This window comes from Mustela nivalis (genome assembly GCF_964662115.1).
Source record: "Mustela nivalis genome assembly, chromosome: 10".
Classification (NCBI taxonomy): Eukaryota; Metazoa; Chordata; class Mammalia; order Carnivora; family Mustelidae; genus Mustela; species Mustela nivalis.
Genome location: NC_139029.1, coordinates 27,773,269 through 27,889,210, shown reverse-complemented (window position 1 = coordinate 27,889,210; position 115,942 = coordinate 27,773,269). Strand labels below are relative to the sequence as shown.

Here is a 115,942-nt window from a genome sequence, read left to right as displayed (position 1 = left end):
AACCTCCTCTGTGGGACTGGGTACCTGGATTCCAGGGTCAGTGCAAGGACCCGTCTTCTACTGCGGGGAGGGGAGGCAGATCAGGTTCTGAGGAGTCCCGCCATCACCCTTGCCCAGGTAACCGCTGCCCTGCGAACTGGGCACCACAGCAGCCTCGGAGGAACCCCGGGGTCCTTCCCTGTGGCAGCTATGGATCCTTTTCTTCTTCGTTACATTCATCCAAATATTTTTTAGTGCCTTCTGTGTCCTGGCTTATTTTACAAACCTTGAGGATTAGGTGGAGGTGAGATGGTGAGTGGGGGCAGAAGCAGGGGTATGGAGGCCCAGTGACAACCTGGGCAGGGAGAAAGCCCCCTGGCCAACTGCATCAGGCCCAGGGGGCATGGAGCTATCAGCAGAGGCGTGCGGGCAGACTGGCAGAACCGGTTCTCACAGAGGGGACTCTTTGAAATCTGGACTTCAGGACTCTGCCATAGCAAAAACAGGGTGCGCGCTCAGCGCCCTGACTGGCGGGATGGTTCTTCCCTGGCTTACAGCAGTAATCCTTCATCTTTCTGGGATCCTAGATTTCTTTGGAAAATACAAAGATGAGGACACCTGGGTGGCTCCACTGGGTGTCTGCCTTTGGCTCGGGTCATGATCTCAGAGTCCTGGGATTAAGCCCCTCATCAGGCTCTCTGCTCAGCGGGGAGTCTGCTTCCTCTGCCTTCTCCTCTCCCAGCTTCTGTGTGCTCTCTCTCTGACAAATAAAATCTTAAAAAAAAAAAGAGGAAATACAAAGATAAAAATTGTGTGGATTTTCTCCCCAGGAAAATACATGTGCATAGGTACTATGCAGTCCATTTTTAAGGTTCACGAATGCCCTGAAATCCATTCTTGGTTCCTGAGTCTTACAGGACTCTCTCCCTTAGATGTGGAGTCTGAACCTCCACCTCCTGGTGGAGACCAGGGTGCTTCCTGCTGAGAACAGGTGACTCCGCTCCTTCTTCAAGAAGAAAGGCTGCTCATCAGAGAAGGAAGGCTGGCAGGAAACTGAACCCAGAGGCTGGTCCTGGGATGAAACTCCCAGAAATAGGAGTCTTCTTGGTACCACCCCTGAGAGGAAAGCACATTCATCTGTGTCCAGACCCAACTGGCCATCCCGTTTCTCCACTTTCCTTCTGATCTCTTCCCGGGGGTCAACTTGAGCTGGCGGGCTTCACAAGGAAGAGTACCATAAACGTAACCAATGTGCTGGGGAAGTGAGCAGGATTCCGCCATGTTTCCCCTCCCTCTGCATTACATTATCCTTGGGACGATGGCTACCCCTCATTGTTTGGATCCTACCAGCAGCCTCACCCCAGAGTTCTCATGGTAGGAATGGACCTGTGGTCTCTCCCCGCACACCACCCTTTCGACCACCAGCCAGCCCAAGTTCTCCCATTCCAGGTGGGTTCTGGACGAACACGGCCTCCCCACCCTTCTGTCACTCCTGAGAGTCCTCTCTCCCCACCAGGCTTCTGATCTACACAAACAGGCATGTCCCAGTGGGACTCTGCGATGCGGGTCCTTCAATCTGCCAGTGCTGCCAACTGGCTTTAATTCCTCCATCTGGCTACTATGGTCTGGACATCCTACTGTGGCCCCCATGGCTCCAGTGGCGGCAATGTGGGAAGGAAGTCCCGGAGCTGACAAGTGATTCCAGCGGCTGCAGCATGCACACGTAGCCTCCGGTGTGCAAGTAGGTCAATGGCGAGGGGAGTGGTATGGCACGGGGAATATTGGGAATGTGCTCTCTATGCATGGAGAGGTGCGCAATCTAAAGTAGATGGGCAAGAGCCAAAAGTAAGGCAGCTGAGCTAACCAGCCAGGTTTTCTGATTCTGCTAAGTGCCTGGCCCCCTCACAATCGAGCTGTCCCTCCAGCCTTATCTACCCAAACCAGGGAGGAGGAAAAGAGCCTTATGTGGGAAGCCCTTCCTTTCACATGGACACAGGCGTCCGGAGAGCCTCTGGGCCTTTCTCTTGACCTATTCACTTTAGGAAACAGTTCCCCTTGGACAGATGTTGATGTGAGAGCTGCCTCTTGCTTGTGGTGTTGGAGGGGAGGGGAGCAGCAGAGAGACTGAGGCGCCGGGTGGTAAGAAGAGGTGAAAGTAGGGGCACCTGGCTGGCTTAGTACCTAGAGCGTGTGACTCTTGATCTCAGGGTCGTGAGTTCAAACCCCATGTTGGGAGTAGAGATTACTTAACAAAAGAAAAATAAAATTAGAAAGGGTGAAAGTAGAGAGTGACATGGCCTCTCCGGCCAAGTCTCACGTCAGCACCTTGGACCCCAAGCACTGCCTCCGCCCCTCGTGTGTGTAGCCCTCAGCTGGGTCTTTCACTCTCTGGCTCCAGCAGCACCTCGACAGAAGATGCCTGTGGCCAGCAGTAGCCATTCGGCTGCTTTGCTCAGAAGTAGCTGTCCTCAGCCCAGAGAACCCAGCCCTTCCTGGACTCTGTGACCAACCCTAACTCATGACTGTTGCTGGACCTGGGACTGCCCCTCCTTTTCCCTGACCTCATGACCTCTTTCACTTGACCTTTCCTTGACTTGTGACCCTTGAACTGGCTGCCCCCTGCAGTGGTCTCCCCTCTCCTTCTCCTCCTCTCCTGCAGGTCTTAACTGGTAGCCCAGAACCTGGGGTGAAGCCAGCTGACCCCTACTCCTGTCCAGGAGGAGACAGCCTCCTGATGCCTTCACCCCATGGGAATGGAGCCACAGGGTTCAAGCCTGTCCGCAGATATGCACAGCTCTGGAGGGCTACCAGGGCTACCAGGAGGCAAAGTTCAAGGGAACAGAGCTCAGGGAGCATCGTTGCTGGGAGGTGAGGGGCGGGGCTGCGCTGCTGCTGACCCTGCATTCAGTGGTAAGGCGATGGGAGAGAGATGCTGACTGGAAGAAGAGGGGTCGGTTGCTGGGGTTGGTGCAGGGGGTTGAGCTTGGTCCAGGACTGGGGTTGGTGCAGGGGGTTGAGCTTGGTCCAGGACTAGCCATCCCTATTCCTCCCAGAATCCCCACACTCTATTCCTCCAGCTGATTCGACTCAGTGCTGCTCAATACATAGGCAGCCCAGTGCAACCTCAGTTATGGGGGAAATGAAACCAGTCCTAGCCCTTGTCTGCTGGGCCAACAGCAGGCTGCCAGCCCAGGCCCTTGCTGTGTGGGGCCACCGTGGCAGCCCACAGGGGACGGTACTTTCTGAGCCAGCCTCAGTAGAGCAGCCCCACAGCCTGGGGCCAGAGCCATTGCCCCTGCTCTGACTTCTCCCATTGACCCCTTGAGCTCTGAGCCTTGCCCACCTACAAGCCCCCAACTCTGAACCCCACTCTTTGAAAAGCCCTTGAATCTGAGCTCAGTTTTCACCAACCCTCAGCCTCTAGCAACACCCTACCCTCTGAGCCTGGCCAGGCTGACCCTTCCTTACCTTTGGAATCTACTCTCCTCACCACTCCCCAAGTTTGAGCTTTATACCTTTGGGGCTCCACCCCCACTCCAGCTTCCCCCTCCCATCCCCTCCTTCCCCCTCTCCCCACCAGCACTCCCCTTCCCACAAGCTCCGTGGAAGCTGGTCCAAGCTGGCAGCACAGTGGGGAGTTTCCGGTTGTGACTGCCCCCCTCCCAAATGTAAGCCATTTCTGGGGTGGAGGCTGGGACTTCCAAGAGCAGTTACCACCATACTCCCCTGCAGGGGAGGTATCTCAACACTTCCCTAGGCCGCCCTGCTGGGCTTCCAGACCTAGGCCACTTGACCGTTCCAGGGATAAGCTGCTTCCCACTAGGGAAGGGAGCCCCCTTCACACCTGCCTGCTCTGGGAAGCAGAGGCCAGGAAAAGAGTGGGGGCTTGGACCAACAGACAGACACATGAATCTCCTTGCTTCTGGCAACATTCACGCCCTGTTCAGCCTGAACGGACTTCCCAGCCCCTCAGCCTGCCTTCACTTTCTCTTGCAGGGGAAAACCTATGCCACCTTCTCTTGCAAGGGAGGGACTTCTTCGAAGGGCAGAAAGCTGTGATCCTGGGCCCTGAGGGCTTGGATGGTTGTGCCATGAGCACTGGGAGTACTCCAAAGATTGCAGGGCTGTCCTCCCTCAGAACTGTGCCCTTTCTCCTCCTGCTTGCACAGAGGAGGTCAGCAGATCAAGAATCTGGCTGGAGATAGAACCTGCTGGGGGCTAGGCTGCCTGGGGTCCAGCATGCTTGTCCCTCTCAGCTCTGAGTTATACTAAATCCAGGGCAGCATCTGGGATTTTCCAAGTCTCCATGGTAGGCTTCCTTGTTTCTGCTCACCCTGTATGTTCTCTGGGGCCTGGCTGGTTGACCTTGTGGGGAGGGAGCTGGGGGACCAGGGAGGTTCAGCTCCAGGCATGACCCACTTAGCCCTTTCTGCCTCGGTGAGTGGGGGTCAGGGGCAAGTGGAGTATAAATGGTCCCATCTTTTCTTGCAGCTCAACTGGTCCAGTTCAAGCCATACTGTGGGCTGCAGCCAAGCCTGCATGGCAGGAACCCCTGGGGGGGGGTGTCACAGGGCTGTGGCTCAGCCCTGCTAGGAGGGGTGCTGCCAAGCCTCAACCCCAGGCAACTGCCTCCAACTGGACGGGAATCTTCACTAGGAGCCCCCTGCGCTGGGCCATGGCTGGGTCCATGCTGCTGCTCCTCCACTCTGCCTTGCTCCCTTCCCACTCCTCTAGCTGGACCCAGCAGAGCCCGGGAGCAGCAGCTAAAAAGACCCCATAGTCCCTGCAAGCCCCCAGTCCCACCCCAGCTCGGATAACTGCAGCTATATCTTTAGTGAAAAGGACTGATGGAGTCCACAGCCTGGGTTCCAGAATCCTCCCTTCTCCCTCCCAGGGCCTGGGCCTGAACTTGGTGTACTCCAAGGGGGGCAGGGCCTCAGCACCAGTTCCAGGGAGAGGCTGGGGTTCGTCTGGAAAAACAGAACCTCTCTCCTGACCCCCATCAAATGGGAGGACACCAAAGTCTGGCCCCATCCACCTTTCCCAGACTTTCCTCCCTAGCTTTTGTCATTAAGAGTGGGGAGGAATTGGGGTTCCCGTACTTTCCTGGTGACCCCAACCGCTTTATCCCTAAGGGTCTGAATCAATTCACTTTCTCCTCATCCCCCACATAACTTTGAAATCAAATTCAAATAAACCTGAGGTCCATTTGAGTTGTGGATTTCTGGCAAAAGGAGACTGGGAAGAAGGCACCATCTGTTTCTGGAAGCTGTTTCCATGTGTAGAATTGGACTGGCCATTAGGGCAGCAGCTCCCAGCTTAGTGAAAGAGAAGGGGCACTGGTTTGAGGTTACAGTGGCCACTCCTTCCCCAGGACTGACCCTTTCGTTTGGGTCAAAGCTTAAGAGAAGATGTATTCATTCGGACAATTCATTAATTCCCTGACTCAGTAAACACAGTCTGCGGGCCAACTGTGCCAGAAACCGTACTGGGTGATATGGAAAAGACATAGCCCTCTCCTCAGGGAGCTTTCGGCTTACAGGGACATAGCCAACAGGATGAGAGTCTCGTCCTGGACTCCCATATCGGAGCTGGCCCCTTTTTTCCATCTGGGGGAAACTCCTTATCCTAGATGCAGAAATCAAGGCCCAAAAGGAGAAAGTGCATACATCAGGGGAGGAGGCTTGAGAGTAATAGGCTGTTTTGAGAGCTGAGGGACTCCCTTCCAAGTCCTCTCTCCTCCCAGAGGTGGGGGAGAGGGAGAAGGAGGAGGAGGAGGATTGGGTCTCTGGGTCTCTTCCTGGCAGTGCCCAGGAACAGGGTAACCCCTTTACAAAGCACACTCACATCCATGGTCTTCCAGCAGTCCCACGAGGCAGGCAGGACCAGGTGCTCCCGTCACGCACACGTCACGCACAGACATCACGCACACAGAAAGGAGGAAAGGTGGCAGTGTATGGCAGGGTCAATCCATGGAAGCTGGAGCGAGACTTTAGCCGAGCCCAGTTTTGCCACTTGCTAGCTGCAGGGCTTTGGTCACGCCGTTTAACCTCTCTGATCTTCAGTTTCTCCACCTGGGAAACTGAGGCGATGGTTCTTCAACAGTGCTGTTGTCAAGCTAGGACAAGGTAGTTCTGTGGGGAGAAAGCGTTCCAGTCGAGGCCCTGGCCAGAGGGGAAGAGAGGAATTAAGGACGTAATAGAGGAGAAAGAGAAAATGCATTCTTTTTTTCCCTTAAGGAATACGTGGCTGTCTTCCTTCCCAGCCCTGGGCGGGGAGCTCTGGCCCCAAGACTTAGAGGGCCGGGGTAGAGGTTGGAGCAGTCATTAAGAAAACCTTCCCGAACCGGGAACCAAGCGTAGCCCAGGACCTAAGGAGTTAATGGGGGTGGGGAGTGGAGACGGGGTGGGGGGGGAGTGGAGAAGGTGGGGAGTGGAGGTGGGGGGGGAGCCTTCCCCCCACCAGCACCCCTGTGATTGGTGCGGGCATGCTGGGACTTGCAGGCTGGCTGACCATCTTGTGGCGCAAAGGCTACTGGGAAACGTAGTCCCTCGCCAGCCAGGGCCGCAGTGTCCCACGTACCCAGCGGTGACAACTCGGGAGGTAGGTGACAATGGTTGGGGGCTGGGAGCAGGTGCGGAGGGGGGAAGCCAGGGCAGAGCGGGGCAGGAGGGAGAGGGCAAACTGAGGGCTGAGACCCTTGTCCTGTGGCTGTCACTACTGGACACCCCCCTGGCCTGTGGCTGATGCAATGAGGCCTGCTGGGCGGGTGGGAGGACCAAGGAGCAATGGGATGTTTTTTCCTGTCTCCAATGAAAGAGGAACAGGACTGGGGTCCTTGTCCAGGATGAGACACCTCCCTTCCTGGGAATAGGACATTTCCCCCAAACCCATGCAGACACACCATGGACACCTCCCAGAGAGGTGCCTCCCAGAGAGGACCACTACTGCTCCCCACAAAGGGAGACAGAGCCCTATCCACAGAGGCAGTGGGACTGTGTCTCCCTCTCCAGTAAGGGGACAAGGCGCCCACCTTCCAACTAGTTGACAGGACCCCACTCAGAAACAACTGAATGCCCTTCCAGACAAAGGGTGGTACAACAAATTGTACATCCCTCCAGGGCCAAAAAGATGGCTCTTCCCCCTGGCAACTAAAAGGCCCATCTAAGGAGGAGGAAGAGGATGGTCAGGCCTCCTCTACCCTTTCCATTTACAAGGGCACCTCTTAGGGAAGGCTGCCCCCCAGCCTTCTGCAGCAGCTGCATCACCTCCTGGATAACATGTTGACCAAAGGGGGCTCCTATCTGCTGCTCTCCAGGGTGTGTCTGCCCAGCAGGGCCCAGCATGGACCAGTCTGTGGCGATCCAGGAGACCCTGGCTGAGGGGGAATACTGCATCATCATATCCTTCCCAGCATGGAGCTCCCAGCCCCAGCACCCACCCTGACCCTGGGCAGTGGAACGGACCTGTCTATGTATCTGTCTGCTCTCCTCCCTCTCTCTGCCATCCGGGAGAAGGAAACCAGTATTTACTAAGTACTTGCTCAGTCCTGGACTCTGCCCTATGCTTTAAATAATCTGTTATCCTCCCAACCTACTATTAATTGGGGGTTATCAGTCCCCATGTCACAGATGAGGAAGAATCAGAGAAGTGAAGTGACTCACCCAAGGTCACACAGCGAATCTGGGTGAGCGATGGAAAGGCAGGGAAGGTGGGCTGGGCTGGGCTGGGCTGGGCTGGGCTGGCAGAGGCTTGGCCTCGGGTTTTGTTTTGGTTTCCCTTGACCCTACGCAGCAGGCACTACAAGGTGTGCTGTGTGAGGGAGACAGCAGACAGAGCCGCCTCCTGGGACTCGTGCGTCACCGCCCGAAACAAGGTGGCCAGGAACATGCGTAAGTGAGGGGTTTGGTCCTTGCCTGTCAGGCCTCAGGGTTATCCTTCACCATACCCTCCAGCTGGACTTCAGCCATCCCTCTGGGGCCCAGTGTTAAGTCTTAGAGATTAATTATACTAATGATATTTAAATACTTTGAACGTTATATTCTAAGCCCTTCATGTGTATTAGCTTATAAAATCCTCAACAGTCTGATGAAGGAACGCCTCATGCACAGATGACTTCGTGTACTTGCCCGGATCTTGAGCTGCATGGTCTTTCTGCCTGGATTCAAATCCGGGTTTTATTACTTCTGAGCCACATGACTTTTTTCTCGTTTTGTTTTAGGGAGAGAGCATGCGAGCCAGTGGGGTGGGAGAGGGGCAGAGGGAGAGGGCAAGAGAGCATCTCAAACAGGCTCCACAACATGGAGCCCCACTCAGGGTTCTATCTCTGAGAGTGTGACCTGAGTGTGGCTCAGGGTCACAACATCAAGAGTCGGATGCTTTTTTTTTTTTTTAAGATTTTATTTATTTATTTGACAGAGATCACAAGTAGGCAGAGAGGCAGGCAGAGAGAGAGAGAGAGAGAGAGGGAAGCAGGCTTCCTGCGGAGCAGGGAGCCCGATGTGGGGCTCGATCCCAGGACCCTGATATCATGACCCGAGCCGAAGGCAGCAGCCCAAACCACTGAGCCACCCAGGCGCCCCAAGAGTCGGACGCTTAATCGAATGAGCCACCCACGCCCCTGAGCCCCATGATCTGGAGCAAGCAAACTCTGTCCCTCAGTTTGTCCAGATTAAAGATTAGAGTGGGTTAGTACACGTAACATGTCTCAGACCCTGTGAAGGACACAGAAAGTACCCAGTAAATGTTGCTACTAATGCCTACATATTACACAGAAGCAGAGAGAGAATGAAGACTTCTTATCAAAGGTCTCAGAACCAGAAAGTGAGCCTCACGGTCTCAGAGCCAGGAGGGAGAGGCATGAGACATTTTCTAATCTACCACCCTCGCTTTGCAGATAGCAAAATTGTGGTCAGAGAGGGAAGGGGGCGGCTGAAGTTGTACTGTTGCTGTCACAGGCAATGGCTAGATCACGCATGTGTTTTACACACAAAGCAGGGATGTCCCCCAGATGAGACATGTTCAGCTTTGAGGACCTATCCATAGAATGGTGGTCTCTGATGGGTACCATGGACAGAGAGGCATGAGGACTAGGCATCGGTGGGCACCACCAGCACGACCCTAGGGACCAAGGAGGGAATGTGAGCACGTAAGGCTTAAGGGACAGCTAGGGAGCCCCGTCTTCACTGCTGCTTCCTGCCCTTAGTCTCTTCCTGTATACGCACCGGAGGATGGCCATTACGGGGGACGATGTCTCTTTGGACCAGATAGTGCCAGTCTCACGGGATTTTACGCTGGAAGAAGGTGCTACAGGGGCTGGGCGGTATGAGTCCCTCTCCTCTGGGTCCTTGGGTCATGTCTGCCCTTGCAGGGGCTAGGGTGCTCCATGACTAAGGGCTTTTGCCTTTCCCTCCCCACAGTGTCCCCAGATGGCGAACTCTACATTCTTGGTGAGTGGTCCTTTCAGCGTGAGTCCCAGCTGGGACAGGGGGTAGAGGAGCTGCAGAGAGAAGAATGGTGTAAAGTAAGAGCATGGAGATGTCCTTCCTGTGGCAAGCAGGACGCTGCAGGATCAGGCCCGCCCACCTCTCTGGCCTGGGTTCCACCATTTTCCTCCTCCTTGCTGTGCTTGGAATCCTTGGATGGCTTCCATCACCTCGAACATGACACGCTCCCCACCCCCTCCACCCCCCACCCCACCCCCACCAAGCCCCTGCCCATGCTGTTCCCTCCTCCTGAAAGACGCCATACCTGCTTTGGCTTAGCCTACTCATCCTTCGGGGCTTCAGTCCACACTGGGCTTTTTCCAGGAAGGTTGAGTTGAGCCCCCTGAAATTGTCTGAGCCTTACGCATACCCATTCCTTTTTCTCATCTTCGCCGGTCTGTGGCACTCACGGTGATTTAATTATCGCTGGTGAATCTGTTTAATGCTCATCTCCTTGGCTAGACTGCAGTAGTGGGGGCAGTGGCAAGAACAACAGGAATGAACATCTAATCCCTGGTTTTCTTGTGCCAGGCACTGTGCTAGGAGCTTCACAGGCATCATAGGCTGCTTTCCTCACAACTCTGTGAGGTTATTACTGTTGTCATCCCTAGTTTATGGACGAGGTAATGGAGGCCGAGAGAAATTAAGTAACTTCATATGGGTGAACTGCTTACAGGCCAAAGGAGATTTGGGATCTAGGGGGACTGATTCTCTTCCATTTTGGGACCTCCAGCCTTAGCCCTTGGTTCCTGGAGGCCAAGGGCTCAATTCCCACCTCCCCTGTGTAGGCTCAGATGTGACTGTCCAGCTGGACACGGCGGAGCTCAGCCTCGTGTTCCTGCTGCCCTTCGGTTCGCACACCAGGATGTTTCTCCAAGAAGTTGCCAGGGCCTGTCCAGGTAGGTAAGACCCCAGGTTCTCTGGGGTGGGGTGGGGGTGTTGGCTGGGCACTGACCTACTTGCTGCCAGTTGACTTTCCACCCTTTGGCCCCATACTCCACAGTTTCTGTGCCTTCTCAAAGCTGTTGGCAGGAGGCCAGAGTGCCCTCAGGCCACAAACCAAACATGTGTTTGCATTTCTGGTTTCCCATTTCCAGACCCGAGTTTTACATCCAGCACAGTCCTCTTTGTCCTCCTGGCTCTGGGCAGGGCTGCACAGGGAAGGCTGTGGTTCTGATGCAGAATCTCTTACAAGTTGGCAGTTCAGAAGCTTGTAGAGACCCATCTTCCCTCTCTCTGGCAACCACAGCTGGAACCAAGAGAGGTTGGGTACATGGGCTCTCCTGCCCTTGAACCCTGCTCTCTCTCCCACTGCAGCGGAGGAACGAGTCTAGCTTTGGCTTAGCAGTGAGAGGTTCATGGCTTCTGGGGAAAAATTTGTTTAGAGCAGGATTTCAGCCAGGCAGGGAAAGGAGAGTTTGTACAGAACAGAGGATTAGCCACAGAACATGCAAATTCCAGCCACCAGGTGCTGGCCTTAGGTGTTACCCAATACTGTTACTTGTTTCCTTTCCAGCCAACACCTTGTCTCTGTGGGAATAGGGTGGGGGACGCCTTCCTTCCATCATGGTCTCACCACAGACACTGACCGTCCAGGGGGTTCCAACTTAGCTACATGGTACGCCAGGAAGGAGACTGGCTTTTATTTATTTTTTTTTAAAAAAAGGTTTTATTTATTTATTTGACAGAGAGAGAGAGATCACAAGTAGGCAGAGAGGCAGGCAGGGGCCGGGGGTAGGGGAAGCAGGCTCCCTGCTGAGCAGAGAGCCCAATGTGGAGCTCTATCCCAGGACCTTGAGATCATGACCTGAGCAGAAGGCAGAGGCTCAACCCATTGAGCCATCCAGGTGCCCCAGGAGACTGGCTTTGGGTACAACCTGGCATACGTGGGAAAAGGAAGTGGAAACAAAATTACGAGCCTTGAATGCCTGGTTAAGGGTTTTGTTGTTGTTGTTGTTGTTGTTGTTGTTTTAAAGATTTTATTTACTTATTTCATAGACAGAGACCACAAGTAGGCAGAGAGGCAGGCACAGAGGGAGGAGGAAGCAGGCTCCCCACTGAGCAGAGAGCCCGATGTGGGGCTCAATCCCAGGACCCTGGGACCATGACCCAACCCGAAGGCAGAGGCCTCAACCCACTTAGCCACCCAGGCGCCCCCCTGGTTAAGGGGTTTAAAGTTTACCCTATGAGCAGGGGGAAATTTGTCTCCAAAGCTTCAACTAATATGGATAACTCATGGTTATCAGTAGTAGATGTAAGAGAGGTAATAGAAGTCCAGTCCGCTATCTGTTGTGCTATGGAGCCTGTAGGAGGGGTCATAATAGTTAATAGCAAAAAGCACGGACCCTGAAGCTACAGAGCCCCTTGCCTTTGAAACCTATCTTTGCGGATCCCTAGCTGTGTGTGACTTGGGGCAAACCACCTTACCTGTCTGAACCTTGACTTGTAGACTTGTGTATGTCAAGAATAGCTCCCTCATGAAGTATGAGAATTAAATAGCATAACACACGTGAGAGTGCCCAGCACACAGTAGGCCTCAGAAACCGGTTCATCCTTCTGTACGAGAGGGTCCATAACTTAGCCAACATTCACTGTTGACGCATGTGTTCGAGGCTTTTCATGCATTACACCATTTTCCTTACCACCGCTTCCAAGGTAGGGGTTAGCAATGCCTCCATTTTACAGATTGGGCACCTGAGGCTCAGAGAGGTGTCTTAGGTCACAGCTGGTAAACCATGGAGCCAGGATTAGACGGGACTAGATAGTCTTCTCCAGAGCTTGAGCTCTTTATGGGTTTTGTTTGCTTGTTTTCAGTATTTTATTTATTTGAGAGAGAGAGAGACAGAAAGAGAACACGAGCAGGGGGAAAGGAGGAGCAGAGGTAGAGACACAAGGGGCAGCTGACTCCACATTGAGCACAAAGCCTGATGCAGGGCTCCACGTGGGGCTCAATCCCATGGCCCTGACATCATGACCCAAGTCAGATACTTAACTTACTGAGCCACCCAGGTGCCCTGAGCTCTTGTGATTTGATCCAGAATCTTTCACGAGTACTTCCTAAGCTCACGCCACTGTATCCCATATGAACGGCTCCATGAAGAAAAACTTTGTTGGGGGAGGTGATGTGTATGCTGAGAGCAGAAAGATGAATGAGGTTTTTCCAGGCAGGCAACAAGGGGGAAAGGGCTGTCTGAGGGAAGAGAAGGTTGTTGGGTGGGATCCAATGTGGGGTAGGAGGGTGTGGAGGAAGCTGAGCCAGGAGAGGCCAGCACAGACAGCTCAGGGAAGGGTTTTGACTAACCAGTAAAGACCCTTGGACTTTGCCCTACAGCTTGTGGGGATCTGTAGGAGTTTGAAACAAAGGAATGTCAAGGTAGGATTTGCATGTAGGAAAATGTGCCCATTTCCTGGAAAACTGGTGCTGAAGGGGAGTGCAGGGAGGTCAACGGAAGTGTATTGCAGGGGTTCAGGAGTAAAAAACTTAGGCTGGGAGGGGCGCTTGATAGCTCGGTCACTTGGTTTCAACTCTGGTCAGGATCTCGGGGCTGGGGGATCAAGCCCCATGTTGGGCTCCACGCTCAGCAGGGAGACTGCTTAAGATTCTCTCTCCCTCTCCCCCCCCCCCATAAATAAATCTTAAAAGAAAAAAACCCAAACAAACAAAACTGAGGCTTAGGCTAGAACCTGGTAATGCGGACAGGGAGCAAAGTGTGCACTGGAGAGTTCAAACTGAAAGGAATGAAGGTTCCCCCCAGGGGGAGTGAGTTCGAGTTGTGTTTACAAATTTACCCCCAGTGTTTGTAACAGTGCTTGGCACTTGGTAGATCCTTCATGGATATATGTTGAATGCAAGAACAGAAATTGAGGCCGGCGTGAAGATGGAGAGAGAGGAGTCGAGGACGACTTCCCTCTTTAAGGCTTAAGTGTGTGTCTATCCACTGTCTTCCCTGTTCTGCCTTCTGGGGCCCACACTTGGGACAACCGGCAGGAACCTGCACTGAATCCATTTCTTCTCTGAGCAGTCAACCCATATGGACTTCCTCAGGGAGGGGCCCAGAGAAGAGGGGACTCTCACTGCTGAAAGCTCTTGGGTGTCGTCTACAAGCCCAGCCCTTGCATCTTACAGATAACGGGACTGGAGTCCAGGATGAGGTCTGAGGTGAAAGGTGAAAGGAGATAGGTTTTCTCCACCCAGTCCTTGGTGGATAATGGGCAGCACAAAAGGCCAGGGAGTGGAACTACCTTGGTCAAGAAACCACAGCTAGGGAAAAGAAGCAGCTGATGAAATGAACACCTACTATGTGCCGGATATTTTCCTAGACATCTAGACAACCAACCAACCATGTTCTCCTGTTCTTTCTTTTGAGCAATGCTGAAGAGTAGATACCCTGTTTTACAGATAAGTAAACTGACATAGAGAAGGTAAATAACTTACCTAAGCTCATTAATCGATGGAAGTACTATGATGAGATTTGCAACCCCAGGTTCTAACTCATGCCCAAGGGGTCCAGAAATTTCAGTTCAGATCCCAGCTCCGCTACTTCCTAGTCATGAATGTGAACAGTATGTTTTATTTCTTTAGGCCTTGACTTTATCATTTGTACAGTGGAGATATGAACCTCCCTTCCCTACTATTCCAAGAGTTTTGTGAGGATCAGATGAGGCGCAGGATGGGTTAACAGTATGTAAATGCTGAAAAGAATTTAAAAGCTGTGTCTGGCAGTGCCACACTGGGACCTGGAACCCAAATGTCTTCAATTATGATGCTCTTGCAAATCCAATTCAGTTCGGTCAGGTATGTGCAGTTTTACAAGACCAGGCAAAAGCACACAGGAGACCAAAAGCATTTGGGGCTGAGACAGAACTGGATTTGAGTGAGAGGCAGAACCATTCAAGACTTTCTAGGAAGGAGTGGCAGTCTGATTAAGCAGGAACCAGAAGGCTTGTCATTGAGAGGCCTTGTCTTGAAGGCATGTCCCAGAGCAAGCTCGCTGCTTTCACTTAGAGTGTGTATTTATTTGGAGTAGTTTACAAGTCGCTGAGGGAGATTATGGGCCATTAAAGCACCCTACCCGCTCCCTACTACTGACAGCTATTTGAATTCCCACTGCCTGACCTTAGACTTAAGGTCTCCGAGTTCAGCTGCCATGGCGTAATTGTTCCCTACCTCCTGAAGTTAGTTGTGAGGATAAGGAGTAACATAAAGGGAAGCGCAGGCATTGGCACATAGTGGTGCGGGTCTAGCCTGGAAGGTTTCTTGTGTTTTCACATTTATTATTGCATTTGAATCTGAAACGCCCCGCGTCTGCCGGGAAGCGGGCTTAGGGACCCTCCCGGGAGGCTGAGCGACTTGCTCACCGGCATAGTCATGCAGAGGTGGAACAGGCCCTTCAAGCCCATGGCTCAGCATTCCCTCCATATTCCCGCCACAGGTTTCGACCCTGCGACTCCAGATCCTGAGTTCCTGTGGCTGTCTGCATACAGGTGCACCCGGCCGGAGCTTGAGCCGCCCACGCCATTCGGTTGGAACTCGCCTCCAGGTACCGCGCCGCGGTTCGCCGGAATTGGCGGAGGCAGGTATCCGTCTCGAAACGGCTGGTAGGGATTGGAGGAGATGCGGCTACGGGGGCGGGCACTTTTTCTGTTTAGGGGCGGGGCTATGGAAAAGATCGGCCTTCGATTGGCGGAGGTGACAAGCAGGGTGGGCCCCTCTGAGGGCGGAGCGGGTGGGGCGGTGCGGGCGGCGTGATGAAGAGCTTGAAGAACCAGGCAGGGAAATGTCCGCCGCCGCCGGCTCTCGAGACTGCGACTCTGCAGGTCTTTGGCGGGCTGTGGGTAGCTGGGCTGGGGCTCGGGGCGGGGAGGGGCGACGGGCCCGGGCCTCGCGCCTCGGGCGCGCACGGTCTGCGGTTTGGCCGGTGGACGCACGGGGCAAAGACCAAGGTCCTGGCCCTTCGGAGGCGGGGACGCTGGGACTGAAGTTCCGTGGGGATATTATTCTTCGCCGGCGTGGTTGAGGGCAGGCGGATGGCTGTGTGGTGCTCGGGGATCCGGAGGCTGGGGTTGTAGTAAAGCTCCGTTCGTGACTCGCTGTGTGACCTGGGGCCGGTCGCTGCCCCTCTCTGAGCCTCGATTTCTCCATTCTGACCTTGCGTGTTTGGCTTGTGTTGGTGGTGCGCACGCCATGACGGAGCTTTCCTTTGGGCGAGGAAGGGTATGTGTATTGGGGCTTCCCGGCTCTCTTGTCAGTCTTCGGCTCGCCCGAAGATAGATGGGGGTGATCGATGGGGGTGTGCACAGATCTGGAGTCCGAGAGAGCCCTGCCTACCCTGGGACTGGAGGCCAGGATGAGATTACAGGTGAAAGGGACTAGGTTCTTTAAACCGAGCCCTTACTGGGGAATGTTGTGCAGCACAAAAGGCCAATTGTTGAGCAGGAGGTAGTCTTTTGGAAAGCGAGAGGCCCAGGGCTGAAGTGTGTGGGTCAATCTGGTGCTTTGGGAGGACCTGCAGACCTGGATTTTCTGTCCAGCTCCTGGATTTTCTGCAAGGGCCCTCTGGTATGTTTTTCTCTTGGGTGTGCCCATGCGGCACCAGTTACGTGTGAGCTCTGGCATGACCACTGGTACCCATTCGTGCCCCTTTTCTCAGCCATTTGCGAAAGATGAAGAGCCTGTCAAGTAGCTGTATAAGTGTGGCCAGCACTCCACTTGCTCTTATAAGGCTTGGAAACTATGAGGGGCTGGGTGGGGATAGCATGTTGCACAAAGTTTGTAAAATGAGAGGAAATTGGGTGAGCAAAGGACTTCCTTAGTGCTTATGCTTTTCCTTCATTGCAGCTGCTACCAGGCGCAGTTGAGGCACCTGAGGGTGCCGACAGTTTGCATCTTTCTTGGGCTTATCTCGTCTCACTTGAACTACTACTGCTCTTGAGAGGGCTGTTGCTTCAGTTCCCATGACATTCTGGGCTGTGGTGCTGGGGCTGGTGAGAGCCTACAACTGAGAACAGGCCCAGTGGCCACGGAAGGGGGTGGGTCGTGTGTTCTTGGCCAGCACCAGGTTGCTGGAGTTCTTCATTCCCTAAGTGGAGAGAGGTCTTCTAGAAGTCCGGACAGCTCTGAAGGCAGCTTGTCCGCCCATGGGTGATAAATGTGCAGGGATCTCAGAATCTTTCGTTTCCATTCACAGAACAAAACCTAGTCACATGCTGGTGAGGAATTATTGTCAAGGTTTTGGTTTTATTTTTGGTTTAAAATGACTTGGCCCCATCTTTGTACCTATAGTAAGTGGGGTTATGCGATTAATTGCTAAGTTGCTCATGGTAAGATTGGTAAGAGAACACCAAGCCCCTAGTTCTATCTCTCATCTCTGTTTCCAGAGTTGCTCTGGCCTCAGAGGAGAGTCCCTCTTTGGGCCTCCTCTGGATGTTCTGGATAGCCGGGGGCCCCAAGGGAAACAGGTAGTGGATTGGATTCTTCCGATATGCATATGATCAAAATATCCACTTCCTGATAGCCTGAGGAACCAACTCGAGGCAAAAGGCTGCTTTAAAAATGCTACTCAGGAGGCACTTCAGAAGAAACAGGGCTCCCTCAAGGAGCTGACAGTCTAACAGAGGGGTCTGACAGATGTGTTGCTGAAATGTGGGCTGCAGGTGGAGTGGTAGCCTGTTCATCTGATTCTCTTGGGCTAAGAAATTGCACTGGCCTCAGACAAGTAGCCCTCACAGGTGGGGACTTTTCTGCTTCACTTATTTGTTCTTCTTGATGAATCTTTTTCATAAAAAGGAATAAGGACAAATGCCTTCTTAGTCCTATCCAGCAAGTGAAGGTGCTTTTATCCAGAAAGCTCCTTGGGGTATCCTGCATAGGCCTCTGCACTCATCACTGTCCTTCTGTAAAACATTCACCTGCATTTCATCCTGGGCACATGCAAAGACCTGGAGCTGTGTTCTGGAAGATTCTAAGGTATGCGCTAGAAAGGGAAAGAACTACTCAGAAGTGCCATAGGGGCTCTTCTGGGCTGATTTAACAAAGTGGTAATAACAAACAAATTTTGGTCTTTTGAAGTGGTTTTCTTATTTCCATGGTTGATTCAAAATGAGGCAGCTTTGTAGTAACTCAGATTGCAAATGAGATGTGCTGTGAGTATTTTTTCCCCTGGACCCAGGAAACAAAGCATTAAAGTCTGTCTGGCCTGAGAAAGGAAATGAATGCTATTTATATCTCAGGGCAAGCCTAAAGGGTAACCTAGATCACTAGGGTAGAAGCCAGAGAGAATGTTGGAAAAATAACCCCTGGGATGGTCAGTTCCCTCACCCCATCCCCTCTCAGTAAGTAAAATCTCTGGGACCAACATATCCTTTTAGCGTGGAGAAAAGGAATTCTCTTAGATGTTTCTGCAGGTGGGAATATTGCCCATCCTCTCTCTCTGTGCCTTTGTGGGAAGCTCCACTGGCTTCTAAGCAAATGAGTTTGAATCACCTTGTTTCTTTAAACAAAGAGAACTGTGCTCTTTTTTCTTCCTTCTTTTGTTGTTCCCTTCTCTATTTTCCCTCTTTGTCCCATTTAACCTCATGTTCCTTTCCAGAACAGGAGAGCCCCCCACCCCACCCCTACTTTTCTTTCCCTCAGAAAACAGTTTCTGTTGGAATTCTACAGTGGGAGTCTAGAGCAAGAGAAGTGACCCACAAACATTCACTTAGAAGTAGAGCTCTGCACAGAAAATTCCTCAGGGACTGAAGGTTCAGGAAGAGAGGCATCAATATTTATTAGAGGGAAGACAGTGTTGGAACATAAAAGTTAGCTGACTTGCATGTTTTCTTTGCTGCTTAAAATATACTGTAACAAATTTGTAGGCTTTACCAGTGATGATGCTTAGGCTAGCCGAAGCTGGCAGAAGCTGGATGAATGATGAGGATTTGAACAAACTGTGTGGCTAAGTGGCCTGGATATTTTAATTTTTATTTTCCTTATTTCACCTTGGTATAATATTAGCTGTGTCTCTTGATTTTCCTTTCTTCCATCTATACAAGGAGAGTAAATGTTTGTCTCTTAAAAGGTTACCTCTGAATTATTTAGTTAATTTATTTAAAGATTTTGTTTATTTATTTGACACAGAGAGAGCATGAGCAGGGGAGCAGCAGGCAGAGGGAGAGGGAGAAGCAGACTCCCTGTTGAGTAGGGAGCCCGATGCAGGGCTCAATCCCAGGACCCCGAGATCATGACCTGAGCCAAAGTTAGATGCTTTACCGACTGAGACACTCAGGCGTCCCTTTGTTTATTTACTTATAAATATTTATTTATTTGAGGAGAGGCTCAGAGGAAGAGGGAGGGAGAGAAACTCTGAATTATTTAGAGGTGCTTCCTTTTGGGAAACACATTCAGGAATTGCAAATGCGTACTTCCCAGAGCTTAGAAACTGGCTGCTCTCTTCAGGGCCTATCCTAGGCTGGTTTCTTCCAGGTAACCCCTCATCATCTTTCTTCTGCTCTCCCTCCTGTTTCCTTTCTGTTAATACAGTCACTAAAAACCTCAGTCATCCTGGACTCTTCCCTCTCCTCTCCTAATAACCACATTCTATCCATTCTTTTTCTGCAATTAAAAATTTTTGAAAAATTAAAAAAAAAATTTTAATCCCATAGTTCATATAAGTAGCCTCTTACCTGAATGAACCCAGTGGCTTCCCTACAAGCCTTCCTAACCTTAAGCCTTCTCCGTAGGGATCTCCTTAGACTCTAACTTTTATCTTACCCTACTATTTTGTATGTGAACTTGAGTGTTTTGCCACTTCCTCATGTCCACATGGCTGTTCAAGTCCTGCACAGCCTGGCTTCAGCCCCCTGCTATCTTATCTCGTCTTATCTGCCCCAGCTCACCTTCATTTCCTCTTCTTCAAACTTGACTGCTGGTAATTTTTGGATAAAGCCCTTTGCGTTTTCATCTTTGTTGACTGATCGTTCAGCTACATTTTTATAAGCTTGAACTTGCTGTCTTAGCATTTTTGCATCCTCTCCCTCACTCCCCCAAATGCCAGCCAGATTCAGCCTTGCACATCAGTAGGTACTCAAAAAATGTCTGTGACTTTGAGCTATAGCGACCCAGGCAGTTCATCCCTTGAAGTGCTTAGTCACGTGAGCAGCTCCTGCCCCCTTCCTCTCTGAGCATGCTCTGAACTCCTCTTCCCTCCCTTCCTGGTTTGGTCTTGCCACTTCTCTTTTAGCTGTATGGCCAGACGCAGTCAGTTCACAGAAGGTCCAGCGAAGGGAGAGTCTGGAGGGAAAAAGTTACGTCATCTGTCCAGTGGTCTGTTACCACTATAACCTACTGCTGTGAAGTGGTTGCACTGGAGTCTTCCTCCTTGAAAGCTGAACTGGGGGGCGCCTGGGTGGCTCAGTCGGTTAGGCATCTGCCTTTGGCTCAGGTCATGATCCCAAGGTCTTGGGATCGAGCTCCCTGCTCAGTGGGAAGCCTGCTTCTCTCTCTCCCTCTGCCTGTGGCTCTGCCTACTTGTGCTATCTCTCTGTCAAATAAATAAATAAAATATTAAAAAAAAAAAGAAAAGAAAGAAAGAAAGCTCAACTGGTCATGGTTAGCCCTTGCCAACCCAAGTCGGATTTGCGCAGGGTACAGATTGGAGCTTGAATCCAGGGCTTATCGGTTTGTAGGAAACAGGATATGTTTTTAGAGATCTCTAAAGGAAGAAAAGAAAAGAAGAGAAAATGAAAAAGCATAGTTATTCAACTTTTTTTTCTAAAGATTTTATTTATTTATTTGATAGACAGAGATCACAGTAGGCAGAGAGGCAGGCAGACAGCCTGATGTGGGGCTTTATCCCAGGACCCCAGGATCATGACCTGAGCTGAAGACCCACTGAGCCACCCAGGCGCCCCTAGTTATTCAACTTTTAATAAAGTAACCGAACTGTTTGGGTGGTGGTTAGGCTGAAATAGGAAAAATTGATTCTTTCCGTTGTTTGTAATGCTGGGTGCCCTGTGTTACAGGCTTTTCTCCAGGATTTCCTGCTTTGTGCGCTATTTACATAGCTCCTCCCACCTTTTTTTTTTTTTTTTTTTTTTAAATAGACTCCTTGCCCCACATGAGGCTCAAACTCAGGACCCCAAGATCAGGAGTCGCCTGCTCTTCCTACAGCCAGCCAGGCGTCCCCTAGCTCCTGTTTATCATAGAGTAAAATCCAAGCTCTATATGGCATTCAAAGTCTTAACACCTTGGCTATATATTACTAGTATATATGTATTACTAACAAATCCTTTAAAATAAAAATTTGTTTATAAAAATGTATGTGAACTATTATTATTTTCAGTTACCACTTATTAAGTGCTTACTATGGGTCTGTGGGTCTCACATGTGCCATAAAAGTACAGTAAGAGGATATTCATTTCTCAGATGGGTAGATTGAGGCTCAGAGAGGGTAGGTAACATGCCTGTGATCACTCACTGGTCAGTGACAGACTTGAGAACAGAACTCCAGCTGTCAGTTTGAATATAATGCTTGAGCCCTCATCCTTTCATCTCCCCTAATGCTTCTGAAACAAAATTTTTCCTTCCTACTTGTTTATCCTACTTATTATTCCTTTTTTCTGAGGATACCATAATGCCATATCATTGTACTGAAATTGTTTCTTTTGCTAGAAATGTTTTCTGAACTTCACGTTTTTCTGATAGTTAATATAGTTTACTGGTTAAAAGCACAAGCCCTGGACCCAGATTCCCTGGGTTTGACTCCTGGCTGTGCCATTTATTATTTCTGTGTTCTGGGGCAAGTTACTGAAGATCTTTGTATTTACTTTCTGGTCTGTAAAGTGCAGATAATAATAGCACTTACTGCTGGAGTAGCTGTGAAGATTAAATAAATGGAGAGCATTTAAAGCCATGCCTGGCATGTAGTAATACTCATGCCTGGCATGAGTATTTGCTATTAATATCATTCACGATGTGGTTCTATCACTGTCATCATTAACACAGCCTTGACTTGGATTCTGGGTAGTTGGATCTGGATCTGTTTATCTTCCTGTCAGTTGAGCGTATCTCTCTCTCTCTCTCTTTTTTAAGATTTTATTTATTTATTAGACAGGAGAGAGATCACAAGTAGGCAGCGAGGCAGGCAGGGGACACAGGCTCCCTGCTCAGCAGGGCTCAATCCAGGACCCTGAGACCACCACCTGAGCCGAACGCAGAGGCTTAACCTACTGAGCCACCCAGGCGCCCCAGCTGAGTGTATCCCTTGCCACTATGTGTTGCTGTTGTAGGCTGCGACAGTGCACAGTGTGGCCCCCTGTGTACGCAGTGCAGTGTCACTGATAAGCACTGAACCAGCTCACTCACTGCTGACAGTTTGAATTGTGAGGTATTTTTCTCCCATGGTTTTGCCCGTTCTTCTAGTGTGCTGGAAAAGGAATGCGAAGGCCAGTAGCTGAGAAGATAGGAAGGGTCCTCCAAGACCTGTCTGGTAGATGTTCAGCAAGGGTAGGGCATGGCCTCCATCCAGCACTAACAGCCACACACCCACACACCCAGTGGACGGTGGACACCATAGTAGTACTTTTGCTTTGTTATCCAGACAGACTCATAGAGAACTCACCTCTGCAAGTTGACAGTTTCATCGAAGATGTTGTGCTCGTGCTTGCAGAGGGGGAGACTGTGGAGGCAGGCAGATCTGGGCTTTAATGTCACTTGTGCCATTTACTGGCTTTGTTCTGTGTCCTTGGGTGCGTCTGCTCTCTGCTGTGGGCCTCAGTATCCTTATTTGCAAAAAGAAGCCAATAATTGGAAATAACAGAGAAGCACTTAGGAGAATCCATGGCAATTAGAGGGTACTTGATAAATGGTAGGCTTTATGATCAGGGCAGTGGGGGGTGAGGAGTGTTGTGGGGGCAAGTGGGAGAGGGAAAAGCACTAACTGTTTCTGCTGGTCTGCTGTGTACCAAGCATTGTGCTAGGCTCTTGACCCAGTTAGATTTCATTTGGTTATTCCTTTGGCTTCTCTGTAAGTTCGGTGGTCTCATCTGCATTTTGCAAATAAGGAAACAAATTAAGTAACTTGCTTGAGGTTTCATACAAGGTAATGAATGGAGTCAGTGACAAAGCCAGGGCTGTTTTATTCTAAAGCCCAAGACTTCTTTCCCCAAACACTCTAATTTCTCTTAGAAGGCCACACAAGTTCTATGGACAAGAAGGTCTCAAGATGTCGGAGAAATGAGACGGGGGACTAGGGGAGTGGGCCTTGTGAGGGAGAGGGGCTTCCCCCTAGAGGCAGGTGTGAGGGTGGCTTACACAATGAACCTGGCCGTATAACCTGGCCGTTGTGGCTGTTTTGATAGGGCTATTTCTAAGTGGTGGAGCTGTGAGCTGGGGAGGAGGGCCAGTTTGCAAAGGGCCTCATCTGCTAGTCCAACCAGTTTGTATCTTAACCTGCAGGCAGCAGTGCAGCGCTGAAAGCTTTGGAGCAGGGAGATAGGAAACCAGAATTCAGTCCGGCCACCTCCAGAAACAAAGCTGGGTAGGGAGAAGGGAGAAGATCCTGTAGTGGGAGACTCTTGCGGTGACAAGTTGAGGAGAGGTTGGCCTGGGAGAAGGCAGCCTTAGGAACGAGGCCATCAGCTCTGGGGGCCCAGTGAGAGGGTTGAGCGAGGGGGTTGAGTGGATGGCAGGATTGTATCCCCACCGGGCTGGCAGGCACAGGGCAGGTGCAGGTGACAAGGGATAGCTCAGGGAGAGAGCGTCGAGCAGTCCAATGACTGATCCCTGGGGCGGATCAACATAGGACGTCGAGTGGAGGTGTAGACGGTGACAGGACTGCGCTCAGGCAGAGCTGGACAGCTCCGTTTGGAGTGGACTGTGATGATTGAGGATTCTCGTGGAAGAGAAGGAGCGCGACCATCTGCACGACTTTCTCTGGCAGCCACACGTGGCTATTTACATTTCATTTAGGTAAATAAGATAAAAATCCAGTTTCTCATTCACTCTCCGAACATTTCAAGTGTTTCAGTGTGGCTAGTGGCTATTGTTTCAGGCAGTGAAGTTGCAGAACATTCCTGCCATCACGGGAAGTTCTGTCGGACTGTGCTGGTCTAGATCTTGGGGAGTACCTCCAGATAACTAGGGGACTTGTAGGAGGCAATGGAGCAAGAGGGGGAGATAGAAGGGGCAACCGAATTAAGAAATAATGTTGCTGGGGAAAAAGAAAAAAGAAAGAATGTTGCTGCCTCACAGACAATTCTGGAAAGAAGTCTGATACTTGGATTTGGGTTTGAATTTACTGTTTTTTCCTCCTGTGATGTCCTGTTTGAGAAAAAAGCCCCCTCTCCAGGTCAGTGATAGGCCTGGCCACAAGACATTGGCATTGAGACCTTGCCTCCTGTCTTGGTTTTGAAGATTGGGCCTTCAGTAGGTCTGGTTTGGCTTCTAGAGCTCCTTTTGGCCTTGCAGGGAGGGAGAGGCTCTCATTAACCATAGGAAGAGAAGATGGCAACCATAGAGGGCAGATTCACTGTTATCTCTGGTCAGTGGAGGAGCCTAAGCTTAGAGAAGTTAGTGACTAGAAGTTAGTGACTTGCCCATAGTCATAGAGCTAATGACTGGCAGAGTCCAAAATGGAATCTGGGTCTTCGATTTCAAAGCCTGTGATAGATGTATATAAATAAAATACACATTGTAGCTAACTTTGAAAGTGCCTATAAGCAAAAAGCGAACGAAGTCCTACCTCGGAGAAATGACAACTCTCGACCCTTTGGTTTCTCCCCTTCCAGGCTCTCCAATGTGTGTACGTATATGTCTGTAAAATGTATGGGTATATTTATAAGCCTGTTTTATATGTGCACATACATATACTCTATTCCTTTCTGATGTGTGTAGCTTTGTCAGGCCATGCCCTTAACTACCATCTTCATTCCCTTATCAGCAGTTCTGAAGTCCTGAGAGTGTCAAAGACTGAAATTTTTTTTTTGCAAGTTTGGCCCAAGCTCAGTTTGGCAATAAGGCTTGCTTGGACTGACATGAGGCTATTTATAGGCTTTCTTTATCCCACCTCGTATGACTACTCCTAGGTTGCATTGTGGAATTAAAGTGCTTGATTCCTTGGTGTCGCCTCAGACTCTGCTGGGGGTGTTGTATTATAGGCAGCGTAGGTAACATATTAGCTTTCCAAAGTCCCCCAAATGATGGTGCACCTCGCTGGCTCAGTCGGTTGAGCATCTGCCTTCGGCTCAGGTCATGATCCCAGGATCCTGGGATCGCATCCTGCATTGGGTTCCCTGCTCCATGAGGAACCTGCTTCTCCTTCTCCCTGCCCCCAACTAGTGCACTCTCTCTGTCTCTCTCTCTCTCTCTCTGTGTCAAATAAGTAAGTAAAAAATCTAAAATAAATAAATTAATAAAATCCCCCGAGTTTTGAATTCCAAGGTCACCTGGAATTTGGGTTTCAGATCAGGAATTGGGGGATCTGTTTTAGGCTCTGTTGCTGCTTGGGCTAAGGAAGGGGCCTCCAGGGGCATTGTCATCTGTTTAGCCACGCATGGGAGAGGGGGTGTGGTCTCTACGCTGTACAGTGCAATGCACAGAATTTGCAAGAACAACACTTCTGCAGTTTTATACACCAGATCAAGCTGTTACTATGGTTGACCTACTTCCTCCATAGTCTCTTCAGGGACATGGTGTCACTTGTAGGTGTGAAAGATGGTCATCAGGAAAGCACCCAGGGGGCACCTGGGTGGCTCGGTTAAGCGTCTGCTGCCTTTGGCTCAGGTCACAATCGCAGGGTCCTGGGATTGAGACCCAGTCGGGCTCCCTGCTCAGGGGGGAGTCTGCTTCTCCCTCTCCCTCTGCCTGCCACTCCCCTTGCTTGTGTTCTCTCTCTCACTCTGCTCTCCCTCTCAAACAAATAGAAATCTTTAATTAAAAACAAAATTGAATTTAAATAAAAATAAATAAACAAATAACCAGAAATAATGCTGCACTTGCTCTCTGCCCTGTGGCTGTTTGTTCAACGTGTGTCTACTGGCTGCCTGATATGTTCCATAAATTGTGGTGAGCCGAGGGCCACAGAGAAAAAGCAACTCCTGCTCCCGGGAAGCTTGTGGTCTAGCTAAAGAAGGGAGGCAGAAGGAGTTAAACAATTTTGGTTCCGTTATGACAAATCCCTTGCCAGGGCAAACCCTGGGTGTGTGAAGATAAGAGGGCCAGAGAAGACCTTTTGAAGGAGGTGAATCCCGAGCCGAGTCTGCAAGGATGACTGAAACTCACCCCATGGAGGTGGGATTGGGGGGTGGTTAGGTCAGGGGTGTGGGTGAGGAGGCAGCGTGCAAAGAGAGAAGTCGTTTTGCTGTGACTCGTTTTGGGGAGGGTGGCAGGAGATGGGGCTGGAAAGGGAGTCTGGGCTGATTACAAAGGTCTTTGTATGTAATACCCTGAGGTTTGGGGTTTATTGCATGGGTGATAGAAGTTATTGTGGGATTTGAGGCACAGGAATGACCTGCTCAGATTTGGGTTTTCCTCAAGATGGTGGCAGAATGGACTGGAGAGGGGAGATAGTGGAGGCGGGGAAGTCACTGAATGTGCTTTCCAGAAACAGTAAGAGCTTAACCTAAGGCATGGCCGTAGGGATAGGGAAGAGGGTCAGATATAAAAATATTCAAGAGAGAGGATTTATAGAACTTGGACAAACATGGGAAGAAAGGAAAAACCCAGATGTCAGCTGTTAGATTGGCTGACAAAGAAATGGAGGTCTGAGGTCGGAAAAAGGGCAGAGTGGGAGTAGGGAAGCAGGAGAGGAGGAAGGACAGGAAGCTGTGGTCAAGAAGGAACCATGGGGCTACATGATGGTAAATTTGGCAAAGAGCCGCTGACAGCCAGCTTCCGTGCTAGATTCAGGGGAGAAGAGATTCCGAGAAGACTGCCTTGTGGCTGGAAATCCCCCAAATCATGCCTTAAAGTTTCCATGCACGGAGTGAGGAATGAAGATGTTCTTGTTCTTGCTGGACTGGGTCCTGCGGCAGACACAGCGATGTAGATCTGCAGAGCGATTTTCAAGTCCGCTCATGGACAGCAGCTGAATCCATCGGGACACACCACTTGTCCCCAGGAGATGTCCTTTCAATCTGGCTGTTGGTAGGAACCTCCCCCTCAAAACAAGATCCTTAGGAAGCACTGATGCAGGAACAGAGCTCTAACCCATAGTCCTTAATTTGCCTTGGCCCATCATAAAGCCCCTGAAGTTCCTACTTTGTAGACGAAGAAACTGAGACCCAAAGAAGGAACTTGTCACACAGGAAGATAATGCCACAGCTAGGCTTCAGCTTACGTTTCCTGATACTTGTTTGCATTTAACACTGTAGTAGTTACTAAGCCAGGCGCTGATCCAGATACCTGGGAAAGAGCATGAGGACAAGGCCCCTGCCTTCCAGAGCTTACCTTTCAGGGGGCATAGCCTCCAATAAGCTGAGGAATACTTACGAGATATGATATCAAATGGTATTAGTACTAAGAGGAATGAGGTAACAGGATTGTGGTTCCCAGATAGTATGCTGTGGCTCCCCGGCGCTGTGAGGGAATTCACAGTGCGACATGTCAGAGTTGGGACACGGTGTGGGACACATCCCACCGTGGGACATGACAGAGATACCTGTCGTGTCTGCCGTGTCGTGACCTTCTAGCTCAAAGTACTTCACAGCTTCAACATTAGATGATGCTGTGTTTCTTTTGGTGACACGGTATCTTTGCGAAGCTGGGTTGGGTGGTTGCTGGGATCACAGGCAAGTACCAGGCACAAATCAATGTGGCACATCATAAGCGGTGTCCCCTTGGATTCCAAGGTTTGAGAGGGTATGCAGTGCCCAACCTGCATAGCCACCTCCTTAGTCGGTAATTTTGATTATTTCAAAGGAAATAGAAATAGTATCTTTTCCTCCTATTTATGGGTATTCATTTTCAAAGTGCTACTTAAGTTGTTAGAGAAGTTAAATAATCAGCGATTTTATTTTGGTCCTAACTACTTGAACAGCACTCATCAGTACTTCTTTTGGCCTGTAGGCTCTTTGAAAAAAATCTTTGTGGCAGTAAGGGTGCTGTGGACAGAGGAATCTGGAAGCTCTGGAGTAAGGGGATAGAGTGTCGTGGAGTTGGTGGGGTGCTGTTTAGATAGGGTGGCATGGCCTCTGAGATCTGAGCAGAGCCCTGAATGAAATGCAGAGCCACGCAGAGATCTGAAGGAAAAGCATTCCAGGCAGAGGGATCCGCAAGAGCAAAGTCTCTGAGTTAGGAGTGAGCTCAACATGCCCAGGAATAGCAGGAAAGGAGATGTGGCCAGAGAAGACTTGAGTGAGGGAGAGCGCAGTGGATGGGGCCAGCAGGGTGTGGGGGCCAGCTTCGGGAGGGCCTTCTCAACTCTCTCAGGGGACCAGATTTTATTCCGAGGTGTGGGAAGTGACTTGAAAGTCGTAAGCACCTTCTTTTCACTCTGGCCGCTGTCTAGAAAACTAAAGGCAGGAGTGTGTAAGGGTGGAAGTCAAGAACAGTTAGGAAGCTGCTGTGGTGAGAGATTCCAGGTATGTTTCTGAAGGTAGACCTTGGCTGAATTGCTGGTGAATTAGCTGTGGGAATCAGGTGAAGAAAGAGGAGTCTCAAGCAAGTCTCAGGTTTCTGTTCTGCGCAGCTGGTCCGGTGATGGTTCTGTCTACGGAGGTGAAGAAGCCTAAGGGGGGCAGCAGCGCAGAACAGTCTGGAGCTCAGGTGAAAGGCTGGAGCATGGGGACTGGGAGTGGTCAGCATGGAGGTGGTGTTTAAAACTGTGAGACTGGGGCGCCTGGGTGGCTCAGTGGGTTTGGCTCAGGTCATGATCTCAGGGTCCTGGGATCGAGTGCTGCATTGGGCTCTCTGCTTAGCGGGGAGCCTGCTTCCCCTCACCCGCCCCCGGCGCGCCTGCCTCTCTACCTACTTGTGATCTCTGTCAAATAATAAAATCTTTAAAACTGTGAGACTAAGTGAGATCACCTAGCTGGGAAAGAGTGTAGCTGGAGAAGCCGTCTCCGGCCAGGGCTTTGCCGGACCATTGGAGTTCTTACGGTTGGCTCTTATGTCCCTTTGACATACCTTATCCTTGTGGGTGTTTTTATTTTTGGAGTTTTTTTTTTTTTTTAAAGATTTTATTTATTTATTTGACAGAGAGAAATCACAGTAGGCAGAGAGGCAGGCGGAGAGAGAGAGAGGGAAGCAGGCTCCCTGCTGAGCAGAGAGCCCGATGCGGGACTCGATCCCAGCACCCTGAGATCATGACCCGAGCCGAAGGCAGCGGCTTAACCCACTGAGCCACCCAGGCGCCCCTGTTTTTGGAGTTTTTTAAAGTACTTTCTTGTTTTCTGACACTGGAAGATGCTCCGTCTTGTATATTGCCTACCCCAGTCCTAAAATAACCATATCTCAAGGAGCCGCTATTCCTTTTACTGGAGAATGGTGTTGGAAACTAAGATTGGGCATTAAAGATTGGTCCTTGCTACTGGTGTGTTCTTGCTTCTAGGCCGTCTTAGCAGATGGCACAAGGAAATGTACATGTGTATACTTAAATATGTGTATCTCTATATTTCTACATGTAACCGTATGTATCTATATTAGGTAGACATGAACTCATGCTGATATCTCCAATTTTAACCCATTACCACATTCTAGCCTCTTCCCCTTGTTTATCTGGAACCTCCCACTCCAGCAATGAGAAACCTGGCTCTCACAATCCACTCTCCATTTTTTTTTAAGATTTTTTTATTTGACAGAGAGAGATCCCAAGTAGGCAGACAAGCAGGCTCCCCACCGAGCAGAGAGCCCAATATGGGGCTTGGTCCCAGGACCCTGGGATCATGACCTGGGCTGAGGGAAGAGGCTTTAACCCACTGAGCCACCCAGGCGCCCCAACTCGCTCCATTTTCTTAAGTGTTAAATTCCAGGATCCATGTATAGCGGCTTTAGAATTGTTAACCCATGTCTCTGTGGGAGACAGCGTTATCACTTAGAGTGCTTAGGAACAGTTCATTTTGCCTTTAGTCTTACAGATTCCACTCATTTCCAAAGCTATTAAAGTCAGCACTTTTTTCCTCTGTCCCCCCTCAGTGAGGCTGTTTCATACATTTGTAATATAGTTAGATTCTTTTGTCATTTTCCACATATCACTCCAGTATCCTTTGATTTTCAAAATGGTTTTTTAAGAATTTGCATACATTACTGTGTGCTATAAAGTTCTGTGGGTTTTGAAGCCTATGGATAGTGTCATGTATCCACCCTTACAGCTTCTCACAGAATAGTTTCACTGCCCTAAAAAGTCCCCTGTGTGTCACTTACTTAATCCTTACCCACCCACTGCTTACCATCTCTAGAGTTTTGCTTTACCGTAGGTTGTGTGATTGGAGTCCTGCAGCGTGGAGCCTCTTCACAATGACTTCTTTCACCTCACATGATGCATTTAAGATTCATTCATGCCTTTTTGTGACTTGGTGGCTCATTTTTTATTGTTGAATAATATTTCATTGTATAGATAAACCATAGTTTGTTTATCCAGTCATTTATTGAAGGACATCTTGGTTGCTTTCAGTTTTTGTGAGTATGAATAAAGCCACTGTAGGGGTGCCTGGGTGGCTCAGTCAGTTAAGCATCTAACTCAGGTTGTCATGTCAGGGTCCTGGGATCCAGCCCTGCACTGGGCTGTGCGCTTAGTGGGGAGTCTGCTTGTTCCTCTCCCTCTTCCTTTGCCCTTCTCCCCCCTCATGCTCACTCTCTCTCATAAATAAATAAAATATTTTTTAAAAATATTTTTAAAATATTTTTTTAAAAATATTTTATTTATTTATTTGACAGAGATCACAAGTAGGCAGAGAGGTAGGCAGAGAGAGGAAGGGAAGCAGGCTTCCCACCAAGCAGAGAGCCTGACTTGGGGCTCGATCCCAGGACCCTGGGATCATGACCTGAGCTGAAGGCAGAGACTTTTTTTTTTTTTTTTAAAGATTTTATTTATTTATTTGACAGAGAGTGATCACAGTAGACAGAGAGGCAGGCAGAGAGAGAGAGAAAGGGAAGCAGGCTCCCTGCTGAGCAGAGAGCCCGATGCGGGACTCGATCCCAGGACCCTGAGATCGTGACCTGAGCCGAAGGCAGTGGCTTAACCCACTGAGCCACCCAGGCGCCCCATAAAATCTTTTTTTTTAAATTTTTTTAAGTTATGTGCTGGTTTTTATATGGACATAAACCTTCAAATAAAATATCTAGCAGTGTGATTGCTGGATCCTATGGTAAGGCTGTGTTTAGCTTTGTAAGAAACTACTAAACTGCTTGCAAAGTAGCCATTTTCCATTCTTACAGTCAATAAATGAGAATTACTGTTGCTTCACATCCTTGCCAGCAATGGGTATTGTCATCTTTTTGGATTTCAGCCATTTTTAAAGATTTCCCAGTATGCCATACATCAACTCTGGTCCCTTGGTTCTCTAAGCTTTAGAGTTCGGTGAGAGTAAAGCAAGAGAGGTAGAATACAGCTGGGGATTTAGTTCTCAGAAATCATTTGGTAAACCATGGAGTTGTAGAATTCCAGAAACCCTGTCTTTCTTATTTTTGTTGTATGCTGAAGACAATGGGAAGATGACCTGAGACATTCCAAAAGAAGGCTACAGACTTGAGCTTAGATGTTACATATTTATATAAGACACATAAGGAATCCATGTGCATCCAATATTTTCTTTTTTTTTTAAAAAAAGATTTTATTCATTTATTTGACAGAACACAAGTAGGTAGAGAGGCAGGGAGAGGGAGAAACAGGCTCTCCACTGAGCTGAGAGCCCGACGTGGGGCTCGATTCCAGGACCCTAGGATCATGACCTGAGCTGAAGGCAGCCACTTAACCGACTGAGCCACCCAGGTGCCCCGCATCCAGTATTTTCTGTTGAATTGTTGAATGATTGAACTGCTTTTTATGTGCTGGGTTACGGAGATGCAGTATGAATAAATCAGACATAGTTTGTCCTCAGTGAGCTTCCAGTCTAACTGGGGGATGAATATGATAATACACAGCAGTTGAGGCTCTAATGAGACGTGCAGGGAGCTGTGGGACACCAGTGGCAGGGTATCTGGCCTGATCTAGGGGGAGTTAGAGATGGCATCTTCGAAGACGTGCCCCCCGACATGTGGTCTATAGCAGGACTCGGCTAAGTACAGTCCATGAGCCAAGTCCATCTCACTGCCTGCTTTTTTTTTTTTTTTTTTTTTTACAGCCTGGGAGCTAAGAATAGTTTTTATAGTTTTCAATGTTTGAAAAGAATTAAAAGAGATTCATATTTTGTGACATGTAAAAATTATGTAATCTTCAGATTTCAGTGTCCATAAATAAAGTTTTCCTGGAACAAAGCCATGCTCGTGGCTTCTTTTCGCTGTGACAACAGGGTCAGATCGTTGTGATGGAGACGGTTTGGCCTGCAGAGCCTCAGACATTTATGCTCTGGCCTTTTGCAGAGAAGTTTGCTCACCCCTGGCCCCGGGATGGGTAGGAGTTAGCCGTGTAAAGCAAAATGAAAGAAGGAAGTGGGTTTCTGATGGGATTGTGGTGTAACTGCAGTAACTTTAATAGACTATGGCATTCAAGGGGATGGGAGGCAGAGGACTATGGTGAAACATGCAAGAGGGCAGGTGGGATCTGGACTGCAGGGAGACTTGGCAGCCATACTGGGAGGTTTAAGTTTATTCAATGGGAGGCTTTTAAAAGGTCTTAAGTGATGTGATTAGCCTTCCTTTTTCAAAAAATCCTTTGGCCACAGTGTAGAAATTGGGTCAGAGATGGTGGGGTAAGAAGGGAGGCCTGGAGATCAGTTTGAAGTCATTCCAGGGAGATGTTGGTAACATGGGTCATAGGGTCACATTAGCCTGTATTGATTTGAGTGGCATTCAGGAAACAAAATTGAAAGGCCTTGGTGATTGGCATTTTGAAATGTCATTATTTTCACATTTCAAATTTGTGTGTGTGTGTGTGTGTGTGTGTTCTGGTTCCTGTGAATGCATGGTCGAAAAATCCATGTTTAGTAATAGTCTTCAGGGCAGAATTCTTTCGTGATGGCTCATGCCTGCAGTGCTCCTTTTAACTTGTATGTTGAAGCAGCCCGGTTCTGTGGCCTCTCCATTCTGTTTTCTGTGGACAAGAGATTTGGCTTTTAAGGAGCAAAGAAGCTATTGGCAGATTACTTTTCCTTTTCAGGTTTATCTTGGTTTAACAACTGTCCCAAAGTATTTATATATTAAAAGTCCTTGGTTTGCTCTTTTGTTTTTGAGGCAGCTTATTAACAATGATAGGCTATTCTCTAACACTTTAGACCCTCCCTTTCCAGCGTCAGATCTCTGACCATTGGCTCTCTTCTCCTTGAACTTGAAGTTCCACTTGGAGTAAATGGAAATGAGATCACTATCTTATATTTCATAATATGCCGTGTTGCCTCCAAAATGCTTACTCACGTGTCAACTATTTGATCCCAGCAATAAACCTGTGAGAAGGGCAGGGCATGTCAAGTCACTGAGACTGAGAGAGGTTGGATGACTTGCTTGAAGTCAGAAGGTCAGTAAATAGTAGAGCCAGTAAAGGAACTTAGGTCTGCAGCTTGCATAGTTTTTATCCTTTCTGTAAGGCATTCCGTCTCTAGGAAAAGGGAGTCGGACCAGCTGAGAGTTACATTTTCAGAAGTTAAGATCTCTGGATGAAATGCTTGTTTTTTTCACCCTCTCTCTTGTGCTCCACAAGGTACCACCATCCACCTTACCTATGCCTTCAAGCATTATGTGTACAACCAGTGATTCGTAGACAACAATTAGAGAAGCTGTGGTCTCTATGTTCAAGTCTGTGTAAGCCTGTTTTCATTCCTTCCCCTTAGGTGCTTCTGACTTTGATGATTCACGGTCAGATAAGAGAGGCCTGCTTGTGCACCCAAGCTCTTGCGCTCAGGATACACCAGACAGCTTACTCACAAGGTAATGCAGCTGTCCATTCATATGTATGTCCTAGGGCCGCAGTTCTCCTCAACAGAGAACTGAGACCATTGCTGTGCGTGATGTAAGTTGTCCCAGGGTAGCTGGTTTAAGAAATGTTGGATATTCATTGAGCATTTACTATGTACGCAGGCTCCATGCTCTTACCTGGATTATCTTATTTTGACCTAAAAGATAAGTACTATTGTCTACTCTGTTCTACCGCTGCAGGTGAAAAGACTTTATATCATTTACACAAGATCCAGAACTAGCAAGTAGCCCATCTAGGATTTGAAACTGGCAATCTAACTCTACCTTAGACATCTAGAAGATTAGAAACATTTTTATTTCTCCCTCACATTCTCTTAGGAGTTTCCTGACTCTGAAGATAATTCTTCTTTTTTTAAAAAATTTTTTAAAAAAATATTTTATTTATTTGAGAGAGAGACAGTGAGAGAGAGCGCGAGAGGGGAGAAGGTCAGAAGTAGAAGCAAGCTCCCTGTGGAGCTGGGAGCCCAATACGGGACTGGATCCCAGGACTCCAGGACCATGACCCAAGCGGAAGGCGGTTGTCCAACCAACTGAGCCACCCAGGCGCCCGATACTTCTTTTTTTCTGTTTTTATTTATTTTTCTTTTTCCTGATGTGCTCTTATATTTAGTCTGTACACCAGTGCCCCCTGCTGCTCATAGCTAGAAACAGCTGGTCAAGATAAAAAAAACTTGATTGTGTCCGTATTTTTATGCACTTAAGCAGAAAGGAACAATCCCTGAACTTTAAGTGTAGCTGGATCTGTCCTGCTCAGTTCACTTGGAGCCTTTTTGGTTACATAGATACATTTTTACATGGTCGTAATTAGTATGGACTTGATAATATGATATCAGATGCTTCTGTGGCCAGAAGTTGTTGCAAGTGCTCTATATCTCAATTCATTAAATAATGTTCGGCAAAAGTTTCTTGCACTTTTATTGGGCTTCTGTTAGGTAAATATGTCAATTTTAAAATTTTGCTTGACTTTAAATGTTGGCATTTGAATAATTGTCAGTTTGGTTATTAAAACTACATAAATAATCGTGAAATATGAACTTTCATTGCTCCTCTTTTATTCCGGATTATTCCTGTGTGAAAGAGTTACAGTAGAATTTTCAAGTCAAAGGATCTGGGTAGTTTTATAGACTCGTTACATGAGGCAGTAGGGTCTAGAAAGAGTACTGTCACATCTGGGTTCTAGTCCATACTCTGCTGCCATCCAGCTGGGTGGATGGTGCTAGATATTATTTTTCCTATTTGGGAAAGGAAGGGATTAGATCAGAATGTCTTTAAGGCCCCTCCGATCTGAGATCTCTATCAGAAAATCTCCAGATTAGGGGCACCTGGGTGACTCAATGGGTTGAGCCTCTGCCTTCAGCTCAGGTCATGATCTCAGGACCAATGTGCTATACATTCAACAACACACAAATTTATTTAATTACATACAGATGTAGTGAGTTTGTTTTTGTTTGTTTGTTTTAGTAAATACATTTGACTTTGGCCTCTGTTCGTCTTCTGTGACTCAGACAATTTGTGTGTGGAAACTTCTAGCTTCATGTTCATGTATTTTGTCATGGGGAATTCATCAGAATGTGATAAAGTTTTGTCTGTTTGTTTTTCTAGACAGAATAAATCCAAGAGTGAAATCACCGACCTGGTCCGCTCCTCCACTATCATGGTATCAGACAAGGCTCACATGTTATCCATGCAGAAGTTCGGGCTACGAGATACAATAGTGAAATCACGTCTCGTGCAGAAAGAAGAGGATTATACCTATATCCAGAACTTCAGGTAGATAACTGGGCAAACTGTTTTCAAAGCAAAATGATCATTCAGCTCTGAAATTTCAGCACTTCACTCCCTACACTGGATTTGGAAACAGATCCTTCTGCAGGATCTCACCTGGCATTCTCAACATGATCATTTCCTTTCACTCTTCATGAGCAGCCATTTATTCTGTCTTTTCTGGCCAGGCATGGTGGTGGGTGTGGTATAGCAGAGTCACACAGCTTACAGATAATTATGGCAGTATTTGAAGAGGTATAAAGGACAGAAGAAGGATCGATATCCTGATATTTGTGTATCTTGGTCATTCCGGGCCTTTGAAGGAATTCATTTAAACTGAAGTTAGTGAAATGAAATTGGTGTTTGGTAATCTTTTTAGACAGGACTACCAAAAGTTAAATGAATAGAGGCTGCAGGATTCTGCTAAATCTTTTTAAATCCGTGCACGGGGCCTGTAATACCAAGTGACATTGCTTCCAGGCATACAAACAATCCCTTACAGTGAACACTGCAGTTGCTTTCCTTCTGAAGATAATTACCAAGGTACTTTTCATTTTTCTTTCATTTCCCCAGCACACACAGGCTGAGGAATCATTCTGTGGATTATGGGTCTAATGGCTGCCAAGGCTAAATAGCAATGTTCACAGTAGGCCCATACTATTCGAAGTTACCACAAAAGCAACAACTATCATGACAGACTGCAAGTCACCCTTCAGTGTCACAGTCCTTGGTCGATGTCTGGGGTGACATTGCTCAATGTCTGGAAAGGTCTTAAAATTTGTTTCCAGAGAGCCTGAAACTGGGCGGAGTCAGTGTAGGATGCTTTCCCCGTCGCATCCATTGTCCTCCCAAGGGACTGATCCGTTCTCTTTGCTGACAGGTTTTTTGTGGGAACATACAACGTGAATGGCCAGTCCCCCAAAGAAGGCCTCCGGCCCTGGCTAAGCCACAGCATTCCGGCCCCAGATGTATACTGTGTGGGGTGAGTGCTTCTCTTCTCAGTTCTGCCTCTCCAGCTCCAGAAAATATAGCTGAGGGGAAGGGACAAGGACATGAATGTATAACTGAGTTCTCACAGCAGGTAAAGGAATTGAAAAATGACCATGTGCTTAATAACAGCTGCTTCTCTGTTTGATGTTCTTCCTGGAATTAAACAAATTTCTGGCACCATTAAAGCGATGTGCTTGGCATTTAAATGCTGTTATTTTGTGCAGCCCTCTGTTAAAATCACTACACTCAAACTGACTTATATCACTTAGATGTTCGGGACTTTATTGGTCAGAAGGCAAAAATAGCTTTTGCCAGGGAAGTAAGGTTAGCTTTGTTTGTTTATTTATTTATTTATTTATTTGACAGAGAGAGATCACAAGTAGGCAGAGAGGCAGGCAGAGAGAGAGGAAGGGAAGCAGGCTCCCTGCTGAGCAGAGAGCCTGATGTGGGACTTGATCCCAGGACCCTGAGATCATGACCTGAGCCGAAGGCAGCGGCTTAACCCACTGAGCCACCCAGGCACCCCTATTTATTTATTTTTAAGATCTTATTTATTGGGACGCCTGGGTGGCTCAGTTGGTTAAGCAGCTGCCTTTGGCTCAGGTCATGATCCCAGCGTCCTGGGATCGAGTCCCACATCGGGCTACTTGCTCCGCAGGGAGCCTGCTTCTCCCTCTGACTCTGCCTTCCACTCTGTCTGCCTGTGCTCGCTCTCACTCTCTCCTCTCTCTCTCTCTTACAAATAAATAAATAAAATCTTAAAAAAAAAAAAAAAGATCTTATTTATTTATGTGACAGAGAGAAAGAGCAGAAACAGAAGGGAGGGGCAGAGGGAGAGGGAGAAACAGGCTCCCCGCTGAGCAGAGAGCCTGATGTGGGGCTCCATCTCAGGATCCCGGGATCGTGACCAGAACTGAAGGCAGATGCTTAACCGACTGAGCCACCCAGGCGCCCAAGCTTTATTTATTTTTTTGTTTCAGTTTTGTTGAGAGAGAGAGTGCACAAGTAGGGAGAGGCAGAGGGAGAGAGAGAACCCTAAGCAGGTTCCATGCCTAGCGTGGAGTCTGATGCGAGGCTTGATCTCAGGATCATGACCTGAGGCGAAATCAAGAGTCAGACACTTAACTGACTGGCTTTTTTTTTTTAAGGCTCCATCAGTCAGTCATTTTTTTCTTCGGTACATATTATCCTGCTAGCCCTGTCCTGGGCACTGTGAATGGGGAGGGGGGCAACTAAGGAGCCTATATAGTAAAGTGAGAAGGGCCTAGAATTTGGAATTGATCTAGATGTAGGCATGGCCCCCAGTTTGTCATTTGCTGCTTTTGTGAATCAGGGGTCTCAGGGGTACAATGGAGACACTTCTGACCGCTTCCCAGGCTGGTTATGGAGAGGAAGTGGGTGCCAGCTCGTCAAAGCGCTGGTAGCTCCTTAGCATTTAGTCCCTTGGTTCCACATATTTATTTCTCTCCCCTCGAGGGCCCTGCGGTTTAGCTGGAGAGCGAGGACACACATAGCTAACCCAATCTGAGGACATGCTGTCTTGCACATGACTCTTCTCGACTGTCTGACTGCTTGCTGCTTATTATAGGTTCCAGGAGCTTGATCTGAGTAAGGAAGCCTTTTTCTTCCATGATACCCCGAAGGAGGAAGAGTGGTTTAAAGCTGTGTCAGAAGGTCTTCACCCAGATGCCAAGTATGCGAAGGTAAGCGAGGGGTCAGTGACCCTTAATTGTATGTTGCTATGCAAGGAAATTCTGAGACCTGTGACTGTTATCATAAGCCCATCCTAATTCTTCAATTCCAAGTCCCCCAGAAGAGGCGCTCTAGGTAGGAGAGATGCAGGTCTGGACAGCAGTAGGCTATTTGGGTTATCACAGAGCATGCTTGGTGAGCTGCACAGGTGAGTTCCCTGTGTCCTGCTGTGGAGAAGGAAAACATCGGCGTCATCGGCCAGCTTCGAGACCACTTTTCCTCTGGGATGTATCTTCCTGTTTTCGGTTTCGGGTTCATGCTGTGACGGGAATGTCTGGCTCTGTTGTCCAGGTGAAGCTCATCCGACTGGTGGGGATTATGCTGCTGTTGTATGTCAAACAGGAACATGCAGCGCATATCTCCGAGGTGGAAGCCGAGACCGTGGGGACCGGAATCATGGGCAGGATGGTGAGTTTGGGGGGTATGCTTGATCCCTAAGGTTTCGACCCTGCCTCTCACGACACTGTGACTGGTGTGTCCCAGTTCGAGGGGACTGGTGTGACAAGATGAATGGTGCCCTTACACAGGGTGAGACAGAGCGGACCACTTAGAAGTAGTAATTTCGTGAGCTGCTGGCTAGTTTGGCACACATCCCTGTCTGCGCCACACCAGAGCCTCCAGCTGATCATGAAATGGTCATTTCACCCATGAAATATATTGCAGAAAACCAAGATAAAGAGTGCCGATAATAGGTTTGCAATTTCCTATTCTCGAGGCTCCTGAAGTCCTGCCTTTTTTTTTTTTTTTTTTTTTTTAAGATTTTGTTTATTTATTTGACAGATAGAGATCACAAGTAGGCAGAGAGGTAGGCAGAGAGAGAGGAAGGGAAGCAGGCTTCCTGCTGAGTAGAGAGCCCGATGTGGGGCTCAATCCCACGACCCTGGGATCATGACCTGAGCCAAAGGCAGAGGCTTTAACCCACTGAGCCACCCAGGCACCCTGAAGTCCTGCTTTTAGGTTCTCCTGCAAGAACTTAGTTTCCTGCAGAGAAGGCCAAGCATGTGGTTTGCCTGTGATATAGTGAAAAGTGGGCTCAGCTTTGCCACTGGCTGGTCACTCTGCTTTCTTGGATTTGTTTACCTAGCTGTTAAAATAGATGGTAGGGGTCCTTGGGTGGCTCCATTGCTTAAGCGTCCAATTTTCTATTTCAGCTCTGGTCACAACCCAGGGTCGTGAGATCCAGCGCTGTGTTGGGTTCTGCACTCAGCGGGGAGTCTGCTGGAGATAGTCTCTCTCCCTCTCCCCTTCTAAAAAAAAATTAAATGAAAATACAAACTGCTTCACTTAGCTGTCAGGATGATATTGAAGAGAAAATATGTTGAAAGCATGCAGATTTAAATGGCAGCCATGTTGACGTTGTGAATTGCGTTCTTCCGGGCTCTTTCCCGTAGGGTAACAAAGGAGGCGTGGCCATCAGATTCCAGTTCCACAACACCAGCATCTGCGTAGTGAATTCTCACTTGGCAGCCCACACAGAAGAGTATGAGAGGAGGAACCAGGACTATAAAGACATCTGTTCTCGAATGCAGTTTTGTCAGATTGACCCAGGCCTTCCCCCTCTCACCATCAGCAAACACGAGTGAGTCTGGGCTCAGACCCCAAGTAGTTCACTGCTCCGATGTTGCGGAATTGGGGCCTCTCTGTTTTGTCATGGAGGTGCTTGGGGGAGGCTTTCCACTCCCAGAGTGGGGACTCTAGCCATCACTCGCTTACATGTGGGTTATGTCTCGTGGGAATGTCCCGTGTCCTAACATACCATCAGGCAGACCTCTAGACTCTTCTTACACATCATTTGTCCCCAGAACACGTATAAGATTTATTTTAATGTGGGTCTGCCTCGGATTAAACCCCACGAGGAAAGCCACCAGACAGTGAGCGTCTCAAGTCCGGGTTTCAGAAGTAGGCTTCAGGATAGTATGGATCTTTTCTTTCCAAAAGCACATGTAATTGAGATTTGCACTGCAGTGGGCCGCCTTCCCTCTCGAGCCAGCTTTACAAAGCTGCCGTGATAGCTGCTTAGAGCATCTTGTGCTAATCTTTGTTTTCTTTATCTCTAAGATGTTCTATATGTCTCAAGTCAAGGCATATTAGAATTTCAGACTTGACAGTAACACTCGAAGTGTGTGCCACTTCTTTTAGACAAAGGAAGAAGCCCCTGAGGCCATGGTGTCGGCCGGGGAGTCCCCAGATGCAAGCCTCGCATCCCGCCTGCTGTGGTGGTGGAACGGTCTTGGGCTCACTGGTGTTCTGGAAGCTGACAGGATGGCTTTCCTTCTCCAGGGAACCTAGCAGGGAGTGTGTCTTCCGTTCTGTTGGACTCCCAGCGCCCTAGTTTGGGAGGTGGCCACTCGCATGTCAGTTTGTCCGCTTTGAGCTTGTGGATGCTTTTGTTTTGGTGCGTGTGTCCTGCTGCGCGGGTTCTTTAATGACCTGGCTGCTGGCTTCGGATGGTGCGGTATTGGACCTGGCAGGCTGTGCGCTGTCATTCGGGGATGTCCGGGTTACCCTTCTCCCGAAGCAGCGGCTGTGACAAACCACCTGTCCCACTTTGCAGAAAGAGCCAACCAATGATACAGTGGGGGTTAAACCCAGACTCCACTGTACAGGTTGAACTTTGTTTCGGAGGACCTCAGTTCTAGAAACAAAGGCTGAGAGTGTATTTGTGGACTGTCATGTGCATGGAGGCGACATCATGGCATCCTCTGGTTTGGAGTCCCCGAGCAACTGACCTGACTCCCAATATTTGATCTTTTGTGCCTCTTCCCAGGAATGAGGTAAATGATTGTCTTGCTTTTAGATCTTATTAGACTATCTTTCCAACCACACAGCGTAAAACGGTCCAGGACAACTCAAGGCTGTTTCTGATGAACCTGGAACAAAAGGTCCCTGAGTAAGCAGCATGTTAGCCGTGACGTGAAATGGGGTGGCAAGAGAAAAGATTTCCCGAACAGCAGAGTCAGTGCCCTCCCAGCTCCCAAGAAGCTGGCCTCAAAGGCCTTCCTTCAGAAGCACGCCGGCTAGGATGGGTAAAGTCCCTCCCCAACCTGTGACCTTTGTGTTCTGTCCTCACAGTGTGATCTTGTGGCTGGGGGACCTCAACTACAGGATAGAAGAGCTGGACGTGGAGACGGTGAAGAACCTCATCGAGGAGAAGGACTTTCAAACCCTGTATGCGTATGATCAGGTACACGTGGCCTCCTGGGCCTTCTTTGGCAGCTGTCCCCCCACTGTGAGCTCGCAGGAAGGCCTGGCTTCCCCACCCTCAGCCTCTTCTTCCTTGATGGGGTTGGCTTCCCCAAGGAGTTGCTGACCAGCCTTGTCCCTGGCTGTTCCCCCACCTTCCCCGCCCCCCCACCCCACTGGCTCTTCTCTCCAGGTGCCTCATCCCCCCTGGGGGTGGCAAGAGCATGTGTGTTCTCTGTCTCAGTCTCTCTCTCTCTCTCTCTCTCTCAACCCCTTTCCCCAGTGCCCATTTATTGATTCATTCCTGTAGGGGCGAAGGGGTACCAAGCTTCTCCTAAAGACACTTGGGATGTTTAAGACAATTTAATTGTTTTCTGAGTGAGTCTGCCTTGCCCCCTCCTGCTCTCACCAGACTTGTCTGGTGTAAATGACCACTCTTCTTCCTGAACCGCTTTCCTCACGTCCCACAGGAACCAGTTCGGTAAGCTGCGGTTCTCTGCCGCGGTTGGGGTCAGTGTTTCTTGCTCGGAGCATTAGCCATTTCACAGGACAAGAGCCACCTGAGTCTCGCTGATTTTCATCAGGCTCCCCTTCTCTGTGGGTTTCAAGACTGTTCAAATGGTCAGGGTCGTTCAGAACGTTAAAGTCCCTTTTCATTTTAGTCTGTAGCCCCCTTCTTATTGTTATCAGTCTGGATCTTTCTGTTAACCCTTTTGTCCCCTGGTGCACATCAGTCAAAGGGGAAAAAATATCAACCTTGTTTTATTTTTATTTATGGAGTAATCTTTTTTGGGCCATTTTTCTTGCCAGTTTCTTTCCTTGGTAAATTACCTTTTTTCCCTCTTTAATCCCTATTTCAGCATTAATCCGGTCTACTCTGTAACTGAGTTTACTGCATCTGTATTCCTGAGTGAGGCATTCTAACTTCCCTGGTGGTTTCATGCCCACTGCCTCTTGGCCTTCTTTTCTATTTCCCCCCTCCCCCAGGTTCATTTATTGATTTATTTATTTTTAAATTTTTATTTATTATTTTTTTCCTGGTCTTTCTTCAGGTAACAGTACCTGTTCCATGTGTTCTCTATTTCCCAGATGGTTTTAAGGTTTATGTATACTGATTTAAGAATCATCCTACATTAATATCTCCATTTTTATTATTTCTGTGGGTTTTCCCTTAGGAGTTTTTTTTTTTTTAGGAATTCATGTTTTGGGGAATTTGGCAACTGTTGTTCCCTGAGTAGCTGCCCCCTGACTCCAGTGTTAGCTGAAAGTTCTTCATCAGTCCTCATAGGGCTGCGCTTGGTCCTCCAGGGAGGACACAGGAACACCTGTGGTTGTTAATCTTGCTGCGAGTGTGATCTGGAGGAAGTCCCTAAAATGAGTATAGTGGGAGGAATGCTGGCTGTTCTCAGAATGTTCCAGACGCCCTTCTAAGTTGACAGTGGGGGAAGTCAAGGCACAGAGCTTCCCCTAGTTCGTGTAACTTGTTTGATAAACTCCTTTAGAAGATTGTTTAAATTTAATTCATACATGTTTTGGTATACTTCTGCTATTTATTTTTATTTTTATTTATTTTTATTTTTTTAAGATTTTATTTATTTATTTGAGAGAGAGAGAGGTCACAGGTAGGCAGAGAGGCAGGCAGAGAGAGAGGGGGATACAGGCTCCCCACTGATGGGGCCCTCGATCCCAGACCCTGAGATCATGACCTGAGCTGAAGGCAGAGGCTTAACCCACTGAGCCACCCAGGTGCCCGTTCTGCTATTTATTTTTAGATACCTGGAAGTTCCCCTTTGCTTTTTGGGTAGTATCTTCCTAGACCTTTTTCTGTTGGTACCTGATCCTCTTAGGGACATCTCAGCAAGATGGTACTCGGGCCCCCTGGATACAAATATCCTCTTATAAAAGAGCCTTAAAAATGGTACAACAGGGGCCCCTGGGTGGCTCGGTGGGTTAAGCCTCTGCCTGCGGCCTAGGTCATGATCTCAGGGTCTTGGGATCAAGCCTCGCATAGGGCTCTCTGCTCAGCAGGGAGCCTGCTTCTCTCTCTCTCTCTCTCTCTCTCTCTCTGCCTGCCTCTCTGCCTACTTGTGATCTCTGTCTGTCAAATAAATAAATAAAATCTTAAAAAATAATAACAACACACACACACACACACACACACACACACACACACACACACACACGGTACAACAGGCAAAGGAATGGTCAGCTCGCTCCCCTTCCTAGGATTTAGCTCTCAAGATCTTACAGGATAGCTTTCTCCTGGGCCTTTCCCTTTGGGTTAGGGTTCAGATTCCAGATTGATTTCCTTTCCTCTGCTAATTCAAGGTTTGACTTTTTTATTCTGAGATAATTTTTCCCCCCCCTTCCATCTCTTCTTGTAGCTGAAAACTCAGATGGCTACCAAGGCTGTCTTTGAAGGCTTCATTGAAGGCGAGCTTACGTTCCAGCCTACCTATAAGTATGATACTGGCTCCGATGACTGGGATACCAGGTAGGTAGGGGGCTGCTTCTGGGGGGCTGAGCAAATGGAAACCCCCAAATTCAGGGAAGCACTTGTCCCCATTGGCCTACAGAAGGTGATAGGATTCCTGTGACTTCCTCGTGTTTTGTGCTCTGGTCAGACATTTTCTTTGACAGAGAGAGAGAGAGAGCACAAGTAGACAGAGAGAGAGGGGAAGCAGGCTCTCCACTGAGCAGATAGCCTGACTCGGGGCTCAATCCAGGACCCGGAGATCATGACCTGAGCCGAAGGCAGAGGCTTAACGCACTGAGCCACCCAGTGCCCCTGGTCAGACATTTTCTAGCAGCATCTGCTCATTCAGCAGCTCTGTCTTCCTGCATGTTTTCTTTTTGAGTGCCTTAGCATTTGTTCCCTACTAATTTACTTTCCAGCTATGCTTAGGGGGATAGGATGACTCCAGCCCACTTAGCTTATACTTGGTCATTACATAGGAGTTTATCACTTTTCGTTAGTGCTTTTGATATGCTTCACATTATTTCATGCACTTGACTTCTGTGACCTCACTTAGTCTTCATCTACCAGCTGAAAGAGGTGTGATTTATCATCGTCAGCTTCTAGATCGGGGAACTGAGGCAGGCAAAAAGTAAAGAGCCTTCCAAGGGGCGACTGGCTGGCTCAGGCAGCTCTTGAGCCACTCTTGATCTTGGGGTCATGAGTTCAAGCCCCACATTGGGTGTAGCGATTACTTAAAAATAAAATTGTAAAAGAAGAGAAAAAAAGTAAGGTAAAGAGCCTCCCAAGCAGGCTAGCCTAGAACCAGGATTATAATTGAGGCAGTAAGAATTGAGAGGCTGTGTCAAGCACCATGTTTTAAGGACCACGGAGTACTTACTTCCAGATTGCTTCTTTTCATCTCCTCCCCATAGGAAGGTAAAGAACAGAGATTCATTCTGAACAGCATTTGGCTTGGAGCCCTCACGGCTGTCTTGGGTGATGGGATATGCTATCTCCTGGTGGGCCCGAATCTCTGTGCCTTCTTGGGACTGTGGGGTCACCTGGACTTGAAGGCCCTGCCCGGTCATTCCCCAGCTGCCCCGGGGCACTGGCCAGGCAGTGGGTGTGCTTGCCTGTGTGGGGGACCCAGTGCGGACTTTGCATTTCAGTGAGAAGTGTCGTGCTCCTGCCTGGTGTGACCGGGTCCTCTGGAAAGGGAAGAACATCACTCAGCTGAGTTACCAGAGCCACATGGGCCTGAAGACCAGTGACCACAAGCCTGTCAGCTCAGTGTTTGACATTGGGGTAGGTGGGCAGCCGACACCCGTCCTGAGCACCCCTATGGGGAATTGGTTCCTATAACGAAGACCATTTTTGTCGTTCTGGTCTCCTCCTCCACCCTGTGTGAGAAAGCTTTTAAAAATTATTTTTAGCGGCACCTGGCTGCCTTAGTCTGTGGAGCATGCAACTCTTGATCTTGGAGTTGTGAGTTCGAGCGTCATGTTGGGCATAGAGATTACTTAAAAATAAAAAAACCAAAAGAGTTGTTCATATTTAAATTTTAGTCATAATTATTTTGGTATACTTCTATATATTTCTATGTCTGTGCAAGTTCCGCTTTGCTTTTTGGTCTGCATTTTCCAGGAGTTTTTCTGTGCATTTATAAACAGGGCAGTATTCTATATACAACATAGAGGCTATTTTTTCTTTTCATAAAAGAAATCAGATTAGGGACGCCTGGGTGGCTCAGTTGGTTAAGCAGCTGCCTTCGGCTCAGGTCATGATCCCAGCGTCCTGGGATCGAGTCCCACATCGGGCTCCTTGCTCAGCGGGGAGCCTGCTTCTCCCTCTGCCTCTGCCTGCCATTCTGTCTGCCTGTGCTCACTCTCTCCCCCTTTCTCTCTCTGATAAATAAATAAAATCTTTAAAAAAAAAAAAAAAGAAATCAGATTATACATATTGTTCTTTTTTTTTTTTTTAAGATTTCATTTATTTATTTGACAGACAGAGATCACAAGTAGGCAAAGAGGCAGGCAGAGAGAGAAAGGAGAAAGCAGGCTCCCTGACGAGCAGAGAGCCCGATGCTGGGCTCGATCTCAAGACCGTGGGATCATGACTTGAGCTGAAGGCAGAGGCTTTAACCCACTGAGCCACCCAGGCACCTCTATACATATTGTTCTGAGAGAATATCTTTTTTTTCTCCTACTGACTATCTCTTAGCAGATCTTTCCATGTCAGTAAAGGTAGAGCTTCCTCCTCCTCCCCTGTCTGCCAACTCTGTATGAGCTTATTTCCCCCAACCTGGCTAATATTGGAGTTTAGTCATCTTAAATTTCTGCCAACCCAGTGAGCTAAAAGAAAGAGATCTTTCATTATTCTAAATCACATTTGTTTGATTTTGCTGGTGAGGTTGAACATCTTCGTTCTTACTATCTCTTCTCCTGTGATTTGTTCCTTTACGTTATCCACTCTCAAGGGTTCGGGTAGAGGCATATCGGAATCTGTGAAGGTGTGAGTAGTTTGAAAAAGGGCCTAATGAATGTTACAGAGTTTTTGTATTGGAAAGTGACAACAATTGTGTTTATGACTCAGAATACAGAAGGGAAAGCCTGACGAAATCTTGGCCATTGGAGCATAGATTACAAAAACCTGAGAGATGCCATTTGAAATTAAACCCTAGCAGTTTCTCACCACAGGCTGGTGGATAGCAGCAAGTGAATTAGAGCTAGTCACTGGGCATTTTTCTGCCCTAGGGCTGAGAGCCGGCAGAGCTGTCCACCAGGCTTCCACCTCTGTATCTTCTCCCTGCTCATCAGGAAGCAGTTGACTTCCTCACAAGCTCGGCCTCTGGAGGACCCCTCCTGAGTCTGTTGTTAATTGAGTTCTTGGTTAATTAATTAAATCTATTCAGTCTTCACTTTCTGCGTGGCCGCCAACTGTTCTTGCCCGGTGCTGTGCATGTCCTCTTTCCTGAAAAGGAGGAAATGGGCAGAAGGCACTCAGGCTCTGATATTTGCCTCCCAGGTGAAGGTGGTCAACGAAGAACGTTACCGGAAGACTCTGGAGGAGATCGTTCGCTCCCTGGACAAGATGGAAAATGCCAACATTCCTTCCGTGTCCCTTTCTAAGCGAGAGGTAGGAAGGACATGTTAACAATATTGGCAACAGGCTCCTCTATTTATAGAACTTAAATCTCGTCTGTGAGGTTTCAGTATCCAGGAGCCACCTGTCCGACCCCCGGACTCCACAGTCTTTTTGACGTGTGGCCTCTGGTTCCAGGGAGCTGGTTGCTGAGAGGAGTGGGGTTGTTGGTTTAGATTATGTTCTTCTCCTGATCTTCTGAATCAGAAGACTTTAACCTTCGTGGCTCATAGGTTTCACCCACACATGGGCCATCGTGATTTAAGTGATGGCGCAGAGGAGCCAAAAGGTGTTTTGTTTGGTTTTAGCTGGTCTGTGTTCTTGCAAGGAATGTCTTCCTCCTGATATTTTGCTTTGATCAAGATTAAGTTGAGTCAGAGTTTCTTCGGTACACACAGAGGCAATGGGGGGAGGGCAGGCAGTGTAGACAAGGGATCTGTGGTGGGGGATGTCAAGTTAGGGCAGAAGATTGTTCATGGAAGAGCTACAGCATAGATCATTCCGGATGGACAATACCTGGAAGTCAAGCAAATGGAGATTTATGGTGTGGGTATTTTTTTTAGTGCCCTGGGTGTCCAGCTACTTGGAAGGATGTGCTTGGTCTTCAAGTTTGGAGGTGAAATTTATAAAGGGTATTTTGAAAATGGTCTTTGGGCACAGAAGATAGAAGGTTTGAACTTTGATTCCTTTAGGAAATTTATTTATCAAACAACCTAAGTTTTTGGGTTTTGGGGTTAAACACAGACTGCGGGTCTTTCATGGGGCTGTGGCCTTCTAGGGAAATACTTAAAGCAGAAACATGATTTGAAAGAGGCGGTCCTTCATTGTCTTTCCAGAAAGGGCAGAGATTGCCCATTTGGGGTGGCTGGGCAGGTCGCCGAGAAAAGGGCACTGATCCGACTGGTCCTGGGCCTGTTCCCAGTTCTGTTTTCAGAATGTGAAGTACATGCAGTTGCAAGTACAGTCCTTTACAATTCATAATGGACAAGTTCCCTGTCAGTTTGAATTCATCAACAAGCCTGATGAGAAGTCATACTGTAAGCAGTGGCTGAACGCCAACCCCAGCCGAGGTTTCCTCCTGCCAGGTGAGGCCTCCGTTCCCAGGCTCCCGGCTGCTGGTTTGGGGACTGCTCTACCCCGACTGCTTATTTTTCTCCAGTAAGCTCTTTCGGTTTCTGAGTGTTTGCTGTCTGATCTAAACTTCTAAAAGCCCTGTGGGGGAGCCATCGTACTTAAGGTATAAAACAGGAAGGGGCACGAGGTCAGCCTGGAAAGCTTTCTCAGCCGTGTGTGTGTTCCGTAATTTCACAGAAAGAGAAGACAGAAGATGGCGGGGAAGCAGGTGCTGCTCTTGAAGGACTCATTTTCACTGTCTGCCCCACTATAATCAGCTCCCAGCGTCCGCTCTTGTAGGGAAAGATAACGGGGTGGTAATCCAGAAATTCCCTCTGGTCCTGGAATGTACCATTCGTGTCTTTCCCCTAACTTCTTTGCACTCTGTGTTGTGCTGTGTGGCAGAGGGATGAAGCCTCTTTTGTGGACGATTCACAGGCTGCTTCTTGCATTGTATTTTCTCCTGGATCAGGTGTCTTCATCTGACCTGTCCCAGGGCAAGCTCTTTGACCCATGCCTTCTGATTGTATTAATAATTCTGACTTGAGCTGTGCTCCTTTGTCCTTGAATTTCATAGCAGTTGCCTCTTCCCATGTTTTTGTGTGTTGTTTTCATGTCCCCACTTGAACTATAAACGCCTTGTCCATGTGTCCTTGGCGTGCTGAGCACGTACATACCTGCTGGTCAGCTGATTCCTCTGAATCCCTTTCCCAGCCCTTTGTGCCTGAGCCTTGTGCCTGCTGTCCTCTTTCCCCCTTTCTTCCTGGCCTCCCACCAGCCAACATTACTTTAAATGTTTTTCTTCAGATTCTGCTGTTGAGATTGAATTGGAGCTATTTGTAAATAAGACCACGGCTACAAAGCTCAACTCAGGTGAAGACAAAATCGAAGACATTCTGGTTTTGCACTTGGACAGGGGGAAGGATTACTTCTTGTCTGTGTCTGGGAACTACCTGCCCAGCTGTTTTGGATCTCCCATTCATACACTGTGCTACATGAGGGAACCGATCTTGGAACTGCCACTGGAAACAATTAGAGAGCTGGTAAGTTACATGACGTATGGAAGCATCTAGAACTGTAGCAGCCGAGCCAGTGAAGCAAGATATTCTCAATTTTTTCACATAGAGTACATTAGAGAAACTCAGCCATGGATAGTAAGATATGAAGTTTCCCAGGCCTGTGATTTTATTCCTTTTTTTGCTTTAATCATGACTTCCTCATCATCCTGAACTAAATTTTCTGAGATGCAAAGAACTTCTGTGGAGACAGCTTGAATCCAAGGGCTCTACTTCAGAACAGATTTATAGTAATATGCATATCCCACCCCCTGCCCCGTTCCAATGGACTTTTTAACTTAGGGACTCTTGGCTTCTATCCTCTCCCTTATATAAGATGAAAACAGAGGCCCAGTAAGGAGAGTGATTGGTCGCAGGTCACGCGGTGAGTTAGCAGTGGACCTGGCTCCTACATTAGAGTTTTTGGACTCCCAAGTCTCTGCCCTTACCGCACCAGACCACACGATCTCCCTGTTTCTGACAGTGAAATGCTGTTGGCAGGATGTTTTTTCAAAGATCATGATGCATATTTCACCTGATTTATTGAAACTGCTTGTCATAACCCACTCCTAATTCTCAAAAATCACTTTCTGGTACCTTGATTGTGTCACCTAGTTTTGTTTTTTTTTTGCCTGTAGCATGTTTGCTTAGGGGATTGAAGTGCATCCCTTCCTCTGCAGGTTTGCTGTACCCATTATCGGAGCCAGCCCATCAGAAGGTCCATGGGCGGGCCTTCGTGTTATGCTTTTTCTTTTTTTTTTTTAAAAAGCTTTTATTTATTTAGTTGACAGAGGGAGACACAGGAAGAGAGGGAACACAAGCAGGGGGAGAGGGAGAAGCAGGCTTCCCACTGAGCAGGGAGTCTGATGCGGGGCTCAATCCCAGGACTCAGGGACTGTGACCGGAGCTGAACGCCTGAGCCACCCAGGCGCCTATGCTTTTTATTTCTTTTCAGACTCTGATGCCCCTACAGACTGAAGATGATGGGGTCCAGTTGGAGAACCCCTTGGGAATTCCCAAAGAGCTCTGGATGATGGTTGATTACCTGTACCAAAATGCTATCCAGCAGGTAGGTGGTAGTTAAGCAATCAGAACTGATTGAAGCCAGATTGCCTTGGGGAAGAACAGCAACCCCAAGAACTTCGGGTGTAAGAAGATTTTACCCCAACAAATCCGTGGAAAGCTGTCGCTTTCCCAGGGAGTGAGTGGGGTATGTTTCACACTCCCAGGAGACCTTGCTATTACATAGACCACTTGATTACTCCCCCAAGGGAAGCAGCCTGGCATAGGATGGCCTTCACGGCACAACATGTACCCTTCCCTGGCCTCTGGGGTCCTCCCAGTATAAAGCCATCTGGAGCCTTCTCAGGATATCAGCCTATCCTTTTGAGGAACTTGTGACAGTTTCTGGAAATGGGAGGGGCTAACTCCTTGTTAAGCCAGACAGAGGCAGGAGACCAGATGGAGCCCCCAGGCCATGAGTCATGAGTCCTGATTTCTAGAGTGATTTGAGCCAGCTTCATGAGATCAAATCAGTCTGTATCACTGACTCATTCGTATAGGGAGACTAGTAGAAACTGTAGTCTACCACAGCTCTACCGCTTGGGAGCAACATACATTCTTAATGACATGTCTTTTTACTCTACCCTTGCCCACACTTCTTATTACAGTGTCCCCAAATACTATTCTAAGTGTTTAACAGCATTGCCTTAGTTTGTTCTCCCGATAGCTCTCAGATGAAGAACTGAGGTCCAGAAGGCTCTGTAACTTGGTCAGGATCCCAAAGCTGATAACTGGGCAAGATGGGGATTTGAACCCAGGGAGTCTAGCTGTAAGGTTACAATCTCACACAGGAGCCATGCTAATCTTCTCTGTGTTGTCCTAATTTTAGTGTATGTGCTGCCAAAGAGAGCACAGAAGTTACATTCTTTTTTTTTTTTTTTTAAGATTTTATTTATTTATTTGACAGAGAGACAGAGAGGGAACACAAGCAGGGAGGAGTAGGAGAGGGACAAGCAGGTCTCCTGCTGAGCAGGGAGCCTGATGTGGGACTCGACCCCAGGACCCTGGGATCATGACCTGAGCGAAGGCAGAGGCTTAACGCAGAGCCACCCAGGGGCCCCTGGAAATACTTTTATTGCCGTAATCTTTTTTTTACAAAGCGAGGTGGTGTCTTTTTAACTTTCTCCATCTTATAAATGATATATTTTCTTCACATTTTTCTTTTTCTGGTTAATTCTTCCACAACACTGCAGGAAACCGTTTTCAGTTTTCCCTTACTCTTGTGAGTAGTATTCCCTACCTATTGTTTTATAATAGATGTTTTATCACTTTAAAGACCTGTCCTGGGAGCATGCTTAGGAAGGCCACCAGGATGAGCTCGTCACATCAGCCCTAACTTTTCCAGATTGTTTACCAGTTGATTCATAGGCCTCACTTCACTGCCCCTTTTTTGCACCTTGGTGGGGATCATATTTCTAGGTCAGGAGATCATGGCTGATTTTCTGAGAATGTAATTATTTGGTGACTTTCTTTTTGCAGGAAGATCTGTTCCAGCAGCCAGGCCTGAGGTCGGAATTCGAGCATATCAGGGACTGTTTGGATACTGGAATGATTGAAAGCCTCTGTATCCTCAGACATTTGTGCGTGTGTGCATGTGTATGTGTGAATATGATTAAGAGGTGAGAGAAAAGAAGGAGTATGATTTTAAGGCTTGAAATCCTATCTTGTGTCCTCAGCTGTCATATTTTTCTTACTTAAAGTTTGCATAGAGAAGACTTCACAACTTTAATCCACCAATATAGCAGGAACTCAGGAGGGCCCAGCTAAGCTGACAAGCAGCTTGGCCCCTTCACCATGTCAGGCTGGCATCCTAGCTCTGAGCAGAGAGCCTTCCTGGGCAGGCAGCACGTCTGGCATGTGCTCACTCCTGGGCCTTTTCCTAACCACGGCATGGCATCGCCAGTTCCTTAACGATGGGCCAAAAGCTGCCAGCAATCATTCCGTAGCTGAAGCCTTGCTGCTTTTCCTGGAGAGCCTGCCAGAGCCTGTCATCTGCTACAGCACCTACCATAACTGCCTGGAATGTTCTGGCAACTACACCGCGAGTAAACAGGTGAGGGGAAGCATTGAGCGTTCACGTACTGCAGCCCTGGGCTTCACAGGGCCTGAGGGAACAGAGTGGGCGCCGTTCCTCAAATACAGTGTCCTAGCAGCTCAGCTTCATAGCTCTCCTTCCCGAACCTGTTCTTCTCACGTCCCCTTTTCTTTTAGTGGCTTCACCCTGAATTCCAGTGACTCATCCCAGAAACCTGAGTCATTCCTGATTTGTCCTCTGCTCACCTCCCCCATGCCCAGTTCCCTTGATCTGTCACCTGTCTTCCATTCTCATCCACTCACCTTGGTTCTAAGCTCTGCGTTCTGGCTCTCCCTCTGCTCAATTGTTTTTCATACCGCAATCAGACCACATGCTCTAAAGCTCTCATCACATCACTCTTGGTCAAAAATCACACTTGGCTCTCCATTGCCAATGAATGATTTTCTTTTTCTTTTTTTTTTTTTTTTAAAGATTTTTATTTATTTATTTGACAGACAGAGATCACAAGCAGGCAGAGAGGCAGGCAGAGAGAGAGAGGAGGAAGCAGGCTCCCCGCCAAGCAGAGAGCCCGATGCGGGACTCGATCCCAGGACCCCGAGATCATGATCTGAGCCGAAGGCAGCGGCTTAACCCACTGAGCCACCCAGGCTCCCCTCAATGAATGATTTTCTTAAACAAATAGGCAAGACTTTTAACCATCTGGCCTAATGGTTCACACATGTAACAGGCCATGGTGGAATAATCTAGAAAACTTGCTAATAATACAGGTTCCAGAGCCTCACCCCACATCCACTGAATTGGAATCTCTTTTGGAATATATCTTGTACAAGCCTCCTAAGTGATAATGATGATACACAGATAGTTGGAGTATTCATCGAATTCTAGCCTGATCCATCCCTCCAGACTTAGCACCTGTTCAAGGGGTGTCCTGCTAAAAATTGACTTCTCTGTGTATTCTCTCTCCTTATCTCACTGTGTTCCTTCTCTTGCATTTTTTTATACTTTCTTTTGCCCCAATGCCCTAGTCCTTACCTCTGCAGGTCCAATTTTGTCTTATATTCAAGACCCAGCTTATAATGTCTTCTATTCCCATAAACCTTTTGAGAGCACATAGTTAAGCTATTGAGCTCTAAATTCACAAAGCACTTGATCTGTGCTTCTCTTTTGACTCTTGTGCCAAGTGGTGAGTGATCGGAGTTTCCTGTGCACAGTCTTACTCATGTCCCTTGGATCATGTACTCAGCTCCTGGAACACAGCACATGTCTGACAAATGATTGAATGAATGAATAAAAGACAAATCCCCGTTCTCCCTCTTTCAGGTCATTTCTACCCTCCCCACATTCCACCAAAATGTCTTCAACTACTTGATGGCATTTCTGCGAGAACTGCTGAAAAAATCAGCAAAAAATCACTTGGATGAGAATATTCTAGGTAAGTAGTCAAGTCTCTGTGGGAAAGATCTCTGTATATTGAGAGACTCATTATGAGAAGTGTGCTGGAGGAAGGTCCCAAGACCACTGTAGTGGAACTAAAATCTCTAGCTCTGGGCCAAGTTTACCCTCACACAGTTTTTTTCCAAGCAGAAAATAATGCTTTCAGGTACTCCTCCCAACTCAACAACACAAGAATTAGTAGCGTTTCTTTTACTGAATCATTTGTCTTCTGTGTGTTTCATGCAGCTAGTGTATTTGGCAGCTTACTGCTTCGAAACCCAGCTGGTCACCGAAAGCCTGACATGGCAGAGAAGAAGAAGGCTCAAGAATTTATTCACCTGTTCCTCTGCAACTCACCCTGAGCCTATCTCCTCTCCTCTTTTACTCGAAGCAGTCAATTACCAGCCCCACCTGTTTAAGATCAAGAACTACCACAACAAGATGTGAGGCGTCTTGGAAGCAAAAGCGGCAACTGCCTATTTCCTGAGCCCTGACACCACCCCCCGCCCCACCATGGCTGTCACAGTCCTGTCACTCTGAGTTCTGAAGACATGGGGGAAATCCGCCACAATAAAACCGACTGTCAATGTTCAACTTCAGTTATTTAACACAGATCTATTTTTTTAAACTTTAAAGATTTTAAATAACTCTGTTTCTTGTGCTCACTCACTGAAGCCTGCCTTCAGGACATAGTCAGTGCCTTCCCTGTAGCTTGAGCTGGGCTCCCCTTGAACAGATATTTGAACAAACTTTGGGGTCCTAAAGAGGGAATGAATTGGACAGCAAGAATGCGAGTGGAATCTGCTGGATAAACAGATCACAGTCACCCAGATGCTTCAGGGCTCTAAGGACATGTGTATATATATGTATATAAAACCCCTACCCCCTTTACTACTCAGATGTGGCTAAACAACTCTGGGGCTGGCCACTCAGCCTCTGAGGGCAATACAGTGGCTTAAAAATGAAGGTACCGAAGAAAGTGGTGTTTGGGGAAACAAATGGAATTTTCCGGGTCAATAATCCTCCAAACTGTATATGATGCATCCCCTCTCTCATATATGTAATATATTTTAATGATAAATGTATTTTTAACAGTGGTTGTTTGTATGTTTTAATCTTTTTTTAAAAAGATTTTGAGAGAGACAGACAGACAGAGATAGTGACAGAGTATGAGTGGGGAGGAGAGGGAGAATTGGACTGCCCACTGAGTGGGATGCCCTACTCAGGGTTGGATTCCCCGACTGGGGGGATCATGACCTGAGCCAAAGGCTTAACTGACTGAGCTGCCAGGTGCCCTGTTTCTGTCTCTTAAGAGATGGCTGCTGGACCTTTTGTGGCTTAAGCATTGGGGCAACTGGTCAGGGGACCAAAGAGGCAGTTGTCTGGTGGGTAACAATCACCATTCATAGCTTTCAAGCCAAAGATGTACAGGCATGACCTGAACACTTAACTCTAATCTAGTTTCAGAGTTGTCCCACTCTGAATATTCTAGAGAAGTAGCTTATGGGAAAATCAGGCAGTGGCTGCTGGGAGGTTCTAACAGATGTAACAGGCATTGAAAAAAGATAGGAGAGGGGCGCCTGGGTGGCAGGCACAGTTGGTTGAACATCTGACTTTTTTTTTTTTTTTTTAAGATTTTATTTATTTATTTGACAGAGAGAGAGATCACAAGTAGGCAGGGAGGCAGGCAGGGAGAGGAGGAAGCAAGCCCTCCGCCGAGCAGAGAGCCCGATGTGGGGCTCAATCCCAGGACTCTGGCAGAGGCTTTAACCTGAGCCACCCAGGAGCCCCTGACTTTTGGTTTTGGCTCAGATCGTGATCTCAGGGTCATGGGATCGAGCCCCACATCCCACTCGTCACTCCTTGCTCATGGCAGAGTCGGTTTGAGATTCTCTCCCATCTCCTTCTGCCTCTCCCACTCATGTTCCTTCTCTAAAATAAAAAAAATAAATAAATTAATTAAAAAAAATAAAGAATAAGGAAGGTACGTACGTACAAAGTCCCCTCTTGGGCTCTGGGACACCAACACTCCTTGGCAGAGTGAAATTTGACTCAGATGCAGGCTGAATGGTCAAAATTTTAAAAAGGGAATGGGAAATAGGTGATGCCGACTGGCCCGGGCGGGAGTCCTGTGGAAGCCGGCAGTCCTCAGCAGGGAAAAAGTTGGAACCAACAGTGAGAGTGAAGGAGTGGGGCGTCCGGTGATAGCGAGTGGGGGGGGGGGGCATGGTGGGAGTGGGGAGGAGCAGCGGCGTCCTCTGGCTGAGTTTGGTTCTGCCATTTGGATCCCATCTTCCTTTCTTGACCCCACCCGCTACGTTAACGTTGGTTAGTCCCAGCTTCCCCTCAACACTAGAGGTAGAAAGCCGGGAAGGTCACAGCATCGCAGGCTCCCCTTTAGGGTTCGAACTGGCATTAGGAGGGCTAACTGGGGTCCTTCCCGTTACAGGTGGGGCTGCCAGGGGTAGGGCGGCAGGCGCAAGCCGGGCTGACGCTACTTTTCCCCTAGTGGTTGTGGAGATTTGACCCCCTTTCCTCGCGTCTGGCGCCACAACGCGGACGCATCGGCACCCTGTAGACAGCGAACACGGAGGTACTGCTGAGCGCGGGACGAACTTAAGGCCCCACGATCTCTCCGCGGCACCCCGCCCCGCCCCGCCCTTTCTACTCGCCAATTGGAGGCTCGGGCTCCGCACCCACACCTCCTAAACCAATTAGAAGCGCCAAGGAGAGGCGGGGCCAATATCTCCTCCTTCCTCCGGAAAGCGGAAGCGGAAGTGACGTTCAGGGAAGGTGGGGGCAATCATGGTGCCGCTGGGGAGGGGAGAAGCTGCCGCTGCCGCCGTTGCCGGGAGCCGCGGAGGTAAAAGGCGAAACTAGACGCGGCCTGGACTGGGGGCTTCCCGGGGGGTGCGGGACTTAGGCTCCCTCCTGAAGCATTTCTCAGTAGAGACCCCCGTGTGGTCACCATAGGGACCCCACCCCTCCTCCGTTTCCATAGGGATGGGTATCCAGCCCCCCTTCCCTGTTTCCATGGAGACCCGGACCCTGCCCCTCTTCGCCCGGCTTGGAGACCCCCAGCCTGTGTTCAGATTTTTCTGTGTAGCCCGGTCTGGGGGCTGTACCAGTCAGTTTCCTTTGCCCAGCCTTCTCTCAAGGGTGCTCCGTTTGTACTCCTCGTATGCCACCCTCAAACCTCCTGGTCTTGTTTGTTCCGGACAGTTGGTCTCCGCTTAGCCGCTGATGGTGCCAGGGAAGCCCTGTGGGGCCTCCGGTGCTCTTATCTCTCCTCAGATGCAGCGAAATGTGCATCTACCGGGTTGCGTAAGCCAGAGCAAGGGGTCGGGCTGGTTCCTCCCAGATCTGATCCCTTGGCCTGTCTCTGCTAAATACCTCTCTGTCTCGCCGCCCCACTACGTAAAGGTTCACTTTCTAACTCAGGGCAGAAGAGAAAAAGTGCAAAGCCAGACTGAACACTAAAAGTGATGTGCTGATTATTATTTTTCAGTTCTGTTCTGCCTGCCAAAACCTGTATGTTTGCAGCTAAAGGAAAGAGAACTAATCCAGAACAGGAAAGCTTCAGAAAATGTATCTTTCCAAGAGAGTGTGTTTTCCCAAGAGAGTATATCTGCAGGTCTTTAATTCATTTAGCTGACATCTCCTGAACTCTTAGTGTCATTGTATTGTGCTAGGGGCAATAGAAACGAAAATAAGATTCACCATTCCCTCACTGCAGAGAGCACACTATACAGGCATAGGTTCTAGTGGATACCACATTGTTTTAGAAGGTTAACAGATAAAATGGTTTTCATTGAATATGCCTGACTAGGGATCTGCCCTCCTACCCAGAAGCTGAAACATCTGTTCTAGGAAGGAGGGAATGAATTCACACTTGTTTTCCCTATAATAATCAGACATCGTGCCTTAACATACATTATCTCTTTCACTCTGCGTAATAACTTTGCGAGAAGTAACTAGCAGTTCCACCTTACTTATAAGAAAAATGGGACACAGAAAAGTTACTCAAGTAGTAAGTGGCAAAGCTGGGATTTGTGGGTAGATGATCCTGCCTCCAAAATTCTACTTCTACAATAGACTGCACTGCCCCAGGGTCTAATCTGAAGGATATGTGACTGGAGTTTTCTTACTTTAAGACTTAAAACAACTCAGCCTTGAAGTGGTATGCCGTTTATCCCCTTCAGGAATTGTTTGGTAGTAAGGCAGATTTGGAGGGTCTTAAGAACTGCTACTTACTTCTTCAGTGTTTTGTTTTGTTTTAAGGCATTGCTTATCCTTTAAAATGACTTGATGCTTTCAAAGTTAAATTTAAAAAAAAATTATTCCCGGGCGCCTGGGTGGCTCAGTGGGTTAAGCCGCTGCCTTCGGCTCAGGTCATGATCTCAGGGTTCTGGGATCGAGTCCCGCATCGGGCTCTCTGCTCAGCAGGGAGCCTGCTTCCTCCTCTCTCTCTCTCTCTCTGCCTGCCTCTCTGCCTACTTGTAATCTCTGTCTGTCCAAAAAAAAAAAAAAAAAAAAAAAAAAATTATTCCCAGGGAAGATGATTTTCATTTACTTTGACCTGTTCTTCACGTGAGAAGAAAAATGAGTCTTGTGGTTGCTGAGGAATTCCCTGGGTTTGACTCTAACTCTGGCTTTGTCCTATTGCAGACAAGTCATTATCTTTCCATTTCTCACAATTGGGCTGAGCACGATTGAACCATGGGGGAACACAGTCCAGACGACAACATCATCTATTTTGAAGCAGAGGAAGATGAGCTGACCCCCGATGACAAGATGCTCAGGTTTGTGGACAAAAACGGACTGGTGCCTTCCTCATCTGGAACTGTTTATGATAGGACAACTGTTCTCATTGAGCAGGACCCTGGCACTTTGGAGGATGAAGATGACGATGGACAGTGTGGAGAACACTTGCCTTTTCTAGTAGGGGGTGAAGAGGGCTTTCACCTAATAGATCATGAAGCAATGTCCCAGGGTTATGTGCAACACATTATCTCACCAGATCAGATTCATTTAACAATAAACCCTGGTTCCACGCCCATGCCAAGAAATATCGAAGGTGCAACTCTCACTCTGCAGTCGGAATGTCCAGAAACGAAACGTAAAGAAGTAAGTAAAACAGTGGGTGAGGGCCCAGTTTAGGTTTGGAGAAAAGTTCTTACCCAACTTGTGTTGGCAGTTTTAGCTGGGGAATAAAGGAGTCCCCGGAATGAGGACCTGCAGTGGCTTTACTTGTCAGCAACACATGTGCTTCATGTTTTGTTCTGACTGCTTTCTGGAACTTTTTAGTTTGTATGGCCACATTGAAATTTGGGAAAGCTAAATTACAATGTTTCAAATTTTCCTTCCCAGATCATAAATAAAATAGAAATCTCACTGAGGTAAGTCCATGTTTTTGATGCTGAAATAACTAGATTTGGCTTATTTCTGGGGTGTGGATAAATGGTTTGTTTTGGAGATGAGTATCTGCCTAGAGTATGCTTTATTTTCATAGTGAATATTTGATGAATAATAAGGCCTCGCTGTCTTCCGTAAGAAATTCAGGCAAGAGACAGTAAATGAGAGTAGGTTATCTAAAATAAGTGTTCATGCTCGTACTTAGCAACAGTGAGTAAGACAATGTATGTCACGATGGTTGGAAAACTATAAAGCCTTGTACAAATTGTACCGGTGTGGTGATCATTAGCAGAATGAAAGATACGGTTTAAAGGTAGTGATAGACATTATTTAGGAACTGATTACAAGTCCATTAGAAAAAAACAGATAACTGGTAGTCGCAGCGTCAGGGACTCAATGTAAGATGTTACCAGACAGACATAGGGTAAATCATTGAGCAAAGTATTTTACTCTTATGCTGTAATTAAGGTCTTGGAATTGGAGAATTTTATTATTCGTGCCATATGGCTTTTCCACTGCTAGCCATAGAATCTCAGAGTTGGAAGCAGCCTGAGAGAAACCATCTCGTCCTACCTCCCACCTCAGGCAGGAATTTCTCTACAGCATCTCTGCCATGAGTTCATCCAGGCTCTGCTTGAACACTTGCAGAATGACGAGAGCACGATGTTTCACCACTCAGCCTCCTGCATTTGTTGGCCAGCTCTGATTATTAGAAAGCTTTTACTTGTATAGAGCCAAAAACCTGCCTTCCTGCAGCTGCTGCCCACCGGTTCTACCTTCCTGAACTACAGCAAGTTAAACCTTCCTGTGACAGGATAACAGATATTTAAAGATCATGGCTTTCTCTTTATCCTGTCTTGTACAGGCTGATCGCCTTGATTTACTTAAATATTCCTCTGTGACATTCTTCACTAGTTTCTCCTCAGTCTGGTCACCTTGGCTTATGTGAATTCTAGTTATCCAAAGGCTTCTTAAAATTCACCGTTGAGCACATTCTCCCAAATGTGAGGCAACCAGCACTGAATACTGTGTGATTCTTACCTCCTAATCTGGACACTCTCCTACAGTTGCAGTATAGTTTGTATTTTATTAGCAGTGACATCATACTTACTCTTAGCTTGTACTTGGAAATCTCTAGAATAGTGGTTCTTAACTGAGGGCATTTTTGTTCCCCAAAAGACATTTAATAATGTGTGGAGCCAATTTGGTCGTCACACTGGGGAAGTGCTACTGGAATCCAGTGGGTGGAGGCCAGTGATCCTATTAAACATTCAGCAATGTACAGGACAGCCTCCTGCAACAAAGAATGATCTGGCTCAAAATGTTGATTGGGTGTTTTCCAATAAAACTTCATTTACAAAACAGGCAGTGGGCTAGAGTTGACCCACTGGCTGGAGTGCGCCTACTCCTGGGCTAGAACACAGGGCTTAGGGAGTATTGAAAATAAGGATGGAAGGGTAGCAGAGATCCAGATATGTGAGGCAGTGATAACATGCTAAGGGGTTTGGACTGTGTTCTGGAAATAGTGGGAAACCATTGAATGTGTCCGAGGTAAGGAATGATGTGGTTAGAGTAGCACCTTATGAAATACTACTCTTGTAGCAGTGGTAGCTTGATTGCCCAGTTAGGAGGTAGTTGTAGTTTAGAATAGAGTTTCATTTGGGTGTGATGAAGGATAATGGTCTTGTAAGTGAAAAGAATCCAGAGCTTTTGTTGAACTGCAAGATAACTTTATATATTATTGGCGTTTGAAGAATGAGCCATGAATTGGGTACGATTCAGTGGATTCATCCATTTTTCCAAGTATGTCGGGTTTCTTCTCTGTCTTAGCTCAGGGGCCACACAGAGGATTGTTAGAGCTTCAAGACTTGGATGTTGAGTAGCTAGAGTAAACCGTGGTAGGTGCATGAACAGAGGCCATTCGACTGCCATGTCAGGCTGAGGAGAAAGTGGCGGACTCCACTGCTCGCCTCACCATCTGGAAATAGTGAGATCATGAGAGGAATCAGGAAGAGGAGGAAGTTTGGTGGGCGACTGATGAGCTTCTTTGGAGTATAGTGAATGTATAGTCCTTGAGGAAAAGTAAAGTGAACAGGTTGAGAAGCCCATTGAAAATGTGGATCTGAAGTTGAAAACTAGGTCAGGATTCCCAAAGGGTTCAATCCATGCATGGGCGGTTTACTCAAGGGAGGAGTCAGAGTTGGTCTGCAAATGTAAAGGCTAAAAAGATAAAGAGGAACCAAAGATCACATAGTCAAAGAGATGGGTAGAATTGGAATACAGTGTTGTGGAAGGTGAGGGAAGACTCTCAGGGAATGGGGCTGTTCCTCTGTGACCCTGCAGAGGGATTGACAGAAGCCATTGGTTCTGCTCTCTCGCACCATGAGAAGACTCTGTAGAGCACTGGGGGCTGAAGCCAGATTTCCAGTGATGGAGAAGTGAGTGGGTGGTGAGGAAACCGGAGGCAGGAAGTGTCGTGTATGTGTGTGTGTGTGTGTGTGTGTGTATGTTTTACTATGGTATTTGGAGGAAGAGTGATGAGGTAGTAGCAACTCAAGGGGGATTGAATCATTTCTTTAGCACAGAATATGTGAACATGGCTTAGAGCCTAAACTTGAAGCCATCCTCAGTTAATGATTACTATGTGAAAGTCTTTGAGAACAAATGTTTGGGAAACATTAAGTTAAATCGAGATAGAGGCTTATTACAGAATTTCTCAGAGCTTTTGGTGTGTTAATAACTGTGAAGGAAGGAAATGCGGACTTCTCCAAATACTTTGAACTTGGGAAACCATTTTCAGGTGTCATTTCCAGGGTCGGTATTTTTGTGGAACGCATTTTGGGAAATGCTGATCTAGGCAGGAAAGGAGGAGATGGTAGGGAGGGAATGATATTATGCAATCACTTATATGAGCTGTTACTTTCTCACTCGGGGCTCCAGATCTTCCTTGACTCATGGTTTGGTTATGTTTCAATAAACCAATCAGCAGTTGAAAATATCATGGAAAGTGTGTTGTAGAAACCTAACCTGTTGCTCTCATAGCTTAGCCTAGCCTACCTGAAACGTGCTTAGAACTCTTACATTAGCCTGTAGTTGGGCAGAGTCATTTAACACGGCCAATTTTGTAATACAGTGTTGACCCGCTTATGTAATTGATTGAATACTGTACTGAAAGTGACAAACAATGGCTGTATTGGTACAGAATGGCTAGAAGTATATTGGTTGTTACCCTCATGATGATGGGACTGATAGGGAACCACAGCTCACTGCTAGTGCCCAGCAGAAAGTACCCTGCCTCATACTGCTAGACTGGGAGGAATCCAGATTCACGATCTGAAGTACAGTTTCTCCTGGATGTGTATTGCTTCCTCACCACTGTGTGGTTGAACCGTCATAGTTTGGGGACTGTACTTGCAAGACTGGCTTACCATCCATTGATGGCTTTAGGTCTTGAACATCATGTTGAGTAGATAAGGTGAAGGATACCATGAACACTTTGTTCAATCTACTATGGATTTAGCTTGCTGTACTTTCATCCCACCATATTGTTCCAGTCTGTTTGTGAAACCTACATGGAAGAGTCTAGAAACTTTAAAAAAATCAGTTGATACAGAGTTTGTTGGAGATGGAGGGCGCCGCATCAGTGGCTTTTAGTCTTTGAAAATGTTACTGAATGACCAGGCCTTCAGGAGACTTGCCTTCCTGAGGCACCATCTTACCTTAGCTTTTGCTTCAACAGTGGTGGGGGTGGGGGTGGGGAGGCACTTAAATCCTTTTAATTGGCCTAAAGAGGGCAATGTTTATGACTGCTTGATAATACTTCTCATGATTTCTGTACCTCCTCTTTTCCCCTTTTTTAAAACCCGGTGTTTTCCTTCCATCTCCATGTCCAGGTGTTACTCTTGAGAAATCAGATTATTTGATAACTAGTCTTCTTGGCTTCCCAAGCAGCTTATTTTCTGAGTCAGATTTTAGCCTGATTTTCCTGTTTACCCTGGATTGTTCTTTTGTTTCCTGTAGTGTGTAGTTGGCTTACCTGTTACTTCACTTTTCCCCTTTTGCTTGTCTTGCGTAAAAATAAACCAACCAGAACTCGGCTGCAGATACTGTCTTCTCCTCCTTCCACAGGCCCACTGGTCATTCTGACTCTAATTTCTTGTATCTTCTTCTCATACTTGTCTTAACCACCATCCACCTGCGGGTGTCTTTGAGAAGTTTCCAATCAAAATATGTCATTCTACACAAGTCAGCATTCTAAAGGGGGTTGCTCCTTTAATGCCCTGCTCTGGGTTTCTGAGCAGCTGTGTTTCCTTTCGCTGGTTCAGGTAGCCCATGATTTCCCAAACTTTCTTGCATCCCTCCCTTTGCGAGAACCTGCCAGGACTCTCCAGTTACCTGTTCATCCACCTCTGTACGAACCATACTGGTAAACATAATGTACCCCTGTGGCTAGCTGACCCTGCCACTTTTCTGCTCGATAGCTGGCCAGGAAGTATGAAGAAAGCCAGGAACCCCGTACCAGTTATTTCTTCACGAGGTGCCAAAGTATTCCGGTGTGTTGACTGGAAAAGAATATCTTTTTTTTTCTACCAAGAAGCCCAGTTACAGAGATGTTTTATGAATTAGGCTGCTTGCTATATTAGTCAGGGACACTCCAAGAGGAGTTTTGTGGGGTTTTTTCCTCTTTAGTGTGACAAATTTTAAGTATAAGAATAAAGGGAGAATTTTGACTGTGGTGTTTTGCAATCGCCCTTTACTTTGGGAGACCTAGTTCCAATTTCATTCCTCATTATCAGCCCCTCAGGCAGTGGAAGGATCCACTCTGACAAACCTGGATGTTGCTGACTCTCCCAGAGGGGAGCTACTTGCTTTTAGTCTTCGCATACTGTGATTACATTTCTTCCTAGGCTCCATTCTGAACTCCCACAGAACTGCCATTCAGAACTGGGACTGTTGCTGCTTGAAATTTTGGTGTTAAGGAGCCATTCACTCTTTCCACAAGCTTTTACTTATGGAGTCCCTACTTTTGTCCGAGATCAGGAAGGACAGAGAAATAGTTCCTGCCCTGAAGGGCTGGGACTCTAGCAGGGAGACTGCCAGAGGCTGTGTGTGCAGGGTTGAGGGGGAGGGATGTGGGAACCCGGGGCAGGAAGCATTTTCCATTTACCATGGGGAGAAGCCATCTCTGCACTTCCCTGCAAGTCTGTATGCGTGGTGGTAGCTCTCCATGGCCGTGGGCACTTGCGTCATTGAAGCCCCCTGGCCTGGAAGAGGGACAGAGTGGTTTTGTGTACATATTGGTTTTATGGCATGGTGCTTCAGGAATAAACAGGTCTCAAATTGACATTTTATATAAGCTGTACCTCTTGGTTATTGCTAACATTTTGGTAGTGTAGGACATTGGAGAAAAAGCCTGAATTTTAATGTTTTTCTCATTTGAAAATCAAGCCTATTCTTGAAATTATTTCTTCTGTGATGTGCAAAGGGATAATTTAGACTTAGGTTCCATCTTTGCTCTGCTTTATTCTGTGTGGCATTGGGCAAGCTGCTCTGTTTCCTCTTTTGTAAAATTGAAATAAAAATATCCCAGTTGCATTTTGTGAAGATTAGATGAGATTTATTCATATATAAATATATAGCAGTATGTGCATAAAACATTGAGCCCAGTGTCTGGTTCACTGTGGTGGTTCAGTGAATGCTCATTTACTCTCTGTTCCTCATGGGCCCACGGGTTCTTAAAGGAGGTTCACAGGTAATCTCCTGTTTAAGAAGAGGTTAAAATGGCCTTCATTAGGAACTCTTTGGGAAGCATTTTTTTTTCTGAAAACAAGGAGACAGCCTGCAGAATTCCCAGTAACCTCTGATTAGCTGAGCTGTTGTATTAATATCGCTGTGGAATGTGAACCTCTGTTTATAATCAGAAGTTTGTAGTCCTTCTGTGGGGTTCTGTGTGTACCAGCCCTTGCCACAGGTATTCTGCCACCTTTTTAATTGCGAGATAATTGACATGTAACATTTTATTAGTTTCAGATATACAACATAGTGATTCAGTATTTGTGCACACTGAAATGATCCCCACAGTAAGTCTTGTCACCACACATAGTTGCAGTTTTTTTCTTATGGTGAGAACCTTTTTTTTAAAAAAAAAAAAAATTTATTTATTTATTTATTTATTTGACAGAGAGAGAGATCACAAGTAAGCAGAGAGGCAGGCAGAGAGAGAGGAGAAGCAGGCTCCCCACTGAGCAGAGACCTCGATGTGGGGCTTGATCCCAAGACCCTGAGACCATGACCTGAGCTGAAGGCAGAGGCTTAAACCTCTGAGCCACCCAGGCGCCCCTCGGTGAGAACTTTTAAGAACTGTTCTCTCAGCAGCTTTCAGGTGGCACCGTATGATACCATTACCTGCAGTTATCCTGCTGTGTGCTGCATCCCCATGACTTACTTGTTTTATAAGCTGAGGGCCCCTAGAGCTGAGGACCGAGGACTCCAGATATGCCGGCTGTGGTGAGAGGGCCAGACAGCCAGCATCCGCGGAGCGCCTGTGCAGGGGCTTCAGCATGGCTTGTATGTGATCTTCATAAGACTTTATGAAATAGGTACCGTAGCCCTCATTTTACAGATGAAGAAGACACGCTTAGTGTAGCAGGTGATAAGACATGAGGTTTGAACCGAGGATGTTCTGGATGCCAGAGCCTGTGCTGCTCTAACATAACACACCACCTTTGTAAGGACAGAGGGGAGACTGAGCCACCGAAGCCTGTTAGCCCTGAAACGGGGCAGCAGGAAGGCATTAGTTCTGCGAGTGTAAAAGGCTGAGGTGTGGGAAGTATTGTGTGACTCCAGCTCTGGTGGTAGGCAATGGGAGGCCTGTTGAAGAAATGAGGTCAGTCAAAGCTCTTGAATTTCCACTTTGAGGGGTGCCTCGGTGGCTCAGTGGGTTAAAGCCTCTGCCTTTGGCTCGGGTCATGATTCCAGGGTCCTGGGATCAAGCCTTGCTTTGGGCTCTCTGCTCAGCAGGGAGCCTGCTTCCTCCTCTCTGCCTACTTGTGATCTCTGTCTGTCAAATAAATAAAATCTTAAAAAAAATTTCCACTTTGAACTCCGTGGTTGCACATTGTACAGTAGAAGAAATGAGATCAGTGACAGCCTGGGAACAGAGTTGGTATCTGGGAGGTGGGTAGGTAGTCTCCAGGGTTGGGGAGGAGGAATGGGCAGCTCCAACAGCCATCAGGACCAGGCCAGTTGTTGATTTGTGAGAATGTTTGTGCACTGGATGCTCAGGACCAGAGACTCCTCGAGTATGGGGCTGGTGAGGAGAGTCACATCTAGTTCTCTAGATCTCTCATTTCTTTTTCCTCCAGCAGAAACCCAGCCTTTTTATCTTTCTGAAAATTTTTAAGCTTTTGTCTCTTGGAGTCTAGTGTTTAATTTTCTCATTTTTGCTTGTCTCATTTACCTTTCCTTCTCTGATTCTGTTGACTTAACCAGGCAGTCATCTTTGTTAAATATTTCTATATTCTAGAACTACTCAGAACACCTGAGTAAAACAGTATCAGTTCTCTGAAAGCTCATGCTTCTTGCCCATTATAACATTAGACTCCGTCCTCAGTGAGCCTACCCTGTGCACCCCCACCCCCAGCTCTTTAGCTTAGTAATCAACAAGTGTTAGAGGTCATACAGGAAAGTTAAGGTGATGGCAAGTCTTCAGCTCTTTTAAAGAAATGCAGTCTTTATTATCCAGTGGAATCGTCAGTGACATTAGGTCCATATTATAGACAATGCTAGTTAATTTTGAAGGTGAATTATGTGTCACCTCTTTCTTTAGATTCAGCTTGAGCATAACTTCTTTTGAGAAACCTTTCTCAGTGGCCCCCATGTCTAAGTTAGATTCTTTCCCCCTGTACTTCTGTTCTCACATCCATTATCAGCCCAACTTCTCATACCATATTGGTCTTGTCTCTCTGTTTGATTCTCCTTCTGACATTGAGCTCCTTGAGAGCATGGACTGGTTTTGCTGTATGCCTAGAACCCTGGACAATATAATCCCTGCGACATTTTTTGAAAGCATGATAAACCTTACTTGTATTTAAATATACTGTATGTTGCAATACCTCTTCTCTGTAACCGTGAAAACTTACATGTTTTTTGCAACTTCCTGTTCCGATCCAGTTTGAGGAGGTTTAGTTTTCCCTTTTGTGAAATTTGGTGCTATTTAAAAATGATTCTGAAAGACCCAGAATAATGACTTTCATTTATAGCCTCCCTCCTGATGGGGTAAGAGATTACTTGTCTGTTCAGCACATTAGCAGGGAGCAGGCATTGGCTTTGTCAGTGGGCCCATCTCCCCAACCTTGAAACACAAATACCTTTCCCAGTCTGTGTCCTCTCCCAACTCTCTCCCCCCTCTCTCTCTCCTCAGCCAGGTTCCTTGAAAGAGTGGTTATATTCATGGTCTTAATTCCTTGCTTTCCCCCAACTGTTCAGCCTGTTACATTTTGGCTTCTGGTCCCACTCCTCCAGTGAAGCTAATCTTGCTGGGGCGGCACTTATGATCTAGTGAGTTAGGCGAACCCAAAAAATGCTTCAGTAGTCATCTCTGCTACATTTGACCTAGTTGACCATCCTTCCTTTGTCATTTGTCACTCTCTGTCACTACTTTCCTCAGCATTAAGTCTTGCTGGTTTGTGTTTGTGTTATCATTCCTTCATTCATTCAACAAATGTGAATGTGTGCCACTCCTCCACAAGGCCAGCCCCTGAGGCTGTGACCAACACCATAAAGGCCCTGCTCTCATGGAGCCTGCAGTCCACCACGCGAGTAGCCATTCCTGCATTTAACTCAACAAGTGGTTATTTAGAGCCTCATGTTCTCCACCTACTGCTGTGCCCAGCAACTAAAGAGGTAATGATGTCAAGCAGTTCCTTGAGGAAGGAACTTTTAATGGAAGCTTGAGGTGGCCAAGTGGAAATCCTGGACAGGAGTAGGGGTTGGCAGGGCAGGGAGATAGGGAGGGGTGGTTAATGATTGATTGCACAGCTCTTATAAAGTGATCAGTGCAGTCGCATCGTAGGAATGAGAGTCTGCTCTCACCGGCCGCCATTGTTGATGCGCTCCAGTGGAGACACACTACTCCTTTATTGCAGCTTCTCCTTCCTGGTCGGTGACTATTTTGAAATCTCTGCCTGGCAGAACTAGAGAGGTTTTCAGTCTTGATGGGAAATTAGGATATAGGCATGAGAGAATAGTTAATAATACAGGCTAAGTGCCACAAGGGAGGTGTAGTTTAATATGATTGGAATTCAGAGAAGGGCACTGCCACTTCCACGTGTGTTGATCCTGGAGCACCTTGGAGGTAGTGAGGCCGGAATGGAAGGGAGAGAGAGACTCAGAAAAGCAGAGAAGGAAGCAGGCCTTTTCAGCAGAGAGAACGGGGAGAGAGCAGAGGCAGTGAGTGGGGATTCATAGAGGGTCCTGTTGCCTCTAGGCTCAGACAGAGCCTCCTGCTGGGCTAATGGTGGAGTCACGTGGGGTTATGTGTGGGAAAGCGGAAGAGGACCTGTGGAGGGGTGACTTGACTATCAGGCAAAGGGACTTTAGCATCTGAGCATAGAGGTGGCATGTGGAGAATACACATTCTGGGAATGTGTATTCTTTTTAGAACAAATAGAACAAATCTGGGAACGATTGGCATCAGACCTAGGCACTGAGACATGAGAACACCTGGACTGGTAGGTCAGTCATTCAGTTCAGCAAATGTTGATGGAGCACCTCCTGTGTAGCAGCAGGAAGGCTGCCGAACAGAAAATGAGCGGGCACTTGTGCAAGATTGTGTTGGGGGTTGGACAGATGAGACAGGGAGTAGGAGGGGAGATGGGAGGAGTTAGGGCTCCTCCTTTCCCCACACGCACAGGTTTTAGGGTTTGGCAGACTATGGCCCATGGGCCAAATTGTCCGGATGCCTGTGTGTGTAGAATGGTTTTTACATTTTTAAATGATTTGTTTTAAATCAGAAGGAGAATGGTATTTCGTGATATATGAAAACTATATGAAATTCAAATCCCCCTGTCCGTAAATAAAGTTTTTCTGGAGCACAGCCTGGCTTGTCCATTCAGACATTGTTTATGGCTACTTTCATGTAGTAGCAGCAGGGTCGAGTGGTTGGAACAGAGTCTGCATGGCCCACAAAGCCTTAAATATGTATCACTTGGCCCTTTATAGAAACCTTGTACGCCCTTGAACATACCTGTCCTTACCTCAGTCCCTCTCAGTTCTCAAGCTACCTGTGCCTCTTCCCATCTGAGGCTTTTCCCTCCACCAGCCTTTTTTAAATATTCTCTTCTTTATATTCCTCTCAGGTCCTCAGCTTCTCTTTTTTCCCAGGACCTACCTTCTTCCAAATGTGCTCAGGACCTACCCTACTCAAAAAAAAGAAAAAAGAAAGAAGGAAAAGAAGGAAGGAAATGGGCATCAGCTCAGAAGCCCACTCTTGCTCCTGCTGTCCGTCTGTCATGTCTGCCTCCTGTTAACCTTCGATTTATTTACTTTCTTCCAGACCTCGGGCCCCAGTAGTCCATGAAAACTAGACTTGCTAAGCCATTAGTGATTCCTAGTGCTGGATCCAGGATTTCCTCAGTCGCATCTTCCTTACTTTCTCGGACATTTCATGTTTTGATCATTCTTTGTCCCTGAGATCCTTTTTCTGTTGGCTTCTGTGCCTTCGTTCTCCTTGGCGACTCTTCCTGTTTTCCCCGCCCCTCTCCCCACTCACCCAGAGTGGCTTCTCTTTTACCAGCACCTTACGCATTGGTGACTTAGCGAGGTCTAGCCTTTGTCCTCTTACATTGGTGACTTAGCGAGGTCTAGCCTTTGTCCTCTTACAAGAGCTGTTATTTTATTGTATGCCTATGATATGCCTGTCACTATATTTAAATGCTTTATGCAAATTATTCCTGATCCTTACAACAGACCTAAAAAGATAGGTTTTGTTTCCTTCATGTTATAAATAGGGAATGTGAGGCTTGGTATGCTTAAGTAATTTTCCCAAGATTACACAATAAGTGGCAGAACCCGAGCCTGCTTTGGTATATAGGTAAAGTCAGCTATGTGTACCGATGACTCCTGCCATAGGCTTTCCTTTCAGCTTCCAGCCTGTATGTCTATCTACTAGAAATTTCTACCTGGAAGTCCTGGCAGCACTTTACAGCCAACTCATCATCTCTTCTCCACTCTCCATCCATCCCCAACTTGGTGGCATGACCATCTGTTTAGTCATCCAGGCCATTCTCTTGACTTCGACTTTGCCTCCCCCTCACCCCTTCCGCTCCTCAGTACCCAGTTGCTGCTACGGCCAGTTATTCCTACCCCTTTTTTTGTTCTTTTACCCTTCCAGTCCATCTTCCACTAGGCTGCCAGAAGGATCTCTCATAAACCGCAGATCTGATATGTTGCTCTCTTGGTTGAAATCTGTTGGTGAGCCCCCATTGTTCTACTCTTCTACTCCAGGGCTTGACTAAGGAGAACTCACCTTATTTTTCTAGATCCTTCTCCTTCCAGCCTCTTACATGCTACAGGTATGTTTGTGGTTCCCTGTACCAGCACACCTATTCCTTTTCCCATGCAGTTCCCAAGGTGTCACCTCTTTTTTTTTTTTTTAATCTGAGAGGGGGTTGCAGATGGAGAGGGAGAAGCAGACTCCTTGCCGAGCAGCGAGCCCAATGTGGGACTCAATTTCACATCCCTGAGATCATGACTTGAGCTGAAGTCAGATGCGTAACCTGCTGAGCCACCCAGGTGCCTTGTGTCCCCGCGCTTTCTAGAATGCCCTTCTCTTCCTGGTTTATCTGCAGAACACGTTTTCAGTTTATCCCTAAAACAAACTGGCAACTGAAAAAAAAAAACCACTTCAAAGAGAGGACCTCAGCTTCTGAGCCTTTACCACTTCCAGTCTTTCCAAGAAGGGTTAGGTTTCCCCTTTTTATATTCCCCAGCCCCCTTGGGCAAATATCTGTTGTCCGGTTCAGCACAGTTTGTAATAATTTGTGCACATCAACCTCCTAAAAATTGGCACTCCTTAAAAGCAGCGAATTTTGTCTGGTTCCTTTGTTTATCTCATATGGTATCTAGCTTGTTGCCTGGGACCTGCTAGTTCAGTAATTGTGCAAGGAATACTAACGGTGTAGCTGGAGATGTGGACTGAGGCTTTGGAGCAAGGTCAGGTCAAAGAATGGAGATGTTGGCAAAAGCTGAAGAGTAGAATGTGCTATCACCCTGGTGTGTACGGCGTCACGTCTACCGCGGGTTCTCTCAAATGTTTGATCTCATTTCGTTCCGCTCCACAGCACCGTGAGACAGGCGGGTCACACATTAATACTCATTTGAGGGGCGCCTGGGTGGCTCAGTGGGTTAAAGCTTCTGCCTTCGGCTCAGGTTATGATCTCCGGGTCCTGGGATCGAGCCCCGCTCCCTCCACACCCCCCCCCCCCCCCCCGCCTACTTGTGATCTCTCTCTCTGTCAAATAAATAAATAAAATCTTAAAAAAAAATACTCATTTGAGAAATAAAGAACTGAGGCTCAGTGAAGCAAAATGACCTGCGGAATGTCTGGAACATAAAAGTGCAGGAAATTCAGTCTCCTCCAACTGCGTATGAGGCTGCTGCCCACTGCATGGGGGCAGGCAGGGGAGGGTCTGGGAGGGGAGCGGTAAGTTCCAGAATAAACCTACACATCACTGGGAAGGGAAAGGCGTGGCTCAGAGGAGGAGAAGAAGATAAAGAGAGCCTGGTGGAACTGCTGTGCTGTGAAGGACAGGTTTTCAGGAGGGGAGGGTGATGGGAGAGGTTTGCAAATAAGGGAAGGCAAATGGCGAAGGATGGAAGGGTCTGGCCACTGGGAAGTGCAAGAGAATAATTTCATGCAGTGAAAGCAGCTTGCCAAGTTGTTAAGGAGTATGTGGGCCTCGAGGGAGATGGAGGCGCACATGTATGCCACCCTCTCAAGAAGTTTGGCGGTGAAAGTGAAACCGAGAGGCTGGCATTTTGAGAAATGTCATATACCAGCAAATACTCTTGAGAAATTCATACAGTATTTTCATTTCGTGAACTTGAAACTTTGCAGTGGAAGCTATGCTAGGGAGATACTGCTTGATGACTGAGTATATCAGTGTCAGGGTGTTTTAGACCCAGTTTAACATTGGTCAGTTCCCGTCAAGGTGGGCTGCCATAAGGCAGGGTTTGTTTTTTGTTTTTTTTAAATTATTCTATTTATTTATTTGGCAGACAGAGATCACAAGCAGGCAGAGAGGTAGGCAGAGAGAGAGGAGGAAGCAGGCTCCCCACGGAGCAGAGAGCCCGACGTGGGTCTCCATCCCAGAACCCTGGGATCATGACCGAGCAGAAGGCAGAGGCTTTAACCCACTGAGCCATCCATGCGCCCCAAGGCAGGGTTGTTTAATCAAGCCTGAAAACAAAGCCAAGGGATGCCTGGGGGGTGCAGTCAATCAAGCATCCATCTCAGCCCTTGTTTTCGGCTCAGGTCCTGATCTCAGGGTCATGTGATCTCAGGGTCAGGAGATGGAGCCCTGTAGCAGTCTCTGTGCTCTGCGTGGAGTCTTGCTTAAGACTCTCTCTGTCCCCACCCCCTGCACACACAGTCTGAGTCTCTCTTTTTCTTTCTAAAATAAAGAAATCTTAAAAAAAAAAAGGCTAAATGTTATTTTGCTGTAGGTGATTGTGACAGTATGGACCCACCTTTAGATGCCGGACGTGTACTAGAGTTGGAAAACCCCTTTCTTATATTCATTTAGAATATTCATCTGCCTATAGGCTTCTCTCATCCTTATGACTTACTCTTTGTTCTGGCGTGATTCGATCAAGGGAAAGATTCCCTTGCTTTGTTGCTAGAGGTGGTTTTCTGATAGGAGCCTCAGTGTGTCGTCCACATTTCTTGGGAGACAGACTCTGGGAGGAGTTAGGCCTTGGGCAGCTCTTTTGTCCTGTTGATGAGGTGTCCTTTGTCTGCCAGGTAAAGCGGTACCAGTGCACCTTTGAGGGCTGTCCCCGCACCTACAGCACAGCAGGCAACCTGCGCACCCATCAGAAGACTCACCGAGGAGAGTACACGTTTGTCTGCAATCAGGAGGGCTGCGGCAAGGCCTTCCTCACCTCCTACAGCCTCAGGATCCATGTGCGAGTGCACACGAAGGAGAAGCCATTTGAGTGCGACGTGCAGGGCTGTGAGAAGGCGTTCAACACGCTGTACAGGTCGGCCTCTTCTCCAGCCCCTGCCCCTGCCCTTGTGATTACAGAGTCCTCTCCTTGCCCAGTGCAGATGGGCACTTCCAGCGCTCGAAAGGGCGCGGCTGGGGGGGCACCTGGGGGCTCAGTCCATTAAGCATCCAACTCTTGGTCTCAGCTAAGATCTTGATCACGGGTCCGTGAGTTGAAGCCCTGTGCTGGGCTTTGTGCTGGGTGTAGCACCTACTTAAAAATAAAATGAAATGCACAGCTGTGCTCTCCCAACTGTTTAAAATTCTCTGGAGGAACTTGTTACTTAAAGATTGACCTATATGGAGTTGGTTAAAAAGGATAGTACATTTTATATTCAGATTTGCCTCTCCTGGAGTGACATACTGACCTGGGGATTTTATTTATTTATTTATTTATTTGATTTTATTTTTTCATTTGACAGAGATCACAAGTAGGCAGAGAGGCAGGCAGAGAGAGATGTAGAAGCAGGCTCCCTGCTGAGCAGAGAGCCCTATGTGGGGCTCAATTCCAGGACCCTGGGATCACGACCTGAGCTGAAGGCAGGGGCTTTAAGCCACTGAGCAACCCAGGCGCCCCTGACCTGGGGATTTTAATACTTGCACTGTTGTTTCCCCTTGGCTCAGGATCTTGTCCAAAGGCTTCTGTCATTTTCTTTCCTTCATCACCTTGAAGTTAACTTTTTTCTACCACACTTTGGCCAGTTCTCTTTTACACTGTTTGTATCAGGAGGCTCCTGTTAGTCTTCAACTTTGGCAAGATCTAACACTTAGGAAGCACTCACCCTGCGCTAAGCGCTGTTCTGAGTGCGAATCCTCATAGCACTGATAGTAAGAAGTGGAGAGGTTTTGTAACTGGTTGGAGGGCTCTACCCAGTAGGAAGTGGGACCAGGATTTGAGTCCTAGGCAGTTTGGCTGCACAGTCACACTCCTACCACTAGGCTACATACGTCTCTGAATTTCTCTTCAAGCAAGAAAACTGGGGATACTAATATATTAAGGATGTAGGGTTCCCACGCCCTGGATCCTGAAGCACATTAAGCTAACGGGGGTGGGGCTCTGTCCTACATTATGCAAATGCCGGAGGGACTTTGTCTCTTGGGCTGTCTCTTAGGCTGAAAGCACATCAGAGGCTTCACACAGGGAAAACGTTTAACTGTGAATCTGAAGGCTGCAGCAAGTACTTCACCACACTCAGCGATCTGAGGAAGCACATCCGAACACATACAGGAGAAAAGCCATTTCGGTGAGTCGAACTGCTCTCTGTTTGTCACTGACCAGGTTGCAGCTGGATGTCTCCATGGGCCCTGACATTTTTCGAAGCAGAAAGAAAATTCCCTCTGCTAGTTCTTTGGCGGCCACAACTGACTCCTGCATACAGGAGGGGGTGGTGATGGGTTCTAAGAGCATCCTTACTCGGGACCCTAGTGATGGCCTTTCTGCCTCAGGTTTTCCCTTTCTCAACAGGCATTTGTTGAAACTCACTTAAGATGGGAGGCACTTTTATTGGTGCTAGAGAAATACTAAGACACATGCTCTTCTCTTGGGAACGTAGTCTGGTGAGAAAGTACTAAGTAACAGACAGTATGAGAACAAGGTGCATAGATGACTTCAAGCACAGTGGAAGGGAGAGCTGCCTAAAGATCTAGGTGGGTAGGGGAGGAGGTGAGAGGGGATATGAAGGGTAAGAATGCAGGGTTTTTATTTTGTTGCATGTTGAGTTGTTGCCTTGTAATTCATCTGTGTATACAGATACATAGAGAAGCAACCATTTTTGTTTGTATTTCAGTCTGTATATACCTGTGCCCATGTGTATATTGAACACATCCACGTGTAAATGTGTATGTAACCTTGAAGGAAGGACGTGTATCATCTCCCTTCTTCTCCGCTCACAGCATAGGGTCTGGTTCTGGGCATTCAGTGGGGATTCAAAAACATTTTGAACAAATGTTCAAATTTTGAACAAATGATCATATGACACTTTTAAAATAAGATAATCAGCTTGTAAGGATTCTGCCTAAATACAGTATAAATGTATTACTGAAAATTGTTCATAAACATTGTCTCTGAAGTGTGGCAGGAGAGACTTTACATACATGGCGTCGCAATGCTACCTTTCCCCTCTCAAGTCACTCATCTCATCAGGATCCTTAGACTTTGCCCTTGTCTTCAGGGGCAGTCAACTATTTTTTTTTTTTTTTTTTTTTTCAGATTTTATTTATTTACTTGACAGAGCAAGAGAGTACGGACAGGGGGAACAGCAGAGAGAGAGGGAGAAGCAGACTTCCTACCAAGCAGGGAGCCCAGTGCGGGACTCGATGCCAGGACCTTGAGACATGACCTGAGCCGAAGGCAGACACCCAACCATCCTAGCCACCCAGGCACCGCATGATTCTTAAACATCAACTGAATGGAATTGTGTTTTAAAATTTAAGTTTCAGGACGCCTGGGTGGCTCAGTTGGTTAAGCAGCTGCCTTCGGCTCAGGTCATGATCCCAGTGTCCTGGGATCTAGTCCCACATCGGGCTCCTTGCTTGGCAGGGAGCCTGCTTCTCCCTCTGCCTCTACCTCTGCCTGCCTCTCTGTCTGCCTATGCTCGCTCGCTCTCTCTCTCTCTATCCCTGACAAATAAATAAATAAAATCTTAAAAAAAAATTTTAAAAATAAATAAATAAAATAAAATTGAAGTTTCATTCCTGAGCATAGCCCCTCTAACGGCAAGAGTATTTATTTATTTATTTATTTAGTAAGTAAGTAAGTAAATAAGCTATATGCCCAACATGGAGCTTGAACTCACAACCCCGAGATCAAGAGTTGCAGGCTCTACCGATTGAGCCAGCCAGGCACCCCTAAAAGCAAGAGTATTTAGATTCTAGTTGGTTACTCTCCAGATTCTGGGAAGCTTGGGTTACTTTTTCCCACTTAGGGCTGTTGAGGGGACTCTTAATTTTTATTCAATCACATGCATTTTTGTGATGATTGAAACTGCTAATTTTTCTTGAATATTAGATGGGAACTTAGACACATGATTATATATAATTAAGAAGTAAACAGCTCCAGAGAAGCTTTCTATTTAAAGAAAGAAAATATTTTGGCTTACAAGAAAATGCATTCATTCATATAAATAGTTACTGAATGCCTGCTGTGTGGAAGAACTACAGCAGAGAGAAAGGACTACTTGGACCCTGCCCTCAAAGAGTTTCTAATCTAGAACAGATAACGAATGTATACCCTTAAAGATAAAATAAGATTGGAAAGGACAGGTGCGCTAAAAGAAACAACAAAGATAAGTGCCTCAGGAGTTCTCAGGAGGGAGAGATTACTTATAGCTCTGGTTATCAAGAAAGTAAAAGAGAAAAGTAGATCTTGACACTGAAGATTATAAGTAAGTCATTAATGGCCATTATACATTACATATTATGTGGTCAGTGTAGTTGGGACTGATTGTGTTTTCGTGTTATATTTTAGGCTTCCTGCCTATGTGAGAGCTTCTGTACCCACTATTGACATTCCTACTATTCCACTGGAAGTAGATTTTCTGTATCAGCTCTGATCGTCAATAGAATTCTGTTAAGTAATTCATCAAAAGGCTTTCATTGTCAGAGCTCTCAACATGTGACTTACTTGTAGGACAAGAAATATTTATCCTGGACCATCAGTTCCCTCTGTTCCCAGATCTGTCACTTTTTCCAGCGACCTGTCTTCATTAACCATCTCTAAAATCAATTTTCTCGATCAGATCTCTGTGTTCTGAACATGTGTTTTAGTTTGAACTTGTATTTATAAGAGATGTTGAAGATAGAAGACGTATTTCCCATATGACTGCTGTTTTTTTTTGCTTAAACAACTTCCTTAGGTGTGATCATGATGGCTGTGGGAAAGCATTTGCAGCAAGCCACCACCTTAAAACTCACGTCCGTACACATACTGGTGAGTTTAGGCTGATTTGTAATTTTTCTTTTAACCTTCATCAAGCCGGTAAATATCTGTGTTTCTCTTGGGACTTGTAGAGCTTCCTGGGTGGAGCAAACCTAATCAGCTTAGCCTTCACCTGTAATGTTTGAGTTTCTTTCAGAGTGAAAAAGATCTAACGGTTGGACTCAGGAATCCAGCCTTAAGTGAAATCAGTGCAGAGATTCTCAGAAGAACCTGTAGTGGGGGTGGTGGGGGGGAAATGAATCTTTTCTTTAAACTTGCCAGGGGCAAGCTATGTTTACTCTACATTCAGTTTTAGGACTGGGATGGTAAAGATGTAATTTGTCCACTTTGTAACAACTGTTACCTGAACCTTCACAGGAATATTTACTTCTCTCTGTTAGGGAAAAGTAGATGTCTGAATCGAGTGAAATGACTATGGAAATATTAACACTATTTGTCATTCTTGCAGGTGAAAGACCCTTTTTCTGCCCCAGTAATGGCTGTGAGAAAACATTCAGCACTCAGTACAGTCTCAAAAGTCACATGAAAGGTCACGACAATAAAGGACACTCATACAATGCACTTCCAAATCACAATGGATCAGAGGTGCGTGGTGTTTTTTCTCTTGTTTTGACACAACACAGAACAGCAACAGTTGTTTGTGTATCAAAATAAAAGGTCAAAACGTCTTCTCTGTGCATCCAACAGTGAGAGGGAAGAAGTCAGGGTCAAGATCTGTGTCTTTGTGTTGGGATGGTTGTGTCTTTGTGTTGGGATGGTGCGAGCCGGCAATTTCACCAGGCGCCCTGTGCTTCAGCTTTTGATTTGGCTCTGCCACCTTCTCATCAGATATGGTGCAAGAGACACCTTGTAACCAGAGGTCTCACATGGGTCAGCCAGATGCTCTACAAGTCTTATTTTCTCACTTGTGTTTGTGAAACATCTGTACTTGAGTTTGAAACGCAAATTAAAGCTTTGCTTCATACATCTGTTTAATCTGTCACTGGAGAACCAGGCAGAATCTGGAAAGTTTCTTGCCCTTTTGAATTGTCTGTAGGCCAGAAGGTTTGAGAGCCACTGATGGGAGGTACTGAACTGCAGAGCTTTCTTCTGCAGAGTTTTAGACAGTTGGTCTGTTCTTTGCCAAGCCCATCTACTGTATTTTCTTCTCTGCAGCTTCATTCTGGAGAGGTCCTGGGAGAAATTTGCTGTTTTTACTTCTTCTTCTTCTTTTTTTAAAGATTTTATTTATTTATCTGACAGAGATCACAGGTAGGCAGAGAGGCAGGCAGAGAGAGAGAAAGAGAGAGAGAGAGGAAGGGAAGCAGGCTTCCTGCCAAGCAGAGAGCCCAATGCAGGGCTCGATCCCAGAACCCCAGGATCATGATCCGAGCCGAAGGCAGAGGCTTTAACCCACTGAGCCACCCAGGCGCCCCTTCTTCTTCTTCTTCTTCTTTTTTTTTTTTAATTTTATTTTATTTTTTGATTTTATTTATTTGTCAGAGCGAGCGAGAGCGAGCACAGGCAGACAGAGTGGAAGGCAGAGTCAGACGGAGAAGCAGGCTCCCCGCGGAGCAAGGAGCCCGATGTGGGACTCGATCCCAGGACGCTGGGATCATGACCTGAGCCGAAGGCAGCTGCCTAACCAACTGAGCCACCCAGGCATCCCTCTTTTTTTTTTTTTTTAAAGATTTATTTTATTTATTTGAAGGGGAGAGAGAGAGAACAAGCACATGGGGAGATGGAGAGAAGCAAACTCCAGTGAGTGTGGAGCCTGACACGGGGCTCAGTCTCACAACCCTGAGATCACGACCTGAGCTGAAATCAAGAGTCAGATGTTTAATTGACCAAGCCACCCAGGCGTCCCTACTGTTTTTACTTCTAACATATTGGGCACTTAATGTATATCTGTTAAACCTAGGAAGTAAGTATTATTATTATCTTACTATTTCATAGATAGGGGAACTGAACCACACTGACCTCCTTTTGAAAAATGAGGTTTCTACTTAAAATAGGTAATATCTTTTGGTTTGGGGAGAGACCACATAAATTCTGTGGTTTCCAATTTTTAAACAGCAAAGGATCCCTTCAAACCTATTCTGCCCCTGTATCTTATTAGTAATAATAACTAGCATTTACTGAGTGTTTACCTTGTGCTGCATTCAGTGCTGAGTGCTTTTACATGGATGGTCTCACTCACAAGCTCTGCAAGGTCAGTACTGTTATTAGCCCCACATTACCGATAATGAAGCTTATGAGGCAAGGAGAAATTAAATGACTTGCTGAGTATCCAAAGCTTGTAATTATTCTGATTTAATAGGCAGTCTGATTCCAGAGCCTGGTTCTTGACCCCTGTGTGGTGAGAGGCAAAATCACATTAGCTGTCAAGGCTGTGGCCTATGGAGCTCAGCTGCCTGAATTCAGATCCAAGCTCTGCTACTGATCAGATGGACACCCTTAGGCAAATGGCTTTTTTGTGCCTCAGTTTCTTCTTCTGGAAAACCAGATAAAAATATTAAGATCTGAGAGTCTTTGTCTACTAAGCTACCTGTATTAAGTCATGATCAATCTTCTTGTTCATGTGACAGTCAGAGGACAGTTTAATTGGTGACAGCCCCTAAGCACTGGGACCCCCTGCCCAAACCCCCCCAGTGCATGGTGCTCAGGTCTTGTTTTCTCTGGGTTGCAGCTCATTCCCCAGTAGAGGGAAGCTCCTCTTGTCCCAGGCTTTCAGAGCCATCTAGATTGCCCTGAGTCCTAAATAAAGACCTCCAGCCTGGATCTCTTCCTGAACTCTAGACTGGTACAGACAGTCCCCACTTAGGATGGTTTGATTTTATGGTGTAAAAGTCATATGCATTCAGTACAAACTGTACTTTGAAACTCGATTTGACTCTTGTCCCTCTAACAGTAGGCTAGGCTGTATGATCCTGTATGATCCACAGCCCCCTGTCAGCCTGCGATCATCAGGGTAACCAGCTGGTAACGCTTCCAGCTATTCCAGACCCATTCAGCCGGTCTGTTTGTTTTTCCCGTTCAGTACAGTATTTAGTCGGTTACAGGAGCTAGTCAACACTGTTATAAAATCAGCTTTGTGTTAAATTATTTTGCCTGACTATAGGCTAGCGTAAGTGTTCTGAGCCTGTTTCAGGTAGGTTAGGCTAAGCTGTGATGTTTGGAAGATTAGGTGTTCAGTGCATTTTCAACTTAGGCTGGGTTTATCAGGATATAGCTACACTGTAAGTTGAGAAAGATCAATATTTTCAGCCTCCCTCCTCAACCCAGAAAACATCAGTCTTCTCAAATTTCATATGTCCAAACCTCTTCCACCCATAGGTCCCCACCTTAGTAAATGGTACCTCTGTGTTTTTAGTGACATAGGCCGAAAGTCTTGGAGTCGTTCTTGATCCCTCTTTTTTTCCCCTCAGATCCCACACCTACCAGCAAAATGTCAGCTCTACCATGCAAATAGACATAGAATCTGATCACTTCTGATAACTTGGTTCAGGCCACTGTCATCTTTTGTCTCAATTACTACAGTAACCACTAAATGATCTTCCTCACACCTTTCCCCTTCTCCCCACTCCCACTCTGCCCTGACACAGACTGGATTACATATGTCACCCAGAGCAATCTCTCTAAACCATAAAGCAAATAATGTCTGTCCTCTGTTCATAACTCTGCAGTAGCTTCTTACATCACTTAGAGCAAAAGTCAGTCAGAATCTTACAGTGGCTTACGGAGTCATTTCTCTTGGTCACTTCTCTGGCCTCATTTGCTTCTCTTCCTCTCACTTTAGCTCTCCTGTCCTCTTTGTAGAGAAGAGGGAAGCCCATTCCTGCCTCCGGGCCTCTGTACTTACTATACCCGCTGCTTGGAACACTTTTCCCAGATACGTGCCTGGCTCGTGCTGTCTTTCCTTCAGTATTTGCCCAAATGCCAGCTTATCTAAGAGGCCTCCCTTGATTTAATAAGAGGGCATCTCCTGCCCCGGCATTCCCTGTTCCCTTTATCCTCCATAAACTTAGCATCATCTTCGGGGATTTTGTCACACACCCCCACCACAACCCCCAAATGTAAGCTCTCTGGTGGCGGGGACTTGTTTTGTTCAGTATCGTAGCCCTGGGCCTGGAACAGTGCCTCATACGTAGTAGACGCTCAGTGACTATTTGTTGATTGTATGTATGAATGGAAATATTTGACCCACGAGGTAAGCAGGGTTCCCACTCAAAGTATGTGAATCGCAGCTGGCATTCTAGGAATCCAGAGTTCAGAGTTAGCCTCGGCCGCTGTATTTGGAAGTAAATCTTCAGCACTACTGAGTAAGAATCCCTGAGATGCTGGGAACACAGTGATACAGAGGAAGATGGCGTTCCCCTCAGAAGCCCTGGGTTTGTGTTCTGCTAATGAGCTGTGTGATTTTGGACAGTTCACTGCCAGTCTTAGCATTGATTTTCTCATACTTAAGATGGGAATATAAAATATTTGTTCATATGAATAGCAAATCAGGCCATGTGAAATTGCTTTATAAATGAGAAGACCAATTACACAAATACTATTAATTTCATATTATTACAGCTTTTGTTCCTCTGGAGCCTGAGTCATGAGATAATTCTTAAACTCATCTATTAACCACCTTTAAGAAATATAAGACAGTCTTCTAAGAATATCAGGATTTTAAAAATTAAAATAATTCACATAGCCCTTTCTTCGAATGGTTTTTACCTTTCCAAGAAACAAATCTTTTTATTTTTTTTATTTTTAAAGATTTTTATTTATTTATTTGACAGACAGATATCACAAGTAGGCAGAGAGGCAGGCAGAGAGAGAGAGAGGAGAAAGCAGGCTCCCTTCTTGAGCAGATAGCCTGATGCGAGGCTCGATCCCAGGACTCTGAGATCATGACCTGAGCTGAAAGCAGAGGCTTTAACCCACTGAGCCACCCAGGTGCCCCCCAAGTAACAAATCTTGACATTTACAATCATAGGGACATTGTGATCAAGTGTTTTATACATGCTATGCTACTATAAATCTTAATTTTTTTTGTTGTTACTTAATAAGAACTTTTTGTCTTTCACAGGATACAAATCACTCACTTTGTCTGAGTGATTTGAGCCTTCTGTCCACAGATTCTGAACTGCGAGAAAATTCTACAGTAAGTGTACCTGTGATACGGGTATGAGAAAAATAAGTGCAAGAATTGAGCACACCCCTTTGGTGGGAAAATTAAGGGAGGCCAGCCTTTGGAGTCTTCCAGATTTGGTTGCATCCAGTTGGTTGAGGGCTATTTTGATTTTATTTCCTGATAGAGCCCTCATGGGAAAGGTTGTACTCTCTGATGTCTAATGTCTTTTGACCCATGTCACTCACTCGATAACCTCTGGCTCCAGAAAATGTCTTTCTTTTATTCACTTAGCAGATACTTACTGAGTGCGTAGTCCATCAGGTAGTGTGCTGGTATGAGCTTGTAGGTGTAAAAAAGTAAGTGTGGTCTGTCCTTGAGGAGTTTAAAATTAGTTCTATATAAGGGGAGAGGCAGAATGCACCAGAACTCCAGTTTGCAGGCTTTCTCAAGCCCTGCTGATGTAACTGGAGTCTGTCTTTGTCTTTCTTTGAGCTCACTCACTGCATTGAGGTCTTGAGGGAGCCTTCTTTCTGAGCCTCTTTAAAAGGACAACCCCACTGTCTCTTGATCTGGTGCCTTCAGTTGACTCTGTGTGGAATTTCCCTGCCATTCCCGTGGCTTGGTGATGTGCCTTGCATGCCAATGTATGCGGAGCTTATCTCCGTGAGGATCTGCGCTTTGCTGTGTCACCAACTGGGTTGTTACGGATGCATTGTTTGACGTTTTTGTATGGTAAATAAACATAGCTTAAGTTAGATTTTCTATGAGTATTTGCCTAAGTAAGAAGGAATCAACATGACGGGAGGTATTTGAGCAGAAACGGAAAGACTCGGGAGTGCCGTCAGAGTGTGTCAGTGGGGTCCTCTGCGCTTCTGATGCCGGGCTTCTTGGGCTACACCCCAAGCCTACTTCATCAGTATCCTCTGAGAGTGGCATCTGACACTGTGTTTTTTAATCTAAGCACCCCAAGGCTTGGGTTCTTCTGGTGATGGCCGAGTTGCTCTTATCAGACCAACCCCCCATGGAAAACAGATGATCAGGAACAGCTACTTGAAGGCATCAAAGGGCAGCCCCCAAACAGGCAGAGGTGAAAGCTCAGAAAAAGGAGCCACACGGACAATGAATGGCAAAGGCCCTAGATATGTTCTCAAGTTTTACCGCTGAGCAGCCTCAGGGCAAGCCCCAGGTGACACCAAACAAGATGGCTAAAACTCCGTAAACATGCAGTCTCACTGGCTTGATAACCAGAGGACAGAGCTCAGAGCTACCACAGCAGCACCTGGAAGATGAAGGGGGGATTAGCCTGGAAAGTAAAGAGCCACAAAGTGGGAACCCCAAGCTCTTGTGTATAAACTGGTCACATCTCTAGTTGACACCCGAACTGGGCATGTGTGAGACAGACCCTCCGCAGCCCAGCTGGGGCTGAAGAACTGGATGAAGAGATGGCTGCTCTCCCCCACAGGGAAGACCGAGTTTGCCATTGGAGCACAGCCGGATCCACAGAATAGTCAAGCCGACAGTCTCTACAACATACCGTTTACAGTGCCCTGGGTAATCCCAAATTAGTACACGTAAGAAAGAGGAAAACATTTTTTTTTAATAATTCATTTCTTTAAGCAGTCTCTTCACCCAACATGGGGCTTAATCTCACGACCCCAAGATCAAGAGCCACAGGCTCCACTTACCGAGCTAGCCAGGTGCCCCAGTAAACAAGGCTTTCTGAGTAGCTCCTTCATGCTCAAGGGCGTAAAGGAACATGCTTGTAATAATTGAATAAACAGGAAATCTCAGCAGAGAAATAGAAACTATAAAAAGTGCACCAAATGGAAATTCTGGAACTGAAAATATATCTGAAACAAAAAATGTACTGGATGGGCTTAACAGCAGATTGGAAATGACAGAAGAGAGAACCAGTTAAATTGAAGACAGAGCAATAGAAATGAACCAATCTGAAGAAGAAAGACACTAAATAAGCGATTCATGTGATTTTTATGCCTCTTTGCATTTCAGAGTTAATAGTCTAAGATGAAATTTCTATATGAGAGGCCTCGATGCCCTCTGAGTTGGGGAACCTAAGATTTTGGGGTATAATAGCACTGTAATCTCAGAGGTTGTATTAAATGATTTGTTTAGGAGTCTACTCCCTGACCAGGGCCATGATCTAGGATAAAAGAGCTTTCTGGAGCCCTGGGGTCATCAGGTGAGGAATCCTGGTATGGAGGAACATTAAGTACTTGTTAAAAAGAAAAAAAGCCTTTTCTACCACAGTTGACATTGGCAAGACAGAGGCTCTGACCCTTGGGGTCAAATTACATAGTGTGCCCTCACCACCCATCATTTATTCCAGAATTAGAAATAGTCTCATTTTTAGTCTTTCATTCTAAGGCCACAATTCTTAAAGAAATAGAATTAATTTGCCTTTTTAAAAAATTAATTTGCTTTGTTCTGCTTTAAAAAAATGATGAATTGTTAATACCAAATGACACATTTTGATGAAGTCCTTCTTTCCTTGGTTTCTGGACAGCCATATGTGTATGTGGGTCCCCGACGTGAGCTTCGATTTGCTTGGATCTTTCGTTAAAGGAGGGTTGAAGTGCCTAGGGAACGGTGCTCTCGACCTCTTGGATCTAGAGCTTCAGGCTCCATCCTGGTCCTAGATAGCTCCCAGGGTTCTTTGTCTCTCTGAGCCAGGCCCCAGAGGCTCAGACTATTCTGGTCTCCTCCACTTCGGGGAGCTGCTCGAACTCACTCTGTCCCCTGGGTTTGTATCCTGAAGCCTGGCAGTGGCTGAGTCACAGGCACTTCAGCACTTTTTTTTTTTTTTTTTTTTTTTTTTTTAATTTAAAATAGTTTTTTATTGAAGTGTAGTATACATACAGAAAAGTACACCAATCACAAATACGCAGCTTAATGAATGATCACAATTCATCACATCGATGTAACTAGCACCCAAATCAAGAAATAGAACATTCTCAGCATCCCTGAAGCCTCCCACCCTTCATGCCCACTAACAGCTCTTACCTCTCCCTAAGGATAACCACTATCCCAACTTGGCCCCTCTTGGCTCACGTGGGTGGTTTCATCCGGAGGATCTCTAGGCTGCTGGACAGTTCCACTCACCACACTTGCCCAGGCCCAGAGTGATCCTTCCCCCTCCCAGAAGTAGAGTTGTTAAAAATGATCTTTAAACATGAGTTGGCACAGACGCAAAACATGGCCTGAAGATCAGTTTTGTTTGGCTGTACAGTGCTTTGTTTTCAGTTACTTGCTTTTAATGACAAATCAGTAGATTTCACATGAAAATCCACCTTTCAGACCATTTTTGAGCTCCGGAAGTCCCCAGTCTGCACTTCATAGGGCAGCGTTCCTCCGAAGCCCTTGAGCTGCCGGGGGGTACACGCTCCCCAGTTTGCCCCAACCTCCTGTCCCTGCCGCCCTGGTTTCATGACTTCTGTTACCTGCCTGCTCTTGTGGAGGCACTTGCCTCTGTCCCTCCTGCCCTACCAGCTGTGGGGCGGAGGCGGACTGGAGGGAGAAGAATGCTGTCCCCTCCCCCTCACCACAGAGAAGACTGGAGGTGGCCATTTTATTTGGTGCCTATCAGGAATCAGACCCTTAGGGCATTATATGTTTTTTGCCCCCCCCCCATTTTATCTTTTTTAAAAATGCCTCTGACGTCTTCTTAATTCTTAATTACAAAGAAACTCGCAGTGACAAACAATAGTGAGTATAAGGTGATAACTACTGTCTCTCATGAAAGGTTTCTTTTATTGCCTGATAAGTTGCCACGCATACCTGTTAGACTTTCATAGGGATTATGTAATGATCTTAAAGGATCTTCACAGCACATTATTATTACATGAGAAGAGCAGGTTGCAGGTAATAGATATTACACAATCCCATTTTTAGGTAGGATTTGGTCTTCTTTTAGGGCAGGGGTCAGGAAGCTCCTTTTTTGGAAAGGGCTGGATAGTAAATATTTTTGGCTCTGTGGACCACAGAGTCTCTGACAAAAGTCAGCTGTGCCGTCAGAGCATGAAAGGAGCATGGAAATAAATGAGCAAGCATGCATCATTCCAGTAAAACTTTATTTCCCAAAACGGACTTGCAGCCTACAAGTCATAGTTTGTGGGCTCCTGTTTGAGAGTATCTTAGGACCCAAATCGCCAGTGTCTGAAGTTTAGGGAACTAGATGTCACCTTGGAAAGGGAGAAGTTGGAAAAAAGAAACATATCAAAAAGATCATTCTAGTTCTGCTTCTGTGTGTTCTGTCCCAGTGAAGAATTGCCTCAGGGTGACAAGCCTCACGTCTCTGTCTGTCTCTGTCAATCACAGGGCCAGGACCTCAGCACAATTTCACCAGCAATCATCTTCGAATCTATGTTCCAGAATTCCGAAGACACGGCAATTCAGGAAGATCCTCAACAGACAGGTTTGTGCCACAGTCTCTCTTCCTGCTCACGTCTCGGCACCGGGCAAGGGAGTCCCCCTCGGTGACACACCGCGGCAGGCGCCGTGAAGTAGATTTCAGTTCCCTTGAACAACACATGTATTTGGTGAGGGGTCCAGGAAGTATGAGCCTTTTGTTTGGTTCCATCTTTTTCTCTCCTTCCCTCAGCAAGAGTCTCCTTGAGGGCCTACTTTCCCTAGCCCTTCAAAAGAAGAGGGTCTTTTTCAAAAGCTCTTGTTGGCTTTCAGAAGCAGGAGGAGCTGTGAGCTCGCACTTCTGAAGCGACACTGTGCTCGCGAGTGGGCAGGATCCTCAAACAGCATCAGATGCCTAGATCCTTCTGTGTTTGAATGGAAATCTGTCCCTGAAGCTTCACAGCAGTCAGAAAGTGTGTTCGCTGGTTATGCCAAAAGGGGATGTCTAGTCTCTTTAACAGAAAAGCCTTAGAATAATTTTTTTTTTTTTTTTTTTTTGACGGTGAAGCCCATACTAGCTCTTCACATGTAGAAAGCGAGGTTGGTTGTGAAGCCTGGTGCTTCGGCTGGAGGGGTCATTAAAGGGAACGCAGGAGGCCAGCCTTCTAGGAACGAAGCTCTTGGCTCTAACGGACTTCAGCTATCTTTGGTGTCGCCATGATGACTGTGTTTTTGTGGCTCCTGTAAGGCTTGGGATATGTATATATATTTCTATTTCTTTTTCTTGCCAGCTGCCTTGATTGAAAGTTTTAATGGTGATGCAGAGTCAGTCAGTGATGTTCCGCCATCCACAGGAAATTCAGCATCTTTATCTCTCCCGCTTGTACTGCAGCCTGGCATGTCCGAGCCACCCCAGCCTCTGCTACCAGCCTCAGCACCGTCTGCTCCTCCGCCTGCTCCTTCCCTAGGAACTGGTTCCCGGCAAGCTGCATTTGGCAACCCCTCTGCTCTCTTCCAACCTCCAGAAGTGCCTGTCCCCCACAGCACACAGTTTGCTGCTAATCGTCAAGAGTTTCTCCCGCACCCTCAGGCCCCGCAGCCCGTCGTACCGGGACTCTCTGTTGTTGCCGGGGCTGCGGCAGCGGCAGCACCACCAGCCGTGGCGGCACCGCCCCAGTCCCAAAGTACTACTGAGCCCCTGCCGGCCATGGTCCAGACTCTGCCCCTGGGCGCCAACTCTGTCCTGACTCACAACCCCACGATCACCATCACCCCAACGCCCAGCACAGCCATCCTGCAGTCCAGCCTGGTCATGGGAGAACAGAACCTACAGTGGATCTTAAATGGTGCCACCAGTTCACCACAAAACCAGGAACAAATTGTAAGTACTCTGTCTGAACGGATCTGGTGGGGTGAAGTGTCTATACGTAGAGGACATGTTCCCAGGTTTCACTTCAGAAAGGAACACGGTTATTGTATTGGCCCTGAAACCTGTGATTTGACCTCTTGGCCTTGTCCCCATGAGCAAGTGGTAGAAATCCGGAGAATGCCATGATGCAGACCCGCAGTAGGGAAGCAGAGGACAAGCCCTCCTGTGCAGCAGGCTCATGAATGAAGATCCCATCTGCAGTGTCACGGCATCCTCTAGGAGAGCAGAGCAGTCAGCAGACTGCAGAGGCCCAAGAACGACTTAGGAAACCGGGTTCTTCTCCAAGGCGGAGTCAGACTTATGTGCAGGGATGGTCAGACCCCATCAGGTGGAAAGCACAGTTTCTACAGTAGTATTCCGTTTTGATGACGAAGGAAAAGACTTGGTCACTCAAATATATTTTTGAGGGCCGGGGTTTTTTTTTTTTTTTTTTTAATTGTATTTATTTATTTGAAGGAGTGATAAGAGGGAGAGCGAGTGAGCACAGGAGCATGAGCAGAGGGACAGGGAGGGGGAGAAGCAGGCTCCCCTACTGAGCGGGGGCTCCATCCCAGGACCCCGGGATCGTAACTGGAACCAAAGGCAGACACTTAACTGACTGAGCCCTCCGGGCGCCCCGAGGGCCTGGTATTTACCAGGTACCATGCATGATACTTTTGGGGATACAGAAGAGTGGAAACCATGATCTCTTTTTCATGAAAACTTAACATTTTAGTTAAAGAGGCTAAAATACCTCAAAGTTAACATTACCAGTAGGGGAAGGGCCAAATAATAAAAACGGTAATAAAAAAATAACAGCAGTGATTTATCGAACCCTTACTGTGTATAAGGGCTCCCTGTGCTGATTAAGCACTTTTTGAAACTGAAGGTCTGACATGTGCCAGTTGTTAACTTATGTACATTATTCTTAGATTACCTTTTTTTTAGATTTTATTGAACAGGTGGTACAGAGAATTTCTGTGTACTCTCTGGCCATTGGCCCTCGTCCACCACCACCCAGTTTGCTATGCTAGTGACATCTTGCATTAGTCTGGCACATTTGTTACAACTGGTGAATCAGTATCAATATATTACTACTATCCAAAGTCCATTGTTTACATTAGGGCCTACTCTGTGTGTGCACTGATCTGTGGGTTTTGACAAACGCATGATGTCACCTGTCTCCCATTACTGTATTCAGAGTAGATTCACCACCTTAAAAGTCCCTATTCTTCACTTATTTATCCCGTCCCCCTCTCCCTTAGCACCCACTGATAATTTCAGTCTCTAGATGTTTTTATGTCTGAATGTCACCCACTGTGCTAACTAAGCACTTTTCAGTGCATTGCTCATTTAATCACAGTAATCCTAGGAGGTAGGTATGATTTTACAAATGGAGAGCTGAAGCCCAGAGAAGTTAAGTGACTAGCTCAAGGTCACACACCTCATAAGTGGGAAGGCTGCGATTTGAGCATAGACAGCTTGGTCTCAGAGCCCGTGCTCCTGACTACTTGTTGGGTAGCCATCCAGGGCATGTGAGCCTTGAGTTAAGAGGAGGAAATAGATGGAGAAAACGACGTACTAAGTCGGAGAATGCTAGGGTGGATGTATGACGCCGTTAAACTGGAAGGGTAGTCTGGGGCTAAACAGCGAGACCAGAGTGTTCGGATTCCATCGATCAGGTGCCAGGCCCCAGAGGCCACCTGATGCCATGTTTAGAGTGCCAGAGTCACTGGAGAGGCCTTTTTGTTGGTGTTGTAATCCAATCTGCTCCATGTCATTTTTACTTTTTTTTTTTTTTTCCTGCATCTGCCTTGGGGAGCTGCATGGGGCCAGTGTCATTCCTTTTCCATACAATTCATTTTTATGTATTTAAATATTGGTCTCATTTTTCCACCATTATTTTAGTGTCCGCTCCTATAACTTAGCCAGAAGCTCTCACATTCCTTCTAGAGTCAGCCTAGAGGGACCCTTTCGCCCCCACAAAAGGGATAAAGTACAAAGCCTTTTTAAGGTAACTACTAGAAGAAAGCAGCCAGTGTAACAGGAAGTGTTACCACAGTGGAAGGGGTGGCCTCTGGGCCTGACTCTGTGGTCCGCCTCATAGAACGTAAATCGCTCATGTTTGCTGTGGGCTCACCACGTCCTGCAGGCTTCACACGCCTCCTCTCATTTCACCTTCATGGGGGCTCTCTGGGAGGTCCTTTGGTTATTATTCTCGTTTTACAGATGAGGAAACTGAGACGCTAAGAAAAATCACTTGCCTTCCCTCAATAACTAAGAGGTGGTGGGACTTGAACTTGAGGCCAGAACCCTCCTTGGAGCTGCTACCCTGTGCAGCTTACAGCACACCTCACGGGGCTCTTCTACCAGTGAGAGGACATCTTAGCCGGTCCTTAGCATGCACGTTGATCCTTGATGAGACAAAAGAACTTTCCAGCCTCACAGAAGTATTGGGGTGTGGCAGCAGTGGAGGCCTTGTAGGGAAGCTAGCCCTGGGGTTCCCTGTGAGAAGACCCCAGCGTAAGCAAAGCAACCTTGGCGGAGCCTTTGGGTGGACAGAACCTACTAGATTGGGTAGCTGGGAGACAGCCAAGTAGTAGGAGACAAAGCCGGCTGCACCATCAGCACTGAATGTCAAACAGTGCAGTGATCTCATGTCAGAGCACAAACAAAACATCACTCAGTGCAAAAATCCTTGAACACTGAGGGTTTTCTGTCCTCTTGGATGACCAATACAATCAGGCAGGCTTCAGGTCCTTGGAGATTTGCCATACATGAGTGGCCGTAAATGTGATTTTTTTTTTCTTCCTCCCCAGCAGCAAGCATCTAAAGTCGAGAAGGTGTTTTTTACCACGGCAGTACCAGTAGCCAGTAGCACAGGTATGTAACTGTGTGGGGGCTTTAAAAGCAAGTCATCTCTCGGGGCCCCTTTGAGGCAGATTTCACTGTTGCTTTGCCCCAGTTTTTAAAACCTCACATTTGTCAGATTGTATTGTTTATAAGTTAGCACACTTACGGCGTAAATAACCACACTTAACATTCCTTAGGGAGTAGTGGTTCTTTGCCTCTCAGATACAGCTTTTAAGAGTAACCAGAAGAAAGTGTGACTCACAGTTAATGCCGAAGAGGGCAGCTGTTAATTCACTGGATTCTTTTCTAATTACAGTAATGAAGAAATAGCATCTGGGCCAGAGACTCATACAGAGTGAAAAGTTCCTTTTTTTTTTTTTTTTTTTTTTCCAAACTATCTTATAGATTAAGAAATGGGGCCCTGAAAGATGAATTGACTCCTCTGGAGTCCTAAGAGAGTTTGTGGCCAGAGTCAGGGCCCTGGTTCTCAGGCTCCTGACTTCTATTTTCTTCTCCTGCCTCCCTGGTTTCTTTTTTTTGAGACACACACAGCCTGATTTCGGAGTGTGCGTGTGCAGAGCACACAGACACACACAAAAGAGCGGGCGCATGCGTGAGCACAAGGCTGGCAGTGTACAGGGGGACCCCCCACACACACTGTGTGTGTAAGACTGGGATGCGAGAGTGAGCAAGAGGCTGTCCAGGAGCTTGGTCCTAGACAAGGAGGACTCAGGCCACACATCTCACGCAGTGTTGAGAGAAGTGCGAAGGGAGGCAGGAGCTCCTGGCACACAGACAGGAAGTTGGTGGGCCGGCTGCCCTGGGCCAGCCCTACGTGGGAGCCTGCGGGCATCCCAGCCTGGCAGCCTCAGGAAAGAGGATGAGCTGGGTCTTCAGGAAGAAGAGTAAGTTCTCCAGAAAAGCAGCCCTGTGTGGGGAGTTTAAGCAGAAGGAAGAGCCCAGAGTCCTAGAGGTATGAAGAACATGTCAGGAAAAGGGAGGCATCTGCTGTGGCTGGCATGGAGGGTACCAGGGAGAATGGCCAGAAACAAAGCTGGAGGTACAGGGTCATCTAGATGGTGTAAGTGGCTTTCTGAGGAAAAGGGACTTTGCCTTGGAGGGGATGGGGAGTGTCAGACAGAACGAAGCTTGGAGCGTGGCATCATCCCTCCCCAAGGTTCTTGCCTCTGTGGCCCTCGGCGCTCACCTAGTCTGTACCCCCCCATCCCTCACGCCCCTGCCTGCGGCTACTTGAGGAGCAGTGTCTCTTGCCTCTCTCACAGGGAGCTCTGTACAGCAGATTGGCCTCAGTGTTCCTGTGATCATCATCAAACAAGAGGAGGCATGTCAGTGTCAGTGCGCGTGCCGGGACTCTGCCAAGGAGCGGGCGGCAGGCAGGAGGAAGGGCTGTTCTTCCCCACCCCCTGCAGAACCGAGCCCCCAGCCTCCTGACGGGCCCAGCCTGAAGCTACCACCACAGACTTTTTCCTCGCCCCCTGACCCCCTGTCGACATCCTCCGCTGTACCCTCTTCCTGTGAGCAAAGCAGACAAGCCGAGACTCCTTCAGACCCTCAGACAGAAACGTTAAGTGCCATGGATGTGTCAGAGTTTTTGTCCCTCCAGAGCCTGGACACCCCGTCCAATCTGATTCCCATTGAAGCACTACTGCAGGGGGAGGAGGAGATGGGCCTGACCAGCTTCTCCAAGTGAAAGGGCCACTTGCGCTCACCTCCAGGAAAGGAGGAGTGAGCGGGAGGCGGAAGGGCCGGCGTCTGCCTCACTGGGGGTGGGTCAGCAGTTCAAAGGATGAAGAAATCTACTGTTTGAAATCCTCACCTTTCAGACGTATTTTCTTTAGTCATATCCCAGGAGCATCCATTTTAAGGAACTGATCTTTGGAAAAAAAAAAAAAAACCAACAAAAAAAAAACAAAACAAAAAAAGCTAAGTTATAAATGAACTGTTTGGCTGCACTGTATGTCACTTTTGCTTATTGTCATGTGAACTTGGAAACTAAGGTTACTCGTATGCATAAACATTCGAAATGAAAGGGTGTGGCTTCCATCAGTCTGATGCTGCCCATCACTTGCACTGGGGTCTCTGTGGTTTGGGCAGTGGAGTTCAGTGGGTCGAGTGTTGCTCCTCCCTCCCTGTGCGTCTTTTGAGTCTGAGGCCACAGCTGGCCTGGGAGGCCAGAGCCTGGCTTCATCAGAGGGGGCGATGCCAAGGCAGGTCAGACAGCCGTGAGCCAGACAGGGACTGGGTAAGGTGGTTTTGTTGTTTGCTGTTGGTGTCGGTGGAGCTCAGGGTGGCTGTGGCAGGTGTCACCCAGCAGTGGGTTGCGAAAAGCCTGGCCCGAGGCTGTGTGGGGGATCAGGTTCTTCGGGGGGCCCTGGACGAGCTGTTGACTGCTGTCTGTCAGTGCGTGTGCAGAGCAGGCTCTAGTCACGTCATCCCAGTCTTTGCCTTCCTGGTACTTTGCCTCTCTTGGTTGGCGGCCAGGGCTTGCGGACCGCAGTGAATTTTTCTTGGGGAACCTCCCTGTTTCGTCCTAGAGTGGACATGTGGCTTATAGCCAGTGGCTGGGTGGTGGTCTGCTTGCCTTTAATGGTATTTTCTTCCTCAGAGCAGAAGAGCTGCATTTTGCTTATCGGGAAAAAGTGCAGCTTTAAGGGAGTTTGTTGTTGTTTTTGTTTTCTCTTTTAGGTGGCATGTAATTGGCAGGCCAGGTGTCCTGGTTCCAGGTTCTAGCCAGGCTTTTGGTTGTCCCTCCCATCTCTGCCTCTCACCCCTCTGGATTTTGCATACAGTCTAGTGCAGTGCAAAGAAGGATGTGACTTGCTTGGCTTAGTCATGTGATTTCTAAACAAACAAACAAAAAACAAAAACCACAAAACGATGATCTTCTACTCAGGGTAAAACAAAACAAAAATTCCCCTTCCACCAAAAAGCCTGAAATGTTGCAATAAGTTATCTCATTTGGAATGTTTCATTAAGTTGTGTTATAGGGAAAAAAATTTTTTTGATTTGTGTATAGAATTATATCCATCTGTCTGCCTTTGGCTCTAAGTCATTGCCTCTTTAAAATAAAACCTAAAATCCAGTTCACACTAAAATGGAAGGTTTCTCTCAACTGGCTATATTAACATAGTCATGAGTGCTCACCAAGCTCACTGAGCTCAGAAATGAGGCCTGGCCCAGGGTGTAGACTAGGCCTCTGCCTCCAAGAGACCGTTCCCTGCCTTGAGCAAGAAAAAGGGGTCCACGAACACAGCTGCTCTCCTGAGTCAACAGTGTCAGGCAGAACGCAGCCATAATTTTGTTGTCTTTTTCCATTCCCTAACGTACAGAGATCTGCATGTGTCACTCTTGTGTTCTCTGAGCTATTACTCAGGGCCAGCCAAGACAGTATCCAGAGCTGATCATTTACCTGGGGGCCCAGAGGCCCTGCCTTTGACAGAATTTCAGGGATGGAGTTGGACGGGAAGGCAGAGGTAGTAAATGTTGTTACTGCCATGAGAAAAGGACTTTCCCTCAGGCAGCTGATGGCTTCTCATTCCAGGAGTCTAGTCCAGAGAATCCATTTCTTCTTGACTTTCTGCACTCCCCTCCCCCAAAGGCTGGTGGGTTCTGGTGACCACTGACTTCAGCAGAAGTTGATAAGGGGGAAGGAATCTTCTATTACCACAGTGGCTTAGTCTTTCTGGAAAATTAGTTGCTGAGTGTGGGTTATCCATGGCTGTCTCTGGGTCTTGTACCCATAGGAAGCTTTTAGGCTGTTTTCGCTACAACTTCAGACAGAGCAAAGCGACAGGGTCCCAAAGCTCATATCTGAGGTTACAAATGACCTCCCCACATACCCAGTCTGGGGGCACCTGGGAGTCGGTTCCCTGGGAGCTGAGGTGGGAAACCTCCCTGGGAGCCCAGGGAAGGTCATTGGAAGTATCCGTGGTTTCATGATTGCTTCTTTCTAGCTAGCCAGAGCTGTGCTCCTCTTGGGCTTAGCGAGGCCATTGGCTTTTCTGCTCTCCAAAGATTGGGGGTGATGAAGAAGCATCTTTAAACAGTATTTAGGCTGACAGATTTATCTAGTTGAAGTATCTGCCTTTTGAGGGTGACTCAAAATTACAGGGGGACTATCAGAGCCAATTAGCTTTTGAAAAATCAGGAATGTGCTTAAAATGCTAGTGAGTGATTGTGAAGAGCAGGTTTTTTCCACGGGACAGGCAGTCTTTCCTTCCTCTTCCAGAGCTTTCTCCCTCCTATCGCCTCCTGCAAAGCCTGGCCTCTAGTGCCAGGAACCTTCCGGGGGGAGCAGGCTACTGGCTACAGTGGAGCTAGAACGAGCCTTCATGGAGAATGTGCTGTCCCCAAACCCAGGAATGACCCTGTGGTGAAGTTAGGGAAGAGCTGCAGACTTCGGGCAGGTAAAATCAAGCCTTTTTTCTAACCATGGTAACCTTGGCCATTTCCACCTGGTTGGTGTATGCTTCCAGCCCCCGCTGGCATCTCCAGCTCCACCACCCCTTTACAGGGTGTCGTCAGCACCAGGGACTGGAGTTCATGGACTTAGGAAGGGGTAGGAGACCGGCTGGCACCCTCAAGCTGCCTTAGTGATGTGGGCCCTTCCCCAGGAGGTGGCTGGGACATCGAGGGAGCATGGCCCTGCCTATCCTTGGGGGGTGGGCAGTGGTGGGGAGAGGAATCTGGTCAGCCTCAAGGGGGCATCGCTTGTTTGGTGACAAGAGTCGGTGTCATTTATTAAATTCCACTCCTTTCCCCTTAGAAGGAGATCATGGTACAAAGCCCAGGAGGGGCCTTAAGGCGTGATGACCTCTCTATGTAGAAGCCAGGGACTTCTCTCCACCAGCTCTGGGAAAGTCAGTAGATGGGAGTTTCACCTTCAGGGTCAAGGCAGTGGGCTGATGGGGATCGTGGAGGGTATGGGTGGGTTTTCCTGAGAGACTTTGTATAGTATAATGCTGAATGTGTCCAGAGGGATGAGTTTGCAGAACCTCATATTGGTATATTAAAGAAATAATAAAATAAAAAAGCACTTTAGGTTATTTTATCTTTAACCCAATTGCTGCAATTTCTTTTGTGTATATATATACATATATATACTTTCCACAAAGTTTTATTTTTTGCTCAGAATAAAAATTTAAATTGAGGTGTGAAAAGAAAAGCACTTACCTTGGTGCAATATGTGTAGCTTGACGGTCGTTGTCCCATGTGGCCCTGGCCTGGCCGCGTTTTTCCACTCTGATCAGCCCTGTGCTGGGAGGCTGTCCATAGGGAAACACTATTATGCATTCTCAGCAACTGCTTCAATCTATGCAAGCCTTCCCTGTGTGCCCGAGGGCGCCCCCTCAGGCTCTCTGAAGAACTGCTGCGGGTCCTGTTTTCTTCTGCTGACTGTTGAGGCCCTTTCTCATCACTTCTTGGTCCCTTGCCATCTTGCCCCACCTTCACCATTACAAAGTGATGCCTGAAAGGAAGGAACAGGTTGTTCCTAGTAGAAACCTGGCACCTTCTAGACTTTTCTATTTGTAATCACGTTCATTGTCCTTAATCTTAAAGACTTCTCCAGAGTCACTGAAACCATTGATTTGTGGAACTGCAACAGTATTGCTAGAGTTACATTTTCCTCCACCACCAATCAGAAACATGTCTGGGAGGTTGTGGTGGTAGTGGGGGAGCGGGCAACATGAGCCATTTTCCTACTGCTCCCCTCACCACCCATGTTGATTCTTGAAGAAAAAAGGTCTCCAGCCTTCCTTAAATCCAGTAAACAAAGCTGTTAATAATCTTTTTTTACTTTCTTCCTTCCCCCATATTTCCCTTTTGTCTGGGGGGGGAGTATCCCCCCCCCCCATTTTATCTTCAATTCTCAGGCTACAGTAGAATAGAGAAGTTTTGACATAACACTTCAGCCAAAGCAGAAGGATTTCCACAGATCAATATGCAAATGGGCCTGCTGTAACATAGATGGGAAGTTGTCCATTCCTTAATATTAGGGTGGGGGCGGGGGGAGGCAACAAAATGGAATTTTGCATATTTCTGGTTGGTAGTCAGTTTAGCCTGTTTCCTCTTGTAGAGTTTTGGGGGACAGGGAGAGTCCCGTATTTCCTCTCATGCCCCTTGGGGGAAGCGGACTATCACTGTTGGGGCATTTCTCACTGTTATTCCTGTTCCAGAGGGCTTCTCAGTCTGCACTGAAAAATGCAAATTAAACTGGATCTTACGTCAATGTGTACATAGTACAAGCTTTTTTTACTGGAAGCAAAGTTTAAAACCACACACTGCCCTTTTGGTGGTGTGCCTGCTGGCCAAAAATTGGGTGATAATGTAGTGTCACTTTCTCAGCGCAATGCAGTTTCTACTCTTTTTCTTATGGGAAAATTTTTCATAAAACCTTTTTTCACCAAAACCCAGGGGTGTTTTTTGCAATATCCTTGTTATCCTCGTAGTGGTGCCAAGTCAGAGGCCTCTCTTGCCCTTCTCCCACGTCCTTAGGCCTCCCTGAGGCGCCTTTGGTTCAACAGTCTACATCTTTGTTGTGTTTTGGAGAATGTGGGGGTGGAGGGTCAGAGCTCAAGGTGGCTGTTACCTTTCCCTGTCAACTCTTCCAAGTCCCTTTTTGGGGAAGGTGGCTGGAAACAGGATTTTGCTGAATCCCTGGCTTGCATCTGGCCAGGAAAGGCAAGACCCACAGAGAGCCTTCTTTTTTTGACACACACTAGTAGTCATTGGCCGGAGGTCTTAGTGACAGTTTTTTAAATCTCCAGTGGTTTTATTTGGATTATGTGAAAGCCTATCAAAGTTATTGAAGTGTGAAACATGGGAACAACGGACTTCCACCGAGCGATATGAAAACGTTACAGGTTCAGTACTTCCAAAGGAAGAAACCTCCAAACCCAAAAAAGAGTAAATATGAATTTGTATTTTTGAAGAATGTGAAATAATGGTGTTTGCTTAATTGCTCATTTTGTATAAACTTAATATTGTACTTTAAAATATCTGCTAAGAAGTGAAAATTTAACTTTTTGGAATTGAAAAAGCAATATTAAATACTAATGAAATCCTAATTAAATGCTTATTTAAATCTGGTAGTATCTGTGGCATTTCTTCCCAAACCTACCCATGGCTGATGATTTTCCTCTACTTACCACCCCCTCCCCTCCGCAGCTGAGTCTTGGGGGACAGAAAGGAAAGGTCGGTCACCAGGAAAGTCTGCAGGTTTCCTTTTAATCAAGGCTCTGCTAAAAGTGTGTTGTGGGGCTAGGAGCCCCCAAAGCATGAAATGGACATGTAACACCACCTGGATCCCCCAAAGCAGGCCAGACCACTCTGGAGAGCACTGCTGGTCTGTCCAAATCCGGGTAATCAGACAGGGTATTCGTTGGCTACATTTCAAAGCTCAGCACTGCCTTCAGCCAGGATGAAGTGGGAGTGAACCCAGCTGCTAGCAGAGCTGCCACCCCAGGCTGAGAGCCAAGTACCAGCCACTGCCAGTGAAGACTGGCCCCTTTATTGAAGGGAGTTGTTCAGAGTTCAGCCACCAGCCCCGGGAGGGAGAGAAGTCAGGGTGCCCATCAGGGATGCTCAGGGCTCCGCAGCTCCATCGCCAGCATCCTTTGGAAAGCCACCTCTGGCGGAGACAGCTGGCTGGGGAGGTGCTCCGGGTTTGGCTGAGACGTTCTGGTTGGAACAGAAAGGAAAAGTGAGGCTGGGAGGAAAGGCCTTGGGATTAGGCCCCGCAAGGACATGGCCACTTGGCATTTGGATAGCACAACTTTTTCAAAGCCTCTTGCCCAGATGAAAGGAGGTTCAGGGGTAAGGCGGTGGGGACACTCTTCCACCCTCCAGGGGAAGCTAGGGCTTAGCAAGTCCAGCCACGGGGCAGTTCCCACCTCCCAGGCCCAGCCCGGGGTGGGCACTGACCCCGCCACCAGCCGGCTCCGGGCGCCGGCGGCCCAGCTGCCGCAGCATCTCCTCGCAGGCGGCGATGGTGTCCAGGAGCTGCCGCTGCCGCTGCTCCACCGCGTCCAGCAGCTGCTGGGCGCGCTCATCCCGGGGCGGCTGCGGGGGTGGCCTCCCGCCGAGCCCCAGCCCCGCCTTCCCACGGTCCACGCCGGCAGCCTCCCTGCCCGGGAGAGAGCGAGAGACACACGGTCAGGGCCGGCGCTCGCGCGGGGTCCGAGCCCCTTCCCCCCGCCCCGACGGGCCCCCTCTCACCCCCGTGACCAGTCTGAGCCCGGGCCCCATTCCATCTCCGCCTGCGCGGCCCGACCACCGCCCCCCTTTCGGCCGCCCCCCTCCCCAGCGCTGCGCTAGGGCTCCGCAAAGCTGCGCCCCGCCCCGTCCCCACCGGTCTCCTTCAATCCTCCTGGGGGTCGCGGTCCCTTTAAGTTGCCCGGCGCGGAGGTGGGGCCGAGCCTCCCCGGCCGGAAGCTGACTGGGCGCGTCACTTCCTCCCGGAAGCGGGCCCTGGCGGATGTCTCCGGCGCGTCCGTGCAGGGGGCTGAGGGCCGCGGTGGCTGCCAGCGTGGGGTTGAGCGAGGGGCCGGCGGGCTCCGCCCGGAGGGGCCGCCTCCTCCGCCCGCCGAGCCCCGCTCCGGCGGCGCCGGGGGCCCGGCTGTTCCGGCTCCCAGGGAGCGGGGCCGTGCGGGCCGCAAGCCCGGAGCGCGCCGGCTGGACCGAGGCGCTGCGGGCCGCCGTGGCCGAGCTGCGCGCCGGCGCCGTGGTGGCCGTCCCCACCGACACGCTGTACGGCCTGGCCTGCTCGGCGAGCTGCTCTGCGGCACTGGGCGCTGTGTACCGCCTCAAGGGCCGCAGCGAGGCCAAGCCGCTGGCCGTCTGCCTGGGCCGCGTGGCCGACGTCTACAGGTGAGGCCGCCCCGACCCGGCCCCGCTGGGGGCGGCACCGCGGGAGGGGCTTCCGGTGACAGGCTTGGGAGACTGAGGCGCAGAGAGCGGGAGGGGCTTGTCCAGGCTCACCCAGGAATCCGGAACTGGAAGTGTGTATCGAGCACTTAACGTCTTCCAGTCCTTGAGAGGGGTGCTGGGGCGCAGCGATGAACGAGGCAGGCAGGGTCCCTATCCTCCCGGCGATTTTGTGATGATGAGGGGTGGGGGTCGGGACTCCCGCGGTTTAAAAACGGCAACAAAGGAAACAAACACTCTGGGGATGCCTGGAAGAAAATGAAACACGGAGCGTGATAACGGTGCAGCTGTTGTAGTCCCGGAGACCAGAGGCATGTGGGCTCCAAGCCGTGGGTGTTCCTCTGGAGCACTGCCTTCTCAAACTCTTAGGGAGGTGAAGAGGGAAGACAGATCCCATTGTAGTCCCAGGTTCCCCTTTTCTAGATCTGTCTACCGTCTGGAATAGGACCAGCAGAGACCCTTCATTCTTGGGTAGATTTGTGCCATCTCTGTTTTTCAGGTACTGCCATGTGAGAGTACCTGAGGGACTCCTGAAGGACTTACTACCAGGACCAGTGACTCTGGTGTTGGAACGCTCAGAGGAGCTCAATAAGGACCTGAATCCCTTTACTCCTGTGAGTCAGAGTTTCTCCTGTGTCCCCAGACTTCTGCCATCTGGCTTTCACTAGGATCCAGGAGAGAGCCATTCCCTACCGCTTCCAGCCTTTCTGACTATCTTCTTGTCCCTTGCCTCATAGCTTGTAGGCATCCGGATTCCTGATCATGCCTTCATACAGGATTTGGTCCAGGTGTTTGGGGGACCACTCGCTCTCACCAGTGCCAACCTGAGCTCCCAGGCCAGTTCTCTGAATGTCGAGGTAAGTTACCCAGCCCTCCCTGCAGAAACACCACCAGGCCAGACACAGTTTCCTCTGAGTCAGTAGGGCTGATGGTTCACCGGAACGCCTTGCAGGAGTTCACATTTAGTCTGATGGTGGGAGGTCTGTCCAGTTGGCAGGGGTGGGGTAGCATGGTGGGGGGATCCAAATTAAAGAATCTTGGAAAGGTTTAATTGAAAAGCTTGAGAGGTGAGGGGAAGAATTGGTGTTTTCTTCTTGTTGTCTTTTTAATAATAAGGAACGGCATGGTGAATCTAATTCTTTTGTTCTTTTTGTGGTGGTAGCCGTTGGAAAGTATAGTCAGGTACTAAGTCTTTACAACAGTGCTGTAAAGACAGTTAAGGCTCCAGAAAGTTAAATCACTTGGCCCAGGGACTCCTGACCCTGTTCTCTTCTCTGGCCACTAGCCAGGTCAAAGAATCCATCCTAATTCTGTCTTGACTGCATAGCTTGGAACGAATGACAACACAAAGAAATGACAGTTACAGGGGTGCCTGGTGGCTCAACTGGTTTCTCAGTGCCCTGCCTTTGGCTCAGGTTCTGATCCCAGGGTCCTGGGATCTAGCCCCACATCAGGCTCCCTTTTGGGGAGCCTCCTTCTCCCTCTCCCTCTGCTTGCCACTATCCCTGCTGTGTGCACGTGAGCTCTCTCTCTCAAATAAATAAATAAAATCTTAAAAAAAAAAAAAAAAAGATGTCACTTACCACTTTTCTTCTTCCTGAATTAAAATGTAAAACACAGCACAGTGATGGGGTTTTCCATGTCCAGACCTAGAGAGTGGCTTCAGGGGCCTTAGAAACTGAGAGTCCAGCATCCTGTCTTATTCTGGGACTGCAGGCTTTACCTGGTGGCTATGCCTGAGGCAATGGGGGTATTCTTGTCAGCACACAGTTGACCTGTCCAGTACAGAAACTGGTGGTTACGCTCCTCCATCCCAAATGCCCAGGCTTAGCCACCACTGCAGGGTTTTTATGAGTGGTGGTGGCAGGGAGAGTGGGTGATGCTTTAAGCCAGTTAACAGTTCAGACCACGGATTTCGGAGGGGCTATCCTTCCCACAACCCAAGGACTGAGAGCTGGTGTCACGCATGTGTAGAATGCATCCTGCCTTCCTCTCCCTGACCTTACCCAGAGTTCTCCTGAGAGCCAGGAGATGCACTGGATGACGTAACTTGCATGCACTGACTCAAAAATTTGGGCGAAAGTTCAGGGTAAAAGCCTACATCTTTGGACATCCACCTAGACCTCCAGTCATCGGACCTGTATGTCTCTAACAGAAGCCCTGTGTGCAAGCTCCTCTTGGCACAGTGAGGTTTTTTTTTTTTTAAAGCTCTAGATAGATGTTCCTTGAAGTGCTAACCTGGGGCAGCTCCGAACCCCATAGGATGCCATGTCCTAGATGCTGACAAACCTTAACTGAAGGAGGCTCCTTCCCTGCTTAGAGGAAGATGCCTCTTGTTTTAGACGTGTGTGGGCTTTGTCTCCTTGTACACGTTGCGTGCACAGTGACATCATTGTGGATGCCAGAGTTGGTGTCCATGATCTTCCTCTCCCTCTTCTCAGGAGTTCCAGGACCTCTGGCCTCAGTTGTCCCTGGTCATTGATGGGGGACCAATTGGGAACGGCCAGAGCCCTGAGTGTCGCCTGGGCTCAACTGTGGTTGATTTGTCTGTACCTGGAAAGTTTGGCATCATTCGTCCAGGCTGGTGAGTCTGCTATGGCACGGGGAAAGAATTTGAGGAAGGTTGGAAGGTGGGAAAAAAAAAAGGCCTTAATAAAATAAGGATTGGCACTCCTACCTTGTCCTGGGTGGGGTGGGCAGGTTTGGAGAAGTGGTGGATGGACTGGGTTTGCTGGCATTTGCTGGCTTTTTGGGGATTCAAAGGATTCATCACGGGTTTGGTGACGAGAGCATATTTAAGACCTGAGGGTTTAGAGGTCACTGATCAGCAGACTCTGGTGGGCTCGGAGCTTTGAGAAGTCAGACTTTAACTGCCTCCATTTTTTTTTCTCAGTGCCCTGGAGAGTACTACAGCCATCCTCCAACAGAAGTATGGGCTCCTCCCCTCACACTGATCCTGCTTTTGCATCTTGGGTAGGGGGAAGGCCCAAGGACTGGTGCTGGACACTATGTGTCTGTCCACTGGGGACTGGCACGGCCTCATTGAGAGAGGCCACTGGGGCTGCAGCATCACTAGTCCTGACTCTTGAAAGCACTGTGTCTTTCTGAATACTGCACACCAAGTCCCAGAAGCTGCTGGTTTCGTCTGACACCTGGTGGGGGAGGTCCTATTTATTATCTGTGATTTCATGTATCAGCCAAAAGCTGACTTAGAGATTTTGTTTGAGAACATTCCTTGGATGGCCTTGTTCTGATAAGTTTCTTTTTAAAAAAATTTTTTTTGAGAAGTAATTTGAGGAACAGATATGGAATCCAGTCAGAGCCCCCTCTCTGGCAGGTAGTGGCATTTAAGGTCCAAATCAGCCAGAGCACCAGCTGGTTAAGTCTCCAGTGACCAAAGACATGTACTTAGGCACCTGAAGCTGGACCTAGAGAAGGATAAAGACTGTTGAGCCACAGGCCCAACACTGTTTTCTCCAAACCGGAGAGGCCGGTGGTGTGGTGTGCCTTAAGGCCTGGTGGAGAGTCAGCATTCTGGACTAACGGTGGGAAGTGAGCTCACTTGGCAGGGGGTGGGGCTGAGGAAGGCCAAATCAAAAGAATATGGGAAAACATATCTTCACTACTCTTTTCAGCCAGTGGCTTTTTTCCTTATTTATTCATAAAATAAATTATAATGAGTTATGCCTACAATACCTTTATTGAATCCGGTATGTACTCAGAGCCTTTATTCACACGTATGCCAAGTGTTAAACAGAATTACTCTTGGTTATTTGAACCATGTTTTTCTTTAATAGAAAATGTTTTGTAAATAGTTTATTTTTCTTCTTTTGAATTACTTCCTCAGGGATTAGGATTATAGGGTTAAAGTGTATGAACATCTTTATGGCTCTCATTACAGATTAGCCTTTGAAAGAACTGACCAGGCTGTCATGAATGAGAATTACTGCTCCTGACCCTGAGCTTGCCATATTTTTAGTATTTTTCAAACCGTGTGTGTGTGAAATGAAGCCTCAGTGTGTCTTGTTTCTGTGAAGTACTGCGGGGCGCCGTGCAGCCCTGTGCTCCTGTCCTGAACTGCCCTGTCCACCATGGCATCCAGTGCCCATTACCTCACGGGAGCTGGGGGTCCCATGGTAATCCGTAGGCCCCACTTCCTCCCCTCCTGCCTTGCACCCTGGTCCCACAAGTGCGATTCAAGCTTGAGCCCATAAAGTAATGCACATATTTCCAAGTAGCTCCTAAACCTTGCCAAGAAGGTGTTCCAGGACCTGCCCTGAGGGCCCCTACAATGAGTAGATTCATTTATTTGTAAATAAGCACTGTTAAATGTCCCCTCTAAACCTCTTCTTTATACTCCTGGTTTCTTAAGCAAACTCACTCTTCATTGTGCTGACACTGGCCAGCCCATCTCGTGTCTGTCACAGCATTTGAGGGAGGGCTCAGAGTTCAGGAAGGCCTGAAGAGAGTGAAGGAATGCTTACTTGAGAAGATCATGTTATATTTAATTACTACAAATCACAGTAGCACTGAAAATGGCCCCACCGAGTGGGCCTCATTCGGTTTAGGCAGCAGGAGGGAGGGAGGATGTCCTGGTCCTCTCCCTGGAGCTAGATGGTCATCTGGGGAAATCTGGGCTCGGGGGCACAGAGGTATCTTCTTAGAGGAGGAAAAAACTGAACTCCCAGCACTGGAGAAAACGGCAAAAAAAGAAAAACTGCTCAGATACTAGCTACAAGGCCACGCCAAATAAGGAAAGCTGGATCCTGTAAGCTTCTGGAAGAAAAGAACCTTCCCGTATGAAGTCTCTCCACAGCGTCTAGCACATAGTAGGTGCTCCATTAGTATGTGTTGGATGAGTGTACAAATGCTCAGGGTTATTTCCTGATTGTTGTGTTCAGGGGTCTACTGTGGGGCTTCAACCTAAAATTCCCATTTTGGGAAGTCTCAGATATGGTTCCCTCACTTGGAGAAGACAGATGCTATGGGAAGGCCAGAGAGGAAGCAGGGCACCTGCTTGCCCAGAGCCCTGAACCCTCCTGACAGCAGTGACCTGGGGACTGCTATGCGCCAGCAACCTGCTGAGTTCCAAGCTCAAAGGGATAATTCTAAAGTGTTTCTCCAGGTTGTGGAATGGCCCTGGGCTGAGTCCAGTCACCTGCCAGCCTCTCTGGGTCCCTCTTGGGAGCCCCACCTTACTTCCCATCCTTACAAAGCACCCCAGTGCCACATGCCTGAGGAGGAAGCTCCGGTCCCCACTTGCCCAGGCTCGATGGGCCACCCAGAGGCGCCCCGCTGCTAACTTGGGAGGCCAGCGAGTGTCTCCCACCACAGCTGAGCCCCACACGGTGACACCTTCCGGGGAGGCCAGGACATCGGCACCTCGTGGCCAGGCTCCTCACATCAGCCACTGCTCCTTCTCTTTGATGAAGTGCTCTGCCCAGCGGCGAGTCAGCTCCAGGTACAGGCTGGGCTGGTGAGGCAGGTAGTCCAGGTACAGACGTGTTGGCGTCTTCTTCGGGATGGCTTTCTCGATCTGGGTGCCCTCGTGCCACTCATTGAAAGACGTGATGGAGACAATCTCGGGCCTCACGGTCAGGGCTGCCTGCAGGGCTGTCTCGTAGTACTTGCCATTGACCCTGTTCCGAGTATTGTGGTTGTTCCAGGGCCGGATGCTGGTGTCAATGTAGCCAGGCCCCACGCTGGGGATGAACATGAGGTTGTTGGCATCACAAAAGCTCTTCACAGCCTTCCAGTTCTGATGGGAGGAGCCGAAGGAGAAACCGTTGGAGGCGAAGTAGGTGTACATGCCGTCAAACCCGGCCGCCAGGATGTCGTGGGTGTGGCCCTCTTCCACCAGCAGCGCGATGAAGACCCCATCGTAAGGGGTGTTGCGGACGGAGTGGGGCCCGTTGGGAGTCAGGAGGTGGGCCCAGGCCTCAGGGGATGTCAGGTAGGAGTCATAGATATAAAAGAGTGGAAGGCTCTTACCCATGCTGTTCTTATAGCGGTAAAACGCACCATGGGAGCCATACCTGAGGAGCAGGAGGGAGAACAACCTGAGCTGGTGGCCTAGGAGGGGGGCAAGCCACGGATCAGGTCCTTCCTGATGCCCAAGTGTGATTCGGGATCCAGCCCTTCCCTGTGCTTGCACTCTTCGTGCCTCATAGCAAGAACTGAGTTCCCACTCTCCTCTCCCCAGCCTCAACCTCCCTCCATTAAAGCCTCACTTCCAGTCCCACACCACACCAACCCCCTCTCCCATTGGGACTGCAGGAGCAGCCAGCCACTGGGTCTCCAGGCTCCCACTTCTGGTTCCCTATAACCCACTCTCTTTCTAAGGCATGAACCCAAACCGACCGCTCCTGACGGAGACGGGCAAGGCCCATCCTACTTGATCTGGCCCTCCCCACCTCCATCCCTGCATTACCCCATCTCCACACATCAGCTACACAGCCTCTTATTCTGCTGTCAAGCTTGTCCCATTATGGGCTGCAGATCTTTGCAGAGCTAACTCCCTTCAGGTGTTAGCTCACACATGCCTCTCCTCAGGCTCCCTTGCCCACCTGGTCTAAAGTCTAGCACCCATTCTCAGGCATGCTGTTAACACAGTTCCCTGCTCTATTCTTTACTATCACTTTCTCATAGCATGGGTCACTATGTGATTTCTCATGTGTAACTACTGTGTGCCTCACTGCAGCGACACGCTAGAACATCACCTTTGCTAGCCATACCCATGACCATACAGCCAGGGCTCAGGACAGAGCCCGGACACCGGAAGGCACTCAAAATATTTTTTGAATGAATGGATGAAACTGCAAGCACTGTACAAGGCACTTTCACATATTTTAACTCCTGTAACTCTCATGAGACTCAAAGGTTAAGAGGCTTGCATCAGATCACAGATTGGAGGCTGCAGAACTGGAATTCAAACCCAGGTTGCTAACTCCAAGCCTAGTACTGTATTACTGGGAAGGAGCTGCTGAGGACACCGACATTCTTCCCTGGTGTCTCTCGACCTAATCCTCTAAGTCTATCCCCGTCCCCCTTTTTGATCCCCATCAAGATCCAGACTCCATAGCAGCCTTACGTGTCAATGATGTACTTGATGTTGTCATGCAGAGTGATGTCATCCCGGCCCTTGTAGGGTTGGATATGGAAGGCCACCTGGCACAAACAGAGGAGGTACTGGTCAGGTGAGTATCTGCCCACAAGCCACAACCCATAATAAGGCTCATGCTCCACTGGGGCTTAAAGGAGGAGGCTTGCAACAGTGGGCATAACAGAGATAAAAGCAGCCACTGCCCTTAGGGTCGGAAAAAGAGGGGCAAGAAGCCTGGCCACCTCCCACAGCAGGGCATCTGGGAATCATTCCCATGGGATGGCTAATTGGTTTAGCCATCACTGGATGGCTAATTGGTTTAAGCTTACATGCCAGCTCTATATGATTGGCACTAGCTATCTGAAACCATGGGAACAAGTGTGCTGAAGCTGTCCGGCGAAGGTGCTCTGATCTGTTAACATGTCAGTGATGGGCTCAGGAACAGGGATGGGGCTCTGCTCTGCTGTTTCTCTTCCTTCACCCCAGGAGAGGGGAATAACTTATTTGGTTCATTTGGGGAAAATAAGTGGACATGTTTAGCTCCACCCCATCATCTTGAAAGTGCACCTGCCTGTCTATACTCCCCTCCTTGAGGCCCAGCACTGCCTCCTACTAGCGATCTGAGATGTTTGGCGATTGCCTGCCATCTATCCAGAGTCAGGGTCTCCACCCTAACCTCTATCACAGTGATACTTATTAAGTCTTCCCATTTCTCCTAAATTTAGTTTTCCCAGTTTCCCCCCCAAAATTCAAGAGAATAAGAGGGACAGGTGCTATTTATTAGAACCACACCAATACCACACTTGCTGTGTATCTGCCATATGTGGGCTAAAGCCCAAAACTAACCCTATGGGCAAAGAAGGGGAAATCTCCAGAATGGGCCAAAGAGCACCTGACATATTCTTGGACACTCACCTGGATGTTGTACTGATGGGCGGTGTCGAGAATGGCGGGTACCAGGTCATCTGAGGGTTCCCCGTTATCATCAGCCATACCAGGTGGGTACCAGGACAAGACCAGGACGCCTGAGTCACAACATAGAAGCTACTTCAGAGACACACAGTACCCCCGCAACAGAGATGCATTTCCTCCCAGACTGTCTCCAACTGCAAAATGGTTTCTGAATGAAACCTTGAGCAAGGCTCCTGCCAGCTTCCTGCGGATCGAATCCCAGAATCTAGCCTCCCGGAGCTGTCCACGCCCACGGTGCTGAAGCACAGCGCCAGCGGGAACCTTTGCACATCAGGCAGGGAAGGAGCCTGAGAAAAGTCAGGAGGACACGGGCTTCCGCTTGCAATGGCAAGCAGTAGAACAAAAGGAAATGAGTGGATAATGCCACACCCATCTGGAAGCCACAGTACTCTCTGGAGAAGAAGGACACCTCTAAGTTCCCGCAGGGAGAGGAGCCCCATGCAGAAGTCATCTCATGCCTTCCGAGGGAAATAACATTTGTCTCGACGGCCTCTTCAGACTGTAAAATCCTGAGGAATAGCCTCTGTGGTATTTCTCTGTGAATACCTCCCACCATTGTCTCTGTCATTCAAACACACCGCCCCCCTTCACTAACCATCTCTAGATAAATTGAAATGTGTTCTAAAATCCAGGAAAATTCAGTGACACTGTCTGAAAGAAGTGAGCTTCCCCACCCAAGCCTGCCTACAAGAGTCTCCCAGAGACCTCTTTGCAACCACAATACTTGAAGAAAAGCTCCTGCCGCCCCCCCCACCCCACCCCCCAATGCAAACAGCTGGGTTCATCATGCAATATGGGCAAACTTTGTTTCTGCAGCCAGCAAGAAATGGAAGGGTTGCTGCCCTCTCCTGTATCTGGTGTGAAAGCATTGCCATCCTAGGCATGGCTCCTCTGAACCCCATTCCTACAGAGTCAGAATGCCCAGTCCTCACTTACCCAAGCCTAGAAACCCAAGAGATGAAGACTTTCTCCCTCTCCTTGCTGTCCCTACTTGGGACAGCTCGGAGCAAATGCCTTCTTCCACTGGCCCTCCAGGCAGCTCCGCCCTATGAAAGGGCCCAGCTGTGAGGGGTCAGATGGCAGAGATGGAGGAGTCTTAATACTAGAAGGGGGGAGGGCGCCGCGTGGTAAGCGATGAATGAAAATAGAAGGGAGGGAGTAAGAAGCCAGGCTGAAGGGTGAGTGGGACCAGAGGCCCGGTGACAGGACCAGCGGGAGTTGGGGTGTGAAAACTGAGGAAGGGTGAGACTGGGGAACAGGGCCTCCCGGGGGGTGGGGGGAACTCACCGATGGCGGCTTCCTTGAGCTGGGTCATGTGCTCCCGCAGCACCTCGGGGTCCCGGGAGCTGTAGGGCCCCAGCTCCGGGTAGAAGCTGGAGCCCAAGTCGTCTGGGGGACTATGGCGGCCGCGGGGATAGCTGGCCGAGATCTTGGGGTCCCAGTGCGGCACCATGACGTGGTCCCAGTGAATGTAGTGGCCCTCACGCCGCGGGCTCCCGTACCACGAGTAGTAGAAGGCGTGCAGGTCCGAGTAGACGCGCAGACTCTGCCCGGGGGCGGGCTCGGCCTCCGCGGGGGCCGGGCCCGGGGGACTGCCCGGGCCAGCGGTGCGGGGCGGCGGCGGCGGTGGGGGCGGCGCGGCGGGGGCGGCCGGGGCCCGGGCGGCGGGCGCGGGGGCTCCCTCCGGGCGTCGCTCAAAGGGCGCCAGCTCCAGGCCGGGGCCCAGCGCCGGCAGTCCGTCCGGAGCCTTGAGCGTGCGCAGGCCCATGAGGGTGCCGAAGGCGAAGAGCAGCACCAGGAACAGCGCGATGCAGGCGCGGCGCCGCCGCCGGGCCATGGCGGCCCCTGCGCTCCCCGCGGCCCGCCCGGCTACCTCCCCGCCCGCCACGCCATGGCTGCCCGCCCGGCTCCCGCGCGCCGCGCCGCCCGCGCGCGTCCCAGGGAGACGGCGACGCCGAGCGCCAAGCGCCGAGCGCGGCGTGGGCGGCTCCCCGCCTCTCCCCCGCAGTGCGGGCGGGCCCGGCACACTGCGAATGCAGATGGCGCAGACCAAGTGGTCAGGAGCCGAGGGGGAAGTGGACGAGAGGAGAGGCAAAGAGCAGTAGAGCTGCGAGTTCCCGGAGCCAAAGGAGCAGGGGCCTGGTCTAGATGCGCGGCTCGCGGAGCACTTGTCGCCTTTGGGCCCGGGACAGTGGCGTAGAGGCACGCAGTGGGGAAGGCGAATGCCCTCCCTCCGGGGCCCAGGAGAAGGTCGCGGCGGCGGCGCCGGAGGGCGTGGGAGCAGGGCCTGGATGGGGAAGAATGCGACTGTCCGTGTCCGTCTCTCTCTCCAGGGATCTCCTTGCCGGCTCTTCCCTCCTCACTGACCACTGACCGCCTCGGTGCTGATCTCAGAGACCTCCCCTCTTTGCATTCGGCATCCCCCATCCCTCGGACCCTGTCTCACACCCCAGGCACCCTCTGAAGCTTGCGGCGCCAGGGAAACCCAGGGGTCAGACGTTTCAAACACTGGGCTAGTGCGTGGAAAGACGAGGGAGACGGTGATTTGCACAAAGTCACATGCACCCGACTGGCTGGAGGGAGATTTTGTCACTGCCCAGACCGCTGGGTCCGAGGCCCGTTGTCCAGAGCTGTTTGTCCTCGGACAAACTCCTAGAATCGGTGAGCACTAAATGAGAGTTACCCAAAGGCCATTATACAGGGCCCGACAAAGTGAGCACTCAGCCCATGTTGGCATTCTTTCTGGTCTCGGCTCCAGAGGGCAGGCCCTGGGTCATTATTTACCCTTCTAGATTTCTAGACCGCGGCTGCAAGAGCAGGGTCTGACCCTCAGGTCCCAGGACTGTCTGCTGCCTGACCACCAGTTTCTGGTCTGATAGTCTATAGGCAGTGGTAACTTTTTCACTCGACACTGAGTTCCTACTGTGCATTATTCTTTATTTCATTTATTCAGGAAATAGTTTTGCTTATTGCCTGCCTCCTGCACTGAGAACAGCAATCTTGTTTCAGCCGCTGCTCTGGCCCCAGCGTCTACAGCAGAGTTTGGCATAATAGTAAGCACCTGCTTCTTTCTTATGCGAAAGAATTGTAGGAAAACCAGGAAGAGGAGGAGCAAAGTTGGGAAATGTGGGTAGGTCTGGAGCCCAGGAAAGTGAGTTTGAGAGAATTCATAGTAGTAAGTGTGAATTAAGTAGGATGCCTACATTGCCAAGCAGGAGACACCTGATTCAGACTGGCTTATGCAATATGGAAATGTATCATCTCACAGTGCAGGAAATCCAACGGTAGTGCAGGGTGAGAGGATTTCCCGGTTCAACAATGTCATTAGGAACCTGAGACACTTCCGTCTTGCTGTTCTGCTGTGCCAGCCATTGACTTCATACCGAAGCTGGGTCCCCTCATGTCGCAGAATGACTGCAGGGACAACTGAGGCAGCATTCTCCCCTTTCCTATCCAACAGGCAACAGTAAGACTGATTTCTCTTTCCCAGAAGTCCTAAGCAAGCTTCTCCTTAAATCTCACCAGTTTGATCTGATTGAGGCCTGTTCCTCCCAAACGAATTGTTGCCAAGGGGGATGAAACTACCATAACTAGTTTAGATTAAATGTTTGGGGAGGTTTAAATGTTGGGGAGAAGACCATGACGTCTGCCATGGAATTAGATGATTCTGGAAATGAATAAGAATGGGAAGAGAAAAAGAGTAAGGATGGAACTTTCAGGAACCCCAACATTTATGCATTGGGCAGAGGAGGGAGAGCATGTGAGGGAAGCTGAGAAGAATCAGGAAAAAGGAAGCAATGATGTAGTTTTTGGTTTGGGGGGAATGTTGTTGTGCGTTGATGAGGTCCGGAGCTGATGGCCAAGAAGGAATTCTTGACATGTCTTTGGAGCAAAATGATGGTTTTATTAAAGCACAGGGACAGGACCCATGGGCAGAAAGAGCTGCTCCCTGCTGCCCCGGGAATGTGAGGGGCAGTGATTATATACCTTGAAGTTGGGAAAGTAAAACTAAGGGAAGTTCCAAAAGGACTTTCATATGCTGAAGGAGACTTGCAGGATGCTGGAGGAATATTATAATCTGTCTATTTCAAGTATTTGTCAATGGGCTGCAGGTTATAAGGACATTTAATTAATCTACATTTCCTTCTGCCTTTGTTCCCCACATCAGTAAGAGAAGTGAGAGTGGATGCTAAAGGATTTAGAAAATGAGTGGAGCTTTCCCCATCTCTCAGTCCTTCCCCCGTTTCTGGTAATGCCCCGCAATATAATGGTGGCCCTGGAGGCCCTGATACACAACCCAGCTGTATGGTTTGATCCAGGACTAGAACCCTGACCCACAAGGAACCAGTGAGTGTGCCCTGTTTCCCACTGTACCAATCATGGACACCAACCCAAGGGTCATCAATTACAATCCTTCTCTGGGACTTTTCTCTCTGGTGTTGAGGGTAGATTCCATCTTTCTCTCTAAAAATAATACCTTTAGGGAAGGAACAAGAAACAGAGAGGAACTTAGTGGTATTGGATTTGCAATTTCGGTTTTCCTTGAGGCCTGGTTTCAATGTGAAACAGTGAAATAATCTTCCAGTAAATTAACCTTTCGTTCTGAGCAAGATGAATTCATGGAGTCGACTTTGCCGGTTGCCCGTCAGTTTCAAGCAGAGATTGATAAAGGGACTTAGGAACAGGGTGGGCATTTGGAAGGTAATCATAGGAAACAAGAACAAGGACTTGAGAAGAATGGGACAAAAAAGAAAGAAGAGTCAAACAAGGGAAGTGTACATTACAGAGGTTGCTGCTACAGCTAATGGGGCTTTGAGTCTGCTTTCTAAGAAGTGTACAAAAGCCTCCCAGAATTGAAAGCTTACAGCTAAAGCAATTATCTACTGGCCTCCGTCATCCATGGGGTGAGTGTTTTCCTCAGGGCTTTTAACTTCCTTGCCCTTCTGGTCTCCTTTGTGCCAAGTAGGCTCCCGTGATGTCAGAGAAGGTCCTGAAGGCAGGCATAGAGACAGGCAGACATATCGTAGGCTTGAAAGGGGATGTTGCCAGGTAGAGGTAAGTCCGGGCTTAGCACACCTGTCTGGTCCAGAAAGAAGGACTAGACACTTAGCAGCTTCAAACAGCAGGAAAGTGTACTATCTCACAGTTTCTGGAAGTCAGAAGACCAGGCACAGTGTAGCTCAGCTGGTTTTCTACTTAGTCTCCCAAGACCAGAATCAAAGTGTTGGCAGGACTCTGCTCCTTTGTGGAGGTTTTAGGAATGGATCCGCATCCCAGATGGTTGGCACAGAAGCTCAGTTCTGTGGAATTGTAGAACTCAAGTTCCCACTTCCTTGCTGGCTGTCAGGTGGGGGGTCTTTCTCACCTTCAAGAGTCTGCCTGCATTTCCTGATTTGTGGCTGCCTTCTTCCATTGTCAAAGCCAGCAGCGTCAGGTTCAGCCCTTACACACTCAATCTCTCTGACTTCCTCTTCTACTTGTAAGAGCTCCTGTGACACATCAGACCCCGTTGGATACGCCAGGATAATGTCTCTGTTTTAAGGCCAACTGATTAGTAGCCTTAATCCCAGCTGCAAAGTCCCTTCCTAGCATTAACTATACTAGTATTTGGAGGAAGAGCCCAAGGACAAGAATCTCAGGAGCAGGGACATCAGAATTCTTCTTACCTCGGAAACTGTCGCTGGATTCAAAGCTAGCCAAGGCTCTGTGATTTGTGGCTTCAAGGTTGTCAGCTATACTCACTCTTTCAGAATGAGTTGGGCTGTAAATAAGAAGAGAGATAGCTAAATATGGCTGAAAGCAGTGCTTCTCCAACTTGAACATCATGTCAGTCCTTGGGGGATTTTCTTAAAATGCAGATCCTGATTCAGTGGGTCAGGAATGAGGCCCGAGACTCTGCATTTCTAATAAGATCTCAGTTGGTGCTGATTCTGGTAGTCTCAGACTACATTTTCATCCTTAAAGTATAGTGAGCTTATGACCCCACATTTTTAAAAAAGATTTTATTTATTTATTTGACAGACAGAGATCACAGGTAGGCGGAGAGGCAGGCAGAGAGAGAGGAGGAAGCAGGCCCCCCGCTGAGAAGAGAGCCTGATGTGGGGCTTGATCCCAGGACCCCGGGGTTCATGACCTGAGCCGAAGGCACAGACTTTAACCCACTGAGCCACCCAGGCACCCCATGACCCCACATTTTGAAGAGTCTTTAGATAGGGTGGTTTTTGAGATGGTTAACCCAGTGTTTCAAAGACACTGGGGCATCACATTGTCTTCTCTAGGTTTCTTTGGCCTTCCCCTCGTGGTTGAAAAAGGAGGGAAGCAATTCCAAGCATCACATTCCCACCTGACAATATCCAGATGCAGAAGAGGAAATGGCTGTCTTATTTTTTCTTTTAGGAAAAGAGGTGACATACCCCAAGGATGTGGAATTAGAATAGCACTGGGAGCAAGAAGACAGGGGAGAGTTGCCTCCAAACTTCTGAGGGAAAATAGCTTTGAACCTAGAATTCTATAACCAATTTAACAAGTGTGAAGGGAGAATAAAGACATTTTTAGGTATCCAAGGTCTCAGGTTTTTTTTTTTCCCCCATGCTCTCTTTCCTAGGAAACCACCAAAAGATATAATAAGAAGATAAATTTTAAAAGGTAAGGAGAAACTTGGGATCTAGCAAAAGGGAAATCTAGGGGGTGCCTGGGTGGCTCAGTGGGTTAAATCCTCTTCCTTCGGCTCAGGTCATGATCCCAGGGTTCTGGGATCAAGCCCCGCATTGGGCTCTCTGCTCAGCAGGGAGCCTGCTTCCCCCTCTCTCTCTGCCTGCCTCTCTGCCTACTTGTGATCTCTGCCTGTCAAATAAATAAATAAAATCTAAGACAGAAGAAAAACATGGGGGGAGCCCCAGGTTGACAGCTGGGCAAGTGCAAAAAGCAGTCTGCCCCTATAGGAGTGGAAAGATTCCCCAGGGCAAGTGTGTCCAGGGAATGCCTGAAATTGATAGACATCCTGGGATACAACCCAGTGCCAACTTTCTTCTGTGGCTGTATCATTATTTTAGGTTAAATCACGAGTAGACACATTATATTCAATAATACTTTCCACTATTGAACCAAATGTGAACTATGATTATACTTCCTTTCTTGCATAATTTTTGTTCTCCTGGAATTAATAATTCTTCTTTTCCCCATTATTTGTTTTATATGTCTTTATTAGTTATTTTTCCTAAACTCTTCAACACACTTATAGAAATCCTTTGAATACTGTCTTCTACACAGTTCCCATATGAAGATGTCTGTCAATCAGTGACTAAGACAGGGTGGTCAAATGATGATAAGGGCTGTAGAGAAAAGTGAGACATGTACATACGGGGGGAGGAGGCCCAGGGTAGAGAGATTATGTAGATTTTGTAGGCTGATCAGGGAAGACCTCCCTACGAGGGTGACCTGAAGGGAGAGAGGAAGGAAACTATGCAGGCATTTGGAGAAAGAGAGTTCCGGGAAGAGAGAGCAGCAAGTTCAAAGTCCTGGCATCGTTCTAGGTACTGAACATACAACAGTGGACGAGGCAGGTCAGATTCATGCCTTGATGAAGTTTGCATATAATACCGCGGTGACCAGAGCAGCTACCGGGGCAGAGGAGGCCTCTGGCAAGTAGAGGTATCTCCATTTCCTCCTGCCCAGTCTGGTGCAAGGGAATTAAATAAAAGACAGGAATTGGAATGCCTGCTCCTTTACACACACACACACACACACACACACACACACACACACCCCTGCTTAAATGACCATTTTGTTCCCCTGATCATGGCTTTGGATCAGTCACAGACCTTTGAACCAAGTTAGACCATCAGATTCCTTCCCCCAAGAATTCACCAAAATTGGCTGTAGGGGGGCAAGCGAAAAGGCCATGTAGGCTTAGGGACACAGCAGAAGCCAGAGTAGACATGAGAAGGTAGGTAGACCATGAAAAGCCAACGTCATGGGGAGACCAGAGTTTAAGAGCAGATGCCGTGAGGAGGCTGAGGTGAGCAGTTTGTCTACAAAAAGGAAAATGCAGTAACTATGCCCCAAGAAGAAGAAATCAGA

The 115,942-nt window shown here is 48.1% G+C and overlaps 5 protein-coding genes across 16 annotated transcripts; 3 read left to right on the top strand and 2 right to left on the bottom strand.

Moving 5' to 3' along the window:
• Nucleotides 1-6,500: 6,500 nt before the first annotated feature.
• Nucleotides 6,501-54,591, top strand: INPP5B (inositol polyphosphate-5-phosphatase B). Of its 10 annotated transcripts, none has more exons than XM_082686948.1 (24): nt 6,522-6,582; nt 7,298-7,380; nt 7,777-7,871; nt 9,185-9,282; nt 9,399-9,428; nt 10,253-10,363; nt 14,897-15,037; nt 33,363-33,459; nt 35,110-35,277; nt 36,152-36,253; nt 37,850-37,964; nt 38,305-38,421; nt 39,405-39,592; nt 41,086-41,197; nt 43,581-43,690; nt 44,824-44,959; nt 46,679-46,789; nt 47,718-47,880; nt 48,716-48,951; nt 49,919-50,032; nt 51,505-51,589; nt 51,951-52,078; nt 53,381-53,492; nt 53,741-54,591. In XM_082686948.1, the coding sequence occupies exons 2-24, from the start codon at nt 7,324-7,326 to the stop codon at nt 53,854-53,856; spliced, it is 2,742 nt and encodes a 913-aa protein (XP_082543074.1). In that variant the 5' UTR covers nt 6,522-6,582; nt 7,298-7,323; the 3' UTR covers nt 53,857-54,591. The 10 variants fall into 10 exon arrangements, with proteins under 10 accessions (XP_082543081.1, XP_082543074.1, XP_082543075.1 ...); XM_082686949.1 differs by having other exon boundaries at nt 7,774-7,871; nt 14,897-15,004; XM_082686946.1 differs by having other exon boundaries at nt 7,774-7,871.
• A 1,670-nt stretch (nt 54,592-56,261) lies between these two features.
• On the top strand, nt 56,262-97,948 carry MTF1 (metal regulatory transcription factor 1). Of its 2 annotated transcripts, none has more exons than XM_082686338.1 (11): nt 56,262-56,357; nt 58,163-58,621; nt 72,933-73,171; nt 74,289-74,420; nt 77,031-77,104; nt 77,562-77,698; nt 82,173-82,247; nt 86,553-86,649; nt 87,374-87,963; nt 90,813-90,873; nt 92,127-97,948. In XM_082686338.1, exons 2-11 carry the CDS (start codon nt 58,214-58,216, stop codon nt 92,552-92,554), a joined length of 2,241 nt encoding a protein of 746 aa, XP_082542464.1. In that variant the 5' UTR covers nt 56,262-56,357; nt 58,163-58,213; the 3' UTR covers nt 92,555-97,948. The 2 variants fall into 2 exon arrangements, with proteins under 2 accessions (XP_082542464.1, XP_082542463.1); XM_082686337.1 differs by having other exon boundaries at nt 56,265-56,357; nt 90,810-90,873.
• Nucleotides 97,949-98,075: 127 nt separating this feature from the next.
• LOC309842321 (uncharacterized protein C1orf122) lies at nt 98,076-99,347 on the bottom strand. 2 transcript variants are annotated; one of them, XM_082686342.1, is made up of 3 exons: nt 99,215-99,347; nt 98,788-98,989; nt 98,076-98,544 (listed from the first exon to the last, which is right to left on the bottom strand). In XM_082686342.1, the coding sequence occupies exons 2-3, from the start codon at nt 98,833-98,835 to the stop codon at nt 98,449-98,451; spliced, it is 144 nt and encodes a 47-aa protein (XP_082542468.1). In that variant the 5' UTR covers nt 98,836-98,989; nt 99,215-99,347; the 3' UTR covers nt 98,076-98,448. The 2 variants fall into 2 exon arrangements, with proteins under 2 accessions (XP_082542468.1, XP_082542467.1); XM_082686341.1 differs by having other exon boundaries at nt 99,082-99,252.
• YRDC (yrdC N6-threonylcarbamoyltransferase domain containing) lies at nt 99,341-103,482 on the top strand (the record flags this gene model as incomplete). The annotated part of the gene is made up of 5 exons (XM_082686340.1): nt 99,341-99,732; nt 100,289-100,403; nt 100,527-100,646; nt 102,231-102,373; nt 102,683-103,482. 5 exons carry the CDS (start codon nt 99,341-99,343, stop codon nt 102,741-102,743), a joined length of 831 nt encoding a protein of 276 aa, XP_082542466.1. The 3' UTR covers nt 102,744-103,482.
• Nucleotides 103,483-104,273: 791 nt separating this feature from the next.
• MANEAL (mannosidase endo-alpha like) lies at nt 104,274-109,807 on the bottom strand. The gene is made up of 4 exons (XM_082686339.1): nt 109,151-109,807; nt 107,807-107,916; nt 106,880-106,956; nt 104,274-105,824 (listed from the first exon to the last, which is right to left on the bottom strand). Exons 1-4 carry the CDS (start codon nt 109,698-109,700, stop codon nt 105,188-105,190), a joined length of 1,374 nt encoding a protein of 457 aa, XP_082542465.1. The 5' UTR covers nt 109,701-109,807; the 3' UTR covers nt 104,274-105,187.
• Nucleotides 109,808-115,942: the final 6,135 nt, after the last annotated feature.

Coding starts and splice junctions, on each gene's coding strand:
- INPP5B (XM_082686946.1), top strand. CDS start 7,324: ATGGACCAGTCTGTGGCGATCCAGGAGACCCTGGCTGAGGGGGAATAC. Junction 33,460..35,109: donor CCAGACAGCTTACTCACAAG/GTAATGCAGCTG, acceptor TTGTTTTTCTAG/ACAGAATAAATCCAAGAGTG. Junction 48,952..49,918: donor TGGAAACAATTAGAGAGCTG/GTAAGTTACATG, acceptor ATTTCTTTTCAG/ACTCTGATGCCCCTACAGAC.
- MTF1 (XM_082686337.1), top strand. CDS start 58,214: ATGGGGGAACACAGTCCAGACGACAACATCATCTATTTTGAAGCAGAG. Junction 73,172..74,288: donor GCGTTCAACACGCTGTACAG/GTCGGCCTCTTC, acceptor GCTGTCTCTTAG/GCTGAAAGCACATCAGAGGC. Junction 86,650..87,373: donor GGAAGATCCTCAACAGACAG/GTTTGTGCCACA, acceptor TTTTCTTGCCAG/CTGCCTTGATTGAAAGTTTT.
- LOC309842321 (XM_082686341.1), bottom strand. CDS start 99,116: ATGGAATGGGGCCCGGGCTCAGACTGGTCACGGGG. Junction 98,990..99,081: donor GGCTCAGACTGGTCACGGGG/GTGAGAGGGGGC, acceptor TCTCCCGGGCAG/GGAGGCTGCCGGCGTGGACC. Junction 98,545..98,787: donor CGGAGCCGGCTGGTGGCGGG/GTCAGTGCCCAC, acceptor TGTTCCAACCAG/AACGTCTCAGCCAAACCCGG.
- MANEAL (XM_082686339.1), bottom strand. CDS start 109,700: ATGGCCCGGCGGCGGCGCCGCGCCTGCATCGCGCTGTTCCTGGTGCTG. Junction 107,917..109,150: donor GCTCAAGGAAGCCGCCATCG/GTGAGTTCCCCC, acceptor GTTGTGACTCAG/GCGTCCTGGTCTTGTCCTGG. Junction 105,825..106,879: donor ATCAAGTACATCATTGACAC/GTAAGGCTGCTA, acceptor CCTGCTCCTCAG/GTATGGCTCCCATGGTGCGT.